The sequence below is a fragment of the Hippoglossus hippoglossus genome, chromosome 22 (genome assembly GCF_009819705.1).
Source record: "Hippoglossus hippoglossus isolate fHipHip1 chromosome 22, fHipHip1.pri, whole genome shotgun sequence".
Classification (NCBI taxonomy): domain Eukaryota; kingdom Metazoa; phylum Chordata; class Actinopteri; order Pleuronectiformes; family Pleuronectidae; genus Hippoglossus; species Hippoglossus hippoglossus.
The window spans coordinates 2021224-2135417 of record NC_047172.1 but is presented as its reverse complement, the minus strand read 5'-3'; the positions used below and the strand labels follow the sequence as shown (position 1 = coordinate 2135417).

Below are 114194 nucleotides of genomic sequence, written 5' to 3'. Positions count from 1 at the left end.
CCTTTAATCCCTTTAATGAGGAGAGAGGAGCAGCCAAGTGTGAATTACTCTGAATGACCGTGTTGCTCTGTAGCTCCTGGATATGGAGACGACTTACAGTACATACAGGAACTCTTGAAAGGCATTCTGGGAAATGTAGGTTCCTCTAACGGGAGCAGAAGCAGGAAACTTTCAGAATAATCCCTGAAACGCAAAGAACATCACAGATTCATTCACTTTATATAAAAGCGACGTCAGGCGGTGGATCTTTCCTTTAGTCGTGCGACCGTTTTAGATTTAGATTATTAAAACGTTCAGGTGACACGTTAACGTTTTCAGAATCTTTTCTCTCTGCTACGAGTATTTACAGATTAAACTCTGGAGGAAGATTCTAGTGAAACACAGACACAGTAAAATGCTTTCAATGTAGTTTCATGTATTGAAGTTTTGTACGAGCTATTTTGTTTAATATTCCTACTTTAACACAAGTTGTGTTCGTACCTATGTAATTTTTTAATCTGAAGTATGACGATAGTTTTTTTAAAACTTGTATACAGCTCTTCCTTTTCTTCCTTTTTCACATTTTTGTCCTCGTCATCGTGCAGAGCCGCAGCCAGGACGTCAAACCGCCAGCGTCCGTCAGCCAGTCACGTGTGGTTGAGTTGGAAGGTTCGCGAGTTCGACAGGTTGTTAGTTGTGCTTCCGAGGAAATATTCAAAACGGAAACTTAGTCCTGGCTCAGAGGGTGAAAGTGTAAATCCAATTTTAACCAGAGCAAGAAGGAGTTTACTTTTGTGCTGCAGCTTTCTGTGTTTCTGAAAATCAGATTCCAACTTCACGTCGTCGATATTTAAGGTTTAACGTTCACAGATCAATTCCCTGACGTTTGTTATCTCGCTCACTTCAAGTTCCCTCGTAAAGTTCTGAAGAAAAAGATTTGAGCCACAGTTTGACGCTAAAACTAAATCAACACGTGCATCTGTAACATTCATAACCTCGAAAATACATTTTAGCTTTAACATGAAGTGAATTTGTGGATTTAACAGATTCATTCGAGATGATGCAAGATTGTAAATTAAGCTCAAGTGTTTGGACACGAAAAACCTAACTCAGTTTTTGGCTCAACCCTGCACGACCTTAGATCTGATCCAACACCCCAGTGAAAAGTGTAAAATGATAAATGTACAGTTCTGCTTCAGTCGCTGACACTTGGTGCTTTAAGTAATTTTCCGTTTTTTTTTAAATACCTGCCTGCAGCCGTGTGTCTTCCCTTCCTGTCTGAGCTTGAAGACGGTTTCGGTTTAACGCGGCACAGACCGGTTTGTCGACCTTTCGTGTCGCAACGGAGTGAAAACTGCTTCCTCCTCCTCCACTTTGTAACGTAAAGTTTATTTTTATATGCTGCTCACCTAAGAATTGAAATCACGAGCTGTCGCTTGGTTCGAGGCTCCAGATCGAAGACGGAGGAGAAGGTTGTGAGGATCTGGGGAAACAGTCGGGGGTTCGATGTCTATCCAGTTTGTTCAACACAGTCGACGTCTAAAGATGTCGATTCTCTTCCATTATACTTCTGTTTGCTTGTGGAGATTATTATCTGCACAGTTTCTGTTGTAAGTTTGCACCACCTGTAAAATCACCAAGTTCGTGTTGGCACCCCCACTCTGTGATCTCTGCCCCTTTTTCATCCCACGTCTGGTTTTATTCTTCTGAAAATGCTTCACTTCACCTCCTGTTGGATTCTTCTGTTGAGAATAAAATGAAGTGTTTATACGTCTGTGGTGTTTTGTGTCATTTGGACGAAGGAGAGAGAGAAACACCGATTCACAGCTTCTCACTTTGACTCATCAGCTGATCCTCGTGATAATCACTGACCCACAAACCAGTTCAACTGACAATGAACGTAACGTTGATTTAAAAAAGCTATAATAGACGTTTAAAAATAAGTAAATACAAGAAGAAATAAAACTGGATAAAAAGATAATATTAACAGATGGATAAAATATGCATGTCTAATCAAACAGTCTAATCTAATCAAACAGTTTTACTATTTAAATCAATTAAGACTGACGTTACATATGAAAAGTAGCTACAACAAATGAGTGGAACATAAACACACTGAATGAAAGAAATGTTTTATTTTATCCGATCAATCAATCGCACTTTATTTGTGAAGCACTTTCACACAGGTTAGTTCAAAGTGCTTCACTGTTAAATAATTAAACAAAATTAACTTTAATTCATACGTTAAAAGTATTTTATTTCATTTTATATTTTATATTTTATATTTTATATTTTATTTCATTGTATTTAATTTATTTTAAATTTTAATTCAATGTAATTAATTTTATTTGAGTCGATAAATCAGGTCCGTTAGACTTCACTGTCACTGTGAGACGTACCATTAAAAGAAGGGGGGGGGGGGTTCTTTTCCGATTATTAATTTGACTTTTAGATTATTATTTTTTACCTCTAACACTCATCATTAAACTTTAACTCATTTCTACGTCACTGTTTCAAACTCAAACCTCAGTCACGTGTTTTATTTTAATCGGACGTTTATCCGTCAGTAGACACCCCCCACCCCCACCACCCCCCTCCTCTGAGCCTCGGTGGTATGGTCCCAGTCCCCGGCAGCAGAGCACATGTGTGTGTTGATCCGAGGTTTGTGTTATTTTACCTGTGCAGCAGACACACACACGCGGACACACACACACTGAGGGACACGTCAAACACATTCAAACCTATGAAAGGAGATTATAACACATTAAAACCCAGTGAAACCTCCGATTCCTGCAGGAAGCATCGAGACGCTGGACTTCAGCTGAAGTGTCAACGTGTCTGCTCCACTGAAGGTACGTGCACCATGTGTGTGTCTGTGTGTGTGTGTGTGTGTGTGTGTCTGCGTGTGTGAGTGTGAGAGAGAGTGTGTGTGTGTGTTTGTGTCAGATTGTTTTAATTCAAACTCTCTTCCGCACAGGTTTTGTTTCCGGGTTAGAGTCTCAGTGTGAGTGTGTTAGCTGCTCCGTTAGCTTCGATCAGCTGTTAGCGGCTAACGGCTCCTGACACACACACACACACACACACACAACATGTTGGTTCAGTGAAGAAGAAGAGGAAGCAGAAGAAGAAGAGGAGGAGACTTCCGGTCTGTGACTGACTCCATGTTAACACACGGGACAGGACACGATGAGTTTAACAACAACTGCTGCTGCTCATCGCTGCCACGTAGCTAACACCGGTGAAGATCTGCTCAATCACTGCGGCACAATGAGACTCATCAGTGATGGAAGTCATCAGTAACATGAGGACGATGAAAGTCATCAATGACATGAGGATGATGAAACTCGTTGAAACTCATCAATGACATGATGATAAGTTTCATCATGTCATTGATGAGTTTCATAGAATTGCATCATCCTCTTCATCAGTGACATGATGGAGAGGATGAAACTCACCAGTGACATGATGAAGAGGATGAAACTCACCAGTGACATGATGAAGAGGAGGAAGGAGGGTGACCCTGATCAATGACACGAGGATGAAGATTCAGTGATTGAAGAAGTTCACTTTAATCTAAATGTAAACTCTCCCAGAACCAAGTTAAAATAACTGAAGTGTTTTTTCAGCTATGAACTAAAACTTTGATGAAATCTATAAATAATGGTTTTAAAATCTCATTAAATACAAGATTTATTAAATCTACTTTAATCACCTGGTGTTTCAAACAGAAAAGATGAATTTTCAAGCAGTCGGTTGTTAAATCTTCAGTTTACTTTAAAGATTTGTTGAGATCAATGAAAAGTTCAAAAGTCTTAAGGCCTCGAATCCCTCAGTGAAAAGTGTGAGGTTGTTTTTAACACAGATTCTTTTGTGTGATCTGTTCTCACGCCGTCTTTTCCCATCAGGCTTTGAGGCCGGCCGAGCGACGCCATGAGCCCCCGGGTGTGTCCGAGCTGCGGCAGCTCGGACATCGATGTGGACCAGTCGCGTGGCGACGCCGTCTGCATGGGCTGCGGCACCGTGCTGGAGGACAACATCATCGTGTCCGAGGTGCAGTTCGTGGAGTCGGGCGGCGGAGGCTCGCTGGCGGTCGGGCAGTTCGTCTCCTCAGAATGTGAGAACGACCAAAAACACATTCGAGATCAAACTGTTTGTTTATGGAGCTCGTTTCAAATCAGATGAGCAAAAGGTTTCAAATGGCAAAAAGAAAACATGATAGAACAACAGGAATCAAACACAACACGTCTCCATTCTGCTCGTGTGGCGGCGTCCAAGTGTCCAAGTGTCCGTGAGCCTCGACCTTCACACTCGACTCGAGGTCATTCACAGCAAGTTTTAAGTGTAAAAGTCTCTGACATCTTCCCACGAGCTGCGTTCACTGTGCAAATGAATAACTAATAATCAGCAGCTGCTTATGAATACGAGTATTTAACATCGTTCAGAAAGTCAATGTTCTCAAAGTCTTATTAAAGCAGTGACATCGTCCCTGTTGGCGTTCGGGAACAGCGAGGCTCTTGGGTAATAGTTTCCTCTGAGTCCTGTGAGTGTTCAGCTGCTTATCTCTGTAACGTTTACCTTCAGTTTATCTTTGACCTTTGGGCCAAACAACGTTTGACTCCGAGTCGACGAGACGACTTCTGTCCGACCTTATCTTCTGTGGTGCAGTTCCTCTGACGGTCCTTTAGAGGGTGCTGTTGGAGTACACGGCAGAAACACATTTGTTTTACTTTCTAAAAAATAAATAACCTGCACATTCTCTCCTGTTAGATTTAATAAAGCTGTTAAACAGGAACTCACCTGTGATCAGGACTAATGTTCAGGCAATTTACATCTAATACCAAACAACACAAGGACAAACAAAAGCCCACGAAACAACGTCGGCCTGTTTCTGCCTCATAAACAAATTCTCTTCATAATCAAATCGTCATTGTGTAAAAAAAACATGAGTCTAACATCTTAATTGTTGTGTTTGACATGAGGGAAAAACCTGCTTCACAAAGTTGTGTGATCTGAAAGAGCAGTGAAATGTTCTTCTTCTAAATATATGTGAGTTTTGTCAGTTAAATTCTAACATGTCACGTTGGCGACTGGGTTTTCTTTACATTTTATTGAGTTAACAGTTGATGGACAAGAAAAATATCTGCTGCATTTATTTGCCAAATTACTGGATAATGAAAATATAAGTTTTTTTGCAGCCCTAAGTGCAAAAATAAATCTCATTCTTATACGAACAAGTGTTAAGTTATTAAGTTATATCAAATTAAAGCTGTTTTCTCTGGTCAATGTTGGGAAATTGTCTCTGGACATTTCTGTAGTTTGTGTTTCTCATGTGAAGAAGAAGAAGAAGAAGAAGAAGCAGATTTCTCAACATGAACATCTCTCCTCTGTGTTTTCAGCTGAAACCAGAAATCCGTCCTTTGGAGATTCTCACATCGCAGGAATCGGGAGAGCGTCTCGAGCGCAGACTCTGCAGAAAGGTGAGTGACCAGCAGATGGCGCCACACTCCTGTTGTTTGACTCCATGATGGAGGTTTCCTGGTTCGAGGAATCAGATTCGTCTGGAAGTTTAGTTTCTTTTCTTGTTCTCTGTTTTGAGTCGTTGAATCAGGATCATACACGTGTGTCGTGTCTGGTTAGAAACACACTTGTGACTCAGGGACGTGGTTTTTATTTCCTCCAGAGAATATATCGATCAGTATTTCCGTCCATTCATGCGAGCGTCTGTGATCCTCTTGATTCAGAACTACACTTCCTGCGTACTGACGGTCAGTGGCTTCCTGTTTTCAAGTTGTCCGTCTGATTCTTATGAAACTAATATGGGTCAAAAGGTCAACGAGGCCTCACCAGCGTGTGTTTAGCTTCCTGGACCTGACATCTCAACTCTGCCTTGAGGGAACTTCTTCACATTTTGACCAGTTGAAGATGAACTCATTAGATTTCAGAGGTCAAAGGTCACGTGACCTCAGTATGAATCCCGGTTAGCGGAGGCGTAGAACCACAGGGCGGTAATTCTAGTTTTTTCTTTATATATTTGGGTTTTTTTATGAAATGTTTGTCTGTTCAGGAAAATAAGTTTGAGAAGGTTTTCAGCTCTTCCTGATCTCATCGTCCCAGATTCCTTGTTCGTGTCCGTCAGCGTTTCCCCGTCGGCTCGCGTGCGTTCACACGTCTGGTTTAATCCTCACTTCTCTTATTCTGCAGCGACGTGTTTGTTTTTTTCTATCGTCTGATGCAGCAGTTGAGTAATTAAAGGCTTTTTTTTTGGTTCCCATTTTCAGAGATTTACCTTCAATCTTGTTTATCCTGTTGTTGGTTCAGAGTTTCTCTCGTATCAGCATCTCCAGTCACAGCTGCTTGTCTCTGTGTCTCTGGGCCGTCGTTGGCCTGTGTTGATGAAACGTCATGTGATCCGAGGCGGACGCACACAGAGCAGACGCACATGTGTAAACAAACCGGAGCCATGGCAACCGAGGGAAGAAAAACCACGTTAGAGACTTGAACACAAACAAGGCTCGTTGATTGCAAATGAAAACATCTAATGATGGCTGTTGTCGTACGTGCAGATTGATTTTTAGACGTAATAACAAACGTGTCTAAACAGGATCTGATGCGGTTCAGTGAAATGTTCCAGACCACAGAAAGAATCTTCTGCCAAACATAACTCCACAAATACGCAGCTGCAGTCAAACAACTGTAGGAACATCTGATAGAAAACATGTCACACATGGAGCTTGAATAGTTCCACAGCGACTGATGGTTGAACTTTGTAGATTATTGATCTATTGGGGTCACAGACACGTTTTTAAAAGCCTCTATCGTAGAAACTGAAAAGAGCAACCGAGACAAACGCTCTGTTGTCGCTGGTTCGAGCAAATCTATGTTTTTATTAGATTCAGAAAGCAAAGGGTCGATTTAACCCAGGGGCTACGACCTTAAGAAGGTTTTCATTTTGGATTCATAACTGATTATTTTCCCAGTTAATCATTTAGTCCATAAAATTCTGAGAAGAAAACCCTCATAATTCCTCGTTAAGAGAAAGAAGCAGCAGCAAATGTTCTGTCTTTTTATTCCACAAATATCTGAAATGATGAATCGATTATCAGAATAACTCCTGATTTGACTGAGGAACTTGTTGAACTGCTGCAGCTCCTGATGAGAGATGCTCCTCTCCGCCTCTATGGGGGAGTTTCAGTATCTGGCCCTGTTGATTTACTGTTTCTCTCCTGTGGGGCCCCTGGGGGGGGGGGACCCCTGAAGGGCCCTGTGGGTGTCCCCAGACCTGACGCCCTGTCCTCTTTCATCCCAACTATTCTGTCCATTAAAAAAAAAAAAAGCGTCAGCAACTTGTAGCGGAAGACAAACGGCTCGACTGAGGCCCGACAGGAGCCGGAGCGCCGCTGCCACGGCGAGCAGCTGGTTGCCGCGGCGACGACCGTCTGCTCAGCTGATGATGTTTCAGAGTCACAGAGTCACTGAGCTGTCGGGCTGCAGCAGACGCTGAGTAATGAAGAGTGTGTGTGTGTGTGTGTAGTCACTGTGTGTGAGAATTCCTAAAATGTCAAACTGTTCCTTTAATTCAGTGCAGACGTGTGTTTGTGTGTTTTTGTCTGTTGTGGAATTGGAGAATTCACATCCTCTGTGTGTGTGTTTGTTTTATGTCTTTTGGGAGGTTTATGGTCGTCTGTGAGTCTGCAGGCATCCCTTCTTCTTCTTCTTGTTCTTCTTCTTCTTCCTCGTCCTCCACAAACTTTCCCCAGCGGCCGTCTGCGCCCTCCTCCTCCGTCTCACCGCCGCCTGATTCATGTCTGGACGCGCCGACCCCGCCCCCTCCTGTGTTTTGTGTGTCGGTCTGTAATGTATCACCGGTCCCTCGTGTGTCGGCCCACCACTCGCCGCAGTGCAGGCGGCGACTGGAATTTAAATGTGACTTTAAAAGCTGCTGAAGGTGGATTTATGTGTGAAAACACTTGGTCTGAACGAAGTGAATGACAAAGTGGAGCTGCAGCAAAAAACTGTCTCATTCCTTTAAATGTAGACGTATTGATACTGTGATTAATATCAATTAACAATCAATTTGGGTGCTTGGTTCCTTTCCTTCTTCTTCATGTTCCTGTAATTCGCTAAAGACTCTTTGCAGACAATAGGAAGATAAAACAGCTTGTTCTCCATTTTGTTTAAAGTTCAGAAAGTTTTTAAGTTGCTACAGATTAGGAGGCGTAGTCGTAAATGACTTAATTCTTCCGTTTCCACTTGAATCTATATGATCAGTGTCGTCGCTCACACTCAGCAGCAGCTGTTTTTAAATCCGTACGTGTGAAGCTTCTACTGTCCCAGTTTTTATTCATGTAAATGTTATGAGTTTTATTTATTTACAGGCACCTATGAGAGAATCCGTCGTGTGGTGAGGTTTGAGCTGAAGAGTCATTTAAAGTGCAGGAAGTTTTTATTTCTATATCTTCTTTTTTAAAACCTGAGACAGTCCTAATTACCGCTGCAGCTCGGAGTCTCTGCCCTACTTATCATCTCTGACTCCCAGCTCCTGTTTCAAATTTCTACATCGACAAAAGTTGTAGTTTCCATCGGTCTCCTGCTGATTGTTTGAGTTTTATTTTTGAGTTTATGTACGAATGTGCTGCTCGTCCTCTGTTGTTTGGGCGAAGCTGCAACAAGAAGAGGAACAGAGTAAAATACAGATTCTTCATATCTTTCATACCAGGAAGCTGCGATTTCACTGCTGAAGAAGCTGTTCACATAAAGCAGGAGGGATGATAGAGATTCAGGAAACAGAGGAGCAGACGTGGTTTAGGATAAAGGGGGGTGTGTGTGTGTGTGTGTGTGTGTGTGTGTGTGTGTGTGTGTGTGTGTGTGTGTGTGTGTGTGTGTGTGTGTGTGTGTGTGTGTGTGTGTGTGTGTGTGTGTGTGTGTGTGTGTGTGTGTGTGTGTGTGTTGGTGTCAGATGTGTGTAAGTGTGTAAAACTGAGCAGGATGCTGGATGATACTCGATGAGCTCAGAGTCGTTCACATTCCCAGACATCACACTCAGTGGGTCACACACATCTGGCTTTGTGTAAGTGTTTGTGTTTGTTTGTGTGTAGTTTGTGTGTGTGTGCAGGTCATGAACTCTGGGCACGCACAATACAACACACACAATACAACACACACACCCTGCAGCTCTGTGGCAGTTAATTATAAACTCTTTTGTCTTGAGTCTCCACCTGCTGCTACATCTGAACTGGCTGGTGCATTTTGTGTGTGTGTGTGTTACAGAGAATGGCGCACACATGCTTTTGTGCCATTGCGTGTAACGACGCAGTTATGCAGTTGCACACGTGTGTAATGGAACCCGTGTGCATGTCTCCAGGCGTGTGTGTCCCGACGTGCCTCAGACCTGTGTTTGCACTCGGTGATGTTGTGTAATTACTCGCCTGTACTTTCTGGTTTGTTTACACCAGGATGGGTTCGATCTTTTCTCCGTGGTCAGATGAACGGATCCTCACGCCTCAGGTTCCTGTTATAACTTGTCAGGACTTATTGTTTTTCATTAAGTACGTGACGCACAGATGTGTGAACACACAAGACGAGACAGATCTTTGTGAATCAGGAATCTTAACAACCACAACATCTGGTCAGCGTAGTAGATGAATTAAAACTAGTTAAACACACGTGTGAGTGACGTGGATACAATCCTGTTATTAAGTGACGTCACATCATATAATCAAAATAGTAAAGTAAAGTATGTTGAGTCAAAATATCTGAAGCTAAAGTTTAAAAGGTTTCCAGGTGTGTTCCTGTTTTCTCTGAACTTCACAGACGTTGTTAGAAACGTGTCTGATGATGAAGCTGTCGTGAAACCGCCCGGAGCTGAAGAGATCTGAACACAACAAGTTATAAAGATAAAACATCTCTTCTTGTCCATAAATCATCACAAATAAACTTTAAACATTAACCAATGAATCAGTTTGCTGATCAATCAGGTTTGTGTTAGTTAAAATGAAAAATAAATCCCTCCGGACCTTAAGGGAGAGTTTAGCAGTTTTGTTACGTGTGCACTTTGTTCTATGAAATAATAAAAAGATCCACTTGAACAAACAGAAGCGATGCACTTTATAAAATGTTAAAATATCTTTGTGTTCAAATGAATAAACACGTTTGTGTCATTTGTTGTTAAATCTTTGAATAGAAATAACATATCGCTGATCTCTGAATATCAGCATCAACTATTGAAAAACCCAAATATGTGGAACTCTGTTGTAAACAGTTAAATTCTTCGTGGCTTTAAATGCCAATGTGAACGTCTTTGTTTCTGTTGGGACCTGATGAGACACAGCATCAAAACACAAGCGTCTTGTTTCTTATTACAAGAAACTAAAAATAAACTAAAGTAAAACCAAATGTCGCTGTCATCTGGATGAAGAAGCTGAATAAAACCCCCAAAACTCATCATTTTCAAATCACTAATGTCCTAAGATAAGTTGCTTGTTGTCTGTTTTCTCTGGTTTCTCCTGTGATCCGAAGCAGCTGCAGTGTAAACGTCCTCAGTGTCTCTGAACTGAAACGTCTCTGTGTGCTTGTGTCCGTCTCTTCAGCCAAACTGCACATCAACACTCTGGGCCACCAGCTGAAGATGAACCAGCACTGCTTGGACACGGCCTTCAACTTCTACCGGATGGCGCTCACCAAACATCTGACCAACGGCCGCAAGTGCGGCCACGTCATCGCCGCCTGCCTCTACCTGGTCTGCCGCACGGAGGGAACGCCCCGTATCCTTCCTGGTCATTTCCTGTTTGTAGGAAGGTTGGAAACAGTGGTGATGGGCAAAATGAAACCGTGAAATGTTACTGTCATAGAAAACGTTGTGTCTCTACTTCCTGCCGCTACGATGACATTGTGAATGAGACGCACACGTTTCATCCCATCCGCTAACATGGAGGAGGCAGGGTTTATCACCTGTACTGCAGCCAGCCACTAGAGGGCGATTGAGAGCATGACTGAAACAGCAGAAGCTCAGTGTTCGTGAAGTTTTCAAACCTGCATCTTGAACTCATTAAAATCTGCAGGTTGCTTCTCATGTGATCCTCGTCTCCGCCCGTCTTCACGTGTCGTAGTCTGCTAACGGGGGGACGTGTCCTCGTCAGAATAATGGGACTTTAAGGTTGATCCTTGTTTCACAGGGCGGCTCTGTGTTGTCGTCGTGCTCGGTGTGCGGTTGGTTGACTCCTGACTCACTTCGCCTCCGAGGGTGACGGTTATGTAACGGCGGCACAGGACGGACTGGATAGGTTTGCCTAATGAAAGAGGGACGAGGAGGGTGTAATGCTTCCTGCTGCATTGTTTACAGGCCCTGTGTGTGTCTGTGTGTGTGTGTGTGTGTGTCAGTACAGGCCTGTCTGTTTGTTCACGTTCGGCGCAGTGAGTCCTGGGTAAAAATAGCCCTGCTCACTTCCTCTTCCACAGCTGGGTGGGTCCGTAATGTTGTCGCAGAGGAGAATCGGGACGAAGCAGAGCAGAGTGAAAAGGAAATGTTCATCTCATCTGGACTTTGATTTAAAGCGCCGGGCCACACCATCCTTCCCAGGCTGCAGGGAACTGAATCCATCTCCTTCTCTCTGACCTTGACTTCCCCCTCTTCCTTAGTGGTTCCACCGTTTCCTTTCTCTCTGCTTCCTGCCTCTGTTTGTCCAGATCAGAACCAAACGCTTGTGAAAAACCATCAGTTAGAGTCGATAGCCATCTTCTGGGTAACGACGCGTCTCTGACAAACGGCAAAAAAAGACCAGATTCCTTTTTGCCCGCCTTCGTAGCCAGGAGAAGGGATCTGTGAAACCACCTCTTTAATCTCACGCTTGCACGTTAGCAAATACGTTCATGGCTTTTCACAATGGCTCCACACACAACCAGATGTTAGAAACTGGCTGCAGAGATGGAGACGCAGGAGCATTAGTTAGTTACTGATGTTTGTGGATAAGCTCTGACTCACAGTCGATGTTCTGGTTCATCTCAAAACTGAGAAAACCACTGAAACGTGTTGGTGCACGACTGGAAGACAAATGAATCAAACGTTCAAAGCACATTAGTCTAAACCATCTCTGCTTCAAACCAGGAGAAACCTCCTCAGACTAAAAGTTCTGACTCCATCAGTGTCAGGATCCATCTCCTGGTATTTAAGTGAGTCGTCTTGTGTTGCACCAACAAGAGGTTGTAGTTTTTTCTTTTCGTGGACCCAGATGTTTCGTTTGTTTTCCCGATTTAAGGCGCTCGTCTCTAATCTCCAGACGGCGTGCGCCGGGATTATCTTTTTCCATTTCATCTGCGCTGCTGCTAATTCCATTGTGAGGCCTTTTCAGAGGAGCCCCGCTAATCCGCCCGGACAGCCAGCCTGGAGACCGGTGCACCTGTCGCCACGGAGACCCCGTCGCCAGGGAAACCGGCGTGTCCGAGCGGAGCCGGCTGGATGGCAAGTCCAGAGGCTGGGGGGGGGGGGGGTGTGAGGTCACGGCGAGGGCAGCGGCGGCTCTGCAGTATATTTAGAAGAGTCGTGGTCAGAGGTGACGGTTCAGTGATCAGCTGCCTGAGCACAACATGATTCACTTGTTTGTTTCTGATTTTTGCAGCGCTTGTCGTTTGAGTGGCTGCTGCCTGTGAAGTGTGACGAGGCTGTGATGTGTCGTCAAACCTCTGAATCGGGACAAATTAAGTCTTTAACTGTGATTCTTTCCTTTCAGTTTCCTTAACCCGTTGTTCTCAGACATGCTGCTGGATCTCAGTGATCTGCTGCAGGTACGTGTCATCGTCATTATCCATTCATAAAAGAGCAGAGAAAAGGGAAAACCTCATTCTTGAAATGTTTGGTTTTGAATAATCGAACTGATTCATTTCTTAAAGCGAGTGATGAGCATCTGAAGACACGTTGGAGCCAAAGCTGAGTGTTTGCACCTCCCCGCTAAAGTTGTGTTTCACAGTTACACACATTAACGACTGAGATGCGTCCTTAACAAGTCACTTTGTCCCAGATTCAGCCTTCAACTGTTAATTCCCTTCAAAACAGAGAAATGAAGCAAACGTGGTGCGAACGTTCTTTTGATTTCCAAGTAAAACTTTTTATCTTTTTGTCCAATCAAGAGTCCAAAACCTCTGAATATTCTGTGTAAGACAAACGGGTGAAACCAGAAGTTTTCCGTCCAATCGATTAATTAATTATTGCAGATAAAGCATCTAAACTTCCAAACCAGAAGAAACTTCCGCGGCTTTTAAATCATTTATTTCTATTCCTCACTTTGATGTGGTTTGATGCCCACCGTGCTGTAACAGCCACTTAGGTGCCCGCTCTACCTCTCACCACCACTCCCATAATGCATCTCTGCATAACCACGTGCCCCTGCAGTCCTCTGGCTTTCAGAGCCATGTAATTAAACCTGAGTGTGTGTGTGTGTGTGCACATATGTATACATTTAGAAACCCCTCCATTTGTCTGCATGTTTAATTCACGGTGAGTCAGGGGTGTGGCGGGACATTTCTCGGAGTCACAGCTGGTCAGGGGCTTTTATTTTTATGCGCCCAGCTGTCGTGGAGGAGCCGGCAGCCCCTCCCCCCCCCCCCGTCCACACCCCGGCATGTGGAGGCTGGGTGTGGATCTGAAGTGGATTTGGGGTTGGGGGGGTGGGTGGGCCGGGTTATTAATGCCTCGCATTGACGCTGCTGCGGTTGTGGCTCGGTGATATTCCACCACTCTATTTTTTTTATGTGTCCACACCCAGAGCGTCTCACTTTGTGTGGATGAATGAGGATCTGTGTCATCAATAACTGACTTTAAATATATCAGCTGTTTTCTATGTTAACCACGTCTGATTTTATTATGAATTCATCACTCTGGAGTTTCCTCTGGAAGCTGAGCAGGTTGCATCACCAAAGACCGTTTTCCTCTGATCAAAAGATCCAATAACCTCAGAGTTCGTCTCCAGTGCGAAGGGATACGAGCAGAATTCACTCCCGGGTCACATGCGGCTGTAACAAATCCACCAAACTCTTCATATTTTAACGGTTTCCTGCTGAATATTGGAGATAAACTCTGGTTTTTAACGGATCTACAGTTCAGCTTCACTCTTCAACTCGCTGGAGCTGATTCCGACAGTTGACACGTTCTCCCCGTTTGTCATCAACACGATCGTGAAGCTGTAAAAAGCTGCGTCATGTTTTAGTCACAGAATTCTCCTCACCACCTGTTTGTGTGAAGACCTGTTGACATCGGACGTGTGGTTGTATGTTGTAGCTTCAGTAGAAGTTTAATTAAATCTGAGCCGCCCCCGGTCTTATTATCGTCTCCTCGTCCACCTGTTGAGACTCGACTGTGAAGGATCACGTATCCACTCAGTGTTTTCGTTGGCAGAGCGTTTCCGAGTTGACCCTCGACCCGGAAAGTTTCACTTAGCTCTGAGGAGGAGAAGGAGATATCTTCTCCTCCGCTTCTCCCTTTCATCTCAGCGGCAGTTCAAAGAGCTGCGACTGATTTTAATTTGCAGACGTGAGCTCAGTGTTTCACTCACTCGCACTCAAATATCAGCTTTAGACCAAAGAGGAAAAGTTTTAAGGAAGAACTCAAGCTACCAGAGTCTTGACTTTCACACGGTGCTTTAAATAACTTTTAAAATCAATCAAGCTTTTCCACTGATTATATAGAAATATAGATTATTGCAGATTTTAAAAAGCTGCAGTTGAAGACAGTAAAGGAGAAGTGAACTCCTCATTTTAGTTTTATTTGTGCACCGTTGAACTGAAAAGTGTCTCCACTTGTTCCACTTGTTCCTCCTCCTCCTCCTCCTCCACCTCCTCCTCCACCGTTCCCTTACTGGAATCCTCTTCCCAGAATAGCAGAGGAGCATCTGCGCCCCGGTCCGACTCCAGAGGGGGCTGAGAGCGAGAGTCCGTCTGTCTGCTCTGAAACCCCCCCCCAGCCCCCTGGAGGTCTGGAGCATCGCTCTGAAGGAATGACAGAGATCTGACCTGAGTTCACGACACGAGCCTCCAGCTTTCGCTGCCGTCTGCTTCAGATTTCAGCCCAGAGCCCACAGAAGCTTCATTCTGGGCCGTGGTGCTGTTAATTTGGGGAGATGATAGATGCGCGGCCCTGTGGCTTTGTTATTCAGCGGAGTTCGTCATCAGGTCCTTTCAGAGTGGGCGGGGGGGGGGACCAGGGGATGACAGAATTTACTGCCGAGCCTTCTGGAGGTGCTGTGGGTAGAAGACAATGAAACATCTGTGATGGGAGTTTCCAGAGTGAAAACCCCCGCTGACACGTTGGTGCTCATCCACCATCTAACTCCACCCTGACACGCTGACACATCCTCCAGTGAAGAAGGTCAAAAGAAGGACAAAATCACGATTATTTGGCCAGAAAATACAAAAATACCCGATTCAATTTGTCATTAGACCTTAATATTCCAACTGATTCTTACCACTGCTACAACGTAATCTATGCTTTCGATAACGGGAACTTTATTTGTACTTTTCTCCTCTTGTTTTGTTCTTTCAACTAAACAAACCAAACTTCTCAAACAGTGTGAACACAAGCAGTCAGGCTGGAACTTTGTAAAATCAAATTGGCAGAGTTACAACTGAAATCATGAAATTCTCCGTCCGTATTCAAGACCCAAGAACACAGATATGTTTGGCTCCATAGTGGATCTTATATTCTGGCAGTGAAGGAAACGTGGACTGAGTCCTGTTTGCAGTGCAGGCGACTGAGACACAGATACTTTGATATTTTTTACCTGAAAACAAAAATCCCTTCAGTCGGCAGCAGAGATCTTTTAATCGCACATATTGAAGGAAAATGTGCTGCAGCCTTCGGGTGGATTATGTAACCTGAACACTTAACCTGACACAACTGAATTATTACATAACCTGAAAGTGTTTTGATCCCTAACGCACCGGTCGACCTCCGTCATGTCCCTCCTGTTAAAACTGATGCTCTGTATTTCTCCAAGTGGCTTTGAGAGTGCGATGACTCCTGGATTCATCAAACTCACTTGGGATCTACTGAATCACCTAAAGTGTCCAAACGCAGTTAGAAAATTAGACTAAAGTGATGCACAAGGACACAGACTTTACTCTGGAGGGTTTTAACATCTCTCGTGTTATAACCTCCACCAAGGACGCCCTGCTGTTGTTTCTTTCGGTGCAGCATTTTTTTCCGCTGCTGTTCGGTAACAAATAGGACGAGACACCTGTAACTATCACCAGTGTGTAGCTGAGAAACGTGATGTGGAGGTTTGCATAACACTTACTGACATTCTAGTTTCTTTAATGTTGTATTTCCTCCACAGGTGAACGTCTACGTGTTGGGAAAGACCTTCCTCGTCCTGGCCAGAGAACTGTGCATCAACGCCCCGGCTATAGGTACTGACCTCTACTCGAATAATTATCTGTGGATGATGAATCTGCTCCTTCTGGTTGTTATTTTGTGGATATCTTTTACCTAAATATGTGTAACTACATGTTAATCTAATTATCGATTGATAGGCCAATCATATCTGTCTATATGTCCCCCAGACCCAAAGAGAAATATTCAAATGTCTCTTCTTTGTTTGACCAACAGTCCCAAACCCAAATCTATTAAATTTACAACAAACTAAAACAGAATAAAGCAGCAATTTGCTAAACTGGAACCAGCTCGAACAATAGATCAATGATTTAAATGGGTTGTGATGGGACTTATTGGTTCCATACAAATCGGAGACTCTCAGCAGAGGCTCGGTAAACATCCACGTAAACTCAGGCTTCATGTGATTTAATTTGAAGTTTCCAAACCCAAAGTAATGATTCACTTTGTCCCAGTGGCTTTAAGAGTCAGATTTTAGTATCTCAGCGATGTCACCAGACACAGAAATGATTCCAGTGAGATCTACCAATTAGACATTTGGAGAAATGAACACGGGTATTTGATCAGGTTCAGTTCAGGTACTGGGAAAGAAAATACTCAGTTTGTTTACGTCGTAAAATTGGTTGATGTGGAGTTTTTTAAGCAGCTGGGTTGAGCTCAAAAATGTTCCCACTGCTCCAGAGAGACGAGCAAAGTGTTTAAAATTAGAAACCTCACATACCGTAACATAGCTTTTTGGCCTTTCTCTTGAATTTTCTAAGACCAAACCCCAGAGGAACTAAACCAAGCCCCGCAACATTTCCAGTGAACCCTATTTTTATTCTTCATGTGTGGAAAGACATAAAAAATCTATCCATGTTTTCATAAACCCACAGTGTAGTTCCCTCTGACGTAACCAGAGGGCGCTGCTGCCCCTCTAAACCCCCTCCCCCCCACACCCAGGCACCATAACAAGATGACATCTGTGGCTTCAATCACATTATAACCTTTATGTTTCATCATCAGGTGTATATTCATTCTCGTACAGAACACATCTGGCCTCAAACAGCATCAAGCCGTTCACATATTTTACAAAAGACACAACGTTTCTGAGGCCGTTTCTCTGAAGTGCAAAAACAACTCGACAAGATTTCTACCTTTTTTCCTGCGTTTTTAGAATCATAACACTACACAAAGTTTGCTCCTGGTTGTGATGTCGCTGCCTGGACTAAAGCATTTACCCAAAGTGAAGCAGCCACTGGTTGTTCCAGTTGTGGAGCTCAGCTTGATTACATCACCACGAATCAGCGTGTTAGTGTTTTTTTTTTCTACAGCAGCCGCAGCGTCCCAGCAAATAACGTTAACCGAGTATTTAAATAAAAAAAATAACATTAAATTAAATAAAGATAGAACAACAGCTTTGTTTAAAACAGTCTCTCGGAGAACTAACCAGGCCATTTAGTGTGACATTACTCAAGTGTCTTTACTGCTACATTACTTTAAAGGCCGGGAGGCGAGCTCCCATCAGCAGTCCAGAGCGGCCTATGCGTAGAACACGAGCTCGGGGATCTGTCCTCCCTGTACTCCGGTCCCGTTGGTGCTGTCGGAGGAGCACTGGAACTGAAATGTCACCTTCCCGCACTGCACCTCCGTCATGCCCTCCTGGCCGAAATAGCTCAGCTCGTTCCCGTCCAGCACGGCGCTCACCGTGTAGAAGGCGTCCTGCTCCACCTGAACAGGGTGCTCGAACCACACAGGAAACGTACTGCTCGACCCGTCCGACACATACTTGGTATGGTTCTGGGCCAGGAGCACCCCCTGCCTCTTGAGTTCAATTTTGACAGTGTACTCGGCTTTGCCGCCGCTCGACCCATACAGTCCCAACCCGGCGATAAAGATCCGCTTGTCCACAGCGAACTGAATGCTGTCGCACCGGCCGCGGTAGCGCCACTGATTGCTCCGGTAGGCCGAGGATTGGAAGCGATGGCACCTCTGAGGCGCCAGACCCGTCCTCGCAGTCAGGGGAAAGTCCAGTTCCGGCTTTTTAGCTGCAGTGTACCACAGGAACACATTGTGCATCTCCTCCAGTGTCAGGATTTCCGACTGCGCCGCCCCGTTGGCAAACTCATCCAGGCTCATTGTGGGGATGCGCACCAGAAACAGCGCCTTGCCGAGGACCTCCCTTCTGTTGTGAGTCGTGGGCCCCAGACCTTGTCTCTTGCACTCGGCCGTGGCCCAGTTCATGACAGCCTCGAACACCATCACCTCCTTGGTGTTTAGGGTCTCCCTCCGCAGTATGATCTCCAGCGTCTGCAGGTCGATCTCACAGAAGCCCTCGGAGCCCAGAGCGAGCTCGGCCTGAGCGTCGATCACTTCCCAGCATCGCTGCGTCAGCTCGGGCTCCTCGAACAGGCGGCTCTGAGAGAGCAGCACACAGGCGTTCTTAGCCTCCAGGCTGGTTTCCAGAAAGGTGACGCAGGCCTTGGCCAGTGCAGGGACAATGTACTTCTTGGCAGCGTACAGGGTGGCCAGCACCGTGTCTGCCTCCAGGTCAATCTCATCACTGTACATGTACCTGGAAGAAGAAGAAAGATGACTTTTAAATATGCAGAAGTCTAACTTACATAATATTCTCCTTAATGAGACATGATGCACCGTGTTCTACCGTGCAAACTGATTCTGGATCCCTGAACATGGCTCTGGAGTAATAATCTCCTCTTCTTCCCAGTCTAATTTCCACTGGACTCCACAAGTGAACCAAAAAGGCTAAATGGAAATAATGATCTCCTGTTTCTACTTCTCAAAGAGGAGCGTTTGATGACTTAACTCATCCGACCCTTTCCTCAAACGACCGGCAACAGGGCCCGGTGCCGGCTTAGCCAAGGCTGCTAAGTGAGAAACAAAGGCCGGTTATTTATAACCAGTCGTCTGAATATATATTCGCCTCTAAGAAAAATATCAGGCTGTGGATGAGGAGAAGGGGAAAAAAAATGTTTCAAGTTGAACAAAGAGTGCTGAGAAAACCAGCAATTACAGAGCACCATGCTGCTGCTGCCGCTGCCGCCGCTCTCTGGCGCTCGCAGCACTCTGGCGCTCGCCTCTGCTTAGCTTTGGATGAGTAATAATATGCTTTGAAGTGACACTGACTGCGCTTGTCATCTCTCCTCCTGCTTGGCTGTGTGAGGGATGGTGAGTGGCTTACTTCAGCAGAATTAGAAAAGAAGCAGGCTCCACGTCTGGGATGTGGATCTCGGGATCCTCCTCCGCCAGATCGCCGTAGAACATGGCACAGAAGACGGAGCTTCCCACGGCCAGCACGTACTGAGAGGGGGGGAGGAGCGGACGGACGCGTCAGACACATGCAACCACAATCACACAGAGTTCAGGAAGAGGCAGGCTGTGAGTGCTGCACACGTATATAAACAACTTCCCTGCTCATGTGAAGGACGTTTTGAATTTCACAGGACAAACTGTAAACGCCGCTCGGTTTTTACATTTTTTTTTCCCCTCTCAAGGGCAAATTCAAAAAAGTGCGAGGTGTCTTTACCTTGTGAGCTGGAACCGTCTGCGACTCCCCCAGGGGGCCGACGATGAAGTGGACGTCAGCCATCAGCTCATTGTTAAACATCAAGGCATTCCTAAGAGCAGAGCAGGTTGCATGAATAAGCCGCCAGTATTGTATAACACCCAGTCCCTCCACCGCCGCTCTGCCTGGAGACACTGGTTATTTTCATAGGTTTGCGGAGGATTATAGCCACAATAGCTGAATCAGAGAAACCGACTTATTATTATTCTGGATGGTTTGAGTTCCCAGAGCGAAAACACAAATGTAAAACAGTCCACGATCAGAGAAGACGGAGGGAAAGAAGATAAAGTAAAATCCTGGATCATTTTATCGTTTTTTAAAAAAAAGCTTCTTAATGTTGCAGCTCAGTAAATAAAGATTTTTCATATTCTACAAACTATAAACCAAGATGATCCTTAATTAGTCCCACGATGGGGAAATGGGGACAGTAAAAAAAAAACATACATCTGTCAAAGTAAAGGCAAGGAAACGTAAAAATATAAAGTATTCGCGAGGATGCACACGAGTGGATAAGTGAATGATGGTATTCCCTTGTCTATAAAAGCTTCTTAACAACATGAAATATGAGCTATTCTGCAAACTTTAAAGATAAAATGGTGAATCTAAATATGTCGATGCTGCAGGAACAGACCTCACTGCTCTTTGTGGAGCATCTATCTGCATCTCCAGCTGCTGTCGTGTTATTACAGCGGCTGCACGCTCCTGTCATTACCCGATAATGACCTTTAATCTACTTTCTGCAGGGTCTGATCTCTGGTGGTACGTGTCTGAGGGGTGGGGGGTGAGGCTGAGTGTGGCCGGGGTACCTCTCTCTCAGGGTGGGGTGGCTGCTCTGCCAGCTGGGGGGCTCCACGTTGTTGTTGTTGATGTTCTGCAGGGAGGTCGGGGTGGTGGCCGCGCTGCCGCCGGCCGCCTGGCTCACCTGCGCCGCCTTGCTCTTCTCGGTGTCCGCCCCCGCGGTGCCGTTGGCCAGGTTGGTGTTGCCGGACGCGGGGTAGAGCTCCGCGGCCATCTTCCTCTGCTGCTGCGGCTTCTTGCTGCTCAGGGACAGGCTCAGGATCTCATAGTACAGCGGCAGCCTGCCCGGGAGCCCGCCGACCTGCTTGGACTTTTTCAACGTTTCTGGGAGTAGCAGCAGGTAGGTCCAACACCTCATGATCCGGCCATGATGGAGCAGCCTGCAGTCCGCCGTGGGCATCGGCACCCGCCCGCCGAGCCTCCGCCGCGTCCCGTGTCCGACGAACCGAGTCGCCTGCCGGGTGGAGTGAACGAGGAGAGACGGGGGGAGCTCAGCCGCGTCTGCCCGGAAAACACGCCTTCAAAACGGCGTCGACCGGGAAGTTTTTCCCCACGATAACATCCACAATATCCCTCCGCTTCGTCCCCCCTGCGATTTACAACTTCGACCGCGGGCACTTTCCTTTCCGTTTCCCCGGCGGTCACCGCATCTCCCCCGCGCGGTCTCAACCGGAGCGTCGCTCGTTTTCCCTTTTTTTTTTTTTTTTTTTTTCGCAGAGCGGATAATCCGAGTCCTCCCGCCCGCCTCCGCGTCCCCAGTCCCCGCGCAGGGTTCCGCACGCAGCCCGCTGAGGAGTCCCGGAGGTGGCGCGTCCCGGTCCAGGGGGAGATGTCCCGGAGGTGGCGCGTCCCGGTCCAGGGGGAGATGTCCCGGAGGTGCCGTGTCCCGGTCCGGAGGAGATGTCCCGGAGCTGCTCTGCGCCGCGGAGCTGATCCGTCATGTGTCCGGACTTTCAGCGGATTTTAGTTTTTTTATTCGTCGTGATCTCGTCGGACGCCCGGAGCTCGGCGAGGACCAATCAGAGGGCCGCACGGCGCCGACGTCACTAGGACCGGAGCACCTCCCTCCGTGGCTCCGCAGAGTGCGTCACCGCCCTGAGGCTCCTCCTCCTCCTCCGCCCCGTTCACTAGAGCCTGTGGATAAATACAGATAAAGTTAGAAAAGAAAAGATGGAGGGAATGAAAGAATGAATAATAATCTGTTTAATAAACACCTTCAGCTCAGGACTGTGATCTATTTATCTAATAAGGATATATTTTAAACATTTGGTGTTTTGGTAGGTGGGTAAAACAAATCCCCTCCATTGACTAGCATACATTATTAATAATAATAAACAAATAAATAAAAACCATAATAATCATAGTTCATTGTATCTATAGGTTAACAGTTCACAGCCCTCAGTGTCACGTACTTAAGTAATGTGCTTAATAATACTGCAGTTTAAATATAAATTTGACTGCAAGACTTTTCTTGGTTTACATGGATGCTACTGTAACGAGGAATGTAACTCATTACAGTAGCATCTGCAGTTTAAACAAAAAAGTAAAGTATTGCAGCCGAATTTAATATTTAAACTGCAGTATTGCTAAGTACACTACTTGAGTACATCTACTTAGTTACATTCCACATTATATTCCACTCAAAAAAAGTCATGTAGCCTATTTTTTATATTAATCTGCAGTATTAAGTACACTACATTTACGTAGTTACCTTCCACATTACATGGTTATATACAGTATAATGTACACATATAAACGCACTAATACATGTGATGCTGAAGAAAAACCTCGACTCGGGAGGAAAGGCTTTACTTATGAAGTTTTGAAGGTAGTTAAGAAGAGCAGATCGACACTGTTCGGCTCTTCAGGAGCATAAATACTGAACGAGATCTCACCAGACTTAGAAAGTGCTCCAGGCTCATGGAGATTTCCACCCTGTGACCTGAGGGATCTGCTGAGACGCTGAACCTGACAGCGTGTCCGATAAGTCCTGTGGCGCCAGACCATGAAGTGCCTCGTAGACCAGGAGGAGAATTTTAAACTGTGCTCTGAAAACAGCCGGCAGCCGGCGGAGGAGCCGGAGAACCAGAGTTACACGGTCTGATGTTTTTGATCTGGTGCGGTTGAGTTTCGGATGAGATGTAATCAAGGGATTGTTTTATTTGGACGAGCTGTTGACAGAGAACTGCAGTCGTCCAGTCTGCACATGACAAATACATGCATGGGCTTCTCTGAGTCAAGAAAACCTCAGATTCTGAAAATATCACAAAGAGACAACACGTGTTTGACTGAGATATGTACCGATCAGTATTTTTAGCCTTATTTTGGCAGATTCAGGATTTTGTTTTTGTTTCCCTTTCAAAAATCTATATTTTACTACTTTTTTTTAGGAAAACATGAAAACATCAGTTGTGTTTTGTTGTAGCAGCCTTTTGGTAATTAATCTTAGTTATTCCTGTGGATAACTGACCAAACTAACAACGTGACATCACATCAAAGAATCTGAAAAAGCACCCGGGGAGTTTTTATGTCAGAAAATGCTTTGAAACCTCATCGGTATCCGTCAGGATTTGATGAGAACAGGCTTCTTTCCAGACATTTTACACTGACGTTCCACGATAATACAGATAGAAATTCAATCGGCCAAAACTCTGAAACCCAGCGACCTATTCCTGCAGCCGCGGTAACAGAAAATAGACCAGAATGCATTGTGGCCCGCGGACAGTTCTGGGTTTTGAGGGAACAGCTTCCTCGCAGCTTTAATGCTATTCATGCAGCTCGGCTCTCACGTTTGATTGAAAGGAGCAAGTTCAGGGCCCGTCTCCCGGGGTGGTCCGAGTAATTCTGGGGAACGGGAGCAGACAGGAGTCGAGGCAGGCTGAGGTAAAGTGGGTGCATGAAAAAGGTAAACTGCAGCTCTCCATCACAGAGCGACTCCCGGGCTGTTTGAGCATCGCAGATTGATTATATTCAACCGAAGGGGGATTTAAGGTGGATTTATTTCCCCTAAACAGCCTCTTATTTCTTTTCTATGGAGATCTTTTCTGGCCCGGCGCTCACCGACACTCCAGTAAAACTCCGAGCAGCGATGGCCAGCTCTGCAGACGTATCATTACATGGCTCGGAGGGGGAAGGGATCAGCCTGGATCTTATTACCAGCTGGCTCTACCAGCTTTCCACTGGACTGCTCTTTACTAACTTCAAAGATATTCGACTCCACCGTCGCTGCTGAGCACAAAACTCCTAAAACCTTTTGTCTCCCAGTTGTAGTGGAACAAAGACTCCAGTTAATTTCTCTATTAAATTGGATTCCTTCACATGTTAAAATCATTTATAGGATTAAAAACAAAGACTGGACACCTGCCACACGGTTTCATGACAAAAACAGGTGGTTCTGTTGTTTTTCTCCTCTTCTGCATCTGAAGCGTTTTCCATAAAGTTTATGATTCGAGTTTCTCTGAGAAATTCGAGGAGCAAAAAGCTTGAGACGGGAGCTTGTGATTGGACGGTTGCCCGCTCGTATCCTTTTGCCAGCTGAGAAAATCTGGACAGAGACTGTGAATGAGAAACAGGCTGTTCGCTCTGCGGTGCACTTTGTGGAGCGAAATGCTAATCCTCTGGTTCTCTGGAGGAGCAGAGCGGCAGGAGACTGGTTTTACTGGGAAACTTGCAGGTGCTGATCTGAATCAGAAAAAACCCCCGAAAGACCCGACTTTGACTTTGCTTCTGGTTTGTTTACCGCTCTAAGGTGAAGCAGGGCTCGTACACTGTCACATGGACTCATTGGAAGTTAATTGGGAAAAGTTTTGGCCTCAGCAGTGTCGTCCTGTGGCAGCAAAACAGATATTAGTCTCTGACAAGTACAATAACATGAAGGCTCAACTCTGAGGTCCCCACTCAAAGTCCTACAAGAGGCTTGCTCTGGTGCCTTTGAGCAAATGACATCAATTCTTGCACTTGCTGTCATGTCGTCCATCTTTATCTAGATAAATAATGTCTCTTACCTTCCAAATTAGATTGAAATGAGTTATTAATGTCCGGCTGATTCATTAAGACACAGCAAAATAATTAAAGTCTGACAACACAAGCTCTTTAGTTGCCTTGAAGTTTGGCATCTTACGAACAGGCCCTTAAATCTTCCCCCTGTTTTCTGCCTCCATCAGACCCGTGCCTCTACATCCCACGTTTCGCCCAGCTGCTGGAGTTTGGCGAGAAGAACCACGACGTCGCCATGACGGCGATGAGACTGGTGCAGAGGATGAAGAGGGACTGGATGCACACGGGACGAAGGCCGTCGGGACTCTGCGGAGCAGGTGAGACAAAGGCGGAGGACTACACATACTGTCTGTACAGTGAAGGGTATTGATGCCGGGGGGGGGGGTGGTGTTAGCTGCAGCCTGGAGGTTCCTGGTTCCAGTCGTCAAACTGACCTTGTGTCGGAGCGAGAGAGGCCTGATGGTCTGAAGCCTCTGCTGGAGGTTTTAAGGGCTGAGTGTCATAGGTCGCCCTGATGAGAGAGTCGAGAGTCGAGCCTACAAATTTATTTTTAGATGATGACGTTATTTTTTAAGTTCTTCTCTCGGCCGCTGTCGCCCTGAATACACTCGAGGTCGACGCATTACCGGCGACGACGTCCTGAAACCGAAACGCCGCCTTCCTGCCCGCTGCGTGTTTACACTCCCGGTTTCAATTTTCCATTTTCTCTGTTCCTCTGCTGCATTGCCTGAATAATTAATTGCTTATCATAAATCATTGAGGAGGATACACTCAGTTGGAAGAAGGAAAAGTTTGTTCCCAAAACTGATGTAAATATGGCTGGTGAAGCACCAGAAACATGCATCTGCAGAAAGTTCTTTCCGGTGGAAGCAGAATCCCGTCGCTGATTTACTTTCGGTGAGTTCAAGGACAAACGGGTCGTGAATGTGAAGAGACGAGGAAAAGGAAAACCAGCGGTGTTGGAGTTTCATCCTAATGGGGCTGAAATGTTTGAGGAAGTCCTCAGCGGAGCTAAAAGCCGCCACTTCGGTCCTGAAGGCTGTTAGACGTGTGCATGTGGAAGGAGAAGCATCTATCTTTAAACAGGCTCTTGAGTGAAGCAACACTAATGACGGTTATATAACTGTTCTCCTTCAAGGCTCGCGCTGTAACTCATTGCATAATATTAACATTGTTGTGAATCCTTTTTTAAAACTTAGTGTGTGTGTGGGGGGGGGGACAGTTGGCTCTGCGGACTCAGGTGCCCCCGTCCTGTCGGGTCTGACCTCCAGTCCTCCAGATGTTCAGAAACAGCTGGATACCAAAACATAGTATCTGAGTTTGAGTCACATCTTTGACTGTGATTGAGTCCTGATCATAAATGTGTACTTTTGTTACATCGTTATTTTATATATATATATAAAAATATCTAATGTATCCACTAATTCCAGATATCTGTAGCATCCAGATTTCTGGAGAATTGTTCCTGTTTTCTGCTTCATGTGTTTTGTTCAGGAACAAGTTCAGTGTTGAATCTGGTGCGATTCGGACACGTGATACTTTCCATATTAATAAACCTAGAATCAGCAGGCGACCTGCGCTCTGTCCCTGTTGAAGCTGGAACTCGTCAACGTCAACGACAGCTGATTCAGGTTCTGTGAGTCCAGCTCCACTGAGCTTTGTGTAAACAGGTGAACAGACCTCTGAGCAGCAGCAGCTCTTTATCTGCTGCAGGTCACTTTTACAGTTTGAGAAAGAAAAGCAGCTTCACCACAGTCAAACAAACAGCTCATTCCACACGGGCAGGCTTAGAGACTGCACCAGAAATAACTACTCAGTGGAGCTTGATGTTGGATAATGGGAGGAAGTGGCATCCATCTTTATACACAGATGGGAGGGGGGGGGTTTCTGTGTACTTGTATAAATTTAGCTCCAGATTCGGTTCAGTGCATAAAGTCCACACAGACGTGATTAGAGGCTGACTGTTGTTTTATGTTAAATCTCATCAGTGTTTTTACTCGTCCTGTTTCCAGCTCTTCTCGTCGCCGCTCGCATGCACGACTTCTGTCGCACGGTGAAAGAAATCGTCAGCGTCGTGAAAGTGTGTGAAAGCACGTTAAGAAAAAGGTGAGCGGGAAAACCAAGAATATTCTAATCATGTACTGACAGTAGAGTGTTTGTTACGTGGGACACGATTTGAACCAAACAGGACGACCTCCGACCCGTCACCATCTTGATTCTGTCTTATTGTTCCCCCTGTTGTTCTCCGGGCGTCAGACTGAATGAGTTTGAGAACACGCCCACCAGCGAGCTGACCATCGAGGAGTTCATGCGGGTGGATCTGGACCAGGAGTGCGACCCGCCCTGCTACACGGACGGCCTGAAGAAGAAGAAGATCCAGCAGGTACGGACGAGGAGGCGGAGCAGACGTATTTGTGACATTATATCATACTATTCCTGATGATTAGTTGCAGCCCTCAGGCGTTAATGAAGGATATTAACCTTTAGAGTGAAACTGTCGGAGGTCACTGATCCGTACGTTTCCCGCTCTAACGCGGAGGCAGCACCTCGTTTCATCTCTGTAGAGACGTGTGATAGAAAAAGGTTGAACATGTTTAAACATCCACGTTGAACTGAGAAGTTTTTTAACATTCTCGGGCATTTAGAGTTCCGTTAAAACTTCCTGACAAATATTTAAGACCAGAAAATAATTTTAAGTAATAAACATGGAATAAATGATCAGTTTAAATCCTGCAGATATTAAATTTAATTCATTGATTTGTATCCGTGTTGATTTGGTTTAATTGAGTTTGTGACATGATTCATCAGTTAAGAAACAATTTATATTAAAATTAGAAAACAGTGTTTTAACTAAATTCATTCTGGAAACATTAGTAGATTATATTCACTTTCATATACACTAAAGTATATAAATTATATATATATAAATAACCCTATATACCAATGCATCATCACATCAAGCCATCCCCAACATGTTTTTATTCATAAGCTCGTATTGATTATATTTAGAATTATGTCAAAGAGAAGTACAGCACTTCCCACAATCCTCGGCGGTATTAAGCGTTTGAAGTTGTTTAAAGGGATTATTCACAGTGGATTATGGGATGTGTAGGTCCTTCACTCTTATGTACACAGTCTTATACCTACAGTGTTTTCTATTGTTTCCAGTATTTTAGCGTCAGATTAAAGTCAACGGAGAAAACAAATGAGAAATTGACTTGAGCCGTTGCCGCTCTTAAAGTTGTCGCTCACTCTTACACTCGATAAATGTCAACAACACACGACTGTGTTCTTGTTCGTCCTCGTTAATACACAGTCGGCACCTCGTCCATACAGATGTTTCTCTCAACCCACCCTGTAATCTCTGATTTGTATTTCTTCCAGCTGGAGGTGGAGCTGAAGAAAAAGATGGACGACGTCGAAGGTATGACTGTGAGATGTTTTTCTATTCAAAAATCACATGAGGCCATTTTGACTCCGAGGCTGTTGACTTTTCTTTTAGCGAACATTATCTTTGCAGGACAGTTCCTCACATTCATACGTTCGGTTGCATCGTCCTGTTCTCTTCAACGAGCCACTGCAAAGTGAAACGCTGCGAAGAGAGGAAACGGCTCCGTGTTCTTTTCAAAGCAGCTATTTTCTGCACACCATGTAATTAACCATACATTATGTTACAGTACATATTCTGTTATAATTACGGACCATATGGGAAACGTAATTTAAAGGGTTAGACCCGTTTCAGGAGAACGGCCTGTGACAGCCAAGATCATAAAAAAGCACCACGAGTGTAATTTGTGTTCGCTGCAGGTTTCATACACGTTCATTCTGGGGAAACGTCTCAGCCTCTGATTTTCTTTCTTCTCCTCAGTCTCTATTATGATGAATATAATGAATCGCTCATTTTAATCTTCAACAGATGAAATCCACGTCTACGAGGATGAAATCGATGCCGAGCTCGAGAGCGTCCGACCCAAACTGAGAGGAGTGTACGCTGCTTACACTAAAGAAGGTACGGAGCAGAGCCACGTGCACACACACACACACACATGCTAAGGCTCTGTCCACGCTGATACGTTTTCATTTTATTACAAAACATGATGCAACCCTTGGTTTTCAAACTACAATTCGCAGCTTCTACAAAAGTCTCATTCTAGGGCTCAAAAACTGGATGAGTGGGGAAACTTCTGTCTCAGTGAGGACGCTCTTTAAAGCATTCTCTAGTTCCTTCTCCGAATCATAAAAACTAAATGCCTTTCCCTTACCCTCATCCCCTGAGCCGAAACCAGAGGCCACATCCATACTACTACATTTCTATCGTCAAACTAATGCCGGAGTTTTGAAACAAAACAGGGGCCGGCAACCAAACATCTCTTTCTGTGGCTCTAAATGAAATGTCCTCACCCAGTAAGGTCTATGCTCAAAATGGTGCTCACAAAGTACACACACACACACACACACACACACACACACACACACACACACACACACACACACACTGACGCCCACCCATGGAAAATAGCACATCAGATCACACTCCCTGTCGCTCTTTGTCTTTATCTGCTTCTACCTTTGGCTCTTTATCTCTGGCTCTCTGTCTTCGTCTGTCTCTCTCTCTCTCACACACACACACACACACACAGTACAGATAGGGGGGGGGGGGTCCAGCTGCTGCGGCGCCCTCAGATCCGGCGGCGTTTCGTTTCTTGTCAGGCCGACGACTGATAAGTTGCTCCTGTGACTCGTGGGCTGAAGTCTGCGTGAGCACATTTTAATTGTGTCCAGTTTAAGGACACGTTTTAATTAGCAGCCAGGACGGCAGGAAAGACGCCAAAATTATGATCCCAATTATTTTGCCTGCATGTCATTATTTCCCATCCTTTTCTTCTTGTCTGTGGTTTATATAGTTTTTGTCCAAAAATGTATGTTTTTAATTATATTCGTTTTTTCAATTGAATTTATTTCTATTGTTATCCCTCTTGTCCGTCTCTTTACCAGAAGATCCAGATGTCAAAGACGACGTCCTCTCCACGTCGTCCAAGATGTCAGATGACGGGGACGAGGAAGCGGAGGAAGAGCTTCAGGCCGTCGCCAAGCACTTCGGCAAAGAGCTCGGCGAGCTCACGCTGGAGGCTCTGCTGAAGCTGGAGAAGAAGAGGCCGGAGGAGGAAGAGGAGGAGGAGGAGGAGGAGGAGGGGGGTGTTCCGAGGAGAAAAGGCCCGTCGCTGGAGTCCATCCTGGGGACGATGCCCACAGCCTCCACCCTGGGCCTCTCCGAGTCCATCAGCAACTGCATCGGACACCAGAAGGAGAACGGTGAGTTCACCACGACTCTTCTTTCTGACGCAGAAACATCTGATTTGGTTTCACAGCAACAGGAATCCGATTCACTAGATTGGAGGTTTTCTCGGTTTTGCCTCAGATTGATGATTTCTGGGGCGTAATAGAAGAATCGCTGCCATGTTCCTCTTTGTTTGTTGTTCTTAGATTTGTCTTGTTTGTGCTTTTAAAGCTTCTTCTGCATTTCAATGTGTCGTCTGTGTGATCCACGCAGATGAGGCGCGAGCGGGTGTGTTTAATAAATCTCCACTATACAAACAGTTGGAGCCAAAGAATCTGAAGAATCTGCAGCTTTTAATAAAAACACCTCCAGCTTCATATTTATGAGCGCTTGGTCTTTCTGAGAGCAGCGTTTCCCTGGAGTCTGACCTGCTAATGGTGCTGTATCATCATCATAACCCATAATCAAGTCACACATTGTCTCTCAGGTTTAATTGTCATGATTAACTTTGCTCCAGAATTAAATTCTACTGAGCTGCGAATGAAAGTTTCACTCGCACTGCAGACATGAGGCGAATGTGTGGGAGACGAGAAAGTTCTTTACCCTGGAGGTCGTTGATGTCGATTCGGGTCAAAAAGCTGCCGTTGTTTTGTCCGTTGGCGTCAAACATTCATTCTTCGTCTCTCTGGAGCGAAGAATGAAACTAAAGTCCTCAACGAGAACCTGAAGAAACGACAGGAAGCAGTGTGAGGATAGATGTGGGGGTTCAAGTCTGAACTCGAGTCACATACGTGCTAAGTTTATTCTCGACAAAGTACTCAGAGATGAAAGAAAAATCCATTCATTGGTCAGCCTCTCGCCCAGCTGTGAGTGGGCGAGAGGCGGGACTCGCTCTGGTCAGGGCCTCGATCAAACTGCTGTGATTCATACATGTTGCAGCTACGGCAGCTGAGAAGGTCATTCTTGCCGTTCTTGTGGAAGAAATCTCGGAGGTAGATGACACGAGCTTAAACGCGTGTTTATTAAAAGACACTTGATCTTATAGTCTCGACAACGTTAGAATCCAACGTGTCACAGTCTTTTTAAACATGGAAAAGGTTTATATCCTCGTCGCTGCTGATTTGACCCTGAAACCCGTCGCACCGCGTTTAGAGCGAACGTGTGGTTCAGGACGGAAACGGTGGGAAAACGGAGCAAGTGCTGGAGACTTCTCATGTTCACATTCACTCCTAAAGGAAATTCTGACTCTTAAATGAACCTGCACGTCCTTTTGACCTTGAGACAACCCCCGCTGACGCTGGGAGAACAAACTCCACACACAGAGGCACGGGGGCCGAACCCAGAACCTTGTTACTGTGAGACGACTGTGATGTCAAGCTGACGTCGGTCGATGACGCCGGGGGAAAAGGTGCGTTCGTCGGATCGGCAGACGGACGAGTCGTGACGCGTTCAGGGCTTTAAAACAAAACAACACTCTGTGTCCTCTCTGGTAAAGAGACAGTTTGTACCTGACAACACGGACGTTCGTGAAGCTGTTAATGTCACCGCAGCCCCGACTGATGCTTCATGATCACTGCAGGCAAAACCAGGCACGTGAGTCAAATGACAAGTCAGGAAGTAGAGTTTTATTCATGTAGCTCTATTTAAAACAAACCGCTACGATTACCACACACACACGAACAATATAAATGAATACGTAAGATGATATGAGACACGGCACAATAAGAGAAGAGCCTGAATAAATAAACAACAGAATATGACTCAGGGATGGAGGCGTATTTATATAAAGTCTTGTTTGTAAAGACTAAACAAATATGCAGAAAATTGGGTGGTGATGACTTTCTGTTTTGCATGTGGAGCAGAGGACGGATAAAAAGACGGAGATCTGAGGATCGGAGGCGTCGAGAGGTGGAATGTGAGGAAGATGAGGAAATGTACCTGCGGTGAAGGTCATTCAGTGTCTGATGTGTAAACAGGATCTTCTAGTGAATTCTGAATATTACAGAAAGCCTACAAACAAAAATATTAAGGTCCCATATACCCAGGCTGATGTTAGGTTTATAATTTACATAAGAATAAATAGTTTATTTCGTAATTCAAGTTCTATAAACGTGGTTGTGTTTTCTTTTTCTTTTCGTGAGTAAACTGTAAAATATCAAACCTCAATAACATTTCTTTATGATGAGGGTTTGATAACAACGTCTTAAGAGTCATTGACATTTTTTAAACATCTATATTGACGGATAAATCTGTATTAGAAATGTTTTACTCCCTAATATCGACATCAGCATCCGCCTAATAAATCCATCTTGTTCGGTCTCTGGTCCAATCGAGCTCAGGAACACGTCTCATTGGTTCATCGATTTGTTTTTAATCTGTTTCTTGACAACAACATGCATCAGGCTTTTGGATACACACACAGTACTCGCTCACAGGATCTATTTATTGGTGGTTTTGGTGTAAATACATAAATACAAACCACGGACTTGCCCTTTGAGTTGAGAGGCTGTTGTTGAAATGTCCGTGAACCCAAATGAACCAAAACCAGACGGAACGTTTCAGCCGCAGTGAAAAAACAAACACGCCCTCTGTCAGGGTGACTTATTAACGGTTGTGCAAATAAAACCACAACAGGGACCCATCGTTCATTGGCCATAATTAAACTAATTGCATGAGTGGGATGTTCTGCGTAAGCACCGCTCCCCCCCCCCTCCCCCCCGTCCTTATCTGGGTGTGCAGAGGCGTTGATGGATGCGTGGTAACGGTGCCACTCAGCCACATCTGCCCTGCTGAAGGAAACCTGTGTTTTTATGGCTCGGAGTGGGAGGACAGGGCGTCGGGAGAGGCCAGGGGTGGGAGGGGAAGTGTGCTGTGTGGGAAGGGGGAGGTTGGTGGAGCAGCTGTGTGTTTTGGACAACATCCTGTGACTCAAAGGTCGCGGGTTTGAATCCCAGCCCCCTGGTGTCGACCCAATATTGACCTGGGTCTTTATTTTTTTTAATAAAGTGCTTTGAGTGGACGGAAATCGCACAGGGCGGAACGAAGGGATTGAGAAAGTGATCGATCGATTCTACGTTACTCTCAAATCAAACCTCGAATCAAACCTCAAGGAGTGTGAGCAGCAGCGTAACCCTAGCAACGCGTATGCTTTTTAAAACTAAAACATGTTAATGTGGATGTCACAGATACTCGTGGATGTGCAGCCACAAAGGTTTATGAGAGAGATGCTCTGTCCACTAAATGACGAGGTTAAGAGTGAAACGAGCCACAACTGTCGAACTCTAATGACGCACCGCTCTGTGAATCACAGGCTTTTATGTTAATTAGGAATTCGTCTCGGTTTCCTTTAGAAATAGATTTTTGTTTCGAGTGACGTTGCTTTGACTCATCCTCCCCCGAGGGGCTCGTCGTACACGAGACACCACGAACGACGGAATCGGCATAAAGATGAAAAGTGGAGGTGATTGAAGGTTCGACTGTTGGACGTTATTTAAAAAATATCACATCCTTCCTCTTTGAAACTCTCTGTAATCAGACTGGTTTGAGTAATTCTGATTTAGTTATTGAGATTCGGTGAAATGAAAAAAATACTTCCTGCCCCTGTTTGTGTGTCTGGTTACACTTCACGTCATTGTGTGTGTGTTTGTGTAACGTTTTCAGACACAAACTCTGGACAATCTCCGGATAGTTCAGTCCGAAGGTTTTCTGGAGTTTGTGTTATTAACTCAGCAGGAGAAATCTCCAGAGCGTTCAGGGGATGTGTGTCTGTAGAGCAGCAGGATGTCGCAGGCAGGACGTAGAAATCCTGTTTTGTGTTTATAGCACATCGACACCGGCTTCACCAAAAGCTCACAAAACGAATCGTCTTTCCTAGTTTATGTCTTCGTCTTCTACGTGCACGGCTCCTCGTTTTCATCCTGAGATGTTTGTATTTTCCAGCTCTAGTCTGTCGTGTTAGAAACCTCGTCACTGTCTTTCTCACGACGGCCCTCAGGAAGATTTCAGGAGAAGATCCAGATTCAGCTCTGCAGGTTTTGTGTGTCTCCACGTCCTCAGACCTCTGTGTTTCTGTGTTTCTCTCTGGAGTTTGGCTGCTGATGGAGGTTCAGTGGATTCAGGCCGGTCCTGGTTTGGTTCAGGCTTCTGCTGATTGTGGTGGAGATCAGGATGGAGGGGGAGGGGGGGGGTTACCATGGCCTCCCTCAAGCTCAATGTTTGAAGTGGACAGGGCAGCGTGTCATTAGGGCCGAGTCTTTCATCTGAGTGTGTGCGTGTGCGTGTGTGTGTGTGTGTGTGTGTGTTGTTAGTGGAGGGCAGGGCACTCGAGGAAGTGGAAGAGGCTGTAATTTTGGATTCTCTGAGGAAATGAGAGCAAGAAGGAAAACAAACCACCCAGACGACAGTTAGCTTGTTGTTATTATCACAGATACTTTACAGATCACGGCCCCGGAACGAGACGCTTCTCTTCCTGTTGCACCGAAAACACTTCATCAAACACTAGTTTGATGAAAATTGATGATTTTCAAGATGCAAACTTAAATATTAACACTAATTGGCCCTTTTAGTAATCGAGTCAGACTAATGAATGAAGGTAGAATGTCTCTCTCCTCATCGACTCTCAGGTGAAGCTTTAATCTCTCTGTCTCCTTCAGTTCAATGAGGCCCAATAATTACCTGATGATTTATTAATGACGCTGATCGTTCTGTTCAGTGAAAGTAATAAACATGGTTAGTTACAGATGTGTGAGCAGAATATTCACGTTTTAAATCTTCAGAGATTACGAACCACGTGAAAGTTTCGTCACTGAAATAGTCGAAGCTCTTCTCTTTTCTCTTTCTCCATTTTTCACTCGGTTGTGCTCCACTTCCTCATCGACGGCCTGTCTGAGTCACGGCGTTTTCATGAACTCGTACCGTCAGAGGAGAAGCTGCGAGCGGCCGGCGGTGTCGGCAGAGGGTCGATGCCTGCAGCACCTCGGGATGTGACGCTCGTCTGCGGCCGAGGCCTCTGGGAGCTCGGCCCCGCACCATTAGAGGCAGCATTGATTGAGGCCCACTGTTTTCAGCGGAGCACTTAGTTCAATCAATGACGTTTGCCCTGACCTTAACTACCTCAGTGAGCACGGCTCCCCGGCTCTTGTCAAACCACTCTGCCGTTTTTATTGCCTGTGATCGTCTGGGGGGGGGGGGGGGGGGAGCGATTTGTGAGCGAGGTGTGTGAAAGTCCAGATTTTCAGCTCGGCCTTTTTGCTCTTTGAAGAATCCACTTCATTTTTTTAGGGTGTAACTCGGTTTCACACCTTATTTCTGAAGCTATTTCCAAGGTGTGAGGCTGCATTGAAGGAAATGGACTTTGCGAGTTGTTGTCCTGAAACGCTTTCTGCCGTCCGTCCTCCTCGCTCGCATCAATTACTCCAGTAAATCTTTCCCTCAGCAGCTCGGGGCGCGGTGGAAGCTCGCTGACAGACCCGCGCTCTCACAGCGGCTCTGCTGAGTCAATTATTGTCTTTTCAAATGAGCAGCATCTGTCTCATCTCTCCCTGTGTCCACTCAGGAGTCGTTCAGGGATGAAAGAAAATGCAAAGGCTCATCCTCTGTTTCAGCAGCTCCACATTCTACCTCCTCAGCAGAAAAAAGAACCACAAGCTCCTTTGTGTTGTGTTTTTTAGATGCTAATGAGGAGGAGACAGCCCTTCAAACCAGGAGGTCACTGGTTTCAAACATAAAGGCAAAAGGATTCTTCACTGGTCTCCCAATATACATCAAGCCTACAAAATAATGTCTTACAATTTAGTGTTATTTCCTTATTAACAGTTCAACAATCTTCTCGACAGATTTTGAGATTCATTGATAAAAGATTCCAGAAACAAAGGACGCGTCACTCGGACATTAAAAGAACGATCGCACCACATCTGCTGAATTTCTCTGTTTTGAAGGTTGAAACAGTTAAAAGCTGAATCTGTGACGAAATGAGTTGTAAAGGAAACATCTCAGTTGTTTGTGTGTGTAACTGTAAAAATAAACTGAAGTGAGGAGGTGCTTGAAAAGCTCAGTCACACACTTGTCCTCCTCCAGTTCAAGGGACATTAAATAATCTGTGACCAAACTACTGGGAGAGATAATCTGTCACTATCTTAAATACTGGATTGAAAATTCACATTTTCAGATGCCGATCAAATAGAGAAGTTTAATATCAGTCACTTCTCGTGTTAAGAATAAGGTTTAGTGTCTTTAGCTGTTTTCAAACATGCACTGAAGTCTGAAATCTTCCAGAAGGTGGAACCCTGATGTCCGAGTCAGTTGAAAATAGCTTTGTCCTATAAAGGTCCTCACAAGTATAGAGCCTAATACAAAAGTACGTGTGTGTGTGTGTGGGGGGGGGGGGTTGACATGATTTGAGAGACGTGAATCTATAAATATTTGATTTTACTGGTGTTGTTCAGTTTAACACCGGTGGCCATCATCTGCTGTGGGACAGTAAAAAAATCAAGTGTATTGTCCCTTTAATTAGTCAAAACCTCGTTATTAATTCATGCTGCTGATCCATTCACTAACTCGTCCATTTGCTCGTTCGCTGCTGGAACAGCTGACGGCTGAGAGAGAGAGAGGGGGGGTGTTTACAGGGCCGGGGGCGGTACAGTGGAAGCACATATGGTGGGATGGACACAACCTCTCAGAGGAGGAGAGTGACAGAACGAGATGATGGACAGAGAGAGAGAGAGAGAGAGAGAGAGAGAGAGAGAGAGAGAGAGAGAGAGAGAGGTGATGACAGCACAGGGAGACGGCTCGCTGAGGAAGAGGAGGAGAAGAGGACGAGTAAGAAGAAGGAAGATGAGGAGTAAGATGGAATAGTGGAAATAGAATAAAGTGGAGGAGTTTGATGATGAAGAAGAGGAGGGGGGAAAGAAGATGAGTAAGGAAAAAGAGAGATAAGGGGAGGAGGAGAAGTAACAAGATGGAAGGAGAGGAGGAAGAAGGAGATGGAAGAAAAATAGGAGGAATATGGAGGGGGAATAAGAGGAAAAGGAAGAAGAAGACGAGTAAGGAAAAAAGGAGGAAGAGGAAGTTGAAAGAGGAAAGTAAGAAAGCTGGAAGAAGAATGAAGAATGAGAAGGGGAGGAAGTAATTGGAAGAAGAACGAGAATAAATAAGTTGTTTATTTCAAGCTCTCTCTCTCAGAGGAAAAACTCTCAAACGTCTTCAGTGACTCAGGTCGAGCTCAGCAGCAGTGAGGAGTGGAATATGAAGTGTGTGTGTGTGTGTGTGTGTGTGTGTGTGTGTGTGTGTGTGTGTGTGTGTGTGTGTGTGTGTGTGTGTGTGTGTGTGTGTGTGTGTGTGTGTGTGTGTGTGTGTGTGTGTGTGTGTGTTAGCAGCAGTTAGCAGCCTGTCTCTCTGGTGAGATGCTGCAGCGGCCCGTCACAGCAGCCAGCTGTGATTGGAGATGATGTGCGTCTTCTGGCCCGAGGAGGGAAAGGGAAGCAGCCGTCTCGTCTGCCGCTGCTGCAGCCTGACGGGAGATGACAGCTACCGTTTAGCGGGCGGCCGAAGGCAGGAGGCCGCTCGCCGCTGGCTGTTGCGTCACTGCTGATTCCACCGCCTCCCCCCCCCCCTCTCCTATCAGGGGTCCCACTCTGGTCAGGCAGCGTTTTGGACTCAAGAAGAGTTGAGAAGAGTTTAGGAAGAATGTTTTGGGGGGAATTTACTTTGGGGAAGCTGCTGAAGTCCGGACAATAACGAAAATGTCCAAGTCAGTTGCTGCGGAGCTTGTCCTGAGCTTCTCCTGCAGCCCCCTGGTAAAAACTGGAAGAATCCAAATATCTCAGGATGAAGAAGAGGAGCCAGACACGTAGAAGACGAAGACGTCGACCTGGAAAGACGAGGAGACACCAGCTCATGGAGATCATGTCTGAACAGACAGAACATGCCTTTGATGAACAGAAATCTAACAAACCAGTGCTGCAGTTATATTTTTAGGTAAACGCTGTTGGTTCGTCTGTTTTGAATCGGGGACGTGACTCCTGCTTCTTTTCAACTAAAACCAAACATGGAAGAATCCGTCACAGAAGCAGAAACACAAAGAAACATGAAGAGTGCGTTTCCAGCAGGAGATCACAGGCTCTTCCTTTTTGATTTGACGTCTCGTCCTCTGATGACTTCCATAGAAAGTTTGTAAATGTTTGTCATGCAGATGAGTGAGTGGTTTGCAGCACGGGAGCCGCAGAGTCGCTGAATCATCCGCGTGGCGAAGGCAGCATTTGGCGAAAACGTTCCGGTGGCGTCAGTCTGACATTTCAGAAGTTTGATTCTCCGGCCACGACAGCGTTCTCATGACGTCATTCTCCAAAAGTCGTCCTCCGCCGTCCGGTCGCTCGCTGCTGATGATTCATTCGTCCTGCTCTGTGAAATCTGTGTTTTGGAAAATAGGCCGAGTCCTGAAGCAGGACCGATTGACAGAACATTTATTAATTCAATATATTCAACAGAGAACAGCAGCCACTGTCAATACTCGTGTGTATTTCGCGAGAGGACAAGCGACTGCAGCTGATTTGAGATCATTCACAACATGGGAACAAAAGTGACGGTTCAGTGTGGTTCTGTCCTGAGGGACGAGTCTGTGCTGTGACGTCATCGTTTCACTGATCAAACAGCGTGATGCGTTGGAGGTGTGATTTCTTATTTTGCACTGTCAAGGTTTTTCCATGAAAAGTGAAAGTGTACAGCTGCAGTTTTATTGACTATCTTGCAAATTACACTTTATACTTTGATTTAACAAGAAATGAAGATGCAGCAACTTGCATGGATATTACTTGGCGGGGCGGGGGACGATAATGTCTCTCAGTTGACTCACAGTCAAGAGTCATAAATTATTCCCGGCTTAATTGGTGAAAATGTCAAAAGAACAACAATCTTGAATATTGAAGATGAAATGGAAACGTCAACAGAATTTCCAGTATTTCTCATCGTTTTTAATCGTCTGGATAGATTCTACCAACACCTCTGAGGTTAAGGTTCGGTTCAGTTTACAAGTCGTAGGAAAAAACAATTTAATTTTAAAATGGGATTTGTTGACAGTAGGAAAAATGTAGAAAACCCCCGGACGTGTTTTTAATGAAGTTCGTCCAACTCCTCGCACGTTTGTGTGCGAACCGTTGCGCCTCCAGGACCGTCCACCAGCTCCCTCGTCTACGCACCTCCTCGCTCCCACTTTGTGTCCTGAGGAGGAGGAGCAGGTGGTCGAGTGGGCGTACGCTCGCTCTGCGCTCCTCCAAGGTCGGCGAGGTCACGTTTTAATGGGCTCGCCCGGGCCGCCCGTGTCAGCGAGAATCTCTCACTCTATTTATTGCCCGGACTGGCTGGTTATGTCTCCGGGGCAGAGCTGGCACCGAGCCTTATTACCTCATACCACTGCAGGGAGGACGCTCTCTTCTGTGTTTGCGTCTGAGGCAGTGGACTGACCGGGGATTCAAACCCTGGACCAGTCAAATATAAACACTGCAGGTAAAACATTCCTCAGTTTGCTCCTGAGTGTGGAAGCTGCAGCTCGTAGCGTCAGAGCAAACCGAGCTTTGGCTTCGTGCAGAAGAACAGAACTAAACCCTGCTATTGTTGTACTTGTTGTAAAGTGGGTCACACACACACACACACACACACACACACACACACACACACACACACACAATAGGAACCAAAATAAAGCCGCAGTGGTGAAACAATAGTTGTCAGAAAAAAGAAGTTCTTACATTTATCATACCCTACGAAGAAATGCGTCTTCTTTCTCCCAAACTTATCGTCCTCAAGAAGAATCATGTCATTTATTTAGTATTTATTTTTATAATCGTCCTCTCTCAAATCATACAAAGTTCTTGTATGTTGTTTAAAATCTGTGGACGACGGAAGAAAACGTACTGTTCTTGTCAAAATGTTGATCTGCTCCTTTAAGACTTGTTTTTGTCTTTTCATTATTCGTAAAAAATTATCAAATCATCAGCACAGCTTCTTGTTTATATCATTAAACATCAACTACTCCTTTCAAAAACATCTGCATTTACCTTTGAGAAGCCTCTTGTTTTATTTATTTTTTAAAAATCCGGACCCCTGACAGATTCAGACATCCACCTTTTACCTGCGGCCCTGTGGCCCAGCGGCTCGGTGGCCCCGCGGCTCGGTGGGCTTTGTGTGTCGGGGAGAGGATCGGGATTGTTGCTGACATCAAGAGCTGCGAGTCGGGATAATGTGAGCTCCGTTTGAAGTGAGGATGATTGGTGATCCTTCAGCGCTGAGGCTACACAGCCTCATTCATCCTGCACATCACACACACACTCTTTGTTTTGGGGCGGAGGAGTGGAGGAGTGGAGGAGCGGAGGGGTGGAGGGGTGGAGGAGCGGAGGAGCGGAGGAGTGGAGGAGCGGAGGAGTGGAGGAGCGGAGGGGCGGAGGAGTGGAGGAGTGGAGGGGTGGAGGAGCGGAGGAGTGGAGGAGCGGAGGGGTGGAGGACTGCCGGTGTGGAGGAGTCAGCAGACTGAGGCTTGTGTGACTTCTCTCCTTTTCATTCCTGCTCTCCCCTCGTCTCGTCTTTTCTGTCACCGGCGCTCGAATGAAACCGGGCTCGGGATTAGAAGGAGATCAGTGAACTTCCCTGAAACCTCCCACTCTCTCTTTCCCCCTCTCCCATCTGCCCCAACTCTTCCTCTTCCTCTTCTCTGCCCTCCCTTCTTTCAGTCTGTGTCTTTACCTGCTGTCTCCCTCCATTCACGTCTTCTCTCTTTGTCTCTCAGCTGCCGCCGGCTCATTCCTCCATGTCGTCCCTCCTGCTGCTTTTCTCCATCAGCCTGTGTCTCTCAATCTCCGACCTACCTCATTCTTTCTCTCTTAATCTTTCCTGCTCAGCCTCTTTCTCCTTTCTCTGCCTTCTTTTCTCATTATCCCCCCCCCTCCCCCGTGCCGCTCATGTTTCCTCTGAATCTCTTCGGCAGCTTCTTCTATCATTTAAACGGTTTTTTTTCTGTCTCTCTTGAAGGATGAGGCCGATATTCTATTTGTCGTGTTGTCAACAAATCCCATTTTAAAAAGGCATAAAAAAACGTTTTTTCTTAATAGTCTGATGGTTTGATTGTTAATTAACTCAAAGTCTTTAGTTTCATTAGGAGAGTTTAACATTAGCGGCTTTCACAAGTCGCTCGAAAAGCCTGAAACATGGAACCGATCGGAGTATTGTGAGTTTTCTGTGAGAACCAGGAAACCAAAAAGTAACCGAACCCAACAGACTTTCTGTCTTTTGGGTCCGAACCCGTCACCAGCCGGACGTTTTTGCCAGTTACAGGCGTGTGCAGTGCAAAAAATATAAAATAGATCGAAACCCGACCCCCAACTGTTTGTGTCTGTTTCACCAGGTCCGATCTAAACCGAGTCTTAACTGTTACTTGTAAATGTTGAACGCTGAAATTAATCTGACCTACAACTGGTCATAAGAGGCTAATTTATAAGATTAAGAAAAACCCAAACATGCTTCAAGTGAAACAAGTAAACATTGGACCTCTGAATGTGGATTAATCCGCCACAGAAAATAATCCCTAATACAGTATTATCATTAAACAATGAATCTCCAGCAGGAAACAGTGACTTGAGGCTCAGAGCCGCAGTTAGAAAGTTAAATTAATGGTTTTGGTGCTTAACTGTGATTCGAGGACGTTATTCTCTAATATCTCTGCATCTCTTACTTCACTCTGTTGAATCCGTCACCCACCAGCTCTCCATCCTCCCTCCTCTCTGTTCTTTTAAATCTCTTGATCTCGTCGCCCTCGCCGGCTTCAAAAGGCCGTCTCCTTCACCTGCTCACCTCCGGTTCCTGCAGGGCACGTTTTCTCAGCTTCTTTGTGTTCTCCCCTTTCTCTTCTTCTTCTTCTTTGGTATTAGAGAGCCTCTGCAGTGAAGCAACTTCTTCTCCTGACCACATCAGACAGGTCGCCGCCACCCGGGACACAGCGTAGTGTGGGAGACGACAGGGAGGGTATTTCCGAGGCATTATGGGTAAACGTGGCTTCAGATTACCCGTCCGTGACGACCAGGAGACAACAGGGTGATGGAGTTTACAGCTCGCAGGCACGGCGGCGGTACTTTCCCCGCAGAGCGATCAGACTTGTGTTACGCCGTCTCTTACTCGATTTGTTCTCGGGCCGGCGGTGTTCTGTTCGCCTTAAAGAAATTGAACTTGGCACCTTCTCAGGCGGCGGCCGCTCCGCTGCCTCACTGTGACGCCTGAGGAAGGAGCGAACAAGACGTGACGAACGAAGGCGCCGCTTTAAAGGGAAGCGGCACAAAAAGAGTCGTGGCACAACTGAGATAAATGTGACCTGCCGCGCTGGTGCATTGTGGGACGAGGAACCAGATGTGTTGATCTTGTGATGAAGGTCGTTCAGGTCTTCATCAGCGTTTCATGGCTGTTAGCGTCTTAATAAACTCAAACTGCAGCTAATGGTCATTTTCATGATCAGTTAATGTGGTAAAAATCGATTAATTGTGTTTCCTGTGAAACGTGAGAAGATGATGAAGAGGTGCTCGTCATCATCGATTCTCTTCATGTTCTTTGTTTTACCTCAGCAACAGTGAGAAAGTTTACATTTTACTGTTGTAGATGAAACAGGAAATCAGGTGGTGGAGTAGAAAAATTAATCTAAGTACAGGTACATGTAAGTGAATGTACTTTATTACATCATACCACTGCACATGACCTCCTCTTCCTCCTCTTCCTCCTCCTCCTCCTCTTCCTCTCGGGCCTTCCACTCTCTGTTTCATCTTTAAAAGGACAAAAATAGGTGGAAATAAAATCTCGTATCTAAACTCTGAACCTAAATTCTGCAGATTCCTCTGCACGCTCACCAAGAGCGATTTTATGGTTTTGATCAAATTAGTGAGTGTAGATATATCAAAGCCGCGGCTGAATAAGATCTCGGTAATTGCTCCCTCCCCCTCTCGCCCCCCCGGGGTTGGACCGGTGTTATCAGCTCTTAGTCTCGCTGCCTCTCTGCCTCCCGGCGCCGCCGATCTCTCCCAGGGCTCGTCTCCGTCTTATCTCGCCCTCGCACTTCACGCAGAGGAAGTTCTTAGAGGGCTGGGCCCGGCAGATAGCGGCTGACCTGTCTCTTCCCTCTGCAGCGGTTTTGACTTTTTAAGGAAGCTGAACTCAAATGACTGACTAGATAATCTCACCTCGACTGTGCAGCCTTCACTGTGGGAGGATGGGCCTGTTCCTCCTCCTCTCCTCCCTCCCTCTCTCTGCACCTGCTCCTTAATGAAGCAGGGAAGCTGCCTGTGGACTCAGGTGCCGCGGCTTTGAAGCTGCCGCCCTGTTGGGAGTTTGAACTGGAGGAAGGAGGGACCCTGGGAACACGTCAAAGGCAGAAAGCTGACAGAAGTTAAACGACTCCTATGAAACCTGCTGCTCGCTGCCTCTTTAAAAAAACTCTTTCTCCATCTTTGCCACTTTGATTGACTGTCAGATGTTTGTCTGCAGCCAGAGAGGAGTCGCACTTTGTTCCCCGACAGCTAATCAAGGCAGGATCTGTGGAGTGAATCTCTATTGATGCTTTTCTCCCACTGTCAAATCCTGTGAAAGACTTAACATGTTTTGTTTCCTTTATCAAAGTCAGTCGGATTGTGTCTGAGCCTTTCTCTTCCATAATTGAACCGTGCGCTCTCCTGGGGACGTTTTTAAAAGTGTCTTTCTTTTATCGGTGTGTTTAAAATGTCTCTTGTTTCTCTGCTGCAATCGGCTCCATCGCAGAAAGACGCAGGTAGAAGCGAGAGAATCCCAACGCCAGCGTCGCAGTGTGTAAAATGCAAATTGTCGTTTCAGCATTTCTGTTTCTGAAATAAAGCGGGGCCACAATCTAGAGAGCATATCGTAATTGAAAAGAAAGTGTGTTAAGGTAGATCCACTGGAGCGCGAGTTAAGCCTATTAACGTGTTATCAGGCGGTCGCAGTGCATTTTATTTGCTGATTAACCTGCGATGGAAGATGCTGCACGAGGATGAGATGCGAGCGGGATGTGGACGGTGTTGTTCCGTCGGCCAGCAGCTGTTTCCTGTTTGAGTCCTCTGGGACGTGGAAGCTGCCGTGAAAAATGTGCATCACAGCAAATTTCCTAAGTGTGTCCGCCCTGATTTTTGTCTCTGTGACAGATGGCGCCGCTGACAGCGGGGAGCTGGACCTGAGTGGGATAGATGACAGCGAGATAGAGCTGGTACGTACCTGCTGTTTAATGAGCCTCATTCCATCTGCACACACACGCACCTTCTACAATGTTCATGTTCCTCTCAGCTCAGCAGAAAGGAACCTTCTTCTCGTGCAGATCAGATCTTATAAACACGCGCCTGCTTCTTTGCACGCTGAGTTTTCGTTTACATTTTATTAAACCTTCACACAAACCAAGTAGGATAAGTCGAGCTGTGATTTTGTGGAACTCTCACGTCTGAAGAAAAGACAAAGAAAACATTGGGTCCATCTGATCCGGAGAAGCCGTCGGGGACGAGGAGAATTTCAGCTTCTGATCAAGGAGCTGGGAAATTATCCCGAAGATTTCAAAATTGATTTCAATTTATATCTGCAGCAAATCGAACCTAATCTGTAAACTTTGATGGACGAAGGTTTCTGAGTCGGTGTCTAGATGTGATTTAAACAACGTGAGGTCGTATTTCTTTATTTCTTTGGTTTCCAAAGAGCTCGACAGTTCGGTGTCGTTCAATGTGTATTGACTTTGTTCTAAATGACAATATTTCAGTTATTTCATAATGTTTACTGTATATTTACATCAATAAATACATTAACAATAAAATATGTAATATGTTATTACCATTTATTCCAATGAGCCACTGACACCTCTCAACCTGATGGATAGTTGGATATTATAAATGTCTTCATGATGCTGTGTGATTATAAAGATATTGTCACGTGTCACATGTTAAACCCATTGTCAGTATTATGGGATGTTAGCTGTTTGAACTTGCCTCTGCCGCTCTGCAGTACCTGCTGGATGACAGAGAAATCAAAATCAAGACGGCGCTCTGGATGGCAGAGAACTCCGACTACCTCAAAGAGCAGAAAGGTACTTTCAGGACGTGACGTGATTCCGTTTCAAGGCAGAATTTAACTTTCATCGTTGTGACTCTACCGTGTTGTGTTGATGTCTTTGTCTCTTGAGTTTCTGTGCTCAGGCTGTTCCTCGTTTCTCTTTCCAGAAAAGGAGGTGAAGATAGCGAAGGAGAAGGAGCTCGGGATCTACAAAGAGAAGAAGGTAACAGCGGGGTCAGACTTAAACCTGCAGATAAGGGAGGGCGGGTTTGTTGGAGTTTGGTCTGAAGGTCGGATGAGGAACGTGCAAATAGCAACGGTTATAACCTGTGGATACAACCTGTTATTTACTCCAAATCTGCTCCTCCAGTCACAGTGCAGTGGACAGTTGGACAGTCACAGTGCAGTGGACAGTTGGACAGTCACAGTACAGTGGACAGTTGGAGAGTCACAGTACAGTTGGACAGTCACAGTGCAGTGGACAGTTGGACAGTCACAGTGCAGTGGACAGTTGGACAGTCACAGTGCGTTGGACAGTCGCAGTGGACAGTTGGACAGTCACAGTGCAGTGGACAGTTGGACAGTCACAGTGCAGTGGACAGTTGGACAGTCACAGTGCAGTGGACAGTTGGACAGTCACAGTGCAGTGGACAGCTGGACAGTCACAGTGCAGTGGACAGTTGAAGAGTCACAGTGCAGTGGACAGTTGGACAGTCACAGTGCAGTGGACAGCTGGAGAGTCTGGTTTGACAGACACAGAGACGAGCAGACTGTGGAATAAAGACCGACAGACAGACGGTTTCCTGTGAAACTGGTTCCCTCTCATTTCCCATTACTGGTTTCTTGGCTCGGCGCAGACCCTTTGTTAGACCCAACATCTGCCGGGCTGGTTTTAACTAGCTGGATTAACGGCACTGGAACAGAGACGTAATGAGACGTGCAGCCCGCTGACAGCAGCGGCAGCCGCCTGTCACATCACCGACAAACGCGTGAATAAATGAACAACACAGAGAGCGCGCTCGTTGTGTTTACGCTCGACGAATTGAGCGTCCCCTCGTGATTTATAAATTATCATAGATTTAAGACGTGTGGAAACTGCAGATCTGTGGCTTTAAATCGCAGACGGGTCCGGATGAATGTGGAAGAACTGGAGCTGAGTGGTGACCTCACTCCGGGGTCAGGATCCAGATAAATTGATGATCACAGAATTGGTTCTGTTGTGCATCTGCCCGCTGACATGATCCGTTGGTGGTCTGAAATTACTCTCTAATTTCCAGCAGGCTAATTCCTCTCCGCTGGGAACTAAACAGTCTAAAAATTGCTTCCAGATAACGTTTGACCGTCTGCTGAGTGGATCTGGAGTGAATTTAGTGAAGAAAGGTCGACTGCACGGCCTGTTTCTAATGAGGTGTTTGCACAGTCACAGCCGGGATGATGTCGGCTTTGTTTTTAATCCAAAAAGCTTCAGCTTGGACCCTGAGGACGAGAAGTCTAACTGTAAACTTCTGTGTTCCAGCCCAGAGGCCCTTCGAAGAAACGGGCCCCGATCCGAGCGAACACCGCCGACGAGGCCATCGAGAAGATGCTGGAGCAGAAGAAGATCTCGTCCAAGATCAACTACGACGTCCTGAAGGACCTCAACATCAAACCCGGCGCCAGCCCGGCTCGCACGGTCGAGTCCCCGAAGAAGGAACCGTCTGCCGCCAAGCTGACGGGACGCAACCGCAATCCTGCCCGAGCCCCACTCAGCCTCAGCACACCGCTGAGCACCCTGGGAAAAAGGTTGGTGGGAGGCATGTTTTTTACTTTCCTACACGAACTCTTTAGTCAATCTGACGTCGCAAAAACACGTTTGTCGGCCGCAGCTCAAGAGTTAATCTGCTAATTATGACACATTTTCAGACATTAGGTCTAAAAGGTTCGAAGGTCAACTTTACTGGGACGTCATAAATTTCTGCAAAAACACTTAACTGACCATTACTCAACGGGGAGAAGTCAGGGGGCTGCATCCTGATCGTTGGCCACTTCAAACCACTGCACTTACTGCAGCCCAGCCCCCCCACATAGCTAGCTTGTTAGCTCGTTAGCTCTGTCACGCGTGCACCACGAAGCATCGAGCCTTCGTGTGGCTCAGGAACTGAAGGACACATTTGTCGGCTGCGTTTGAAGGAGCTTTCGAAAATGGGACAGACGAGTCGCGGCTGCTTCAGATGAAGCCTCCGAACGGCTTGTGACCACATGTCCTGCATCTTGACTGGTTGGTCGGCTCAAACCATCACTTGAAGACATTTCCTCTGATTAAACAGAATTCTATCTGGATTCTATCTCATTATATAAACATAGTCCAGACTATCATCTTAAATACTTCTATATTTCAGATTGTAAATGTACCCTCCTCTTATTAACACTCAGCTGTCATGTCTGCCATGTGTAGACTCCTGATAAACATCGTCTGAAGTACATGAATCCATATTTAATTTAACCGTGGGGTCGTTTCACCATTAAATAATCTTCAGTGCAAACAACAGATGCTGGAGTGAATAAAGGGGAGACGAGCGTGTTCACTCTGATGCGTCACCAGCCGTTACTCCTCTGTCACTCGGTTCAAATCCCTTCTTTTTCTGGCATGTGGCGTTGGTTTCATTCCACAACGATGAGGCAGCACTTCTTCTGTCGCCCGGAATAATCACCTGCGACAGGAGGACAGACTCCGGTGGGATTTTCTCTCTTTTATTTAATTTTTTTTACCCAAGATGCACCTTCTCTGCCAGGATTTGTCTCTGGCTGTTGCTCTGCCTCTTCCTTTCATGACATGCATTCAGAGGACTGATCCGCACGGAGCCTTTCACAGGAACTTAATGGGTTTTCTGCACTGCACAGAAAAGCTCTGGCTTTTTCCCCCCCAGTTTGTTTGGTGTTGGGGGGGAAATTGGTTTCCTATGGCTCTGTTTTTAAACCTCTTTCAGTTAATGTTGGTTTTAGGAACCATCTTGAAGCTTTATAGGAGTCCTATAGAGGCAGCTGTTCAGTGATTAAGGGGATGTAAACCCTCCACCCTCGCTCCCCTCCCTCGTTTTGTGGTGAGTTGAGCTCCAGTCATCTGGTAGCAGTTTGCTGGGCCTTCGTAAACCCCGTCCCGAGCCCTGCCACGATGCACTCTGTTCCAGACCCACCAAGGAGTTTGATAAGTCTGCTGTTTACTGCAGTCGGGATTCTTCTTTAGCGCCACTTTCTTTCTCAAGTCAAATAAAATGTTGTTTCTTTGACACAGTGGGTTGGTTATGAGGCGCTCTACAAAGTGACGGGATGTAAACACAGATAAAAACCAGAGAACAAACACGACGCAGACGTAAGATTTGAGACCAAAGCCGGTGAGAGTGGAAAACGGGAAGACAGAAATTCAATAAAGCAAGTTTTTATATATTCTAACTAAGCTGTTTTCTAAATGAATTGTGTGGATAATAATTTAAGCTGTGACTCTTAATCTCGGTGTTGGATGTTCGACCTCTGCTGTCGTTTCTCAGAATATCGTTGAAAAGACACTGAAGCTCGTGTTGCAGCTCTTTGTGCGTCAGTTTATTTTTGTAATCATGTGTTTGTGGCTGACGGGTTATTATTCAACATACAACCTGCAAAATATCCATTTGGAACTTCATGTCATTACAGAGAAGAGGAAATGTGAAACAATTAGAACACACACCTTCACTGACAGAATGATTGATGACACAACGTATGACACAATAAACCACTTCACATCCAGAACATGGTAATGTGAAACTTTATCGATCGTTCCTTTTATGTTCTCGCTGCTCCTCAGGGAGGTCGGAGGTCAGCTCCGGCACAGTGAAGCTGGAGGTGCAGCCACAGTGTCATGTCTTGCTCAAGGACACTTCAGTAGAGCGTCTTCGTGCCTGCTGAGGGTTTTCTATGCATCCCCCTGTTCAAGTGTCGTAAGGATGATGAGCACGATGTGAAGTAAGAGCTCACACGACTAAATGAAAACCTTTTCTCAGAGTGAATCCTGGATGGTTTCAAACACACTGAATAACGACGGCTCAGTAACGATGTGACGACGTGGGGCTTTGATCTCCTCCCTAAAGCAAAGCGTTTTATATGGACTTGAGTTATTATTTTGAAAAGTTGTGCACTTGGGTCTGAAGATTGCGTCGGTTGTTTAACAGAACTCCCGACACCAGTTCAGTAGATCATTCAAACTTAAATCTCCAGTGCAGATAAACCAGGTAGGATGAACACAAAGTTTTTCTAACTTCACTCTGCACCATAGACTGTTCATAAGAAGCTCTGCTCACAAACAATAAACAAGTGACAGTTTATTGTAGAATCTTTCTGAAATAGGCTGCGGAGCATCAGCACAGGACAACAGCCCGTTCCCAACCTGCAGGTTTACATCGGGTACTGCACGAGTTTAAATTCAATTTAATCTGTGAGTTTTAATAGAATAAATTAACATTCAAATATCCATAATGCCAACTAAGGCAGAAAATACTAAAACAATTTCAAAGCTCAATGTGGGATGCAGCCACAGCTTCTTTCTCCTTCCAGTATCTAAAGGCTCCAGAGAGCCATGTTTGAACAGGGGCCCCTCGACAATCAGACGTCCCTGCAAAGAGCCACTGAAGAGGGGAACATAATAAAAGCAACAACATCAACAGAAGGAGGGAAAAGTGGAATAGAACAAGAGGAAAAGCTCCGGGGCTGGTCCTGAGAGCCCGATGCAGAGCGAGACCCCCGAATCTACGAGAGCAAACCCTTGAGCAAAGCACCGGGGGCAGCCAGGAGCCTGGAGGAGCCGCCGGGAGAGGGAGGGGAGGCCGGAGCAGCACAATGCGGCAGTGTAGCCCCTGAGCGAGGCCTCCAAACAAGGCACAATGGCTGCACTGTCAGCAGGCCTTCTCCTGCACTTTCATAGGGCTCCCTGACACCAGGCCTCCCCTCTCTCTCAATAACCAGCACAACAACCTTTTCAGGGGCCGAACCAACGGTCTGCTCCTCCACCGGCCGGCTGAAAGGAGCCATTCTGCGCTCAACGGTCGCTGGTTGAGACGTTTTTTTTTGTCTTTCTTCAGATTTTGCTTCATTCCAATGCTGCCCCTGGCATGCCAGCAGAGAATGGGAGATTATCACCATGTTGTTGTTCGCTCAGGCCGTTCGGGCATTTCCTGGCTCCTAATGGCTGCAAACCGCCGGGGTGGACAAAACTGTTTGTAACAAAGTGCAGAGTTCAGCGATTTTTTTTTTTGGGGGGGGGGATTAATGGTTGCAGCAAGCGTCCATTCAGGAAAAGAAAGAAAAATGAAAGACAGAGTGGCATGAATGATTCAGATCAGACATCACCGTCAATGGTTCACTGAGAAATGTGTTTTTAAAAATTCAAACAGGCCGGAAGCTTCAGGAGACGGCGTCCATTCTTAAAAAAAAAACACAACACGGGGCTGGTGCTGATGACGCCGCTCTTCAGAGACGAGGAGGACGGCGTGAGACTGGAGATGGTCGTTCATTCATGGAGCGCGTCGGCTTTCCAGGGAGGAGATCAGCCATTCCGGCAGCAGCCATTAGCCAACTAGAGCGGCTCAAATCCGGCAGCCCCTCAGCGCTGTGGTCGTCCACTGCTGTTGTCAAACTGTCCGTTTTCTTGACTTTCAGACAAATTAAATATTAACCCACGTTTCCCATTGGACGATCAATCGTCAAGGTCGGAATACAGAAGGAAACGACCTCTTCAGAGTCTGTGGTGTCTTTTAAAGTTCTTGATTTGTCTGAACAACACAGACTCCGAATACGTATAAAAATCGTTCTTTCTTCATTTTCTTTGCTGTCAGATCCTCGTTCACTTTCTCCGTCACTGCCTTATTTCCATTCCTCCCTCCCTCCTCTCTCTCTTCTTTCCCCTCCATTTCCTCCCACTTTCTCCTCCATCTCCTCCTGACAGCCTCTGTCCTCAACTTTCTCCATCATCCCACTTTTTCCTCCTCTCTTAGTTTTTTATTATCCGTCTCTCCTCCCGCTTGTCCTCTATCCTCGCCGTGTCTCAGTTAGACGCCTGGAGCCCCGAGCTGCAGGCCTGTCGCTGCACCATCAGGTCGACTGGAGCTTTGGGCGACTCACTAACGACTTCCTTGTCTTTCTTCTGCTCCCTCTGTCGTTTTCCTTTCGTCTCTTACATCTTGTCTCTTGATCTCTCCGCTGACGTGTTTGCACTTTACAAAACGTGGCGTGAATTTGCTTCACTTCCCTCAGACGAGTTCGATCGCAAGACTTGAAACCCACCGGTGTGAGGACGTGGGAGCGAGCCTGACGAGGCCACTTTGAGTAAACAGAACGCAGCACCGGGTGAAAGCCGGAGCCGTTACCGATCTGCTGACATCTTAACTCCACTTGTTATTGTTTTTAAAGGTCGGAGGTTTTTCTTCGCCGTTTCCTTTGTGGCTTCCTGCAGCTCATGCTTTGCTTCGCGTGTCTTCTCTTCTGTCGAGCTTTAATTGTAATGTGCTGCTGCTCTGCGTTACGTCGTCCTTCAGGGAGCAGAGCTTTTGCCATTAGTCAATGTTGCTGGGCACTGGACTGGACTCGGTGAGTGGAGGAACGTGGAGTTGAGGGAGTAATTAACAGGCGTCTGGAGAAAGTCCTGTTTGGAGGCTGATTTCCAGTGAAGATGCATGAAACGGAAAAAGGTGCTGAACTAATGAAGATAAAGTATCTGAACTCTGTGGCTTCCGTCAGTTCGGTTTTAATGAGACGTCCACCGGTGACGTGTTTTTATGTTTTCCACAAACTTTGGTCAAAATAGAAACGGGCATTTAATTTGAAACTGATTCAAACAAAGATCCTCATTTATTTTAATCAGGGCTTTTATTTGACAGTTTGGCTACTTACTAATACGCTTTCATTTTTGAAAGACGTTTTAAAACCAAAACCATCTCCGTCCACACGAGCACTTATCACGGGACCATTCACGTAAACAGGAAGCTAATTGTCGACTCTGCAATTGGTTGCTTGGTTACAGAAAAAACTACGAACGAGAAACTAATGTTTTCAGACGTGATCTCCAGAAAAAGTCTAGAGAATTGGGTTTGCACATTTTCCAGAATTTGACCTGCATTTAAAAAAAAAAAAAAAATGTTTAAAAGTCAGCGGGCGTCTGGGTCATTGTTTCCAAACATCTCCGTTTATGAAGTGGTGGAAATTACCAGTGATTCACAAACATAGAAACTGAATCCTTAAGTACCCCCTCCCCCTCCTCTGCTGCGACCAATAAACTTTATTCTAGTTGCAAATCTTCTTCTGGGTTTTATGTGACAACATCTCAGGGATCCGACGGTAAGACGACAGACGTTCATCTCTGTCCTCGTCGGCGCTGCATCGTCTTTATCGGTTTTGCTTTTGCTCAGAAAGTAAATTTGCGTTCCTGCAAACTGACGCCGACGCTCACGTGACCACCGCAGACTCTGTGTCTCTGTCGAACCTCGTCTCTGTTTTCTTTCCCTCTGCTATCTTGTCTCTCAATGTCACCCTCATCCCTCCCTCATCCCTCCCTCATCCCTCCCTCGTCCCTCCCTCCCTCATCCCTCCCTCATCCCTCCCTCATCCCTCCCTCGTCCCTCCCTCCCTCATCCCTCTGCACTCGGCCCTCCAGGAGCAGCGGGGCCCTTCTGGATTCACTGTACCGGACAGTTTTAGGTTCAGACATCCCATGCACTCATTCACTCCTCCTCCTCCTCCTCCTCCTCCTCTCTTTCAACCCCCCCACCCCCCCCCCCCCCCCCCACCCCCACCCCTCCTCCTGCCTCTCCACCTCCTCCAGCCAGCTGCCAAACAGACCCTCCCTGTTCCCTCCATCCTTACTGGAGGATGGAAAAGCAGTCTTCCAGAAATAGCCCAGATAATTGCCCTCCAGTGATATTTTTTCCTCCCCTCGGTCACTTTGCGCTCCTCTGCTCCTTCATCTGTTCTTTTCCCGTCCAAAGCTTCTCTCCTCTCCCTCCACTCCCTCCGTCTCTTTTGTAGAGAACTTGTCTGATTCCGGAGGTTTTTTTTGGACAAAGAAAAGAAAAGAAGAGAGAATTCCTCACGGCATTTTTTCTTTTCCCTCAGTGGGAGGCGACCGTTTTTGGTCTGTTTTCCAAAAATGTAAATGGGTCCCAGAGACCGATGCAGCGCCGAGGGAGAAAGTGGAGAAGTCAGCAGTTTCCCCGGCCAGATGTTGCCACCGCTCGTCCAGCCCTCTGCCAGAGGGAGGAAGGGGGCAGGAGGAAACACTTCCCAGTTTGTTTTTCCAGCTTACTGGAGCAGGTGTCATTGTGGAGGAGTCAAGAAGTCACCTGCGTGTTTTTATTTTTAAAAACTTTGCAGAAACAGGAAACACTGAGTGACGGAGGGGTGTGGGGTGTGGGGGGGGGCAGCTCTTGTCAAACCTCGTTCCAGGTGTGAAGGGGAAACGTGGAGGTCGGGACAGTTTGCGTCACATTTTCCTGCTCGATGGAAGAGGATGTTTTTCCTTGTGACCAGCTGTGTGAGGGGCGGGTGTGTAATTTGTCTGTGGTTTGCGGCCCCTCCCTCTTAAGCGTCAGATCCCTAAGTACCCCCCCCCCTCTGCTGCGACCAATGAGCCGGTGGATGTTTGCAGACAGACAAACGGACGGGGGGGGGGTGTTCATGGGTGCTACCAGGCCCAACTCACCCAACCCCCCCCCCCCTCTCACACACTCTCACTGGGACTCCCCCCCCGGCCTCGTGACGTGGGTGGCACACACTGCTGACGAGATTAAAAGCTTGTTTGTGGAAAATGAGAGCTTTTCAGGAATTAAGGTTCCAACAATTGTTATTCTTTAAAAGCCGTTCGTGTACTTTTTAAACTGAAGGAGCATAAAATCTTTTATTTATGAAGCATAAGCACTTTTTCCCCAGACAGCTTCAAAATGAGGACAGTGTCCTCGTCCTTGTCCCTGTTCCTCTTTATCGACCGTGAATAAAATGTGGATCATCGAGACAAACAACTGATGATAATCACCAGACGCTGCTCTCAGATCTACGAAGCCTTAAATTCATTGTTTTTGATTTAAAACCCACAACCCTCGTTTGTTTCAGTCTCAGCGATTTCATGAGCATCAGAACATTTCTGAAACTCGTCGGTGTCTTCTGCGTGTACGGATCCAGTTTTTCATCCTGAGATAGTCGTTCTTCAGATTTATGATTCGGATGCAACTGATTCAGACATTCAACAGACTCGTTTTTAGCAGCTTCAGAGTCAGATACTTCCCTCAGCAGCTGGAGGAGACCAAAAACAGAGTTAAAAGTTAGATGTTGAAAGTTAGAAATGAGTCGTGCTGTTGCTCTTGACCTGGTGGATGTGAGAATTATCCTCCTGTTTCCGACACATTTACCATATCAGCTGTATAAAGTGATCATAGTGTTTGTCGGTGTGGTGTTTACAGCTTGTTGCGTTTTCCCCAAGTGGCAAAAAAAAATCAATGTTGTCTTCTCTGTTCAGAGGAGAAACGGTTGCGTATTCTTTATTGATTTATTAATGAGGCACAACACGTATTAATTAACATCAATGTCATGTTGTGTTTCATCTGTAGTCCCCCGAGCAGGAGGAAGTTAAAAAGAAACCAGACAAAAACAACATCAGAGCAAATGAACAAATGTAAAGCTGATTTAAAAATACACATTAAACAAATGAGAACATCACAACTGCAGATTTTAGTTTTTACGATCATATCTGCAATTAATCAATTATGTGTTGATCAACAGCTGGAAACACAGATGTTCATTTATCAGTGCCGTATAATTGAGAAAAGTAAATCCTCACTCTTCAGACTCTTGACTAAGCCCGTGTTTGCAAATGTTGCTGAAATAATGAATTGATTACCACATTTTTTGGCAGATTAACTTTCTGTTGACGGACTCGTTAATCCACTAATTGTTTCAGTATTAATAATAGACTGACACTAGAGAAACAGAATTACAGTCCGTTTAGATCCGATGAAACACAAACTGGTCGTCGTGCAGTGACGTGAACGAGGCTCCAGTGATGACGCGCTTGTTCACACATGAAAGAAGAAGCCAGGGGCCAACACGCCTGCAGAAACACTCCTCTGCTGGGAACATGCTAATGAAACACATTTCTCATACACTTACATTCGGGTCTTTAACTCCCTGCTCTTATTCAGAGAGATGCTCCGATATTTAATCCCCCCCCCCCCTCCCCACCTCCCCACCTCAGATGAACCCATATCTCGTGAAGTGCTGAGAAACGAGAGCGTCTCTCTGATTGTGGACAGCAGCAGCAGCTTTCTCTCCGCAGCCTCCCTCCGTCCAAACACTCCTCAACGGCCAAACCTTTGTTCTCCAGCCGCCTCACACTGTAACTAATGAGGGAGCCGGGGCTGCAGTTTCAAGGCGAACTGTAAAACTGGGCCGTTTGGAAAACATCCCAGTTTTCATCCGCGGCTTAGCCACAGAAAAGAAAAGAAAAAAAAAGAGGCCCAGCCAGCAAACCCAAAATGTTGACACTAGAAGAGTTGATGGTATTGTTGGTGGTTCGCGGCCTCGCGGGGCCGAAGCGCAGCTTAGCAGCTGAAGACTCCCCCCCCCCCCCCCCCCCCGGAGCCACGAGGAGAGACGTCTTAACAAGCACACGGAGATACTGCCTCTTTTGTCCCTCGTTATCTTTACTCTCAAGTTGGTCTCTGCTCTCTTTCAAAGCCCAAGATGATATATTAGTTTCATTTTTATATTTTACTCCCCTTCTCCGCTAAGTTTTTTGACACCATCCCCCGCGAGCTATTGCCAGTTGTCAGCCAGCGGCTAAACGGCCTCCCTCAATCGCCTTTTCAGCTCCGGCTTAGTCTCATTGGCAGTAAGCTGATTAGGAACGAGCCGCTAAGCTCGGCAGAGACTGATAGCCTAACAGAGAGAGTCGTGGCGCAGTGGATGAGCGGAGGAGGGTGAGGGAGGGTGAGACAGACGAGAGGGGGGGGGGGGGGGGGGGAGTGAAAGGAGAGCGAGCGAGACAGGACGGACACAGATTAATGGACGGGAGGAGGAGTGGGTTCGCTGGTGTGTGAGGGGGAAATGTCCTGGATGTCTGCAGGTAACACGAGGGCGTCCTCCTCTGACCTCGTACGCAGTCTGGAGGGCAGACGGACGAATGGCCCAGCGGAGAGTCGTGAAGCGTTAGAGAACATGACCGAGGGGAGGAAGTGGCGCGAGGAGGAGATGAACGGAAAGTGTTTTTGTTGCTGTTAAACACGTCAAACGGACGAGTGAGTGGATTGAAGAGAGGGAGGACGGGAGGAGGAGGAGGAGGAGGAGGAGGAAAGGCTTGTGTCATCTGAAACATGTCGTGGGTGAAAAGGGTTGAACGGGAGAGAAAGTAGAGAAAATGTTCAATAAACACTAAAAAGACACATAAGAGATGAAGAGAAAAGGTTAGTTAGAAGGAAGAAAACCACATATTTTCAATTTGTCAGTTTAATTAGCACTGAGGCTCGAGGCTTCACTTCGTCATCAACCTGTAAACGACCGTGCACGGTGTTGGAGTCGCTCGCTGGTGGATCAGTAAACACCAGCGACAACAATCCCAGAGGTAAACAAAGGTAAACAGACAGGATGTAGAAGGAGAGAGAGGAGGAAGTGACGACTGGTCCAGTGTTGTTGTGTGATGTTGTGGGTTTTTACGACATCTTCCCATTTGACCCGTTTGCAAACAAGCTGCTGCGTTTCAGACACTTGATTGTTGTTCTATGATTTCAGTCCGTCAAGGATTTTTATTTACTCTGTGTGATTTTAGAATAGTGAACAGACGCTTGAAACCTGAGACTAGATATTGGTTGTCTGCCTCCTGGTGGCTGCAGTTGGTCATAAACCCCGTCCTTCTCCATGTTAACAGATGGGACATGAGCCAAACCATAACATCAAAGTACACATCAAATGACATTTTCCTTGAAGATGGTTTCTGTCATTCTCGTTAGTTTTAGGTCTGTTTATGATTCTGATAAGTTTGGTTTTAGTTATTTGATGATATAACGAAGAGGTGATTGACAGCTGAGACTGACTCGTGATTGGTCGAGTGCATGTACATTTTGTGAAGCAGTTCTCATAAGTTTCTTCTTAAAAGTTCTGTATACTTATGTTTTGCAAAAGAAACTCTTTGCGTTTGACGTCAACAATATTTCTGAGTCGGGCTCATCATTCAAATGTGTCGAGATAAAACTGATCCCAGATTATTTGTGATCACAGCGGAGCTCGTCACTCAAGTTGTTTTTCATCTCAGTCGCGTTTCTACGACAGAACAGAACCAGCTCCAAGTCTGAGAAGTTTAGAAAAGTAGAATATAGAATAATTTATACAGAAAATACACATTTTTATAGAGAAAACATCTTTAAATTACAGTCGTATAAAACCTTACTTAACCTCCATTGTTCCAGGAGAATATACAGACTCTTAATTAATTTATAACAACTCATTGTCTTTATCATATTCATTTATCACTCACCAATACTTTTACATGAATATAAAAAATACATGAATGAACTAAATCTCTGTACAACTACACAACAGTTTCTTCTAAACTGTGAGTTAATGATTCATATACTTTCACTGCTAAACAAACACGTTTATTTTACTTTAGTTTATTTTCACCTCAACTTAAATAAATGTAACTTTCATCATGAAAAACATGTCGAGCGTCAGCGGTTCAACATCAGAGCGAGAAGTTGACCTGATCTGTGAGGAGGTGCAGAAAGAAAGAGACTCGATGAGTTTTTTTTATAGAAGTTCAAGAGGTGGAAAAACAGGCCGAGCGAGGAAGAGGGAGCTGCGACCTCCTCTTCGAGGTGAAGGACACAGGGCGAGACGAGCAGAGATAAAGTGAAGAACTGTGACCTTTTAACGGAGGTGAAGAAGTGAAGAGGGGGAACGGAGGGAGGGGAAACTGTGACCTTCTTAGAAAACAACACCTTACAAAGCTTAAAGCCAGTTACTGGGGATGCAGTTTGTCTCCGGCTGTTGACTGAGGACACAGAATAAAAAGTGCAGTACAATAATTTATACTTCAAACTTCAAAAATACAAACTCCGGCGTCGGCCCTCATCACCAAAACCTCTGGAATCTCCTCGTCTTTCCAAGTTGACGTCTTCGTCTTCTACGTCTTCATCCTGGGATATTTGCGTTCTTCCAGTTTCACGTCCGTCAACACGTCCAAACTCCAGTTCTCTGTTTTCTCACATGGACTCACGCTGACATTTCCCAGACCTCTTACAAGGCGGCTGCAGGAAAGGGTTCTGGAAAATGTCCGGAGCAACTGACTCAGACATTTGCGTCCTCACATTCCGTCCCTCTGGAAAAACTTCAGGAAAGTGTCCAGACTTCAGTGCAGGTGTGAAAGCAGCTTTACGGAGACAACGTTGAGGATGAGCGAATTAGAGAAGTATAATGAAAAGACTCCTGGTTGGTTCTGAATTGAGGGGGTGGAGGTGCGTCTCTCAGGGATCGTGGTGCTGTGTGTGTGTGTTTGACAGCTAACAGGTGATTGGCTCAAGGCGAGCGTGTCGGGTTGTGATTGGATGAAACCGAGAATGAGCCGGTAAACAACAGGATCTTTGCTTGTGACTAAAGAGGCAAGAAGACGTGAACTTTCACTAAACTTCATTTATCTATTGAAATAATAGTCTGTTGGATATTTCAGCCATTTCAAGGATTCAGGGGTTTTCAGTCGACTGTCACAGATTCCAGAGGAGAAGATGTTCAGCTGGTTTTTTAAGAGACGAGTTTCTCCTTCAGTTAAATGTTTCTGAACTGAAAACATCCCTCAAGTAGCTGAGACTGAATTTTTTAAGTGGAATGTGGATTCATTATAGCTCATGAGGCCTTTTGGACTTTTTACCACTAATGGAGACGAAGACAATGAAGAACATAAAGAAGTAAATTCCTCTTTAACACTGTTTAAACATTTGCTTTGTCAGTATTTTCTGAGGATGGAAACAAATCATTCAGCTTTGTTTGTCCGGCCTCAAGGATTCATTCACACAATGAACTTTTGAATGAAAGCAGATTTTGTTTGTGGACAGGAAAACTCCGCGGGACACCTTTAAGCTGTTTGGCTCGTCTTCTCTTTTCACGATTCTGACGAAGCACAGAAATGTTGCCAGCGTTCAGATCCTGGATTACATCGGATACATCGGCTGCTTTCAAGGGTCGAGTCGGCGTCTTATTCGTTTTCTAGAAATGCATAAAACTGGTGGATTGCAAATAGTTGAAATGTTCTTACAGCAGCAGCAAACGTTTTTTTTATTCATATTCCATTTATTCTTCATTCAGCAGCTCAGAGAAAGAAAAGAAACACGATCAGAAGAAGTGTGAAGGGAACTGGAATCAAGGAGTTGCTCTTTTGTTTATTAATAGTTTTCATGTATCATTTCAGTAAAAACATGAATCAAATGAATATTTTCTGTGATCACCTTTAAAACACCAGTTGAAAAATATTTCTGCACCATGTGAGTGTATGTGGGGGGGGTCTTCCTTTATGAGAGCGCTACATGTGCCACCATTGTTTTCCTCGGGGAGTGATTTATACACGGTGATTTATACGCCGAGGTCTGACCGGGCGGCGGGAGCCACTCCCTGCTGCTGTAAATGGTCGCCATGGAGACCAAACGTCTGCCGCCACGGGTCGTCCCGAGCGCTGTTGATGACCGTTTGACCTCTGACCTCTGTAAGTGACTCCAGGACTCTCCCAGTGAGCTCAGATTAATCATCGCTGTCAGAAAGAAGCTCGTAGCGCCAACATGTAAACAGTGGAACCACATCGACTTTAAGACGCATCATCCACAAATATTATTAAGAATAATAATATCTGCTTTTATGGGTTGAAATACTTAACAACGTGTGTTTGTGTTTGAAACCCACAAGAGATAAAGGCTCCTATTGGTCTTCTTTGATTTGTCATTAATGATTAAAGTATAAACATTGCATAAAATACTAAAACGTCATCGCAGCTCGGACCAAAGGAAATCAAAGCACACATCAGAGTTGTCTATTAAAGTAGATAAAATAAATACAACCAAAAAAACATATAAATCTCAGAGCAGTACTTTAAGAGAGTAATTTAAATGAAACAAAATACTAAAAATCTATAAATGTAAGTCCAAAGTGCAAACAAATCCAGATCCTTAATGAGATGAAACGTGAGCTGTATTTAAAACAATTTGTTTCTGTCGGTAAAAGTGATAAAAGTCAAATGAAAGTGTCCAGTTAAACTGGGACGGAGTGATGGTGAATAGGTGGAGGCCATCTGCCTTTTTTAGAAAATCATTAACGCGTCCAACATCGTAAAACAAAAGTCTGAAGGAACTCAACAAAACACAGGAAACAAAAGACGGAGACTAGAGGAGTGCGAGCGCGTCGGGCCGCCGCAGACAGACGGTCACCCGGTCGCTCTCGAGACCGAGACGACCGCAGGGAGGCAAAATAAAGAGAAAACGAAAGTCTGATGAAACGGGAGAGGAGGTAAGTTGTCCACGGAGCCGAGTAAAGTCTGGAGCGTGGGCTGAATAATAAGATCTGATTTCCTGCTGATGGTGGGAAGCTCGCTCCGCCGGGAGGGATTACAACTTTAAAACGCTCACTTCCTTTTGATAAAGTTGAAGAATTTCTGCATAATAATCAAAGAAAGTTTCACTGACCCAAATGTCAATAAATCCAGATCTGTGCTGCAGCCGCTTCTGTGGATTAAATATTTCACAGGTTTTACTCCAGTGGTGGAAAGTAATTAAGTACATGTACTCAAGTACTTCAGATACTTTATACCAGAGACATTCGTTGATTTACTTAAAGTCCAGGATCATATCATCTTCAGCTGCTGTTCAGGGATTCGGAGCCCGACGCACCTTCGGGGTATCGTGATGTCACGTCTGAAAAATACACGTCTAGCGGCTAGCGTGACACGCCCCCTAACAAAGCCGCGTAAAGCGAGAGCGGAGGTTTTTCCTATCATGGTTAGAAGTGTTTGACCAATCACAACAGAGTGCACCAGCTGGCCAATCAGAGCAGACTGGGATTTATCGGGGGGGGGGGGGCTTAAAGAGACAGGAGATAAAACCAAGTGTTTGGGACAGAGGTTGAAAAGAGGAGCTGCAGCGATGAGGAAGTGATGTGTTTTCTGAACATTAGAGCACGATACAAATCAAATAATCAACCTGAATATGAGCACAGGAAATAAAGATATTTCTAACAATGTTCAAACTCAAAGAAATCCACAATTTTATTCGAGATAACAGGATCTTTGAATTGTCATACCTGCTTTTCCTGTGGCTTCGTCCGTCTCTGCTGTAAATTCAAACGAGGTACGACGGTGGAATAAACACTGCTGGCAGCCAGTTCGCTGTTTTTAACGTCCACTGTTTGTATCGCTCACTCGTAATCGATCACGATCATTCGTTACCGTTTGTTCTGTCGCTGAAGCTCTCACTCGGTCACTTGCTCGTGTTTTGATTGAAAGACCCCTAGTGGCCGAAGCTACCTATAACGTACGTCTAAAGAAAGTGAAAAAACAATCCTGGACTTGGTTTTTGAGAAGCTTTTGCATCACAACAAAACCCACAGACAAATGGACGGACCCCTGGTGGAGGTGGGAACGTGTTTAAAGCAGATCGGTTGTTGTTCACGTGTTAGTGGTGAGTTGTTGAAGTGCATCGCCTGCGGGGGGGGCGTGGTTTGTTGGCTGCGTTTTTAGCGAGCGAGTTCATAACCAGCATCGAACCACAGTTGTAGAAATGCGGTCGGCCTCATGTGGCTCTAACTCCCGGGAAGGAGCCTTGTTGTTTCCATGGTACCTGAGAAGATGGAGGTTGGTTCCCACCCCAACAAATAACAGCAGCTCTTGCCAGATGCTTGTGGGACGCGCCGGTCATGGTTACTGCTGTTGCTAAGCCACCACGGAGAGCGTGTTTGATTAAGAGACGTGACAAACGACCGCCTCTCTCTGTGGGAACGTGTGATGTTGGAGATTATAACACGGAGGGTTTTCGTGTACCTTTTGTTTACTTGGTGGTTTTGCTGCTTGTTGAAGCTGCAGGGACTCGAGCACCTTGGTGGTGTCTGGTGATCACAGCCAGTCGAGATGTTTTCGAGGTGGAGGTCAGGGTTTTCGTTGCAGTGGGAACTATTTCTTTGACTTTGTGTAATGTCCCTCTCATTGTTCTGCCGTTCTTCCCTTGTGAGGATGAGGATCCGTCAAGCTCCAGTTTGTGTTTACTTCAACAGATCTGTGGATGGTTCCTTGTGTAGGATGAAGAGATGTTGTGTTGTGTGTTGATCTTTAAAGATAAAAACAGAAAAGATTTTTTTTCCCCAAATTATGGTTTATGAGGTTAAAGAAATCAAAGCCTGCAATTAGTTCCAGTACCTGCTGTTTGTTTGTACTTTTTTATTTTTCTCTTTATTCTTCTGAGTTTCCTCCAGGGGCAGATTCAAGGATACACTGAGCTGTGATCTCGCTTATAATTGTCTTTTTCTGGGCCGGGAATATTTCCATATTTTTTTATCCTCTTGTGTTTTGCTGAGCTGCAGTCGGAGCTGGATGATTGACAGGAGACGAGACGCTGCTGTTCGAGGTTAACGGACGATTTCACCGACACAGAGTCCGAGTCACGAAGACGTGTTTAAGCTTCACGTCAAAGTACTGAAGTGTGTCTGAACTCAAATTCATCTAGATTCTATTTGAGAGAATCCAGTGTGACTTGGACTGGTTGTGTGTGTGTGTGTGCGTGTGCGTGTGCGTGAGATCACACTCCTGTAAACTCTTTGATCTCTCACACGTTGTCTGACTGTGTGTGTGTGTGTGTGTGTGTGTGTGTGTGTGTGTAGATGTGTGTTAATAGCATGTGATCCTCCCCATTTGTGTGATTAGTGGTGTGTAACGCTGTGATCCTCCCCTGTGGTCACGCCACCAGCCCCTGCCGACACACACACACACACACACACACACACACACACACACACACACAGACCCACACACACACGTATGTTACACTGCCCGACAACACACTGTGATAGTTTATGAAACACTTAATGATCTGTTCCTTCTGTGTCAAGCATCTTTCCCTCCATCAGAGAACTGCCCTGCATGTATTAATATACAATACATACTGTGTGTGTTTAGCCCACAGCCGTTAACAGCCCCCCCCACCCCCCACCCCCACCCCCCCTCTCGATGAATGGTTAATCTTTGTTCACAGGACCAGTCACGGTTCCCAAATATATCTGTGAGCGCAGCGTCGCAGCCCGGTGCTAAGTGACCCAGAAATCCTGTCCGTCTCTACACATGTCACAGCTCTCATCAGACGGCCACGGATGGGTTAGTGGGTTATTAAATATGGGCTGTGTGTGTGTGTGTGTGTGTGTGTGGGGGGGGGGGGGGTGGGGGTGTGTTATCTCATAGAGAAAGTGGTGGAAATCCCCCCCCACACTGAGGACACCTCCTCTCCTGAAAATGTCATTAAAGTGACATTGTTGGAGTGAAAATTAAAATCCCTGACAACGGATTTTCTTCATCAGCGCCTCAATATAAGTGACAACCTGGTCGTTTCAGATGTCAGAGTTGTGTGTTTGTGTTTGTGTGTATTTGTTCTGATGAACTTGGCAGCCCTGACGTAGTTCACACATTAATCAGCTGATTTACTTAAACCTTTATTCAATTTATTTATTTAATCTTTATTCAATCTGATCTCAGTTTCTGGAGAGACCTGAGAACCAGGGAGATCCACAATCAAACCACCGGCGCACAAAAACAACACAAATGCAACACAAAACAACACAAATACAACACAAAACAACACAAATACAGACAAAGATATCACCTATACACAAAACTGAACCCAAGACTTTGTGTGTATCTCCTGTGTCTTTGTGTACACATGCTTTTCTATACAATCCCCTGTTAATCAGCAGTACCAGGTACAGTGCTGTGTGTCTGTGTGTGTCTGTGTGTGTGTGTGTGTGTGCATGTCTTTCTACTGTGTGAGGACATTTTGGCTCAGTGATGAGTAATGTCAATAAAGTGAGGGTCCCTACAACTGTGTGTGTGTGTGTGTGTGTGTGTGTGTGTGTGTGTGTGTGTGTGAGATGAATGGGGTCAGTGCTGGACGGAGCAGCCAGAGGAGGAGAAAACACAATCGGTTCTTTTGGCTGAATCTGCGTCTCCTGCTGCCAAGCTGCACACCGGCCCACAATGCACTGCAGCCTGAATGGACACAACTCTGCACAAATGAGGGACTGTGTGTGAGTGTGTGAGGCTGCATTGTGTTTCTGTTTGCGAGGTTGCGTGTGTGTATGTCCCTTGTGTGTAAACCTTATGTGTGTGTGTGTGTGCTTTTGTTTGTGGGAAAGTATGAGAGGGAGCACCACAGTAGCGTGTGGTGGCTTTTTGTGATTATGCCTGATTTAATTGTGTGTGCTGAAGGAGGGAGGGGGGTGTGTGTGTGTGTCTGTGTGTGTGTGTGTGTGTCTGTCTGTGTGTGTCTCCAGTCTCCAGCTGGAAAATCAAGTTGGAAGCTCAGATTATTATCATCATTTATTTACATCCGAGTCCATCGCAGCACTAATTTCATCCAACCCCCAGTTTACTGACTCTTCCTCTTCCTCTTCCTCCTCCTCCTCCTCTTCCTCTTCCTCACGTTATTGATTGGATTATTGTACGAGTAATGAAACGACTCCCTCACATTAGTTTGGAAATAGATGTCAATTTAAGAGCAAACAAACACAACATTGTCCCCTCGACGCTAACGAGCAGAACGACAACCACAACAAGGTGTCAGACAGACACACAAACCTGTGATATAATGTAAAGAGAGGAGACGCAGCGTGATGCACGGCGATTATAAGATCTATGAAGTCACACGGGGGGGGGGTTATATTAAAATGGCTCTAATGCAGGAAATGAAATCATGGGGGATGTGTGTGTGTCTGTGTGTGCGTCTGTCTGTGTGTGTTTTGAGTGTATACACAACAGCAGCAGCGTCTGGCTTCATTAGAAATCTCAGCCGGTGGAGAAGCCTCCAGAGACCGTGTGAGAAGTGGAAATGATAATATTTGTAATGCTTCGAGAGGAAGATCAGATTCTGTCGTTTCTTTCTCTCTCGCGTGGTTTTATTCAGCCGGATGATTTCAAAGGACCAGTTCTGTTCACGTCTGTGAGGAGATGATCCTGAATAATAACAGAAGAGGATAAAAAACCTCAGAACGTCTGAAACAAATAGTTCAAACTTAATTTTGCGTCGTACTTGATAATTGACTTCATTGATGATCCTTTAATTCGTGTTGATTCTCTTCAGCTCGGTTTTGCTGCCTCGGTGAATCTGACGTTGTCATAACAACCCCCGTCTGTGTGAATGAGATGATCTGACATCGGCTGGAGCAGAATCACTCGTGTTGTATCGATTATTGATCCACGTGAGATCACAGCAGGTCAGCGATCGATCCTTTGAAAGGGATTCAGGATTTAATCAGATTCTCAGATCTCCTTCCTCCTCTTCCTCTTTTCCTTCTCATCCCTCCTCTTCATGTGTCCTCAGCCCATGTTCTTCTCTCTTTCACCCTTCATCACTTTGTCCTCACGCTCTTCTTCACCCTTCCTCCCGGCACTGCCTGTTGCCTATACCTTTTATGTCTTCCTCACAACCTTTCCTACCCTCCTTCCCTCCGTCCTCCCCTCTTCCCGTCCTCCCTCCCTCCCTCCCTAGTGTCCGGGTGAGGTCCCGGGGGAACACGTCTAGTCTCGCACATGAACGGGCCCCTGCCTGGTTCGCTCAGCGGGGAGCGATTCGCCGGCCTGGTTGGGATTTTTTCTAATGAGGGTTGAGTAGGGGGGGGGGGGGGGGGGTAGCTTTAAAGGGTGAATATGCCATATTCGCTCTTACTCCCCCCTTTTCTCCCACACACACACACACACTCCCCCCTGGTTAAAGCAGATTAATTAAAAGCTCACTCGCACTCTCTCTCTCTCTTATCAGCGAGAGTTGAACACTTACTGTAACCCCCCCCCCCCCCCCCCCCCACCCCACCCACCCCCCACCCCCCCCCCCACCCCTGGGGAGCTCAGCGCCGGGCCGGGTGGGCAGGGAAGGGGGCGGGGAGCCTCCGGGAACGATGCTAATTCCAGCCAGTGGGACGTTGGTTTCGGCTGCTCGGGAATCGCTGCCGGTGGTTCGCTCCTCATCGCAGATCATCTCTGCGACTGTCGAGGAAGAGATGGAAGTCGTCCCCGTCAGTCGCTCCATTGTTCCACCGGTTCCCGTCGTTTGAGCTTCACACACCAGACGCAGTAATCACAGAGAAATCCTCCACCTCCGACGTGTCGACAGTAAATCCTGTGGGATTCATCCGTGTTTTATTCATCAAAGAAGTGTCTTCACGGAAATCTCTCCATTTCATTTGAAAAAACCAAGAATCTGCAGCACTTGCTGTCAGTAATTAACATAAATATCACATTAATTACTGATGGTTATGATGTGATTGTCTTTCCTTTTGATTTTATTGAATATCTTTGTTTGGTTTTCACATTGAAGGGATTTACTTTGGTGTTTTGGTGCATAACAAACACAGTAAGTAGAAAATGAGGAGGAAAATAAAACATGTTTTGATGTAAATGTCGAGCAGCAAAAATAAAACATGAGCTGCAGTGAACACGTGGAGGACATGTAGAATATTAGAGGTCGGGTTTGTTCTGATGCTGTTTTGTCGTCTGTGTCGCAGGTTGCAGCCGTTCATCACCGGACAGCCCAACAAGAAGCTGGCTGTGGAGCAGGTGAGCTGCCGTTCATCTTCATCACGTCCGCTCTTCCTCAGACACTCACTCGCTCCGTGTCTTCGTCCACACTCGCTCACTGAAGGGGAATTCATAATCTCAGAGTCCTCCGGTCCACTGGGGTTCGCTGTGATGAATATATTTAGTTGTTCAACACTGTCCGGTCCAGTTGCTGGTGCGATCTTCGTTTGGTTGCACAGAAGAGGAAGACCTTGGGCGCTGGTTTTGGAGGAAGGTTGCGTGAGGAGATCTGCCTGTTCCCACATTTTATAGCTCATCTTTGAAGGAATTGGAGGACACACAAACTGGGTCTTCTTCACTCTACTCTTCGCTGGCTTCTACTACTTCTTCTTGATTTAAACGGCGGTTGACTAATGCATTTCCTCCGTCTACTGGAGACATATCAGGAGTCAGACATATTCACAACAAAACGTTTGCGTTCACATATGCAGAAAATACCTGGAGTTCAGTGCAGGTCTGAAAGCCGCTGCATAAAACACACACAGATGTTTATTGCGCTCACTGCACGAGTTGATATAAACTCCAATAAATTCATGTACTTCATAAAAAATAATGTCGACCTCATTGTCCTCAGTGGTCTTCTGTCATTCTTTGACCAGTTTGACTGTGAAAAACACATAAAATTTAAGTCTGAGTGGTTTTAAAATAAAATTGAATACGTCGAACGTGGCAGAAACCAAACTGGATATTCATGGCTCAGAGGAATAAGATGATTTGTTGACGATAAGAAAAAGGCTCCCGAAAGAGACACAGCCCCAGAGGCTCCAGGTTATGAAGCTGTGACAGTAACAGACCTGGAGACAGGGTGTTCCCCCCCCCCCCCCCCCATTACAGGCTGATTGCTGAAATGTCCTGCTGAGCGGACGGGGGATAAATAAATCTCCCGTCCGGCCGTGTGAGAGGTGAAGCTCACTTTGTCTTTGTTTGCCCTTCTCTCATTACTCCTCCCTCCCTCCCTCCCTCCAGGGTGTTCGCTGCTCCTAAAAATAAATCTGACAGGCTCTTTAAAATAAATACGGCCTTAAACTTTAACATAAAAATGTGTTAAAAAGCAGTTTTCAGAGGTGGTTTTTCCTTTCTCCTGCAGTGACGAGCTGCTGCCGGCCAGTCGCCGGCTTGTACATGAATCCAGAGACACCAGGTTGGAGCTGCAGTGTCTGTTTAACTAAAGCCGGTTCGACTTCACGTCTTTGAACAGTTAATTTCTCATTCTGCCGTCTGCAGGGAGAAGTGAGACACGTCCTCCAACTTTGTGTCTTAATTTGATTTTAAATTGGACCCAAATTCAATCACAGGTGGCTTCACGGGATCTGACAAAGTCTTACATTCAGCTGTGTGGACGACAGATGCATGAATATATTTCCCCGACATCTCACTTTCCACATTCCTGACTTCCCCCCCCCCCCCCCCCCCCCCCCCCGCCTCCTGCTGCTCTGTCTCATCTCTCATGGTTTATCTCACTCTTTTAACAACTTTTGCCACGTTCCACTTTCCACAGAGAAGAAAAGTGAAGGAGTTATTTCGTTTTTCACGTTAACAGCGTATAGTGACCGACAGTTGGAGCTCGTCCAACCACCGAATTCAGCACTGACTGTTTTCTTCTGGAAGGTAGTCGTGTGACAGGAGCCTGACGAATCAGTGAAGGCTACGTCTGATCTGTAAAGACCCAATCAGCGAGAGGTTGTGAGCGTCTACATCATCGTTTCATTGGCTCTAAAACTCCGTGTGGACACCAGACGATTCTGTAGCAGAGTTGGTGCATTTTCAAATTAGATCAAACTGTCAGAAAAGACTGTGTCTTACATCGAATGGTTTAATGTCAGCTCCAAATGTTCAACATGTGAAAGGGTGCTCGGGATTTTATGGATATTTCGTGGCAGAGAAAGAGAAAATGAATGTGTCTGTTTTCATCCCAGTGAGAAACAACAGCTTCATCTCCTCCAACACAGATTAGTACGAAGTGACATTATTTAGTGATATTAGAAAACTAGTGACTCTTCTCCAGCCTCTTCTTCACTCTCCTCTTCATCGCTTCCTCTTAACGCTCCCCTCTGCTGCTGTACTCATTTCCCATCATTCTCCTTTTTTGCGATTCCTTCTTCCTCCACATTCCTTCCCATCCCTTCATCTCCACTCCTCCTCCTCAGTCTTTGTGCCCCCCCCCCCCATCATGTGCTGCTGGCAGCTCTGAATGGAGGAGCTCAGGGAGCTCAGGCTCCGTCGACCAGGAAGAAAACATTGCCACAAGGGGCCGGGTCAACAAGGCTTGTTACTTAGCAACCCCCCTCCCCTCCCCCTGGGAACTGGAGGCAACCGGCCGCCGCCATTGGCTGAGGCTGCTCCTCGCTCGCAGCTCCTGTTATGTAATGTTGCCATTTCATTGCAGTGACAGGCCCAGATTGAAAAGAGATTGTGTGTGTGTGTGTGTGTGTGTTTCTGTTGGTCGCTTAACAAGAAAACCATTTCCTTCCCCCTCCTCAGTGACCCAGCAATTAGTCTGTACATTTTTCAAACGAGCCAGAGGAGGAAATGGTGAGTTTACGAGCCTGAGAAGAAGTGATGAGTCGATTTCTGCCAACAGAGACTGGTCCAGCTGTTCCCCCCCGACCTCTCCCCTCCTCTCTAAAGCACATAGAGGGGGAGACGGCGGCGGCGGCGGCACACAGCGCAGATCGAGATGTGGGGATTTAGAGCGAGAGGCTTAGGAAAGTGAAAAGTGTGATGAGGTCACGGGAGAGGTGCTCGGAGCGGCTGGCGGTCGCTCTGGGGCTCCAGCTGCAGTCTGCTTATGCAAGCAATCGTCATGGCGATTCATGACGGAGTCTGTTTGGATTCTCTGAGAAGTTCTCAGGCCGTCGGGAGACGATTTCAGCCTCGAGCCTCAAACCGATAAACCCAGACGTTACTGAAACTCAGAGAGGAAACAAACACATGCACACATTCACAGAAGCCTGTTTAAATTCATATTGAAGTAATCAGAGACTTGAAGGTCTTTGTAAAATGTGCACACATCGGTAGTTTTTGGAGAAACCCTGTGGCGATGCCCCGGGTCTGAACCTGACGTGGCCCGAACCAAACAGCAGCTTTAAAACAGGGACGTGATGACCTCGGGTCGACCTGCACTGGACTGAGATTTATTCTTTCTGGTTCTCATCCAGTTAAAACACTGAGTGTCTGAACGTGAGCGTTTTCCTCTCGGTTCCTGTTCTGAGTAACTGCAGCCGTCAGACGTCAACACGCTCGCTCTCGTAAAACCTGCTTCCTGTCGCTCGTTGGCTCTTAACGAGCGGCTCTCCGATTGGCCGGCTGAGACTCAGCGGTCTGAGTATCTGCCTCCAAGCGGATATTTGCAGTGCAACGTTATCTGTGTGTAAATATGAGCGGTGATGAGTTTCCCTCCTCATCCTGACCCATGTAATAGCTCTCACCTTCTAATTAGTTTGGAGCAGCGTGTTTATGGTTATTTTTTTATATTTCTTCACATTACCGCCTGCGTTCAGCGGCAGTTAATGAGGCGTCCAGCTCCTGTGATGAGGAGCCTCTTTACAGCCTGGTGGGGGGAAACTCAGCGGGGGGGAACTAAAGGACAAAGTCAGGGGGAAGGAGGGAGGAGAGGTTGATACTTTGTGGTTTTAGTTTTGCAGTTTAACCGCTGATCAGTAGAGAAACAGACGAGTCGGACCCACTAATGTTACCGTGAAGGAGGGAGGAGAGAAGGATGCAGTGAGGAAGGGTGGAGAGGAAATGTGAAATAATAGAGAGGTGGGAGGAAATGAAAGGGAAATTGGAGGAAGAGACGGCAGCAGGGGGAAGCAGGAGAAAGCAGGAGGACGCAGGAGGACGCAGGAGGAAGCAGGGGGGAAGCAGGAGGAAGCAGGGGGAAGCAGGAGGAAGCAGGAGGAAGCAGGAGGAAGCAGGAGAAAGCAGGGCCTCAGCAGGAGGAAGCAGGAGAAAACGGGGGGAAGCAAGAGGAAGCAGGAGGAAGCAGGAGGAAGCAGGGGGGAAGCAGGAGAAAGCAGGGGGAAGCAGGAGGAAGCAGGGGGAAGCAGGAGGAAGCAGGAGGAAGCAGGAGAAAGCAGGGCCTCAGCAGGAGGAAGCAGGAGAAAACGGGGGGAAGCAGGAGGAAGCAGGAGAAAGCAGGAGGAAGCAGGGGGAAGCAGGAGGAAGCAGGAGAAAGCAGGGCCTCAGCAGGGGGAAGCAGGAGGAAAGAGGTGGAAGCAGGAGGAAGCAGGAGAAAGCAGGGCCTCAGCAGGGGGAAGCAGGAGGAAGCAGGAGGAAGCAGGAGAAAGCAGGGCCTCAGCAGGGGGAAGCAGGAGGAAGCAGGAGGAAGCAGGAGGAAGCAGGAGAAAGCAGGGCCTCAGCAGGAGGAAGCAGGAGAAAACGGGGGGAAGCAAGAGGAAGCAGGAGGAAGCAGGAGGAAGCAGGGGGGAAGCAGGAGAAAGCAGGGGGAAGCAGGAGGAAGCAGGGGGAAGCAGGAGGAAGCAGGAGGAAGCAGGAGAAAGCAGGGCCTCAGCAGGAGAAAACGGGGGGAAGCAGGAGGAAGCAGGAGGAAGCAGGAGGAAGCAGGAGGAAGCAGGAGAAAGCAGGGCCTCAGCAGGGGGAAGCAGGAGGAAAGAGGTGGAAGCAGGAGGAAGCAGGAGAAAGCAGGGCCTCAGCAGGGGGAAGCAGGAGGAAGCAGGAGGAAGCAGGAGAAAGCAGGGCCTCAGCAGGGGGAAGCAGGAGGAAGCAGGAGGAAGCAGGAGAAAGCAGGGCCTCAGCAGGGGGAAGCAGGAGGAAGCAGGAGGAAGCAGGAGAAAGCAGGGCCTCAGCAGGGGGAAGCAGGAGGAAGCAGGAGAAAGCGGGGGGAAGCAGGAGGAAGCAGGGGGAAGCAGGAGAAAGCAGGAGGAAGCAGGAGGAAGCAGGGGGAAGCAGGGCCTCAGCAGGAGGAAGCAGGGCCTCAGCAGGGACTCCAACAGGCTGTTGCCGGGGAAATATCTCTCCGTCACAGAGCGACCCTCCACCTGCTTCTCCTCCAGTTTTATACTCAGCCGAAAGGAAAGTGATTCTTTTTATTGCAAAAACGGAAAATCTGAATTTATCAGTTTGTCTATTTAGATTATTTTCTTCATGAAGAAATGATGAGAAAAAACAAAAATCTTGCAGAAGAGTTTCAGGAGCTTCAGTGTTTTCTGTGCAGGAGACGAGCTTCCACAGACTTTAGACTTTTTAACTTTGCGGAACTTTTACATTCACAAAAACACTATATGAAGCACAAGAGGAAGGAAACACAGAAAACACATCATACAACTATTAAATATAAATTTCCCTCTTTCGTTTTTTTTGATGAGATCTTAGATGAAAACAGGTTTTTATTTATTTATAATAATTATTTCTGCCTGTGAATGTGACCGTGGTGAATTAGAAAAGATAAATGATAAGTGTTTGTGTTTTTAGTGTCTCTGGAACCCTGATCCTTCTTGTGGTCAGATACAAAGTGGAACATTCATCCTGGCAGCTCCGCTCTGACTGTTTCAGAGTCGTGGTTTCCTCTGTTCAGATCCTCTGGTCTCTGTCGTCTCTGTCGTCTCTGTCTTCTCTGTCGTCTCTGTCGTCTCTGTCGTCTCCAGCCTCTGCAGCAGAGCTCCATGACACCGGCTGTTTGTTTCCTCCCTCTGCTGCTGCCAGCGTGTCCTCGTGTTTCAGGCTCCATGTTTGTCTCCCAGCAGGAAAACCCTCCTGGTTACAGAATCACCTGCAGTCGCCCGCGGGGCAGGAAGTCGTCATATTGATGCGTGAACGTTTGACAGCTCGTGTGAAATGTAAACGTGGTGAAATGCAGAAGAAGACGCTCTGATTACCTCGTTGCCCCCCCGTTCACCCTCACCCCTTCACTTTGATTTGACACGCTCTCTCCGTGAACGCTGACGGGCGCCTTTGCCCCGAGGCTGCGTTTGACCTCCGACCCGTTCTGTTCGACACAGACTGGAACAGATTGTGAAGAAGTCAGAACCTTAATTTAGATGTAATATTAGATAATAAAGGTCGTGGTTCCGCTCTGATTCTGTGTTTAGTCGTATGTGCAGATGCTGCAGCAGATGAAATGTCTCCTCGCCGCAGCGTGCACACTCCTCCCGCCCCCTGCAGCTCCATGTTCATTATTTTTATATCAGTTTAGAGGAAGTGGGGCAGGTGAGATGACATCGAGTTTAGATTTCCCTCGGGGAGGAAATTTTCCTTCATGTCACGCGGAGGAAAATATTAAAAATACAGAACGACGCACAAAAACGACAATATTTCCTGTTTCCTCAGGTTGGCTCCTCCAACCCCCTGCCAGTGCCGGTGGGAGACCCCGCGGTCGGAGTGCTGGTGGAGAGCGGGCCGGTCGTCTACGATGAGGCTGCTGATGAGGAAGAGGAGGAGGAAGAGGACCCCTGCATGAGCGCCATGGAGATGATGGGCAGCAACGGTGAGTTCGAAGTTTGATCAGATCTCGATTCCTCCTCGGTCCCTGCAGTGTAGGTCATGAGCCCCGCCTCCTCCATGTTAGCAGATGGGTCATGGACCTAAAGAGTCAAAGCACACATCAAGTGAATGTTTGTCAAAGATGGTTTCTGTCATTTGAAGTATTTTTTGTTTGTTTGTTTGTTTTTAATTAGTTATTAGACGTGATTTGATGTAAAAACGTGGTCAAACCTCACGTCACAAGTTTCACAGTCGACATTAAAACAAAGTAAAACAATTATTATGAAAATAAAGTGATTAATCAACTAATAATGTTTCTGTGTTTGACGCAAGATAAAAGTTGAGACAGACTCTCGCACTGATTGAAGTTAAAACATCGTGATGATTATTAAAAAGATAATCTTCATCTTCTCCATCTCTGCATTTGAACGTTTGAATTTCTCTGACGCTGACGCAGCTTCTGACTGTGAAAGAGTTTTTTTTAATGAATCTGCCGCTCGGGGTCACGGCTCCGTTTCCTGCTCCGACTCCTGCTGACTTTTAATGAGCCGTCGCTAAGATTCAATTTCTCCACTTTACGTCTGTGGCTGTTAAACTTTAAGGTCTCTGACTCGGCCGCAGTAAAGAAAACAAGCTTCTTAATAGATTCCTGTAGTGGAAACTCTTTGTTTGTAGTCCGTGACTCCCCTGAGAGGTCAAAGGTCAGGGTCAGACGCGGGGCCTCAGTGTTGAACCTTTTATTTCATTTCACCACAAATCTGTGGAACCTGAGCGTGAGGCCGTCGTCCAGTAAAACCTTTTGCCTTGTTCCATGTTTCTCCTGGATTTTAAAGTAACACTTGAGACATTTAACTTCTCCTTCTCTCCTCCAGATTACGGCTGCGATGGAGAGTACGACGAGGGATTCTAGCTTCGGCCTCCTCGGCTCATTATCTGTTGTGGGTTCGCTCCATTTTGGATCCCCGACTGCATCACGTGTTCACGACAAAGGGAAACAAAATGGCTGCAGCCACGGATGAGAACTGTGAAGCCGAGAGGAAGAATAAAAACTCCCGCTCCTCCTCGTCCAGTTCGGCCTGGACGCACAGAGCGGACAGAGGGGGGGGGGAGTGGAAATGAGGGATAGTGCCGACACTGCGAAGGAAGGAAGTTCAACTGGGACAAACATTCATACAGTTAGGTTACATGCAACTGTTTTAATAACATATACATGACTGTGTTTTAATACTTCACGGTGAAAACCAGTCATTTAAATGCTGCTAAAGCAACGATCATTAAAGAGAGACATGCTGCGGTCGTCTCTCTGCAGGATTCCTCTCCTGGTTTTAACCTTTTCCATCGTTTAGTCACCGGAAACACAAGTGGAACAAACTGTCTTCATCCTTCAAGCTGCACTTATCACTCGAGTACTTAACAGGCAGCGACGTGAACAACTTCCTGTCGACCTCCGAACCGAGTTCCTACACTTCAGCGTCTCTCCGCAGCAACACGCTCTCCAAACAAGCTTCTGCCAATCAGGTAGCGTGGGATCAATCATCGCTACCAGTGATTGGCCGATTGTATTTTTTCAGGTAGATTTAAAGCCTTCTGTGATTGGTGGACGGACGCGAGCCGCCTGCGTCTCCGAAGCCAAAGTCTCACAGCGACGACGCCTTCGAACAAGAAATCCCAGGTCAATGTTTGTTGTTGAATCTGAAATAGTGAGATTTTAGTGCATTTTTTATTTTGCTGGTAATTCAGTTTGGGCTTTTCCTGATTATTTTGTGACAGAACCGATTTAATTTAACGAGGTCGTATCTTTTCCTTTTGAGTTAATCATGCTTTACGATGTCCACAGAGGCGTTTAGAGTCGGGGGGGGCGATGTTTTTTTTCCAGTGGAAGGAGGGAGCCCCGTCAGAGAGAAGATCTATTTTCTATTTAAGGTTTTATGATTTTTTGTGTTGGAGTAATGACACTTGAGAGGTGAAAGTGATTGTGGCCTTTTCACTGTGTCCACACACACACACACACACACACACACACACACACACACACACACACACACAACAGTGTTTAACGAGGCGTCCCTGAACGCCTCAGCTGCTGCTGCTGATGTTACAACCTGCATACTGTTGTGTGAGTTTGCTGCTAAAGTAAAGATTTCACTACGTGAGAAAAAGAAACGTTTCCTCGTCCCTCAAGTGTTTGCACGTGTGTCGTGTGTGAAGATGTTGGATGTTGACGTCGAGCATCTGGATATCAGGACGTCGGTGGAATTACAGACAGTCACAGACGCTGTTTTCACACCTGCACATTCTCCAGAGTCTCTCCTGCAAAATCGAAACCCTGGAGAATGTCCAAAAGAGTCGTGCACGTTCATCACCTCACCTGGAAAGTTGTGTGTTTTTTTACTCCCGGTGCAGGAAACAGAATCTTTCTCAGCCACGATGCAGATCTCAGTTTACTTTCTGCTCAGCCTCACGCCTCGTTATTTCATCCTCTAATTAATTCCAGTGGAGACTAATATTTACACAGTCGATTAAATCAAATTAATCTCCACATAAATAATATAGACGAGTGCAGAGTGTAAACGCAGCAGCAGGAATCCCGGTGTTTGATTGGGCGAAATTATTTCTCTTTACACTTGATTAGGATTCACTACAAACCTCATTTGCATTCGTCGACGTGGGAGAATCGTCGAGGCTCTAAAATCATTATGTTCTTATTCACCTCGGCTGCTGTTCATTAGAGAAGTGATTTAACAGGAGCTCGCGGATAATGAGTTTACAGCTTCTGTCCTCGAACACAGAGCAGGTGAGAGGGAAGACGAGCGGCTGACGAAGGGTGGAGATGTATTACACCGAGTATCGGGGCCACTTACAGGGAGGAAAGATGTTTTAATCATAACATCGCAAGAATAAAGTCGTAATGTTATGAGAATAAAGTCAGAATTTTAGGGAACATCTGAAGATCAGCCTGTAGCATTCAAATGAGGAATGTGGAGAATTCTTCTTGTCTTAGTTCAACTTTATCCTCATTTTTCACATTTAAATATGAATTTATTCTTTTACTGACTTTTTTTCTTGTTTAAGATTTTATTCTCATAACATCATGACTCTTTCCTCATTTAATAACAACTTGTTCTTGTAATATTACAGCCTTGTTCTTAAAATCTCAGATTATCTTCTCTCCTCAACGTGACCCGAACTTTTCTTTTAAGAGCTGCAAACCAAAGCAAACATTTGATATCATACTAATGAAAGACATTTATTTACCTCGTTTGTGTTCATTCAATTAAATTTCGATTGTGTTGTGATCAGTCGCTGGTTTCAGGGGTTTAAATCACATAAAGGAACTTTTTAAACCAAGTGAAAGTATAAAGCAGAGGTCTGTCGAATTAGATTTGTAACAAACAGAAGAACAAAAGAACGATCAGCTCCGTTATTCCCTCATGAGAATTATGTGCATATCAGCCTCTCAGAAGCAAATCAGAGCCTCTTTTATCTCGTTTAGTGTTAGTTACTCGCTCCGTTTCAGACAAAGAAGGAGGAAACAAAGATGGAGAGAGGGAGGAGGAGGAGGAGGAGGAGAAGAGAAAGAGGCAGATTAAACGGACCATTAGACCAAAATGACTCCTGTGAAGAGGGATCAGAAAACAAACCGGGCCGCTGGCAGCGCGAGGAGGCAATTACCGTCATTATTATTGTGATCATGTTTACTGTGATTATTCACCGCGATGCAGCTCAACTGGTGACAGGAGGACGGAGATTCAGTTCGTTGGATCAGAGGATCGTCAGGTAAATGCATTAGAACTTAATATAGAATATATATTTGCCATAAATTAAACTGTGCCTCAATAAATACATCTTAATAGAAAATGTAAATATACAGAGAAGGTGGTAAAATAGCTAAATAGACATAAAGAAATAATCTACATTCATCTATATAAATAATTTCACCTGCAGAAAAATGGAAGGTAAACAAAGTTGTTCACTTATTAGCAAATCTCAACTTTCACCTTTTCACTCTTTATTTAAATGTTTGTTTTATTCTGTCTCCGACGGTGACCAGCTCCGAACGACCTCGTCAGCCAAAGGTTCAAAAATATCTGGGCAGGTAATTAACTCCTTAACGAGAACCCACCTCCGGGCTGCGTTCACCGTAGCCATGGCAACCGCGGCCATAGTGCTTCATGCTGTGGTGGAGTCGATGGTGGAGGCTTTTTAACCACACACACACACACACACATGTTAAACACACACTGTGTTTCCCCTCCATGCTGATGTCGACAAATGATTTTCTTCAGCACCGTCCTCCTCTGAATTTGAGCCGGTTTCCTTCGATCTGTCTGATTCTCGGTCGGAGGCTGAAGAGACGATCAATGTTTTATTTTTCCTCTGAATGACTTCATTAACCTTTTCGTCCGGAGCGATAATCGCAGCTCAGGGACGTCCTGCTCCTCCTGCTCGTCCTGCTCGTCCTCCTCGTCCTCCTCTCGGCCTCCGTGCTCCGTGCTCCCCGCCTCCTCTTTTCTCTCTGTTACTCTCCCCTCTGCTTCCACCTCCTGTTTCCTTCTCCTCCTCCTCTCCCCTCTCCCAGCCTCCATCTCCCTCGGTGCTCTTTCCCTGTACAGCCTGATTGCTCATAATCACTCACAGTCTGTTTCTGTGACTAATGGGCCTATTAGAGTGGGACTGGGGCCGAGTGGTCGCCGGGCAGCCAGTGTTCACTTCCCCCCCCACAGACGCTGGTGAGTCTGGTTTGTGTGATTTCAATGTGCAGCTCGGTAGGTTGGTGTAACGCTGACTGCACCGGGTCTCCGTTTGACCACAGCAGCAGAACCATGGAGCCACAACATGAGGGAATGTGAAGAGAAGACTCTTTTACTGTGAGACAGTTTCACACATGAAGGACCGACCGTCCCTTACCTCCAATCAAGCTGCACCAGGTCTCACAATGTCAAATGTCCAAAAACCTCCCGTCTCACATTGTTGAAGACGTTGAAACCACATTCCTGGATCTTCCTCCTTTGTCCAGATCCAGAATCGAATGAGTTCGTTCTTGTCCAAAACTTTCACCACAACAAACAGACAGGATGAAACATGACGGTCAACTAAGAGTCAACTAAAAATAATCCTACGTCTACAAGTGATTACATTAGTGAGTCAATTAAACAATTACGGAAGATTGACAGAAAATCTAATCATTATAATGTCCAAGCGTCCATATACGTTCAAGGATTTACACAGGTGTGTGTGTGTGCGTGTGCATGTGTGCGTTCGTGCGTGTTCAGCTTGGCAGCCTTCACTCTTCCATTTGCATCACATCAACACGCTAAGCTCTTACATAACCAGAACCCTGAGGAGGGGAGGAGGAAAGAGAGGAGGATGAAGGAGGAGGGTATGATGGAAGATGAAATGGGGACGAGAGAATGTAAACGTGAGTAATGGAAGAGAGAAGGATGAGGAGGGAGGAGAAGAAGTGAGAGAGAATAAATAGAAGGCTGAGAAATGAAAGAGAAGGAGTAGAAGACAGAGGAACTATAAATAGATTGACCCTTTTTCTCCAGTTCCCAGGAAATAATTCCACATTAAAACAAATGGATATTTTCTGGTGTTTAGATCCATGAGGTTTTTCACTTTGGTTCAGATTATCAGACGTCATCTTCGCTCCTTTCATTCTTCTAACAATATGAAGGCGTGTTGACCAGATTTGAAACCTGGTGTGAATCTGGATCGGGGGGGGGGGGGGGGGATGATGCAGGACTTTCTGGGATATTGTGAGATGTAATTTTAACCATTTACAGTTTCCCAGAGAAATAATTCATGGATCTTTATGAAAAATAACAGACATATTTAGAAGAAGAACATCTGACACATTTATTTAGCACTAGTTTTATTAGATTAACTGTTAAAATACTTATTTGTGAACTAACTCTGCATCCACTTGTCCTTTGGCCCCAATTTAATTTAAATCCACCGACAGGACAATGTCATTTTATCAGATGAAGGAAAAGGTCCCAGGTAAAATATTCTCACATCACAATATTAATATTTCATCCGTAGATTTCCCCAGTTGCAGAAAACAAGATTGTGCAAATGAAAAGGTCAATAAAACAGAAGAAGAAACGTTGACTGCGGCTCCACCAGGAGTTTCCCTGTTTCATGTGTCACGTCTCCTCCTGCAGAGCTGTCAGCAGGAGGAGGAGGAGGAGGAGGAGGAGGAGGCAGAGGCAGACTTCCTGAATAAAGGCAACAGCACAAACCTCTTAATTACTGAATAATTTATGGAGCCTTTAAAAACAGAAGCAGGAGTCTGTTATCGACGGGAGCCCCCGGTAATGAGGCCGGGCAGGAGTGTGAGCAGATGGGAGGATTCTCGCATGATAACTGTGTGTGATGCAAACTCACTAATGACTTACTGTAAAGACGGTGTGACGTGTGTGTGTCTGTCTGTGTGTGTGTGTGTCATCACGTGTGCAGGCAAGTGTGACATCTGGAAAACGGAAATAAGAAAAACCACGAGAAGAAAACTTGCTTAGTGAAGTGACACTTCTCCAAATTTACACCAAAGGCAACACACACACACACACACACACATTGATTTTGTGTCTTTGTGGGGGTTTTCTTTCTTTTGGTTTTCTATCTTAAATATAACTCAATTTAAAAACCTGAAACTATCTGAGTGTTAAATCCTACTTAATGACAGATAATGTTATATTTACATTTCAACTTAAAAAAGGTCAGAACTCTGTTTCTGTTTCATAGTTTTTATTATTTTGATCACAATATTAAAATCACATCACTAGGCTGCTGTTGAATAAACACTTTTACAGACAGAATCATTTTGGCTTCATCACATCAAACAGACAAATGTTCATATATGTTGGATTATTTCATATGTGAACAGACTTTATGTGATTAAACATGAATCATGTCTCATGTGTGAGTTTTAATAAAGTTTGTTGAATGTGAACAATGATCAGCTGTTATTGATAAATGTGTTTTTATGTGGATCTTCATCAGTTTGCTCGACTTCATGGATCCACACAAAATCTAAATGATAGAAAACATTTTCCATGAAAGTAAAAAAAAAACCAAAGATAAACATCAGAAAATAATGAAATCTTTTTACACACGTGGAAAAGTCGACAGGAGAAATAAAAACGAGTGAGAAGTAAAAGGAGAAATAAACAAAGCTTTAGAATAACGAGTTTAACATTTAGATTCAGCAGATTTCTCTTGAAGAAATAAACATGATGAATAAAATCTTTATCTCTAACTGCTCTGATCCAGCGTCACAGAGACATTCACAGGTAACAGCTTCAAGTGATCTATAATGTTAAAGTATGGAAACATCTTCTGAGTGAAAGTGTGTGTGAAGGTGTGAATGTGTTTGTTAGTATCAGGATCAGAGAACGACAGTTGTCCTCTGTTCCAGTCCAGTTTCACTCTGATCCTCTGGATCTTCTGCACAGAGAGAACAGATGATGCTGATGGTGACAATGCTGAGTATTTACCTGCATATAACCTTATTCTCCATGATCCAGACAGTTTGTCTCCCTTCCTCTGGACAGACTCTGCTCTTACACCCAGTGTCCAGCGTGTACTGTCTCCAACCAGGACGTCCCAGCTGTGAGTCCCTGAGTTAAAACCCTCAGATCCCAGGACTAAGGAGTAATAATCAAACCTCTCTGGATTGTCAGGAAGCTTCTGTCTCTCTCCTCCTCTCAAACTGGTCAGATCTTCAGACAGGACGAATACAGGATGAGCAGAGTTTGGGTCCAGAACCACAGGACTGTAGGAGACCATGTCCTTCATCTTGTTCCAGATGTTGAAGCTCAGGTTGCCCAGATGTTTGGCCTTGTCTATCAGAGCTCCTGAGGCCAGCTGTGGATCATCCAGCAGGGGGCGCTGCTGGACTCGTTCCACTGCAGCCTTGTAGTTGAGCAGGAACGAGACGTCTTCAGCTCTCAGCTCGTCCTCTGTGGTTCTGATTGTGTCTGAAAGAGCCGTTATGTCTCTGCTCAGAGACTCGATCTTCTCCTTCATCATCCGACTCTTCTGCTCCTCTTCCTCCCTCAGTGCAGCCATCCTGGCCTCCTCTTCCTCCTCCAGAAACTGATGAAGCTTTTTAAACTGCTCCTTGATCTGCGTCTCTGTGAGTCCGGCCTGGACCTTAATGTGTTTTGCTGTTTGTTCAAACTCTACTTTAACACGTTCATAACACTGTAACTTCTTCTTCAAGGGCTCCAGAGTTTCCTGAAGCTGCTTCTTGTGTTGTGGTGCAGCTTCATCGATGGGTCTGAATCTGTGGTCGGTGTGTTTTTCTGAATCTCTGCAGACGAGACACACTGGCTGCTGATGGTCCAGACAGAAGAGTCTGAGTTTCTCTGAGTGCAGACTGCAGAGAGCATGTGAAGAGCTCTGATCTCTCTCCTGTAAGAAGGTCTCACACAGGTTCTTTAACGCCAGGTTACACGGTGGTTCCTCCATTGAAGATCTTCTCTTACAAACTGGACACACTTTTACTTCTTTGTCTTTCCACCAGCTCTTCACACAGTCTTCACAGAAGCTGTGGCTACATAACAGAATGACAGGATCTCTGAAGACATCATGGCAGACGGGACAGCAGAGATCCTCTTCTGATCTGGAAGCCATTGAGTCTCCAGGTGAAGCTGAAAACAGACAGTCAGTCAGTCACAGCTCCACGAACTTCACTGAGGTTTACTTCCTCTCTGAGTCGAGGTGTTTGTTAAACTCACGGTCAGTGTGTGGAGCGTCGGCAGGTTGTAGTTTGACTCTTCTCTCCTGTAGCTGGACTCACTCAGGACGTTTGGTCTGGTTTGGTTTAGTTTGGTTTGGAAGGTGAATGTGATCGTCTGGTTTTCAGCCTGCGTCTCTTCAGGGAGGAACAGATGCTTCCTGGTTTCTCTGGTGTGTCAGGACACGATTGTAAAAAGTAATTCAAGCCTTGGATTTGAAAACTGGTCAAAAGTCATTAGGCAGCAACAAGCTCACACAGACAAGAGACTTGGTGTAAAATAGCTGCTTGAATATGTTTGTGATCTGCTGAGTGTTAAATGTTCAGAGATCGTTCTGCTAGCGTGAAAGTGAAAGTTAAATATTAACAGGAAGTGCAGGGGGGGGGTCTGTGACGTAACTGCAGAGCTGAAGTCTTATTAAAGAGACAGAAGCAAAGTGCAAACAAATGGAAACAATGTCAGAAAATGAAAAGAGGGTTTTATAGATATCCAACTTCCCAGCAACACTTTCCAGCTCCTCTTCCATCCTGAGCCATTCCTCAGCCAAATGGGATGTAAAGCACCAGGAGACCTCCTGATGAAATGCCTGAACCACCTCTCTCCCTTTTCACGAGAAGGAGCAGCAGCTCGACTCCGAGCTCACTCACCCTGGCTGAGCCCAGCCACCGGATGGAGAAAACCAATTTCGGCCGCTTGTATCCATGAAATCATTCTGCTCATCTCAGGGTTTGGATGTGAATCTAGATCTACTGGTTGAAAAGCTTCACATGATCATGGCCCCGGGGTTGGAGGTGCTGATCTCCTCCCAGCTGCTTGGCTGAGTCTGAGTCTGCATTACTCTGCACCAGGTTCCCTGGGTTCAGTCATACACCTTCTTCAAGTCCACAAACCGTGACCCCCCTTGACAGAATGGAATCTGTGTTGCTCTGTCTGAATCGGTCAGAGGCTCTTCTCCAGGACCCTGGCATAGACCTTCCCCTGGAGGCTGGACAGTGTGATACCTTGATAGTGTCTGTCCCCCTTCTGAAGGGGACCCACCTCCCCACTCAGACCTTCACAGGTACTGACCCCGAATAATATCTAATCAATCCAGTTTCATTTATTCAACAGCATTATAACATTTATCTGTTTACTCACTGAAACACTGAAGAAAACAACACATGTCTCCTCAAAGACCAGGAGGGACCAGTTCCCAGATCTGTCCACAGAACGGAGAACTGATTCTGAAACAGAAAATGTTCTTGCAGAATAAATCAGATCAATGAAAGTCTGTAAAAAAGTGAAAACTGCTCCTGCATGAAAAGTGAACCAAACCCCCCACGGGGGAAAACGTGGGGGGGCAGGTTCGTCCTCCAGACTGTTTCAGAACCTCCTGCTGGGAGAGAGTCTGTGTAGATAAGAGAAATGATCATTACAGGAGGACGGAGACAGGAAGGCCCCGGTGTCGGACACGTTTCCTCCGTCAGCAATCAGCTCATTAATCTTGTGTTGACCTTCAGAGGACGAGTCAGTCAGAGAGGAGGAGGAGGAGGAGGAGGAGGATTCATCCTGGCGTTGGTGGCGCTCGGACCAAGGTGCGTATGATGATATCGTGGGTTCAAATCCTGCCTGTGACCTTTGGTAAATGTCATGGTGCTCTCTCTCTGCTGCCTGTCACTTCTCCACCAGCAGAAAGAACAGGAGCGTCACTCAGACTTCACTGGGAATCACAACATGTCATTAAAGGTCAGAGGTGATTCAAACAACTTATGGTTTTGTGATTATGATCCATTATACTACAAATAGAAGCTGTTGTATCTATAAATGTCCTTTTTGAAACTTTAGAATAGTGGCTCCGATCAATGATGTGGTAATTATTCTTTAAGTTAAACGCTCCAATCAGTACCTGTAGTATAAGAATAGAAATAAGGAAAGGAAATGAGAGGAGAGGGAAGGAAAGGAGAGGAGAGGGTGGAAGTGAAGGACGAGGATGTGCTGATGAGCGTTTCTGCCGACAGGTTTGAACGATGGGTTTTTCTTGCTGCAGATGAGTTTCCTCTCCCCGTCGTCACGGCCGACACGAGACAGAGGAGTCACTACGACACCTCTGCAGAGAAAACAGCCGGCGGAGCGAATCCCGACAGCAGCGACAGGAAACACCCGAGGTGAGCAGCTCCGTGATGGCGTCTGTCCAAGAGAAGATCAACAAGCCACGAGCTGAAGCTGCAAGGGGGGGGGAGCGTTCACGGCTCTTTAAACACTGAAGCATCAGCAGGTTAAAGTTAATCAGTTAATTATTTGACACTGGAATTTGCATCATCCCTGCAGCTGTGCTTTGTTTTGGAAGAAGTCGGAAGCTCAAAGTAGGAGAAGTTACATAACTGATAACTTCACTCACGATATTAATTAATAAACTGTGTCATTAACTCCTGAGTTTACACAGTGAGATGTTATCAAGGCATTAATATTCACTTTCAGAGCTTTAAATCAGTCGTACGTCATTTAACATATTAAATCTATTGTGAATACACACGTGCATCAGATCGTATGAAGCGTTAATAAATCATATAGTGTTTTTAAAGGAGGGAACATGGCGGCATCATAGAAATAAAGAAATGTGTTCAGTCTTTGCAGCTGCTGTGCTTGAGTGTAAAGTTCTTCGGACACAGAGTTCGTATTTTCACGTTTCATAAATAAACACGAGCTCGTTCATCGCACATCTCGATCAGATGGTGAAATTCATGTCTTCTCAGGATCGGTTGGACCCAATATTTTCCTTTTCTCCGCTCAGGGAAGTGAGAGGACCAGGAGATCCTGCACTGCCCAACTCCATTTTATCTCCTGCTGCCGATTTCTGGAACAAATAGAATAATAAATCTCATTAGACTCGAGGTGTGCAAGGACTTCAGCTGGGTGACGGATTACAGAAACTGGTTTGCAGAGGCCTTCGGAGGAGGAACTCTCCTCTCTTGTGTCTGGATCACGATGCCAAACTCTAAAACCCTCTCAGACCCTGAAACCTCTCCGGCCTCCACGTGCACCCTGTGAGCGGTCGGGCCACTGGATTAGATGTTCGGTGTAATCTGGAGCCTCGGTGCAGAAACACTCCCACACGGCTCCGGCTCCTTCTCCCTGCTTCCAATTCAACTTGTTGAATCCAGGCCTCTGCCGGGGGGGGGGGGGGGGGGGGCTTTGTATCAGCAGCTACAGAAGATCTACCTACGCTGAGTGTCTCCCTTTGTTTATCTGAGCAGTGTCTCTGTACTGTAACGGATTCAGACCTGATGCGTTCAGCACTGTGAGCCTGTGTTTTTAGATGGAACCAGCCAGCGGGCGGTGGCGCAGAGAACATGGTCATCGTGCCTCCCTGTTCCCCTGCACCGCCTCCTGCCCACGTCCGGAATTATTCATACGTTTGGGTGAAGTAACACACATGTATTATTCATCCCTGGCTCCCTGGTGTCAAGCTACTCGTGCAGCTACGGCGCCGTGAAAACCTGAAGGGAGCGCTGTGCGTTGGGCTGCGGCACGTTGTGTCAGCGGGCGTACCGTACGCAACACTGTGCAACAGTCGTCATTGTGGTGGAGATTTGCATAAGGTGAAAAGGAATTTGGCAAGTCAGTGCTTCGCCCCCCCCCGCCCCCCCCCCCCCCCATAAGAAGAGCAGCATTGAAAGAGAAGACGAGTTTAAATCCGAGCTGAGATTCTCGAACATGTGGAGCAGCTGAGTTACGGCTCCTGAGCAGCTTCACGTCGGAGGAGGCAGCGACACATGGAGTCAAACCGACTGCGTCATTAAAACCAAATGTCTCGACCTGTCAACACGTTACTGCAGTTAGAGAACGAGTTTCACCTTCGTCTTCACAAACTTCTTCACAAACCTCTTCAGTCTGTAAAACGTTGAAACAGTTTCTTCTCTTGTTGTTGTGTTAAATAAACGCTTCATCCTCCTGGAGAACGAGAATCATGTTCACTGGGAATCTGTTGTGTTGGTGAGTGACCACATGAAATGGATAAAGTCGTTGGTATCGAGATGTTCTGAACCTCAGTCCGTGCACAAGTCATTTCTCCTCTAGGCTGTAAGTCTATTTAATCCTGACTGATGATTTCCATATCTACAAATCATTCATGTTCACAAACCGTGAATCTACAGTCGAAACCTGCGAGTCCCCTGAACTGTGGGAGGACGAAGACGAAGACTGGAGGGAATCAGACTCCACACAGAAAAGCCCTGGAGATGTTTCCAGTGGTTTTAATAAAGGACATGAAACAGGTTTTATAAGTTCTTCACATTGACACATGGTCGTCAGGGTTTTAGTTTATTTGTTTTGTTTGTGTTTTGTTCGCTCTGTGATTTTGGTCCATTGAACAACAACAGCTGACACGTGTAATATGATGATTCCCCTCAATAATCTGGATATAATCCATGTTACTGTCCCTGAGCTGTGAAGCTAATATACGTGATGGGCTCTAACCACACACACACACACACACACACACACACACACACACACACACACACACACACACACACACACACACACACACACACACACGTGTAAAACGCTCGACTTCAGGTGTTTCTCTTCTCTTCTCTCTTTGATTTTGTGTCTTTGTGGTGTTTTTCTTTCCTGTTTTCTGTTATTCTGATCTTTTGTTGTCTGTGTGTCGTCATTGTAGTTTTGCGTGTCTTCACGTTGTCTCTCTGTAGTTGTTTAACATCTTTATCGTCATTGTGGTTGTGTTTTATGTCTTTGTTGGGACATGGTTCTTTGTGAAACCACACTTCGGCCTACATGTTCAGTCAAGAGCCTGAAGCCGCATGTTCCTCCAAGACTCAGTCTCCCAGGGAGCATCAGAGGTGTGAAACCCCCCCCAGGGACACAGGTTTCAACTCCCATTGGTCACTCTGGACCCCATGACCTGTGAGGTCACCGGGCCAATATAAGCCAGGTTCTCCAACTCTTCTGCCCTCTTTCTACACTCCCTCCAAGGAGAGAAGACTGCGAGCCTCTTCTGCCTCTTCCTACAATCCTTCCACAGGAGGGAAGGCTGTCGAGCCTCTTCTCCAGCTCACATCTTCTCTTCCCATCCAACTCTTCGAGAGGAGCACAAAGGTGCAGCTTCCAGCTCATCTCACCAAGGAAACCTCCTCGCCCTCCAAGCTCTACCAACGTCCTAGCAGCGACGCGATGTCCTGCTTGAAAACCTCTGCCAGCAACTGAGCTACACAGCTCAACAGAAACCAGCAAGACGACACAAAACTTCGAACTGCACAGCAACTTCCTTTTTCCCCTTTCTACGGACTGGTAACACAACTGGGCTTAATAATTATACTAGGCTAAGCAAGACTGTTTATTCGATTCTGTGTGAGGTTTATAAGTTTGATTTGTGGTGTTGTGATATTTTGGGTACAAGTTATTGAGAAAGTAATGTTAGTCTGTTATGCTCTTCACAGTCTTTCGTTGCATCCAATCTAGTAACTTCCTCTAATTTGGCACACACACAGACACACACACACACACACACACACACACACAGACACACGCATAACTCTTCACCTCATTAGCTCTACAGGTCGTAAACATTCCAATAGGGGGGGAAGGGTGTTATCTCTTTGGCCAGCGACCATCTTGAAAGCATTCATTAATGTTGCATAAGTGAATTTCGCCAACCTCTACACTGTCAAGAACTCCATATCCTTCAACTTAGCTAACTATCTATATGGTAATTTTGGTTATAGTTATTAATTTAATTGTTAATCAGAGTTCCAAATTTGTAGTTAGAACCTTTATGAGACTTAATCAATAAATTGGCTATCTTTTCCCTTCCTTTGAAGGGTGGTGCCCCGAGGTAACTTTAATCAATTAAAGTTATTATTTAATATTAATAATAAAATATTAATATTTAATATTTAATTTTGATAACCAAATTTATTGAATGCCGAAAGGCACACCATTTTATGGTATCACGTTTGATGCATTATGGCACAACATCTTGTTAGTCATTTTGTGTTTTCGTGCAGTTGTTATGTATCTTGTTGTGGTCGATTTGCATCTTTGAAGTTGTTTTTGCATCTCTTCACTTTGGGCTCGTTGTTTTGCTTCTCTTGAATGACGTGAACTTCTGTTTTCTCTTTGTTGTAATTTCACTTTAACAGAATTTTACACACACACACACACACACACACACACACACACACACACACACACACACACACACACACACACACACACACACACACACACACACACACTCATCCATCTGCCCAATAACTAGACTTGTGTGATTCAGAATTTTTTGTGTTTGACACGTTTGAAAAATGGATGAAAATTAAACCAAAATGAAACTTTGATTCATCCGTTCACACCCTCACACCTTCACACACACTTTGTCTCTCACGTATCCTCACACACACACACACACACACACACACACACACACACACACACACACACACACACACACACACACACAGTGGCACTCGGAGCTAAGTGGTAATTAGCTCAGAGAAGCTCTGACCCGGACCCACAGCTCCGACTCTTCTTAAAATACAATTCAAAGGAGATGAGCAGCTAATTAACGAACCAGTGAAGTCATACAATCAAACTCATGCTGCGCTCATTATAAATCAATTCACACACCTGCATTAAAGGGAGATGTCCACCGCAGCAATCCGCATGCAGCAGAGTCAAGGGACCCTCTGCTGAACCCGGTAGACTTTTCATGTTTCCTGCCGACCGGCTGGTCATGTGACCTTGAGCCACGTCACAGGAGCCAGTCGTCTAGATTCCCACAATCACATGAAGAGAATTCAACAGTCCTGTGCATAGGCCTCGTGTAATTAGCCCAGTTATGTTACCAGTTCATGAAAAGGGGGAAAGGTCCTTTTTGAGGTGCTGTTTAAAGTCCAGTGAACTGGTCTTACTGGTCGTGGCTCCTGTTGTTGTGCATCTGCTGGTCAGACTTTGTGTCGTGGCCAATTGCTTGTGCTGAAGTTCTTAGGCAGGCTCTCGTGTCCCTGCCTTTTGGAAGGTTTCAGCAGTCTGCTTCAGGCAGGCCTGCTCGGAGGTCAAAGGAGCTGGAGCAGGGAGAGGAACCTACTCCTCCTGCAGAGGTCAGTAGAAAAGAGGGGGAACTGGGCTGTTATTGTCCTGGTGACCTCATGGGTCGGGGGGGCACACAGTGACCAATAGGGGTTGAAAGCTGTGTCCAGGGGCAGGTTCACACCTAGGTGTGAAGTTGAAGCACTCTGGGAGACTGAGTTCTGGAAGCTCGTCTTTGTCCCCAGAACAAAGAAGACATGTGGTCTCAGGCTTTGTCTTCACATGTAGGCCCAACTATTGTTCACAACTATTAGGTCCCAACATTTAAATAAGTAATAATTCATGAATAAACGTATATATAACTCAATTTAAAAACCTGAAACTATCTGAGTGTTAAATCCTACTGAATGACAGATAATGTTATATTTACATCTCAACTTAAAAAAGGTCAGAACTCTGTTTCTGTTTCATAGTTTTTATTATTTTGATCACAATATTAAAATCACATCACTAGGCTGCTGTTGAATAAACACTTTTACAGACAGAATCATTTTGGCTTCATCACATCAAACAGACAAATGTTCATATATGTTGGATTATTTCATATGTGAACAGACTTTATGTGATTAAACATGAATCATGTCTCATGTGTGAGTTTTAATAAAGTTTGTTGAATGTGAACAATGATCAGCTGTTATTGATAAATGTGTTTTTATGTGGATCTTCATCAGTTTGCTCGACTTCATGGATCCACACAAAATCTAAATGATAGAAAACATTTTCCATGAAAATAAAAAACAAACCAAAGATCAGAAAATAATTAAATCTTTTTACACACGTGGAAAAGTCGACAGTAGAAATAAAAATGAGTGAGAAGTAAAAGGAGAAATAAACAAAGCTTTAGAATAACGAGTTTAACATTTAAATTCAGCAGATTTCTCTTGAAGAAATAAACATGATGAATAAAATCTTTCTCTCTAACTGCTCTGATCCAGCGTCACAGAGACATTCACAGGTAACAGCTTCAAGTGACCTATAATGCTAAAGTATGGAAACATCTTCTGAGTGAAAGTGTGTGTGAAGGTGTGAATGTGTTTGTTAGTATCAGGATCAGAGAACGACAGTTTTCTTCTGTTCCAGTCCAGTTTCACTCTGATCCTCTGGATCTTCTGCACAGAGAGAACAGATGATGCTGATGGTGACCATGCTGTGTATTCACCTTCATAGAACCTTATTCTCCATGATCCAGACAGTTTGTCTCCCTTCCTCTGGAGAGGCTCTGCTCTTACACCCAGTAACCAGTCTGTACTGTCTCCAACCAGGACGTCCCAGCTGTGAGTCCCTGAGTTAAAACCCTCAGATCCCAGGACTGAGATGTATTGATCAAACCTCTCTGGATTGTCAGGAAGCTTCTGTTTCTTTCCTCGTCTCAAACTGGTCAGAGCTTCAGACAGGACGAGTTTTGGATGAGCAGAGTTTGGGTCCAGAACCACAGGACTGTAGGAGACCATGTCCTTCATCTTGTTCCAGATGTTGAAGCTCAGGTTGCCCAGATGTTTGGCCTTGTCTATCAGAGCTCCTGAGGCCAGCTGTGGATCATCCAGCAGGGGGCGCTGCTGGACTCGTTCCACTGCAGCCTTGTAGTTGAGCAGGAACGAGACGTCTTCAGCTCTCAGCTCGTCCTCTGTGGTTCTGATTGTGTCTGAAAGAGCCGTTATGTCTCCGCTCAGAGCCTCAATCTTCTTCTTCATCATCCGACTCTTCTGCTCCTCTTCCTCCCTCAGTGCAGCCATCCTGGCCTCCTCTTCCTCCTCCAGAAACTGATGAAGCTTTTTAAACTGCTCCTTGATCTGCGTCTCTGTGAGTCCGGCCTGGACCTTAATGTGTTTTGCTGTTTGTTCACACTCTACTTTAACACGTTCATAACACTGTAACTTCTTCTTCAAGGGCTCCAGAGTTTCCTGAAGCTGCTTCTTGTGTTGTGGTGCAGCTTCATCGATGGGTCTGAATCTGTGGTCGCTGTGTTTTTCTGAATCTCTGCAGACGAGACACACTGGCTGCTGATGGTCCAGACAGAAGAGTCTGAGTTTCTTTGAGTGCAGACTGCAGAGAGCATGTGAAGAGCTCTGATCTCTCTCCTGTAAGAAGGTCTCACACAGGTTCTTCAACACCAGGCTAACAGGTGGTTCTGACCTTGAAGATCTTCTCTTACAAAGTGGACACACTTTTACTTCTTTGTCTTTCCACCAGCTCTTCACACAGTCTTTACAGAAGCTGTGGCTACATGACAGAAGAACAGGATCTCTGAAGACATCTTGGCAGACGGGACAGCAGAGATCCTCTTCTAATCTGGAAGCCATTGAGTCTCCAGGTGAAGCTGAAAACAGACAGTCAGTCAGTCACAGCTCCACGAACTTCACTGAGGTTTACTTCCTGTCTGAGTTCGAGGTGTTTGTTAAACTCACGGTCAGTGTGTGGAGCGTCGGCAGGTTGTAGTTTGACTCTTCTCTCCTGTAGCTGGACTCACTCAGGACGTTTGGTCTGGTTTGGTGTAGTTTGGTTTGGAAGGTGAATGTGATCGTCTGGTTTTCAGCCTGCGTCTCTTCAGGGAGGAACAGATGTTTCCTGGTTTCTCTGGTGTGTCAGGACACGATTGTAAAAAGTAATTCAAGCCTTGGATTTGATAACTGGTCAAAAGTCATTTGGCAGCAACAAGCTCACACAGACAAGAGACTTGGTGTAAAATAGCTGTTTGAATATGTTTGTGATCTGCTGAGTGTTCAATGTTCAGAGGAAGTTCTGCTAGCGTGAAAGTGAAAGTTAAATATTAACAGGAAGTGCAGGGGGGGGGGGGTCTGTGACGTAACTGCAGAGCTGAAGTCTTATTAAAGAGACAGAAGCAAAGTGCAAACAAATGGAAACAATGTCAGAAAATGAAAAGAGGGTTTTATAGATATCCAACTTCCCAGCAACACTTTTCAGCTCCTCTTCCATCCTGAGCCATTCCTCAGCCAAATGGGATGTAAAGCACCAGGAGACCTCCTGATGAAATGCCTGAACCACCTCTCTCCCTTTTCACGAGAAGGAGCAGCAGCTCGACTCCGAGCTCACTCACCCTGGCTGAGCCCAGCCACCGGATGGAGAAAACCAATTTCGGCCGCTTGTATCCATGAAATCATTCTGCTCATCTCAGGGTTTGGATGTGAATCTAGATCTACTGGTTGAAAAGCTTCACATGATCATGGCCTCGGGGTTGGAGGTGCTGATCTCCTCCCAGCTGCTTGGCTGAGTCTGAGTCTGCATTACTCTGCACCAGGTTCCCTGGGTTCAGTCATACACCTTCTTCAAGTCCACAAACCGTGACCCCCCTTGACAGAATGGAATCTGTGTTGCTCTGTCTGAATCGGTCAGAGGCTCTTCTCCAGGACCCTGGCATAGACCTTCCCCTGGAGGCTGGACAGTGTGATACCTTGATAGTGTCTGTCCCCCTTCTGAAGGGGACCCACCTCCCCACTCAGACCTTCACAGGTACTGACCCCGAATAATATCTAATCAATCCAGTTTCATTTATTCAACAGCATTATAACATTTATCTGTTTACTCACTGAAACACTGAAGTTCTTGACAGTGTAGAAGTTGGCAAAATTCACTTATGCAACATTAATAAAAAAGCATTTGTGAAAGGAAAACATTTATTATGAATATAATAAAGTATAAAAACACAAATTACTAACAGTGTAATTACTAAACAAAGATGTGTATATGAGTATACGTGTGTGTGTCTGTGTGAGTCAGCGTGCTTTTAAGATGGTCGCTGGCCAAAGAGATAACACCCTTCCCCCCCCTATTGGAATGTTTACGACCTGTAGAGATAATGAGGTGAAGAGTTATGCGTGTGTCTGTGTGTGTGTGTGTGTGTGTGTGTGTGTCTGTGTCTGTGCCAAATTAGAGAAAGTTACTAGATTGGATGCAACGAAAGACTGTGAAGAGCATAACAGACTAACATTACTTTCTCAATAACTTGTACCCAAAATATCACAACACCACAAATCAAACTTATAAACCTCACACAGAATCGAATAAGCAGTCTTGCTTAGCCTAGTATAATTATTAAGCCCAGTTGTGTTACCAGTCCGTGGAAAGGGGAAAAAGGAAGTTGCTGTGCAGTTCGAATTTTTGTGTCGTCTTGCTGGTTTCTGTTGAGCTGTGTAGCTCAGTTGCTGGTTGAAGTTTTCCTGCAGGACATCGCATCGCTGCTTGAAGGGTTGGTAGAGCTTGGAGGGCGAGGAGGTTTCCTTGGTGAGATGAGCTGGAAGCTGCACCTTTGTGCTCCTCTCGAAGAGTTGGATGGGAAGAGAAGATGTGAGCTGGACTCCACACAGAAAAGCCCTGGAGATGTTTCCAGTGGTTTTAATAATGGACATGAAACAGGTTTTATAAATTCTTCACATTGACACGTTTAATATGATGATTCCCCTCAATAATCTGGATATAACCCAGGTTCTTGTCCCTGAGCTGTGGAGCTAATATACGTGATGGGCTCTAACCACTGAAGTTAACTTTAATCAAACAGCAGCAGGAACTCTCCTGTTGTTCATTTCACGTTTCAGCCCGAGGATCGAGCAGCACCTGTGCTCGTCTCCGCTTCGTTTTTTAAGCAAATTGCGTTTGTCAGATAAAACGTTTCAGTGAGAAGTTCATTCATGTAAAACAAAAAAAACCAATATATTTATTTAATTTCACAGCAGGATCTCAACAGGACGTAAGAACCCGGCAGCGATGAAACTCTGAGAGAGGAAAGTTTCAGTTCGATTGAAGTGAGGGAAGCGAGAAGACGACAACAGTGTTTTTGTTTATCTGACAGAAGCATGTTCCTCCACACCTTCGATACACCCCCCACCACACACACACACACACACACACACACACACACACACACACACACACACACACACACACACACACACACACACACACACACACACACACACGTGTAAAACGCTCGACTTCAGGTGTTTCTCTTCTCTTCTCTCTTTGATTTTGTGTCTTTGTGGTGTTTTTCTTTCCTGTTTTCCTGTTTTCCTGTTTTCTGTTATTCTGATCTTTTGTTGTCTGTGTGTCGTCATTGTAGTTTTGCGTGTCTTCACGTTGTCTCTCTGTAGTTGTTTAACATCTTTATCGGCATTGTGGTTGTGTTTTATGTCTTTGTTGGGCCATGGTTCTTTGTGAAACCACACTTCGGCCTACATGTTCAGTCAAGAGCCTGAAGCCGCATGTTCCTCCAAGACTCAGTCTCCCAGGGGCCATCAAAAACCAGAGCAAGGGACACAGGTTTCAACTCCCATTGGTCACTCTGGACCCCATGACCTGTGAGGTCACCGGGCCAATATAAGCCAGGTTCTCCAACTCTTCACCCTCTTTCTACACTCCCTCCAAGGAGAGAAGGCGGTCGAGCCTCTTCATCCTCTTCCTACAATCCTTCCACAGGAGGGAAGGCTGTCGAGCCTCTTCTCCAGCTCACATCTTCTCTTCCCATCCAACTCTTCGAGAGGAGCACAAAGGTGCAGCTTCCAGCTCATCTCACCAAGGAAACTTCCTCGCCCTCCAAGCTCTACCAACGTCCTAGCAGCGACTCGATGTCCTGCTTGCAAACCTCTGCCAGCAACTGAGCTACACAGCTCAACCGAAACCAGCAAGACGACACAAAACTGCGAACTGCACAGCAACTCTTTTTTCCCCTTTCCGCGGACTGGTAACACAACTGGGCTTAATAATTATACTAGGCTAAGCAAAGACTGTTTATTCGATTCTGTGTGAGGTTTATAAGTTTGATTTGTGGTGTTGTGATATTTTGGGTACAACTTATTGAGAAAGTAATGTTAGTCTGTTATGCTCTTCACAGTCTTTCGTTGCATCCAATCTAGTAACTTCCTCTAATTTGGCACACACACAGACACACACACACAGACACACACACACACACAGACACACACACAGACACACAGACACACACACACACACACACACACACACATACACAGACACACGCATAACTCTTCACCTCATTATCTCTACAGGTCGTAAACATTCCAATAGGGGGGGGAAGGGTGTTATCTCTTTGGCCAGCGACCATCTTGAAAGCATTTATTAATGTTGCATAAGTGAATTTCGCCAACCTCTACACTGTCAAGAACTCCATATCCTTCAACTTAGCTAACTATCTATATGGTAATTTTGGTTATAGTTATTAATTTAATTGTTAATCAGAGTTCCAAATTTGTAGTTAGAACCTTTATGAGACTTAATCAATAAATTGGCTATCTTTTCCCTTCCTTTGAAGGGTGGTGCCCCGAGGTAACTTTAATCAATTAAAGTTATTATTTAATATTAATAATAAAATATTAATATTTAATATTTAATTTTGATAACCAAATTTATTGAATGCCGAAAGGCACACCATTTTATGGTATCACGTTTGATGCATTATGGCACAACATCTTGTTAGTCATTTTGTGTCTTCGTGCAGTTGTTATGTATCTTGTTGTGGTCGATTTGCATCTTTGAAGTTGTTTTTGCATCTCTTCACTTTGGGCTCATTGTTTTGCTTCTCTTGAATGACGTGAACTTCTGTTTTCTCTTTGTTGTAATTTCACTTTAACAGAATTTTACACACACACACACACACACACACACACACACACACACACACACACAATTCTGTGATTCAGAATTTTTTGTGTTTGACACATTTGAAAAATGGATGAAAATTAAACCAAAATGAAACTTTGATTCATCCGTTCACACCCTCACACCTTCACACATACTTTGTCTCTCACGTATCCTCACACACACACACACACACACACACACACACACACACACACACACACACACACACACACACACACACACACACACACACACAGTGGCACTCGGAGCTAAGTGGTAATTAGCTCAGAGAAGCTCTGACCCGGACCCACAGCTCCGACTCTTCTTAAAATACAATTCAAAGGAGATGAGCAGCTAATTAACGAACCAGTGAAGTCATACAATCAAACTCATGCTGCGCTCATTATAAATCAATTCACACACCTGCATTAAAGGGAGATGTCCACCGCAGCAATCCGCATGCAGCAGAGTCAAGGGACCCTCTGCTGAACCCGGTAGACTTTTCATGTTTCCTGCCGACCGGCTGGTCATGTGACCTTGAGCCACGTCACAGGAGCCAGTCGTCTAGATTCCCACAATCACATGAAGAGAATTCAACAGTCCTGTGCATAGGCCTCGTGTAATTAGCCCAGTTATGTTACCAGTTCATGAAAAGGGGGAAAGGTCCTTTTTGAGGTGCTGTTTAAAGTCCAGTGAACTGGTCTTACTGGTCGTGGCTCCTGTTGTTGTGCATCTGCTGGTCAGACTTTGTGTCGTGGCCAATTGCTTGTGCTGAGGTTCTTAGGCAGGCTCTCGTGTCCCTGCCTTTTGGAAGGTTTCAGCAGTCTGCTTCAGGCAGGCCTGCTCGGAGGTCAAAGGAGCTGGAGCAGGGAGAGGAACCTACTCCTCCTGCAGAGGTCAGTAGAAAAGAGGGGGAACTGGGCTTTTATTGTCCTGGTAACCTCATGGGTCGGGGGGGCACACAGTGACCAATGGGGTTGAAAGCTGTGTCCAGGGGCAGGTTCACACCTAGGTGTGAAGTTGAAGCACCCTGGGAGACTGAGTTCTGGAAGCTCGTCTTTGTCTCCAGAACAAAGAAGACATGTGGTCTCAGGCTTTGTCTTCACATGTAGGCCCAACTATTGTTCACAACTATTAGCTCCCAACATTTAAATAAGTAATAATTCATGAATAAACGTATATATAACTCAATTTAAAAACCTGAAACTATCTGAGTGTTAAATCCTACTTAATGACAGATAATGTTATATTTACATTTCAACTTAAAAAAGGTCAGAACTCAGTTTCTGTTTCATAGTTTTTATTATTTTGATCACAATATTAAAATCACATCACTAGGCTGCTGTTGAATAAACACTTTTACAGACAGAATCATTTTGGCTTCATCACATCAAACAGACAAATGTTCATATATGTTGGATTATTTCATATGTTAACAGACTTTATGTGATTAAACATGAATCATGTCTCATGTGTGAGTTTTAATAAAGTTTGTTGAATGTGAACAATGATCGGCTGTTATTGATAAATGTGTTTTTATGTGGATCTTCATCAGTTTGCTCGACTTCATGGATCCACACAAAATCTAAATGATAGAAAACATTTTCCATGAAAGTAAAAAACAAACCAAAGATAAAAATCAGAAAATAATGAAATCTTTTTACACACGTGGAAAAGTCGACAGGAGAAATAAAAACGAGTGAGAAGTAAAAGGAGAAATAAACAAAGCTTTAGAATAACGAGTTTAACATTTAAATTCAGCAGATTTCTCTTGAAGAAATAAACATGATGAATACAATCTTTCTCTCTAACTGCTCTGATCCAGCGTCACAGAGACATTCACAGGTAACAGCTTCAAGTGATCTCCAGTGTTAAAGTATGGAAACATCTTCTGAGTGAAAGTGTGTGTGAAGGTGTGAATGTGTTTGTTAGTATCAAGATCAGAGAACGACAGTTCTCCTCTGTTCCAGTCCAGTTTCACTCTGATCCTCTGGATCTTCTGCACAGAGAGAACAGATACTGCTGATGGTGACTCTGCTGTGTATTCACCTTCAGAGAACCATATTCCCCAGTATCCAGACTGTTTGTCTCCCTTCCTCTGGACAGACTCTGCTCTTACACCCAGTTCCCAGTAAGTACTGTCTCCAACCAGGACGTCCCAGCTGTGAGTCCCTGAGTTAAAACCCTCAGATCCCAGGACTGAGATGTATTCATCAAACCTCTCTGGATTGTCAGGAAGCTTCTGTCTCTTTCCTCGTCTCAAACTGGTCAGATCTTCAGACAGGACGAGTACTGGATGAGCAGAGTTTGGGTCCAGAACCACAGGACTGTAGGAGACCACGTCCTTCATCTTGTTCCAGATGTTGAAGCTCAGGTTGTCCAGATGTTTGGCCTCGTCTATCAGAGCTCCTGAGGCCAGCTGTGGATCATCCAGCAGGAGGCGCTGCTGGACTCGTTCCACTGCAGCCTTGTAGTTGAGCAGGAACGAGACGTCTTCAGCTCTCAGCTCGTCCTTTGTGGTTCTGATTGTTTCTGAAAGAGCCGTCATGTCTCTGCTCAGAGACTCAATCTTCTCCTTCATCATCCGACTCTTCTGCTCCTCTTCCTCCCTCAGTGCAGCCATCCTGGCCTCCTCTTCCTCCTCCAGAAACTGATGAAGCTTTTTAAACTGCTCCTTGATCTGCGTCTCTGTGAGTCCGGCCTGGACCTTAATGTGTTTTGCTGTTTGTTCACACTTTACTTTAACACGTTCAAAACACTGTAACTTCTTCTTCAAGGGCTCCAGAGTTTTCTGAAGCTGCTTCTTGTGTTGTGGTGCAGCTTCATCGATGGGTCTGAATCTGTGGTCGCTGTGTTTTTCTGAATCTCTGCAGACGAGACACACTGGCTGCTGATGGTCCAGACAGAAGAGTCTGAGTTTCTCTGAGTGCTGACTGCAGAGAGCATGTGAAGAGCTCTGATCTCTCTCCTGTAAGAAGGTCTCACACAGGTTCTTTAACGCCAGGTTACAAGGTGGTTCCTCCATTGAAGATCTTCTCTTACAAAGTGGACACTCTTTTACTTCTTTGTCTTTCCACCAGCTCTTCACACAGTCTTTACAGAAGCTGTGGCTACATAACAGAAGAACAGGATCTCTGAAGACATCATGGCAGACGGGACAGCAGAGATCCTCTTCTGATCTGGAAGCCATTGAGTCTCCAGGTGAAGCTGAAAACAGACAGTCAGTCAGTCACAGCTCCACGAACTTCACTGAGGTTTACTTCCTCTCTGAGTCGAGGTGTTTGTTAAACTCACGGTCAGTGTGTGGAGCGTCGGCAGGTTGTAGTTTGACTCTTCTCTCCTGTAGCTGGACTCACTCAGGACGTTTGGTCTGGTTTGGTTCAGTTTGGTTTGGAAGGTGAATGTGATCGTCTGGTTTTCAGCCTGCGTCTCTTCAGGGAGGAACAGATGCTTCCTGGTTTCTCTGCTGTGTCAGGACACGATTGTAAAAAGTAATTCAAGCCTTGGATTTGATAACTGGTCAAAAGTCCTTTGGCAGCAACAAGCTCACACAGACAAGAGACTTGTTGTAAAATAGCTGCTTGAATATGTTTGTGATCTGCTGAGTGTTAAATGTTCAGAGATCGTTCTGCTAGCGTGAAAGTGAAAGTTAAATATTAACAGGAAGTGCAGGGGGGGGGAGTCTGTGACGTAACTTCAGAGCTGAAGTCTTATTAAAGAGACAGAAGCAAAGTGCAAACAAATGGAAACAATGTCAGAAAATGAAAAGAGGGTTTTATAGATATCCAACTTCCCAGCAACACTTTCCAGCTCCTCTTCCATCCTGAGCCATTCCTCAGCCAAATGGGATGTAAAGCACCAGGAGACCTCCTGATGAAATGCCTGAATCACCTCTCTCCCTTTTCACGAGAAGGAGCAGCAGCTCGACTCCGAGCTCACTCACCCTGGCTGAGCCCAGCCACCGGATGGAGAAAACCAATTTCGGCCGCTTGTATCCATGAAATCATTCTGCTCATCTCAGGGTTTGGATGTGAATCTAGATCTACTGGTTGAAAAGCTTCACATGATCATGGCCTCGGGGTTGCAGGTGCTGATCTCCTCCCAGCTGCTTGGCTGAGTCTGAGTCTGCATTACTCTGCACCAGGTTCCCTGGGTTCAGTCATACACCTTCTTCAAGTCCACAAACCGTGACCCCCCTTGACAGAATGGAATCTGTGTTGCTCTGTCTGAATCGGTCAGAGGCTCTTCTCCAGGACCCTGGCATAGACCTTCCCCTGGAGGCTGGACAGTGTGATACCTTGATAGTGTCTGTCCCCCTTCTGAAGGGGACCCACCTCCCCACTCAGACCTTCACAGGTACTGACCCCGAATAATATCTAATCAATCCAGTTTCATTTATTCAACAGCATTATAACATTTATCTGTTTACTCACTGAAACACTGAAGAAAACAACACATGTCTCCTCAAAGACCAGGAGGGACCAGTTCCCAGATCTGTCCACAGAACGGAGAACTGATTCTGAAACAGAAAATGTTCTTGCAGAATAAATCAGATCAATGAAAGTCTGTAAAAAAGTGAAAACTGCTCCTGCATGAAAAGTGAACCAAACCCCCCACGGGGGAAAACGTGGGGGGGCAGGTTCGTCCTCCAGACTGTTTCAGAACCTCCTGCTGGGAGAGAGTCTGTGTAGATAAGAGAAATGATCATTACAGGAGGACGGAGACAGGAAGGCCCCGGTGTCGGACACGTTTCCTCCGTCAGCAATCAGCTCATTAATCTTGTGTTGACCTTCAGAGGACGAGTCAGTCAGAGAGGAGGAGGAGGAGGAGGATTCATCCTGGCGTTGGTGGCGCTCGGACCAAGGTGCGTATGATGATATCGTGGGTTCAAATCCTGCCTGTGACCTTTGGTAAATGTCATGGTGCTCTCTCTCTGCTGCCTGTCACTTCTCCACCAGCAGAAAGAACAGGAGCGTCACTCAGACTTCACTGGGAATCACAACATGTCATTAAAGGTCAGAGGTGATTCAAACAACTTATGGTTTTGTGATTATGATCCATTATACTACAAATAGAAGCTGTTGTATCTATAAATGTCCTTTTTGAAACTTTAGAATAGTGGCTCCGATCAATGATGTGGTAATTATTCTTTAAGTTAAACGCTCCAATCAGTACCTGTAGTATAAGAATAGAAATAAGGAAAGGAAATGAGAGGAGAGGGAAGGAAAGGAGAGGAGAGGGTGGAAGTGAAGGACGAGGATGTGCTGATGAGCGTTTCTGCCGACAGGTTTGAACGATGGGTTTTTCTTGCTGCAGATGAGTTTCCTCTCCCCGTCGTCACGGCCGACACGAGACAGAGGAGTCACTACGACACCTCTGCAGAGAAAACAGCCGGCGGAGCGAATCCCGACAGCAGCGACAGGAAACACCCGAGGTGAGCAGCTCCGTGATGGCGTCTGTCCAAGAGAAGATCAACAAGCCACGAGCTGAAGCTGCAAGGGGGGGGGAGCGTTCACGGCTCTTTAAACACTGAAGCATCAGCAGGTTAAAGTTAATCAGTTAATTATTTGACACTGGAATTTGCATCATCCCTGCAGCTGTGCTTTGTTTTGGAAGAAGTCGGAAGCTCAAAGTAGGAGAAGTTACATAACTGATAACTTCACTCACGATATTAATTAATAAACTGTGTCATTAACTCCTGAGTTTACACAGTGAGATGTTATCAAGGCATTAATATTCACTTTCAGAGCTTTAAATCAGTCGTACGTCATTTAACATATTAAATCTATTGTGAATACACACGTGCATCAGATCGTATGAAGCGTTAATAAATCATATAGTGTTTTTAAAGGAGGGAACATGGCGGCATCATAGAAATAAAGAAATGTGTTCAGTCTTTGCAGCTGCTGTGCTTGAGTGTAAAGTTCTTCGGACACAGAGTTCGTATTTTCACGTTTCATAAATAAACACGAGCTCGTTCATCGCACATCTCGATCAGATGGTGAAATTCATGTCTTCTCAGGATCGGTTGGACCCAATATTTTCCTTTTCTCCGCTCAGGGAAGTGAGAGGACCAGGAGATCCTGCACTGCCCAACTCCATTTTATCTCCTGCTGCCGATTTCTGGAACAAATAGAATAATAAATCTCATTAGACTCGAGGTGTGCAAGGACTTCAGCTGGGTGACGGATTACAGAAACTGGTTTGCAGAGGCCTTCGGAGGAGGAACTCTCCTCTCTTGTGTCTGGATCACGATGCCAAACTCTAAAACCCTCTCAGACCCTGAAACCTCTCCGGCCTCCACGTGCACCCTGTGAGCGGTCGGGCCACTGGATTAGATGTTCGGTGTAATCTGGAGCCTCGGTGCAGAAACACTCCCACACGGCTCCGGCTCCTTCTCCCTGCTTCCAATTCAACTTGTTGAATCCAGGCCTCTGCCGGGGGGGGGGGGGGGGGGGCTTTGTATCAGCAGCTACAGAAGATCTACCTACGCTGAGTGTCTCCCTTTGTTTATCTGAGCAGTGTCTCTGTACTGTAACGGATTCAGACCTGATGCGTTCAGCACTGTGAGCCTGTGTTTTTAGATGGAACCAGCCAGCGGGCGGTGGCGCAGAGAACATGGTCATCGTGCCTCCCTGTTCCCCTGCACCGCCTCCTGCCCACGTCCGGAATTATTCATACGTTTGGGTGAAGTAACACACATGTATTATTCATCCCTGGCTCCCTGGTGTCAAGCTACTCGTGCAGCTACGGCGCCGTGAAAACCTGAAGGGAGCGCTGTGCGTTGGGCTGCGGCACGTTGTGTCAGCGGGCGTACCGTACGCAACACTGTGCAACAGTCGTCATTGTGGTGGAGATTTGCATAAGGTGAAAAGGAATTTGGCAAGTCAGTGCTTCTCCCCCCTCCTCCCCCCCCCCCCCCCCATAAGAAGAGCAGCATTGAAAGAGAAGACGAGTTTAAATCCGAGCTGAGATTCTCGAACATGTGGAGCAGCTGAGTTACGGCTCCTGAGCAGCTTCACGTCGGAGGAGGCAGCGACACATGGAGTCAAACCGACTGCGTCATTAAAACCAAATGTCTCGACCTGTCAACACGTTACTGCAGTTAGAGAACGAGTTTCACCTTCGTCTTCACAAACTTCTTCACAAACCTCTTCAGTCTGTAAAACGTTGAAACAGTTTCTTCTCTTGTTGTTGTGTTAAATAAACGCTTCATCCTCCTGGAGAACGAGAATCATGTTCACTGGGAATCTGTTGTGTTGGTGAGTGACCACATGAAATGGATAAAGTCGTTGGTATCGAGATGTTCTGAACCTCAGTCCGTGCACAAGTCATTTCTCCTCTAGGCTGTAAGTCTATTTAATCCTGACTGATGATTTCCATATCTACAAATCATTCATGTTCACAAACCGTGAATCTACAGTCGAAACCTGCGAGTCCCCTGAACTGTGGGAGGACGAAGACGAAGACTGGAGGGAATCAGACTCCACACAGAAAAGCCCTGGAGATGTTTCCAGTGGTTTTAATAAAGGACATGAAACAGGTTTTATAAGTTCTTCACATTGACACGTGGTCGTCAGGGTTTTAGTTTATTTGTTTTGTTTGTGTTTTGTTCGCTCTGTGATTTTGGTCCATTGAACAACAACAGCTGACACGTGTAATATGATGATTCCCCTCAATAATCTGGATATAATCCATGTTACTGTCCCTGAGCTGTGAAGCTAATATACGTGATGGGCTCTAACCACACACACACACACACACACACACACACACACACACACACACACACACACACACACACACACACACACACACACACACGTGTAAAACGCTCGACTTCAGGTGTTTCTCTTCTCTTCTCTCTTTGATTTTGTGTCTTTGTGGTGTTTTTCTTTCCTGTTTTCTGTTATTCTGATCTTTTGTTGTCTGTGTGTCGTCATTGTAGTTTTGCGTGTCTTCACGTTGTCTCTCTGTAGTTGTTTAACATCTTTATCGTCATTGTGGTTGTGTTTTATGTCTTTGTTGGGACATGGTTCTTTGTGAAACCACACTTCGGCCTACATGTTCAGTCAAGAGCCTGAAGCCGCATGTTCCTCCAAGACTCAGTCTCCCAGGGAGCATCAGAGGTGTGAAACCCCCCCCAGGGACACAGGTTTCAACTCCCATTGGTCACTCTGGACCCCATGACCTGTGAGGTCACCGGGCCAATATAAGCCAGGTTCTCCAACTCTTCTGCCCTCTTTCTACACTCCCTCCAAGGAGAGAAGACTGCGAGCCTCTTCTGCCTCTTCCTACAATCCTTCCACAGGAGGGAAGGCTGTCGAGCCTCTTCTCCAGCTCACATCTTCTCTTCCCATCCAACTCTTCGAGAGGAGCACAAAGGTGCAGCTTCCAGCTCATCTCACCAAGGAAACCTCCTCGCCCTCCAAGCTCTACCAACGTCCTAGCAGCGACGCGATGTCCTGCTTGAAAACCTCTGCCAGCAACTGAGCTACACAGCTCAACAGAAACCAGCAAGACGACACAAAACTTCGAACTGCACAGCAACTTCCTTTTCCCCTTTCTACGGACTGGTAACACAACTGGGCTTAATAATTATACTAGGCTAAGCAAGACTGTTTATTCGATTCTGTGTGAGGTTTATAAGTTTGATTTGTGGTGTTGTGATATTTTGGGTACAAGTTATTGAGAAAGTAATGTTAGTCTGTTATGCTCTTCACAGTCTTTCGTTGCATCCAATCTAGTAACTTCCTCTAATTTGGCACACACACAGACACACACACACACACACACACACACACAGACACACACACACACACACACACACACACAGACACACAGACACAGACACACACACACACACACACACACACACACACACACACACACAGACACAGACACACACACACACACACACACACACACACAGACACACGCATAACTCTTCACCTCATTATCTCTACAGGTCGTAAACATTCCAATAGGGGGGGGAAGGGTGTTATCTCTTTGGCCAGCGACCATCTTGAAAGCATTCATTAATGTTGCATAAGTGAATTTCGCCAACCTCTACACTGTCAAGAACCCCATATCCTTCAACTTAGCTAACTATCTATATGGTAATTTTGGTTATAGTTATTAATTTAATTGTTAATCAGAGTTCCAAATTTGTAGTTAGAACCTTTATGAGACTTAATCAATAAATTGGCTATCTTTTCCCTTCCTTTGAAGGGTGGTGCCCCAAGGTAACTTTAATCAATTAAAGTTATTATTTAATATTAATAATAAAATATTAATATTTAATATTTAATTTTGATAACCAAATTTATTGAATGCCGAAAGGCACACCATTTTATGGTATCACGTTTGATGCATTATGGCACAACATCTTGTTAGTCATTTTGTGTTTTCGTGCAGTTGTTATGTATCTTGTTGTGGTCGATTTGCATCTTTGAAGTTGTTTTTGCATCTCTTCACTTTGGGCTCGTTGTTTTGCTTCTCTTGAATGACGTGAACTTCTGTTTTCTCTTTGTTGTAATTTCACTTTAACAGAATTTTACACACACACACACACACACACACACACACACACACACACACACACACACACACACTCATCCATCTGCCCAATAACTAGACTTGTGTGATTCAGAATTTTTTGTGTTTGACACGTTTGAAAAATGGATGAAAATTAAACCAAAATGAAACTTTGATTCATCCGTTCACACCCTCACACCTTCACACACACTTTGTCTCTCACGTATCCTCACACACACACACACACACACACACACACACACACACACACACACACACACACACACACACACACACTTTGTCTCTCACGTATCCTCACACACACACACACACACACACACACACACACACACACACACACACACACACACACACACACACACACACACAGTGGCACTCGGAGCTAAGTGGTAATTAGCTCAGAGAAGCTCTGACCCGGACCCACAGCTCCGACTCTTCTTAAAATACAATTCAAAGGAGATGAGCAGCTAATTAACGAACCAGTGAAGTCATACAATCAAACTCATGCTGCGCTCATTATAAATCAATTCACACACCTGCATTAAAGGGAGATGTCCACCGCAGCAATCCGCATGCAGCAGAGTCAAGGGACCCTCTGCTGAACCCGGTAGACTTTTCATGTTTCCTGCCGACCGGCTGGTCATGTGACCTTGAGCCACGTCACAGGAGCCAGTCGTCTAGATTCCCACAATCACATGAAGAGAATTCAACAGTCCTGTGCATAGGCCTCGTGTAATTAGCCCAGTTATGTTACCAGTTCATGAAAAGGGGGAAAGGTCCTTTTTGAGGTGCTGTTTAAAGTCCAGTGAACTGGTCTTACTGGTCGTGGCTCCTGTTGTTGTGCATCTGCTGGTCAGACTTTGTGTCGTGGCCAATTGCTTGTGCTGAAGTTCTTAGGCAGGCTCTCGTGTCCCTGCCTTTTGGAAGGTTTCAGCAGTCTGCTTCAGGCAGGCCTGCTCGGAGGTCAAAGGAGCTGGAGCAGGGAGAGGAACCTACTCCTCCTGCAGAGGTCAGTAGAAAAGAGGGGGAACTGGGCGTTATTGTCCTGGTGACCTCATGGGTCGGGGGGGCACACAGTGACCAATGGGGTTGAAAGCTGTGTCCAGGGGCAGGTTCACACCTAGGTGTGAAGTTGAAGCACCCTGGGAGACTGAGTTCTGGAAGCTCGTCTTTGTCCCCAGAACAAAGAAGACATGTGGTCTCAGGCTTTGTCTTCACATGTAGGCCCAACTATTGTTCACAACTATGAGCTCCCAACATTTAAATAAGTAATAATTCATGAATAAACGTATATATAACTCAATTTAAAAACCTGAAACTATCTGAGTGTTAAATCCTACTGAATGACAGATAATGTTATATTTACATCTCAACTTAAAAAAGGTCAGAACTCAGTTTCTGTTTCATAGTTTTTATTATTTTGATCACAATATTAAAATCACATCACTAGGCTGCTGTTGAATAAACACTTTTACAGACAGAATCATTTTTGGCTTCATCACATCAAACAGACAAATGTCCATATATGTTGGATTATTTCATATGTGAACAGACTTTATGTGATTGAACATGAATCATGTCTCATGTGTGAGTTTTAATAAAGTTTGTTGAATGTGAACAATGATCAGCTGTTATTGATAAATGTGTTTTTATGTGGATCTTCATCAGTTTGCTCGACTTCATGGATCCACACAAAATCTAAATGATAGAAAACATTTTCCATGAAAATAAAAAACAAACCAAAGATAAAGATCAGAAAATAATTAAATCTTTTTACACACGTGGAAAAGTCGACAGTAGAAATAAAAATGAGTGAGAAGTAAAAGGAGAAATAAACAAAGCTTTAGAATAACGAGTTTAACATTTAAATTCAGCAGATTTCTCTTGAAGAAATAAACATGATGAATAAAATCTTTCTCTCTAACTGCTCTGATCCAGCGTCACAGAGACATTCACAGGTAACAGCTTCAAGTGATCTATAGTGCTAAAGTATGGAAACATCTTCTGAGTGAAAGTGTGTGTGAAGGTGTGAATGTGTTTGTTAGTATCAGGATCAGAGAACGACAGTTTTCTTCTGTTCCAGTCCAGTTTCACTCTGATCCTCTGGATCTTCTGCACAGAGAGAACAGATGATGCTGATGGTGACCCTGCTGAGTATTTACCTTCATGGAACCTTATTCTCCATGTTCCAGACAGTTCGTCTCCCTTCCTCTGGACAGGCTCTGCTCTTACACCCACTGTCCAGTAAGTACTGTCTCCAACCAGGACGTCCCAGCTGTGAGTCCCTGAGTTAAAACCCTCAGATCCCAGGACTGAGGCGTAATAATCAAACCTCTCTGGATTGTCAGGAAGCTTCTGTCTCTTTCCTCCTCTCAAACTGGTCAGATCTTCAGACAGGACGAGCCATGGATGAGCAGAGTTTGGGTCCAGAACCACAGGACTGTAGGAGACCATGTCCTTCATCTTGTTCCAGATGTTGAAGCTCAGGTTGCCCAGATGTTTGGCCTTGTCTATCAGAGCTCCTGAAGCCAGCTGTGGATCATCCAGCAGGGGGCGCTGCTGGACTCGTTCCACTGCAGCCTTGTAGTTGAGCAGGAACGAGACGTCTTCAGCTCTCAGCTCGTCCTCTGTGGTTCTGATTGTGTCTGAAAGAGCCGTTATGTCTCTGCTCAGAGACTCGATCTTCTCCTTCATCATCCGACTCTTCTGCTCCTCTTCCTCCCTCAGTGCAGCCATCCTGGCCTCCTCTTCCTCCTCCAGAAACTGATGAAGCTTTTTAAACTGCTCCTTGATCTGCGTCTCTGTGAGTCCGGCCTGGACCTTAATGTGTTTTGCTGTTTGTTCAAACTCTACTTTAACACATTCAAAACACTGTAACTTCTTCTTCAAGGGCTCCAGAGTTTCCTGAAGCTGCTTCTTGTGTTGTGGTGCAGCTTCATCGATGGGTCTGAATCTGTGGTCGCTGTGTTTTTCTGAATCTTTGCAGATGACACACACTGGCTGCTGATGGTCCAGACAGAAGAGTCTGAGTTTCTTTGAGTGCAGACTGCAGAGAGCATGTGAAGAGCTCTGATCTCTCTCCTGTAAGAAGGTCTCACACAGGTTCTTTAACGCCAGGTTACAAGGTGGTTCACCCATTGAAGATCTTCTCTTACAAACTGGACACTCTTTTACTTCTTTGTCTTTCCACCAGCTCTTCACACAGTCTTTACAGAAGCTGTGGCTACATGACAGAAGAACAGGATCTCTGAAGACATCATGGCAGACGGGACAGCAGAGATCCTCTTCTAATCTGGAAGCCATTGAGTCTCCAGGTGAAGCTGAAAACAGACAGTCAGTCAGTCACAGCTCCACGAACTTCACTGAGGTTCACTTCCTGTCTGAGTCGAGGTGTTTGTTAAACTCACGGTCAGTGTGTGGAGCGTCGGCAGGTTGTAGTTTGACTCTTCTCTCCTGTAGCTGGACTCACTCAGGACGTTTGGTCTGGTTTGGTTTAGTTTGGTTTGGAAGGTGAATGTGATCGTCTGGTTTTCAGCCTGCGTCTCTTCAGGGAGGAACAGATGCTTCCTGGTTTCTCTGGTGTGTCAGGACACGATTGTAAAAAGTAATTCAAGCCTTGGATTTGAAAACTGGTCAAAAGTCATTTGGCAGCAACAAGCTCACACACACAAGAGACTTGGTGTAAAATAGCTGCTTGAATATGTTTGTGATCTGCTGAGTGTTCAATGTTCAGAGGAAGTTCTGCTAGCGTGAAAGTGAAAGTTAAATATTAACAGGAAGTGCAGGGGGGGGGGGGGTCTGTGACGTAACTGCAGAGCTGAAGTCTTATTAAAGAGACAGAAGCAAAGTGCAAACAAATGGAAACAATGTCAGAAAATGAAAAGAGGGTTTTATAGATATCCAACTTCCCAGCAACACTTTCCAGCTCCTCTTCCATCCTGAGCCATTCCTCAGCCAAATGGGATGTAAAGCACCAGGAGACCTCCTGATGAAATGCCTGAACCACCTCTCTCCCTTTTCACGAGAAGGAGCAGCAGCTCGACTCCGAGCTCACTCACCCTGGCTGAGCCCAGCCACCGGATGGAGAAAACCAATTTTGGCCGCTTGTATCCATGAAATCATTCTGCTCATCTCAGGGTTTGGATGTGAATCTAGATCTACCGGTCTGTAAAACGTTGAAACAGTTTCTTCTCTTGTTGTTGTGTTAAATAAACGCTTCATCCTCCTGGAGAACGAGAATCATGTTCACTGGGAATCTGTTGTGTTGGTGAGTGACCACATGAAATGGATAAAGTCGTTGGTATCGCGATGTTCTGAACCTCAGTCCGTGCACAAGTCATTTCTCCTGTAGGCTGTAAGTCTATTTAATCCTGACTGATGATTTCCATATCTACAAATCATTCATGTTCACAAACCGTGAATCTACAGTCGAAACCTGCGAGTCCCCTGAACTGTGGGAGGACGAAGACGAAGACTGGAGGGAATCAGACTCCACACAGAAAAGCCCTGGAGATGTTTCCAGTGGTTTTAATAAAGGACATGAAACAAGTTTTATAAGTTCTTCACATTGACACGTGTAATATGATGATTCCCCTCAATAATCTGGATATAACCCAGGTTCTTGTCCCTGAGCTGTGGAGCTAATATACGTGATGGGCTCTAACCACTGAAGTTAACTTTAATCAAACAGCAGCAGGAACTCTCCTGTTGTTCATTTCACGTTTCAGCCCGAGGATCGAGCAGCACCTGTGCTCGTCTCCGCTTTGTTTTTTAAGCAAATTGCGTTTGTCAGATAAAACGTTTCAGTGAGAAGTTCATTCATGTAAAACAAAAAAAACCAATATATTTATTTAATTTCACAGCAGGATCTCAACAGGACGTAAGAACCCGGCAGCGATGAAACTCTGAGAGAGGAAAGTTTCAGTTCGAGTGAAGTGAGAGAAGCGAGAAGACGACAACAGTGTTTTTGTTTATCTGACAGAAGCATGTTCCTCCACACCTTCGATACACCCCCCACCACACACACACACACACACACACACACACACACACACACACACACACACACACACACACACACACACACACACACACTGCGCTCCGGCAGGTTCACTGCACATTTCCATGATAAGAGCAGAGATGACGGCCGTGGGGACGTAAACCGCTTCTGTTTGCAGGGAAACATCAATCACCCACAAAAGCCGCCTCCCAGGTGGCGGTGACCTCCGGTGACCCCGCAGCTCCACCACACTTCCTGCTGGAAACTTCCTGTGTGTGTGTACAATGTGTGTATTTGTGGGTATTTACACACAGCCTCAGGTCTGCTGTATTATTTTTTTTTAGTTTTATCTCCATAACCAGATTCCCTCCTGGTGTCAGAGTCGCCACATTCACAAGGAGATGCATCTAGATTCACATTCAAGAGCAGAAAATCACGTCCACAGACTGAAAGCTGCTGAGTCCGCTCACCGAGAAGAGAATCAACCGGCCTCCATTTTTACTGCGGTTTATTTTGGAGTTTCGCTCGTTGACGACTCCAAACTGCAGCAACAGCTCCGCCACAATAAAAGAGTTTTTCTTTATGTTTGTGAGCAAAGAAAACTGTATTTTCACAGAGTAACTTTCCACCATTGGAACTTTGTGCAATGATAAAAAACAGATTCTATATCCACCAAAATGTAAATGACTGAATTCAAAATTTACCAGCAAAATATAAAGAGAATTGTAAGTTGTCATTATGCAAAATAGCACTTAGCAGTTTTATGCTGATATATAACAGGAATTAATGGATTATTAAATGAACTGAATAATAATATTTCCATAACGACAGAATCTTATTAGGTTTTTATGAAGCTTGAAAACCTGCTTTTTAGTGCTTTTTACAACAAATGTAATTTTTTGTAAAGAAAATTTGAAATTTGTTGTTTTAGAAAAAAATACTAAATTCTGATCTGCATGAAAAGTTTAAATCAGATTCTCCTGTTTGGCTCATTTCTCCATAGAAGAGATTTTATTTTCACATTATAATGAATGAAATAAAAAGTGACGACCTTTAAAGCTGCTAATTTTGCTGTAACATGGGACAATAATTATCTGGTTTCTCTTTGTTGAGAAAGAACTGAGATTAGTTGTGCGTTTCCGTCCTCCTCCACAGATCTTATCCTGTCGTCCAAACGCTGACAGGAAGAACCTGCAGAGTTGTGATGTTTCCCATCGTGTCGTCACCGGCGAGGTTCAGCGCTCGGCTGCAGCGTCGCAGCAGGAGAACGGGGAGCTGATGGAGGATCAGGGTGTCAGATGAGGAAAGGTGTTGAAACATCCAGAGATTAGCGCCCGGGCTTCATCTCCTAATCCCCCCGTCCTCTCCGGGAGCTCTGAGACAATGACAGGGTTTGGGGAAGTGGCTTAACCTGGTGTGGTGCAGATAATCATCACTTCCTCTGCTGACAGGAAGTCGATCCTGTCCTCGGGACGTTCTCGGCTCACGGTGTGTGTTTTGTAACGTTTGCAGGAGTCGTGACGTCCTCAGGAAGAAACGCTCGGTTCCTCTGGTTCCCGGCTGCAGGAGCGAGGAGGAGGAGAGAGGAGCAAAGAATGAGGGGGAGAAAATAGGGAAGTTAAGAAAAGAAAGGAAGTGAAACTTTCTCTGTTTTCATGTGTGCATGAGGCTGCAGCAGAGAAATCGCTCCCTCGTCTCGATGTGTTCTCGCTGTTCCTTCATGGGGACGACACAGAGGTTTAAAAAGATCCAACCCGAACTCGTAACGTCGTGTTTGGTGAAACATCAGCAGGAGACAAACGATGAATAAAGTCTGGGGTTTATCTGCGACCGGGGGGGGGGGGATCCAATGGGCTTTGTTTCCCAGCTGTAATGAAGGAGGATCCAGAGCGACGGCGGTTCAGGCAGTTCCCTCCGAAATATGCATGAGATGAATATTTCATGTTTCACCAGGAGGGCGGGAAGCGACGCTGAGGGCTTCAGGTGGCAGCGAACGGCTAAATGAGCGTTTTTATCCTTCTTCTTCTTCCTGTCTGATCTTCCTGAGCACATCCACACCCCCGCCCTCCTGCTGTGGGGACACAAGTCGTTCGCTTCGACTTGACGGAGCCGTTCCACCGGCGCCTCCTCGTCTAATCGACCCTGTTCGGCTCCACTTAGTGCAGCCGGATTCAAAGAATCAAGGAGGTCGAACGGCGTTAATTCCTGTAACAGATGAATCAGGTTAGATTTGCTGTTTTGTGTTCTAGATATTAAAGAGAGACAGGAAACAAGAGGGAGAAGCTGATTTCACTCAGGTTCCCAAGTCCAGATATTTTCCAGAGGGCCTGCAAGTGAGAACACAAACTCCTCCAGCCAGCGCTGAAGTAAAGTGTCTGGAGAACGTCAGAGTGAGTCCATGTGAGAAAACAGCAGGAACATGTGTGGAAGCTTCCCAGTGAGCGAGTGGACGTGTTGATGAGGTGCAAATATCTCAGGATGAAGAAGAGGAGCCGTACACCGACGCTGTCTTCAGGCTCCCCCCCGTTCATGTCTTCAGTCGAGTCACAGTCGGATAAAAAGAGTCAGAGGAGGTCAAAGGTCATCACAGTTGTTTCTGGACGGTGCTGTTTTTTGTCCTGACACTTTATCACATTAAAGAGAGACAGGAAACGTACGTCACCGTGAGCTGAGATGTTCTGGGCAGAGGTCAAAGGTCGCCAGTCTTGTTATTTAAAGTAAGAATCGCCTGTCGACTCTCGCAGGTACAGACGGAGAAGAAAGAGGCTGAAAGTTTATCTGTGGCTGATACAGTCGTCAGCTTCATTTGAAGCCACAAGATGAGGTCAGAGGTGAGTTTAACGCAGTCGCTGCAGTGAGGACGGACAAAGCAGCGAGAGCTCAGGGGGACGACCTACACGAAGACAGAGGTCGTCCTTCTTGTAGACGAGGTGTTTTTATCTGAGAAAAGCAGCAGCGGACCCACAGTCCGGTCCTGAGCTGCTGCTGCTGACCTGAATATAAACCACAGCGGAGAGGAAGGACGGAGACGCTCAGGGCGTCACAGATAAATGCTCCTGTGTCTCCGTGTCCTCAGTGACTTTGACTGGAGACAAAAACGCTTTAAATTGGCAGCTAAAGACTCGTGAGTTGTGTTTTAATAGAGGAGAGGATGTAAATATTAAAGAGGACGTCATGAAAAGATGATTTTATTTTCACACATATACTTCGCTGACATTTTACTGTAACCCTCGAATAACGAATCGCTGAAGCAATTAATCAATTCATCCTTTAATCCCTTCAAATACAATTAACTGTCAATTGTCCTTGGCAGAGGCTCAAATTTCAGTTTGTGTTTTTATTTGCAGTATATGGTGTAGCACAGTTAAATACTCTTTATGTTGTATAAATACCTGTGAGTATCATGACCTCTGACGTGCAGCAGTAATCGTGCTGCAGCAGTAGCGTGATAAATGTGACGTTGCCTTATCAGGCAGGAGCCATTAGCGTCTAACTTTAGCTCCGGCTCCACTGCGGCAGAGTCTAAATGTGGAAACACACACAGACTCACATTTTTCCCGTTTGTTTGGACGACATTTCAAAAAATCCCAAACTGTGTCACAGATGCCGGCGGATTTGAGCCGGCGGTGTAAATTCAGCGTTTTTTTTGAAGAAGCGCCTGGTTCCCCTGAAGCGTCACCGCGCCGAGTCTGACTCGGCTCTATTTTAAGCCGGTCGACTGAGATAACCTGTCGGGGGCGGGGGGGGGGAAACCTGCTCCACTGAGACTCAGCTTCAAAATGTTTCTCACTGGTTTGTCTGAATGATGCATCCGGACCAATGATGGCAGAATATTCAGAAGTTTAGCTTCCCTTTG

At 45.7% G+C, this 114194-nt stretch overlaps 6 protein-coding genes and 1 long non-coding RNA gene across 9 annotated transcripts; 1 reads left to right on the top strand and 6 right to left on the bottom strand.

The window, feature by feature from the left end:
• Nucleotides 1–2572: 2572 nt before the first annotated feature.
• Nucleotides 2573–75368, top strand: brf1a (BRF1 RNA polymerase III transcription initiation factor subunit a). Of its 3 annotated transcripts, none has more exons than XM_034577457.1 (20): nt 2573–2831; nt 3885–4093; nt 5376–5456; nt 10566–10739; nt 12725–12756; nt 16299–16371; nt 24881–25030; nt 26726–26819; nt 26970–27096; nt 28098–28137; nt 28630–28722; nt 29709–30026; nt 44169–44230; nt 45010–45091; nt 45225–45280; nt 46574–46839; nt 66829–66880; nt 73190–73346; nt 74215–75190; nt 75248–75368. In XM_034577457.1, the coding sequence occupies exons 2-19, from the start codon at nt 3910–3912 to the stop codon at nt 74250–74252; spliced, it is 2079 nt and encodes a 692-aa protein (XP_034433348.1). In that variant the 5' UTR covers nt 2573–2831; nt 3885–3909; the 3' UTR covers nt 74253–75190; nt 75248–75368. The 3 variants fall into 3 exon arrangements, with proteins under 3 accessions (XP_034433348.1, XP_034433351.1, XP_034433349.1); XM_034577460.1 differs by having other exon boundaries at nt 2666–2831; nt 29712–30026; XM_034577458.1 differs by lacking the exon at nt 2573–2831 and adding an exon at nt 3199–3217.
• Nucleotides 17324–21664, bottom strand: LOC117756717 (BTB/POZ domain-containing protein 6-B-like). The gene is made up of 4 exons (XM_034577477.1): nt 20726–21664; nt 19881–19971; nt 19536–19654; nt 17324–18908 (listed from the first exon to the last, which is right to left on the bottom strand). The coding sequence occupies exons 1-4, from the start codon at nt 21115–21117 to the stop codon at nt 17876–17878; spliced, it is 1635 nt and encodes a 544-aa protein (XP_034433368.1). The 5' UTR covers nt 21118–21664; the 3' UTR covers nt 17324–17875.
• LOC117756769 lies at nt 54498–58272 on the bottom strand. The gene is made up of 3 exons (XR_004612854.1): nt 58150–58272; nt 57800–57804; nt 54498–54509 (listed from the first exon to the last, which is right to left on the bottom strand). It is a non-coding gene; the product is annotated as an uncharacterized LOC117756769 (long non-coding RNA).
• A 5231-nt stretch (nt 75369–80599) lies between the features above and the next one.
• Nucleotides 80600–81982, bottom strand: LOC117756729 (nuclear factor 7, brain-like). Its single transcript, XM_034577493.1, has one exon. The coding sequence runs from the start codon at nt 81980–81982 to the stop codon at nt 80600–80602; it is 1383 nt and encodes a 460-aa protein (XP_034433384.1).
• An 8107-nt stretch (nt 81983–90089) lies between these two features.
• On the bottom strand, nt 90090–91472 carry LOC117756727 (zinc-binding protein A33-like). Its single transcript, XM_034577491.1, has one exon. The coding sequence runs from the start codon at nt 91470–91472 to the stop codon at nt 90090–90092; it is 1383 nt and encodes a 460-aa protein (XP_034433382.1).
• Nucleotides 91473–97588: 6116 nt separating this feature from the next.
• On the bottom strand, nt 97589–98971 carry LOC117756724 (zinc-binding protein A33-like). The gene has a single exon (XM_034577488.1). It carries the CDS (start codon nt 98969–98971, stop codon nt 97589–97591), a length of 1383 nt encoding a protein of 460 aa, XP_034433379.1.
• Nucleotides 98972–107259: 8288 nt separating this feature from the next.
• On the bottom strand, nt 107260–108642 carry LOC117756726 (tripartite motif-containing protein 35-like). The gene has a single exon (XM_034577490.1). The coding sequence runs from the start codon at nt 108640–108642 to the stop codon at nt 107260–107262; it is 1383 nt and encodes a 460-aa protein (XP_034433381.1).
• Between the last annotated feature and the right edge of the window lie 5552 nt (nt 108643–114194).

What these genes read in the sequence shown, in the direction of transcription:
- brf1a (XM_034577457.1), top strand. Translation starts at nt 3,910, where the DNA reads ATGAGCCCCCGGGTGTGTCCGAGCTGCGGCAGCTCGGACATCGATGTG. An exon ending in GCAGTTCGTCTCCTCAGAAT is followed by an intron (nt 4,094 to 5,375) that starts GTGAGAACGACC and finishes CTGTGTTTTCAG; the next exon opens with CTGAAACCAGAAATCCGTCC. An exon ending in ATGACAGCGAGATAGAGCTG is followed by an intron (nt 44,231 to 45,009) that starts GTACGTACCTGC and finishes GCCGCTCTGCAG; the next exon opens with TACCTGCTGGATGACAGAGA.
- LOC117756726 (XM_034577490.1), bottom strand. Translation starts at nt 108,642, where the DNA reads ATGGCTTCCAGATTAGAAGAGGATCTCTGCTGTCCCGTCTGCCATGAT.
- LOC117756717 (XM_034577477.1), bottom strand. Translation starts at nt 21,117, where the DNA reads ATGCCCACGGCGGACTGCAGGCTGCTCCATCATGGCCGGATCATGAGG. An exon ending in CACCCCACCCTGAGAGAGAG is followed by an intron (nt 19,972 to 20,725) that starts GTACCCCGGCCA and finishes CTCTGCTCTTAG; the next exon opens with GAATGCCTTGATGTTTAACA. An exon ending in AGACGGTTCCAGCTCACAAG is followed by an intron (nt 19,655 to 19,880) that starts GTAAAGACACCT and finishes CCCCCCTCTCAG; the next exon opens with TACGTGCTGGCCGTGGGAAG.
- LOC117756729 (XM_034577493.1), bottom strand. Translation starts at nt 81,982, where the DNA reads ATGGCTTCCAGATCAGAAGAGGATCTCTGCTGTCCCGTCTGCCATGAT.
- LOC117756724 (XM_034577488.1), bottom strand. Translation starts at nt 98,971, where the DNA reads ATGGCTTCCAGATCAGAAGAGGATCTCTGCTGTCCCGTCTGCCATGAT.
- LOC117756727 (XM_034577491.1), bottom strand. Translation starts at nt 91,472, where the DNA reads ATGGCTTCCAGATTAGAAGAGGATCTCTGCTGTCCCGTCTGCCAAGAT.